The sequence below is a fragment of the Sphaeramia orbicularis genome, chromosome 20 (assembly GCF_902148855.1).
Source record: "Sphaeramia orbicularis chromosome 20, fSphaOr1.1, whole genome shotgun sequence".
NCBI lineage: Eukaryota > Metazoa > Chordata > Actinopteri > Kurtiformes > Apogonidae > Sphaeramia > Sphaeramia orbicularis.
Genome location: NC_043976.1, coordinates 11,775,001 through 11,919,179, shown reverse-complemented (window position 1 = coordinate 11,919,179; position 144,179 = coordinate 11,775,001). Strand labels below are relative to the sequence as shown.

At 37.0% G+C, this 144,179-nt stretch overlaps 5 protein-coding genes across 14 annotated transcripts; 2 read left to right on the top strand and 3 right to left on the bottom strand.

Moving 5' to 3' along the window:
• Positions 1–23,551: 23,551 nt before the first annotated feature.
• adcyap1a (adenylate cyclase activating polypeptide 1a) lies at positions 23,552–30,497 on the bottom strand. Of its 4 annotated transcripts, XM_030123176.1 has the most exons (7): positions 30,239–30,496; positions 29,908–30,012; positions 28,901–29,029; positions 28,289–28,393; positions 27,119–27,253; positions 26,485–26,605; positions 23,552–24,062 (listed from the first exon to the last, which is right to left on the bottom strand). In XM_030123176.1, exons 2-7 carry the CDS (start codon positions 30,003–30,005, stop codon positions 24,054–24,056), a joined length of 597 nt encoding a protein of 198 aa, XP_029979036.1. In that variant the 5' UTR covers positions 30,006–30,012; positions 30,239–30,496; the 3' UTR covers positions 23,552–24,053. The 4 variants fall into 4 exon arrangements, with proteins under 4 accessions (XP_029979036.1, XP_029979035.1, XP_029979037.1 ...); XM_030123175.1 differs by lacking the exon at positions 23,552–24,062 and having other exon boundaries at positions 26,305–26,605; XM_030123177.1 differs by lacking the exons at positions 23,552–24,062; positions 28,289–28,393 and having other exon boundaries at positions 26,305–26,605; positions 30,239–30,497.
• A 14,419-nt stretch (positions 30,498–44,916) lies between these two features.
• LOC115411165 (tyrosine-protein kinase yes) lies at positions 44,917–107,965 on the top strand. 2 transcript variants are annotated; one of them, XM_030123135.1, is made up of 12 exons: positions 44,917–45,535; positions 70,123–70,426; positions 76,226–76,325; positions 80,321–80,419; positions 80,658–80,761; positions 83,483–83,632; positions 87,063–87,218; positions 93,409–93,588; positions 94,449–94,525; positions 97,283–97,436; positions 104,188–104,319; positions 106,442–107,965. In XM_030123135.1, the coding sequence occupies exons 2-12, from the start codon at positions 70,132–70,134 to the stop codon at positions 106,648–106,650; spliced, it is 1,656 nt and encodes a 551-aa protein (XP_029978995.1). In that variant the 5' UTR covers positions 44,917–45,535; positions 70,123–70,131; the 3' UTR covers positions 106,651–107,965. The 2 variants fall into 2 exon arrangements, with proteins under 2 accessions (XP_029978995.1, XP_029978997.1); XM_030123137.1 differs by lacking the exon at positions 44,917–45,535 and adding an exon at positions 47,121–47,181.
• A 104-nt stretch (positions 107,966–108,069) lies between these two features.
• On the top strand, positions 108,070–118,109 carry enosf1 (enolase superfamily member 1). Its single transcript, XM_030123154.1, has 15 exons — positions 108,070–108,225; positions 108,318–108,420; positions 109,625–109,740; positions 111,295–111,381; positions 111,460–111,486; positions 111,568–111,640; positions 111,730–111,768; positions 111,957–112,039; positions 113,923–114,045; positions 114,303–114,437; positions 114,514–114,555; positions 114,632–114,761; positions 116,185–116,284; positions 116,354–116,435; positions 117,037–118,109. The coding sequence occupies exons 1-15, from the start codon at positions 108,094–108,096 to the stop codon at positions 117,124–117,126; spliced, it is 1,362 nt and encodes a 453-aa protein (XP_029979014.1). The 5' UTR covers positions 108,070–108,093; the 3' UTR covers positions 117,127–118,109.
• tyms (thymidylate synthetase) lies at positions 117,237–125,042 on the bottom strand. Of its 2 annotated transcripts, none has more exons than XM_030123163.1 (7): positions 124,573–125,042; positions 121,395–121,468; positions 121,144–121,313; positions 118,848–118,954; positions 118,554–118,729; positions 117,791–117,862; positions 117,237–117,709 (listed from the first exon to the last, which is right to left on the bottom strand). In XM_030123163.1, exons 1-7 carry the CDS (start codon positions 124,778–124,780, stop codon positions 117,572–117,574), a joined length of 945 nt encoding a protein of 314 aa, XP_029979023.1. In that variant the 5' UTR covers positions 124,781–125,042; the 3' UTR covers positions 117,237–117,571. The 2 variants fall into 2 exon arrangements, with proteins under 2 accessions (XP_029979023.1, XP_029979022.1); XM_030123162.1 differs by having other exon boundaries at positions 118,848–118,949; positions 121,139–121,313; positions 124,573–125,039.
• A 1,777-nt stretch (positions 125,043–126,819) lies between these two features.
• Positions 126,820–137,594, bottom strand: LOC115411167 (clusterin-like protein 1). Of its 5 annotated transcripts, none has more exons than XM_030123143.1 (10): positions 137,473–137,594; positions 136,699–136,802; positions 135,488–135,636; positions 134,856–135,026; positions 132,805–133,252; positions 131,649–131,771; positions 131,328–131,548; positions 128,883–129,063; positions 128,500–128,576; positions 126,820–126,915 (listed from the first exon to the last, which is right to left on the bottom strand). In XM_030123143.1, the coding sequence occupies exons 2-9, from the start codon at positions 136,787–136,789 to the stop codon at positions 128,566–128,568; spliced, it is 1,395 nt and encodes a 464-aa protein (XP_029979003.1). In that variant the 5' UTR covers positions 136,790–136,802; positions 137,473–137,594; the 3' UTR covers positions 126,820–126,915; positions 128,500–128,565. The 5 variants fall into 5 exon arrangements, with proteins under 5 accessions (XP_029979003.1, XP_029979002.1, XP_029979001.1 ...); XM_030123142.1 differs by having other exon boundaries at positions 136,699–136,811; positions 137,473–137,585; XM_030123141.1 differs by having other exon boundaries at positions 136,699–136,838; positions 137,473–137,580.
• Positions 137,595–144,179: the final 6,585 nt, after the last annotated feature.

Below are 144,179 nucleotides of genomic sequence, written 5' to 3'. Positions count from 1 at the left end.
CCATGTAGGCGAAAAACATGTAACAACAGCGCCTCCGCAGTCTCTTTAGCTGACGGAAGTTTAGGCAGGGGAATAAAATGCACCATCTTAGAGAATCTATCCACCACCATGAGTACAGCCGTGTTACCATTAGACAAGGGCAAACCAGTCACAAAGTCCAGAGCAATGTCCGACCAGGGCCTCTTAGGGACAGGTAACGGACGCAACTCCCCCATGGGAGCCTTATTGGAGACTTTACTAACTGCACAAACAGGGCATGCGGCCACATATTCAGCGACGTCCCTCTCCATAGCCGTCCACCAGAAACGTTGCTTGAGCACAAACAGAGTCCTCTTCACCCCGGGATGGCACGCCATTTTAGATGCGTGGCCCCACTGGATCACCTGAGAACGGAGATGAGGAGGAACAAACAGGCGGTCTGGCGGTACGCCATCCGGGATCTCACAGTTATTAAGGGCCTCCATAACCAACTTCTCAACACCCCACTGAAAAGCCCCCACCATACAGGAACTGGGCAAAATAGTCTCAGGCTCAGAGACAGATGTGTCAGGTGAAAACACTCTGGAGAGAGCATCCGGCTTACCATTCTTGGAGCCAGGACGGTAGGACAGGGTGAAATTGAAGCGAGTGAAAAATAGAGCCCACCTGGCCTGACGGGAGTTGAGGCGTTTAGCCGAACGTAGGTACTCCAAGTTCTTATGGTCTGTCCAGATAAGAAACGGCACGTCCGTCCCCTCCAACCAGTGCCGCCATTCTTCTAACGCCACCTTAATGGCTAATAACTCACAGTTACCGATGTCATTGTTCCTTTCAGCTGGCGACAGTCTTTTAGACAAGTAGGCGCAGGGGTGGAGCCTGTTGTCAGCTGGAGAGCGCTGAGAGATGACCGCCCCAACACCCAAATCAGAGGCATCGACTTCCACCACAAACTGCAGAGCCGGGTCAGGGACGGACAGGATGGGGGCAGTAGAGAACGCCCCCTTCAGGCGGTTAAAAGCCTTGTCAGCCTCGGGACTCCACCTGAACACAGACTTGGAAGAGGTGAGAGCATGCAGGGGGGCAGCCACACTGCTGAACCCCCGGATAAATTTTCTATAGAAGTTAGCGAAACCTAGGAATCTCTGAACATCCTTCCGGGAAGCTGGAGTAGGCCATTCCCTAACCGCACTGACCTTCTCAGGATCCATCTGGACACTCCCCTCCGAAATGATGAAGCCCAAAAAAGAAACTGTAGGCTGGTGGAATTCACATTTCTCCGCCTTGACGTATAGTTGATTGGCGAGCAGTCTCTGAAGCACCTGACGCACATGCTGAATGTGCGTCTCCTCGTCTGGGGAAAAAATCAGGATATCGTCCAGATAGACAAATACAAAAACATTAAGCATGTCCCTGAGAACATCATTAACTAGGGCCTGGAAAACAGCAGGGGCGTTGGTTAGACCAAATGGCATCACCAGATACTCGTAGTGACCACTGGGGGTGTTGAAAGCCGTCTTCCATTCATCTCCTTCTCTAATTCTAACTAAATGATATGCGTTACGAAGGTCTAGTTTGGAGAATATCTTGGCCCCATGCAAAAGTTCAAAAGCTGATGACATCAGCGGCAAAGGGTATCGGTTACGGACGGTAATGTCATTAAGCCCCCGATAATCTATGCACGGCCTTAGTGACTTATCTTTCTTATCAACAAAGAAAAACCCTGCTCCTGCAGGCGACGAAGAGGGTCTAATTAACCCAGCTGCCAGGGACTCATCAATGTACTTTTTCATTGCTAAGTTCTCAGGGCCAGACAGAGAATATAACCTCCCCTTAGGAGGAGAAGTACCAGGGCGTAACTCAATTGAGCAGTCATACGAACGATGAGGAGGTAAGGACATAGCCTTAGATTTACTAAATACCTCCTTTAAGTCATGGTAACACAGAGGAACCTTCTCCAGTGCAGGGAAGTCTTTATCTTCCTCCATAGGAACACTAACCGGGGCCACGGAGATCTGAGGCGTCTTGGGAGAACATACTGGTAACTTAACAAACTTGCAACGAGATTCACAGTCTTTACCCCAAGAATAAACCTCCCCAGTGCCCCAATCTGTAAATGGTTCATGTATCTGTAACCATGGATAACCCAGAATGAGTGGCTGAGTCTCAGAGTTGTATATATGAAAACTAATGTTCTCCGTGTGTCCATCCATGAACTGTACAGCAACAGGCTCGGTACAATGGGTTATCCGGCAGATCACGTGGTCATCCAGGGCTCGGGCTTCCAGTGGACGCTGGACCGGGGTCGAACCGAGCCCCAACTTTTGTACCAGGTTCTGGTCCATAAGATTAGCGTCGGACCCGGAATCGATCAGGACAGGGTGCTGGAGAGACAGAGACTCAGAACAAAGAAGAACCACAGGAAACGGACGAGTAACAGTGGATAAGCACACAGTTCTGCTCAACAGCGACCCCTCACCTGTCTTAGCATCAGGCCTTAATGGACAGTTGCTGACTCTGTGTCCTTCTTGTCCACAGTACAGGCAGAGACCCTCAACCATACGTCGTCGGCGTTCTTCAGCGGAGATATGAGTCCGACCCAGTTGCATAGGCTCCTCCTTATTACTGCCGGTCTCAGCAACCGGGAGACGAACCATCTCAAGACCAGGTCCCTTACTGGACGGAGAGCGGACCTCAGGTTCCTCTGACTGCCAAACTGACTCCTGATCAGCGACCCGGATGGCCTTGGTGATGACGTCGTCCAGGGAGTGAAGCTGTTGACGGAGCGCCATCTCCCGGCCAACGGAACGATTAAGGCCGGTCAAAAAGGCAGTGATCAGGGCCTGGTTGTTCCACCCTGATTCCACCGCTAGGGATCGAAAGGCGCTCACATACTGCCTGATAGATTTATCTCCCTGTCTTAGCCTCATAAGCTGATGACCAGCGAATTGGCCCCGGACCGGGTGGTCATATACCCTTTTAAGTTCTGATACTAGGGTCGAAAAAGACTGAACAGCAGGAGAATCTTGCTCAAAAAGTGCGTTGAAATAACTTAGAGGGGGGCCCTCCAGCAAGCTGGCCACATAGGCAATTTTAACAGAGTCTTTAGCAAAACGAACGGGCTGGGAATCAAAAATTAGCTGGAGCTGAGTGAAAAAATCACGACATGTGTCAGGATTACCTGAATATTTAGATGGCGCCGGAATGTTCGGCTCAGCCGAGTCTCGAACTGGCGGGTTGGCGGCCTGAATCTCGCCTGACACGGCTGCAGCCGCAGCTTGGGTACTGGTGAGTAAGGCTACCTGAGTGGTGAGTTGGTTCATTTTGTCGAGGAGGGTGTGGAGAGCCTGTTCATGTCCACCCAGCCTGTGCCCCTGGGACTGGATAGCCTCCTTGACCTGAGTGAGTTCTGCTGGATTCATATTTTGGCCAGTTTGTACTGTGATAACGTTAGTACAGGCACTGAATCCAAATGCAGAACTCGGACACAAAAAATAAGGTTCAAAAGATTTATTAATTACACACAGGTGTAATAATAATAATATCAGTGACAGAATCTTGAGGATAAAGGTTGGGGATTTCCTCCTTAGATTCGTCCTCCGGATCGAGGGCGACAGCCCGTCTCCCCGAGCGGCCTTTGGGGTATTTTCCCCGACTAGGGAAAAGCAAAGGGAGGTCAGGGACGGAAACAGGTCATACACAGGCAGGCTATCAATCAGGCGACAGGACATAAGGACAAGGCAAAACTCATGTACCAGTAGTCAGGGCGAGAAGATCAGAACCAGGGAGTTAGATAAGGCAGACAAAACCGACAGGGAGCAGGCAGAAGGCAAAAAACCAAGGAATCCAAAAACGGGTCAAAACAGGCAGACAAACGAACAGACGAGGTCAAAACGCTGGTAAGAACTGCGAGAGTTACAAACTGGCGATTGACAAAAGGAAAAGACAGGGTTTAAATACACAAAAGGGAGGGAAGACAACTAGACACAGGTGGAGCAAATCAGGGCGGAGACAGGTAATCAGGACAGAGGTCAGGATGAACGGGGAACAGGAAGTAAAGACGACAGACAAGACACATGAGGGAAAACTTAACAAAATAAACCAGGAAGTGACACACAAAACATAAAAGACAGACAAAACCAGACTATCGTCTGGCTGCAGGTATGACAAGATCAGTAGATGGTTGTGGTTAAAGGTGGCTGTTTGGGTCGTTATGGCATAAGAGATAATTACGTAATAATTTGTTTATTGTTTATTGTTCATTCGCATGTATACAAGACAATAAAAACACAATAATAATGACAGTAAAAGACATGCCGGGGAAGCCAAAAACCAAAGTGGTTTATCGTGGGCCTCCCCAAAGACTTGAAATAAAAAAAGTATTTGCAGTGTCTAATAATGATATACAATCATAAGTAAACAAAATTAATTAAAAGAAGGAAATAAGTCAAAAACAAGTATAACAAAAAAAAAAAACAAAAAACTAAATACATCGTAAGCAGTGCACATACAGGGGTTGGACAAAATAATGGAAACACCTTCACCTCAAGATGATAATGCCCCAATCCATACAGCTAGAATTGTTAAAGAATGGCATGAGGAACATTCTAATGAAGTTGAGCATCTCGTATGGCCGGCACAGTCCCCAGACCTCAACATTATTGAGCATTTATGGTCAGTTTTAGAGATTCAAGTAAGACGTCGATTTCCACCGCCATCGTCTCTAAAAGAGTTGGAGGGTATTCTAACTGAAGAATGGCTTAAAATTCCTTTGGAAACAATTCACAAGTTGTATGAATCAATACCTCGGAGAATTGAGGCTGTAATTGCCGCAAAAGGCGGACCTACACCATATTAAATTATATTTTGTTGATTTTTTAAGGTGTTTCCATAATTTTGTCCAACCCCTGTAGAAATAAATAAGAATCAACAAAACTATGAAATGAAATTCAGAATGAAACTAATAAGTTACCTAACTAAGAAAAATGATAAATGAATCAGGAAGAACAAACAGATCAGGTGAAAGTAGTGCTTGGATGTTCTATGAAATCCAGTTTTAAGAGTTTTTTGAAGCTGGGTAAGAACACACAGGTTTGCTGTGACTGGCTTAAATTGTTCCATATGATGGGGCCCCTATACAGTAATTACCTCCGCCAAGGAGGTTATGTTTTTGCCAGGGTTTGTTTGTCTGTCTGTCTGTTTGTTTGTTTGTCTGTCCGTTAGTGTGCAACATAACTCAAAAAGTTATGGACAGATTTTGATGAAATTTTCAGGGTTTGTTGGAAATGGGATAAGGAAGAAATGATTAAATTTTGGTGGTGATCGGGGGTGGGGGGGCCCACGGGGGTGGGGGGGGCACAGACCAGAAAATTTCATCAAAATCTGTCCATAACTTTTTGAGTTATGTTGCACACTAACGGACAGACAAACAAACAAACAGACAGACAAACAAACCCTGGCAAAAACATAACCTCCTTGGCGTGGGGGGGCCCACGGGGGGGGCCACTGATCAGCCTTGGCGGAGGTCTGCGCTCTCCGAGTACTTCTAGTTTTAAATTGTTTCTGATTGGATTTTGTCCTAATCAGTCTTAGTAGATTCCACTGTCTTGTACTGTGGTGATGAATGTCTGAGTTGAATCAGAAGAAGCCTTTGTATTGATCAGGTAAACATGAACTGTTATTAACAATTTTATGGACAAATAAGGCAATCTGAAATGTGTTGATATCATACACAGTTAGGGATGGGAATCGAGAACCGGTTCTTTTTGAGAACCGGTTCCCAGTAGCTTGATTCCTTGGAATCGTTTGCCTGCCTGCTTAACGATTCTGCCTTTGTTGTGCATGCGTGATGACGTCACACGTACACTGCATTGTTTTGGTCAGAACGTAGCCAACATGGCGTTAAGGCAGGAACGTTCTAAAAAGTCGACACCAGGTCCACTGGAACACTGTCAAAGCTTCCATGTCTTCAAAAGGGTGGAATCCCTCCAATATCCTCAAACATTCGTCCACAGCATGTGCATCATTTACAGGAATGTCACATATTTGATACTCTACTTAGCGGCGCTTGTGAATGTAGCGGCAGAGTGAACGCCAGACCGGTTCTGGTTCTGGTGTGGGCAACAAACATCGTAACTCCTCAAATACAAGTTTCCGAAGGTAGGGGAAAGGAAATGAGGTGCACAACAACGGGAGACAAGCCGAGCCGAGTCCACGTAGTAGAAATGCGGCAATGGAGGAATTAGTGAAGCGACTTTAGTTTTACTTTCACTGCCCCCCCCCCGCCCCCGTCATCTGTTATTATTATTATTTGTACATACTGTATATGTTCTATTTTCTGTGCAGATGGAAATATAAAAGACAGTTCATGCAAACACACCTGTTTGTACTCTTTCATTCCCTCACCCAATGAGAATCGATAAGGAATCGGATTGATAAGCAATATCGATAATGGAATCGGAATCATTAAATTCTTAATGATTCCCATCCCTATACACAGTCATAACTTTTAAGTTAAGACCTGCTGAGTGTTCTGTAAAAGTAGCATTGGCTGCGATTCTGACAAAGCGCTTTTGTAGTTGATAGAGTGGTTTGGTAGATGTTGTGTATGTACTAGCCCAGATAATATTGCGATATGTTAAATAAGGATATATCAAACTGTAGTAAAGGCTCATAAACATGTCTTGTGTGAACACTGATTTGACTTTTCTTATGATTCCTATGTTTTTTGAAATTTTCTTACAAATAAAGCCGTTTGTTGATTCTCATAGACATAAAAGACGTAAAGGAAAAACAGAGTCGGTCATGTACGTTTGGTGCTGTTCTTAATAGATGAACACTCTATTCTGGTCCCATACTGTATGATTTATCTGTGCTGTGTACCTGCTGCAGCGACAGAGGACAGGTATATCCACATCAGCACAAGTGAGATAAATTAAGTCTGCTTCTATCTTTAGCAGGATTTAGAACAAGCGGCTGAACTGATTTATTACAACCATTTCATTGATGTCAGATGAATGATGAACATCTCTGTATCAAAACTGCCATAACAACCTGCTTTATAGCCTCTTTTTCTTTCTCTTTTTCTGTTGTTTCTCAACGCAGTGTGCGAGAGCAGACTGGACTGTAATGTGCACAAAGGTGTGTGCTTTCACCCTTTATCGGCCAAAGGAATGTATTAAAGCAGGAGTGTCAAACTCATTTTAGTTCAGGGGCCACATTAAGCCAGAGTTGATCTGCAGTGGGCCGAACCAGTAAAATAATAACATAGTAATATATAAATAATGTCACCTCCAAACTTTCCTCTATGTTTTAGAGCAAAAAAAAGTAGAATTATGTGATGAAAATGTTTACATATACCAACTATCCTTTAAAACAATGTGAATAACATGAACAAACTGAAATTTCTTAAGAAAACTGAGTGGAATTTTAACAATATTATGTCTCAGTTTATCATTTAAACGTGTAAATTACAACTTACAAATCATAGTGGATCTACAAATACACAAAAGATTTAATAACAGGCAGAATATTGTTAAAATTACACTTAAGACATTTTATAATGTTCATATTTGTTCAGGTCATTCATGTTTTTGTGAAATGTTAGTTTGTTTTGGTGTAAATACAGTAAAATGACACAAAAATATTTACATTTACAAGGACAAAAATTTGGAGTTGTGAGTATTTATAGATTATTATGATAGTATTTTACTGATCTGACCCACTTGAGATTAAATTGGTCTGTTTGTGGAGCCTGAACTAAAAGGGTTAATGTCTTCAGTTTAATTTTTGCATTTCACAAATTCATCCCAGGGGCCAGACTGGACCCTTTGGTGGGCCGGATTTGGCCCCCGGGCCATATGTTTGACACCTGTGCATTAAAGCATCTCCTGAGAGGAAGCTCAACATTTGGTGATGTCCATGGGTTCCAGATCTAAGGCAGTCATTCAACCTGTTTAACCCTTTCATGCATGAATTATGAGAACCTTAATCAAGATTTTTTTCCTGAGTATTTTTTATTCCTCTTTAGGCATGAAAAAAACAAGGTGGTGTCCTTTCAGCTGCACACCATGCGTTTAATTTTTGAAGCAAAGAAACATGCATTTACTGTCAAACTGTGTGAAAACTATGAAATTTTTTTTTTTTTTTTAATGTTGCTAATCTGATGTTTTTACATTTTAATGTACTATAATAGCAGTTATTACTCACTCAAATAACATGCAAAAAACAACAAAATATAACAACTTAAAAGAAAAAAGTTAATTACAGTATAATAACAATTAGCAATTGATTTACACTCAAAGATGTTGCTGCGGATCAGGTTTATCAAGAACAGGAATGTTACAGTAACAGTATGAATTGCAGTGTATTATGGGATGGTGCATAAGTATCCACTGTGTTGGTTGATATGCAAATAAAACAACAAAATCCATGAATATACAAGAGAACAGCTGGAGAATAACTGTCCACTGGAGTGACCACTGCGCATGAAAGGGTTAAATGCACACTAAAAATCCAACCATTATCTGATTTATGGAGTTATCAGATTACTCAAGTGATCATGTAAACAGGATAATCTGAAAGGTTTTATCAGATAACAGCTGTAATCTGATTATAAGAAATCAGATTAACACACCTGGATTTCTCCCCAGTATTACGATGTCGTTCTGCATGTATACAGGTGAACCCTTTATCGGGCAAGTGACTAGTTTTTGTAATATCTGCATGTATAACAAAACAGTGACAGTAACAGTTCCAGTGAGGACAGTGAGGCAACAATCTCAGGTCCAACGTGGTCTACAGGGTCTGTAAGGTCCACCTCTGCATGAACATGTGGATCATTGTCTTGAAATGGACAGAGTTTATTTTCTTTTTTTTTGCTCTTTTATATGGCTATTATTCTTATGAAATGGACAACAGTTTATTTTTGATTTTCCATATTTGTATTATTGTTATGAAATGGACAGAGTTTAATTTTCTTTTTTTTTTTTTGTTCTTTTATATGGGTATTATTGTTATGAAATAAGCAAGCATTAATTTTTGATTTTCCATATTTGTATTATTGTTATGCAATGGACAGAGGTTATTTTTTATTTTATTTTTTATATGGGTATTATTGTTATAAAATGGACAGAGCTTATTTTTCTTTTTTGTTCTTTTATATGGGTATTATTGTTATGAAATGGACAAGAGTAAATTTTTGGTTTTCCATATTTGTATTATTGTTATGCAATGGACAGAGTTTATTTATTTATTTATTTATTTGTTTGTTTATGTACAATATATATGGGTATTATTGTTATGAAATGGACAGAGGTTGTTTTTTTTTGTTCTCTTATATGGGTATTATTGTTATAAAATGGACAAGAGTTTATTTTTTATTTTCCATATTTGTATTATTGTTATGCAATGGACAGAGTTTATTTTTGTTCTTTTATATAGGTATGATTGTTATGAAATGGACAGTGTTTATTTTTCTTTTCTTTTTTTGTTCTTTTATAAGGGTATTATTGTTATGAAATGGACAGACTTTATTTTTCTTTTTTTTCTTTTATATGGGTATTATTGTTGTTACGAAATAGACAAGAGTTTATTTTTAATTTTCCATATTTGTATTATTGTTATGAAATGGACAGAGGTAATTTTTTTTTTATTTTTGTTCTTTTATATGGGTATTATTGTTATGAAATGGACAACAGTTTATTTTTGATTTTCCATATTTGTATTATTGTTATGCAATGGACAGAGTTTACTTTTTATTTTTATTTATTTATTTTTTATATGGGTATTATTGTTATGAAATGGACAGAGTTTATTTCTGTTTTTGATATGTGCACTGTTACTGCTACAAAAAGGACAGAGTTTACTTTAATGTTGATGTTGTTAATGCTGCTGCAAAATGGACCGTCTATCCTTTATATGCTCAGCAATTTTGTGTTTTATGCATAATCAGAATTTAGTCTGATATGTGTAGATTTTTTGAGTTACTTATGGGATCTGACATAGGAATTTAGGATAAGTAGAAGGATGGGGTGAGGGGGCGGAAGATTACAAATTAAACTTCATTTCACTCCTTTTCGAATGTTGGACTTTCTTTTATATAATCCTTTTGTTGTTTGTTTTTAACGCTAATTCAAAATAAATAAATAAACAAACAGTGAGTGTACCTGCTCTGTTAGGTACCATGAAGTAATGGTACTAATGTAAGGAATGATGTTCACAGGGATAATGTGGATGTGGACAGGGGTCTGGACCAGCACTTATGTTGGTCTAATGTTCGAAAAGTCATGTTCTAATGTTCTAAAATACATGTTCCTTTCACCTTCAATGTTTTTCTTGTATTTTTCATGTATGCTGCTAGGATTTTTTTAATGGTAACTTCATTGACCTTGATTTTCTATATAACAATGAAAAAGTCTGAAAAATTTGACAAAAGTAATAAAGTCTCTTTAACCCTTTAAAGCCTGAACCATTAAATCACTGACAGAAAATTCAATTCTTTAAAACTGGAGTCTTTATTGGTTCTTCTGAACAATCCAAAAAATTTTTTCAAATATCAACTTCCATGTATGAGTTTCAATTTTGTATCGTATTTGATACATCGGGTCTCAAAGCTCAAATATTATTATTTTTGAACCAACAAAAACATAATATAACACAAACATGTCTCACAAAATGTAATTCCTTTTCAATATTGTCAAAGTTCTGCCTCCTTCTTCATTACTGACAATCTCGTAGTGTCACTGGAAAGGCCTCTGGTGAACAAATTCCTCCCCCCTGGTGGATTATTCGTGTATTGCATGTATCTAATTGTATACATCAGGTTTTTCAAGAAAAAAATATCACACTGATCATGTAGAGGGCTTCAAACTTATCAAATATGATACGTTTGGCATTACAGAGTTAAATCCTCCAATAACACACTGAGGTTGAAGTGTTGAATTTCAGAGTTTTTTATTATAAAGGGTTAATTGCGTACATATCCATCAGATCTCTGCGAACCTCATCGTCCTTTACGGCTGGAGAGGCAGAGAAGCAGGTCCGTTCTTGGTGTTGATATGATATGACCGTGTGCTAATGGGTCGATCAATAGAGTGACGTCAGTAGATGCATATTAATGGTTGAGTGGCTCTGGGCTCTGTTTAGAGCAGACCGACAGTATCTCTAATGATTGGAAGGGTCAGCTGACAGCACAATAATGAGAACAGTGTTCAGTCCAAATCCAGAAACATGCTCCTCTACCTCTGGCCTCTGAACCCAGACCGCCATGAAGTCTGAGCCAGGAGGCTGCTAATTGGGCCCGGTGTATTGTACAGCATCCGCCAAGACAGAAAATGGATGGTAGACAGACCCGACTGGGATACGCACACTGTAGGGTTTAAAAAGATAGACAGAAAACATTAAGAATTTAGATCTGGCCCCTGGTCGTCCAGATGGTTTTTCATACAGTAGGGATTCTTAAGTAAAACAAAGTCTGAGCTGTAATTGCTCAGCGCTTCACTTAAAACGATTGGACAAAAATACAGACATATCAAGCATCTAACAAGGTACACTGTGAACTGCTGTCAGCTCGCTCTATTCCCCACACACCGAAAGAGAAAAAGAAGCTGAAAGCGAACAGAAGCAAAACACACACACACTGTATGAACTTTGGAACTGAGTCTCATGCAAACAAACTAGTGTGAGATGGCGGATCAGACAAAGCTCCACACAGTTTTTGTGGGGGATGTTGAAAATATAACTAGTACAGTGTAATTATTTTGTACAGCAGCATTTTATGTCCAACTGCTGCTTACACTTAGAATGGACAAGAATCTAATGGGTTCATTTGGCTTTTACGTGTCTGATACAGTGGTCGACAAGGACCAAACACCATGTAACGACCCAATGCATCTCATTTAGAGAAAACAGCTGCAAGTACAGAAACAATGTAAAATGACAAACTCAAACACATGTCTAAACGAGGAACAAAAAGAGGAATGTGGAGCAAATAAAAAAATATGCCACAAGACGCAAAAACACATGCATAATCATCACATCAGAGTTTCAAATCAAAGTTTAGTTATATAGACAACAACATAAAGAAGCCCAAAGTATTTTATATCTAAAAGCATGATTCAACTAGAAAAGCACTCGGAGAGCGCAGACCTCCGCCAAGGCAGATCAGTGACCCCCCCCCCCCCCCCAGATGTTTGTTTGTCTGTCTGTCTGTGTGTCTGTGTGTGTGTGTGTGTGTGTGTCTGTCTGTCTGTCTGTCTGTCTGTCTGTGTGCAAGATAACTCAAAAAGTTATGGATGGACTTGGATGAAAATTTCAGGAAATGTTGATACTGGCACAAGGGACAAATGATTAAATTTTGGCGGTGATCGAGGGTGGGGGGGCACGGGGGCCCACTGATCTGCCTTGGTGGAGGTCTTCGCTCTCTTTTCTAGAAAAGCACTCGGAGAGCGCAGCAAAGGTGGGGTACACCCTGGACATGTCACCAGTTCATCACAGGACTACTAATCAATTTTCAGTACTATTTTACTCTATGTTCAGTAGTGCTTACATTACAACACACTTTTCACTCATAATTTAATTGCGCAAATGAAAAAAACTAAAACAGCAAAGCCGTGAGGAATCAAAAATGCATCTGTACAGTTGTATTTCCTGTTGGTGTTCAGCCAATGGGTGAAGACGGCAGAAGACAGAACATAGTCCACATGGATGTATGCTCAGTACTAACCCTACCCCTGCTGTACAGAAGCTATCATGACGGAGAGAATGGACAGACTCCATCACACAGTGCTGAAGGAGTGAAGTGATTTATTAAACAGAAAATAAACGTGAACATGATAAACAAAAGAAACCTGGGTGAAAGCAGTCCATGTCCTAGTCTGTGGTGGGCTGTGGAGTAGTGATGGTAGCAGAAAGGGCAGAATGTTCCAGCACCACACCTGAGCAGAGGAGCCACTTACACAGGCTCCTAACGAGATCTGACACAGGTGTGGTGTTAGCAGGTGAGGGAGGGGTCAACACAGGGTTGTACATGACAGGAGCTAGTTAGCATTGTTGTGCCGAACTCTGCTCCCTGACGAAAACTGCATCCCCAGCCCAGGGTGATGTAGTTTTCAGCAGTATCTGTTTTTATTGTTAAATATTTTGTGTGTATTCTATTTAAGATTTAACATTTTAAAGTTTTATATACCTTACAGTTTGCACATTCTTTAATAATAAACAGATAAAAAAAAAACCTAACTGTAGTATCTTGCAATATTATTAATTAATTGCTACACAGCTACAATGGTGTTCAGAGGATGAAGAATTCACAATTAATTTCATACCCTACAGTCAAAAAAGAGAAAAATTAACAGTGAAAATTAACTAAAGTGAATTTGGTACACACTGTCCTCTTCATGGCTGACTTAGGAAGGGGGAGCAGTTTTTGGCAGGGAGTAGAATTCGGCACAACAAGCATGAACTCTGGGATCAGCAATGACAAGGTAAGCTAACATTTCTAGTTTGAATTCTTTATCAATTGCAGATTTATTTACCCCTGTTTGAACATGTAAAATGTTGAAAAAAATGCAAGCGTTCCTGCTGGGATTCAAACAGACCAGGGGTGGGCAATTAAGTTTCCTATGGGGCCACATGAGGAACTTTGACAGTTGTTAAGGGCCTGATCAATACACTTACAGCTCTCCTTAATTCCTTAATCCTTAATCTCTCTCTCTCTGTCTCTATCTATCTATCTATCTATCTATCTCTATATATATCTATATATATCTATATCTATCTATCTATCTATCTATCTATCTATCTATCTATCTATATATATATATATATATATATATATATATATATATATATATATATATATATATATATATATATATATATATATATATATATACGTGGGCTGTTCAATAAGTTCATGGCCTCACCCAGAAATACTGGTTGTTATAATACAGGATGTTACATTCTTTCGTGATGGGATAGTGATGCTTGAACATCGATGGACCAAGTGCATTGCTGTAAATGGAGAGTATGTTGAAAAATAAAATATAAATTATCAGTCTGTGTTCTGTTCTGGGTGAGGCCATGAACTTATTGAACGGCCCTCATATATATATATATATATATATATATATATATATATATATATATATATATATATATATATATATATAGATAGATAGATAGATAGATAGATAGATAGATAGATAGATAGATATAGATATATATAGATATATATAGAGATAGATAGATAGATAGATAGATAGATAGATAGATAGATAGATAGATAGATAGATAGATAGATAGAGACAGAGAGAGAGAGATTAAGGATATATATATATGTATATATATATATATATATATATATATATATATATATATATATATATATATATATATATACTTTACCATAATACAAAAACAGTAAATGCAACAATACAATAATAAAATGAAAATGTGGAGCACAGAATGCAACTATTTAATAAATATTCACAAAAAGACTTTTGAAAATGTGCAAAACCAGCTCCACATTAACTTTACATGAAAAACGATAAATGCATCCAGGTTTGTTTGTTTGCATATCACAGTTCCTTTTCTTTTTCTTTACCTCTGACTTCAGTAAAGAAATACTTAAGAGTCCATGTCTTGTTAAAAACTCTACATTCGGAATCAATCTTTCTTTTGTTGCCGTCAGCTGACATCTTCATGGGCTGAAACTGACCAACAAACCAGTCAGTGCATAAGCCTTATGCAAGTACAGAAAGTAGGTGTGAAAAAATGGTAAATTAGCAGATCTTTCAAAATAAAAGCAGTGGCGTTGTTTTTGTTACGTCTATTATGATGACATACATTTGCATTGACTTTTAATTTGCCAGTGACCTCATGTGGGCCAGTTAGGGTCAGCTGTCGGGCCACATGTGGCCCCCGGGCCTTACAATGCCCAGGTCTGTCGCAGACCGTAGTGTTACTTACTGAGCTGTCAGTCCACATGTGCTTAGGGTGCTAATGTATATGTCCCAGTGTTCTCCTATCTCTTGTATTTAATCTGTAATGGATTACAGTTTGGAAGTAACTTGCACCACACTGCTCTTTACTGACTCAGATTCTTGTAACTTTCTAATGAATATGACAAATCTATAAATGTGGGTTTTCACACTTATGTAAAAGGGTTCAAGGATTATAGACATTTTGTCTGGTCACACAATGAGTCGTCTTGCGGCTAAAGGTCTGACATTAAAAAAATGACACTTTTCACCGTTGTACATAGAGCAGCAGTGTTCCATAATGGCTGAACTTTTGCACCGTGCTGCAGTCAGTCAAGCAGGGCCCAGGGGGCGGCTCGGATGAAAGGACTTCATGTGGATTCCCCCTCCAGAAAGCTGCCACTCATACGGACCCCAGAGGAGCAGAGGAGATCCTGGGTTGACGGAGGCAGCGTGGGAGGTGGAGTCAGAGTCAGACATGTGTGAGTATTTAGTTTGATGGTAGTCAGAAGTGGGAGAACTTCATAGATCCTCTACTTAGGTGGAAGTAGAAATATTCAAAAGAAAAAACTGAAAGTCATCATGTTTTAAATAAATAATAAAAGTAAATGAAACTTTATTATTAAATTATCATCAAAATATATAAAAGCTTTAAGCAAGTACTCATTATACAAAGTGGCTGCTCCTGTTATTATAGAATACTAGTGTGTTGACCCATGGGGATCCACAGGTTGTAGATGTGGTAGTTTTTATGCTGTTGTGTATTTGTGCATGCTGTACCACATCTGTCCAGCAGTCACCGCCAAAGCATTCTGGGTATAGCAACATGATTGTAAGGCTGTTGTCCTCCAAAATTACTAATATCTCCCAAAATATTAGTCCTATCAATTTGCCGTTTTCGCTAGTCTGTTCCTTGACCAAAAATGCATAAGTATGACAAACTGCAGCAGTCTGCTCTGTGCGGATTCTGTGTGAATCCCGAGACAGACATACATGCATGTACACAAAGGCCACCTGGCTTTTATAAAATAGATAGTCTTCTTTACTGTACTATACTATGCAATATTATACAATATAATGCATTACTATAGTGTTCACTATACTATACTATACTATAGTGAAGTATAGTGCAGTGCAGTGGTTCCCAACCTTTTTTCACCGTGACCCCATTTTAACATCACAAATTTCTGCCGACCCCAGACATTCAAAACTGAGTTGTTGTTTTTTTTGCTAAAATCAACTTGTTTTTGGTCATGTAATAGTTTGCTATACTATGTTGCAAATAAAAGTTAATTTTAGAGGACATTTAGTCTATATAATGTATATTATTATGGACAGAGGCAGAAAATCCAGGTGTAGATTACTGCACAAAGTGAGAATTTGATTTTCCTTGGTCAGGATATGTACAGTCAGTCCAGCTTGGATTTACAAGGCTGACAATTAATACTGAACAAACAAGAACTCAAACTATGAATTATGAAAGAGCTGCAGCATCTGAAACCGACCACAATGAACATTTGACAGATAAACAGAACCACAGTGCTTCAGTTTCAGCTTCACAGTTTGTCATGTCTTTTATGGATTTTGATTGTCTCTCTCTACTCACCATATATTTTTTATTAGTAATTTTTTTTTTTAATCAATTGCTAGAAATTTCAGATGACCTCATTTGAATTCCAGGTGACCCTACGTGGGGTCCTGACCCCAAGGTTGAAAAACACTGGATTAGTGGATCAACAGGATTTAAACATTTTAGATCATAAGATGGTTTTGGTCAAAAGTGGATATTTGGGTCTTTTTGGTTTAAGCATTCTTAAAGTACGTTCACCTGTTTTGTAATACATCCCACCCACTGAAAGTTGAAATTAAAATAATGAATATTACTACCACTTCACCTGTTAGTGGTCATAATGTTAGTGTTTAGTGTCTTTTGTGTTTTGTGTTGACTTTCTTGACTTTTTCAGTGGGAGGTTGATAGTCTTAATAATAGTAGGAGTGTCAGTTTGTGCTCCTCTGTTTTCCTCCCAGCCCCTCCCTGAAGCTCCCTGCTGCAGCCAGTAAAAGCCAACATAGCTGAGACTGAAGCCATTTGAGTGAAATATATCCAGCGTGATCTTTGGGTGCCCAGGAAGGCCACCAGCGCCCCGCCCGCCCCCAACGCATCCTCCTGGGATTGGTTGCCTGGCAACATTGGCTGATTGGGTTAGCAGGGTTAAGAAAGGGTCTGGCACGGGCCTGAGGAATCAGATCACTCCCATTGATCATCTTCTCTCTGCGCTCCTCTGAGAGCTGAGGCCACGGCCACAAAAATCAAAGCCTTGCCATCATGTCTGAGAGAGGGTTATTACGCACACAGGAGAGCACAGGGAGACACAACAGGCTTTGTGTGGTTGCTTAGTCTGTCGACCCATACCTTACATCACAGCTGCACAGTGCGACGCCTCAGCTCTCCACAGCTGCAAGTGCTGGGAGTGTAACTGGAGCCCTTTAACGATATTTCTCAATAAGAGTGGGCAGATTAGGAGACTGGGAGTGTTCAGACACGATTTGAATGGCCAAAGCTCTCATAGGAGACATTAGAAGAGATTTATTTAAGGTCATCTGTAAAAGCAGTAATGCATGCTGGGAAATGAACGACCTGCATTGGTGTGATCTGTAGATTAGCAGATGAAGGTACTGACCACAGCCGCTTGGGTTCAATTCCCAGTTCAGCTGACATTTTCTACCTTTATGTCCTGTCTCCTCTAATTAAATAAAGGCTCAAATTACCCTAAAATACTGACAAAAACTAACCCTAACCCTAACCCAAAAACAGGACCAATGGCCCTGTAGTTTACCGGCCAAAATAAAAGCTTTGGGAAATGTATCCAGATGCCATTTATTATCACCCAGTTCTGTGTATTTATGATATTACAGAAAAAGCCCATGTTTTGGTCATATTCCAGTCAGATCTGTAAAAAATTCAAATTCCAACTTGATATCATCGATAGTTACTGATTTATTGGATCAATCCACTTCCTATCTTTTATAATGGGAACATTTTTCAAAGTCACACCAAATCCAGAATCAGATCCAGATCGAAATAATTTCAATATCTTGTGTTGACATCATCATAAAGAAGCTGTATACCAAGTTTGAAGTCAATCGGAATTGTAGTTTCGGAGAAGAAGACGATTGAAAGTTTTGTAACAGACGACGACGACAGACGCCGGACACCACATGTACTGTTACCACTACGTGTCAGATACTTTGTGTATGTAAACGTAGATAAACAGCAAGCCAGACTCGTTTTCACAAGCCAGGATCCAAGCGTCTTGCTCCTTTATTACAGTCTTCTTAAGACAGCTCACAGTTTACCATTGTGGCTTGAAAAGGTCGAGTGAAACTGAAATACATTAAACAGAAATGGAAAAATATACCTCAGTTTAGTATTGGGTATATGAATACATCAGGAAACGGTTAGCGCCAAAGTAATGCATTAAACTTAACTAAAATGCCATCCCCAAAGTCACAGGAGGTATCAATAGTTATATCGATCCATTGATATGCTAATTCACAGGTGTCAAACATGCGGCCCGGGGGCCAAATTTGGCCCGCCAAAGGGTCCAGTCCGGCCCTTGGGATGAATTTGTGAAATGCAAAAATTACACTAAGACATTAACAATCCTTTTAGCTCAGGTTCCACATTCAGAACAATTCAATCTCAAGTGGGCAGGACCAGTAAAATACTATCATAATTACATATAAATATAATGACAATTCCAGATTTTTCACTTTGTAAATGCCAATATTTTCATGTATTTACACTAAAACAAAGTATAATTTTGCAAAAAAAGTGAATAACCTGAACAAATATGAACAACCTGAAATATTTTAAGAGAAGTAAGTACAATTTTAACAAAATTCTGCCTGTTATTAAATGTTTTGTGTATTTGTAGATCCACTGTGATCTGTAAGTTCTAATGTGCATGTGGAAATGATAAACTGAAGCATTATTTTGTTAAAATTACACTTATTTTTTTCAGTTTGTTCATGTTTTTCACATCTTTTGAAAGGATAGTTTGTAAATGTAAACCGTTTCATGAAGTAAATTAACTTTTTTTTTTGCTCTAAAACAGAGAAAAGTTGGGAGTCGACATTATTTGTATGTTTTTATGTTATTATTTTACTGGTTCGGCCCACTTCAAATCAAATTTAGCTGAATGTGGCCCATGAACTAAAATGAGTTTGACACCCCTGTGCTAACTAGATCGTTAGCACACGTGAATAGCTGCATTGATATGCTAATACGTTGCAATAAGCTAGCGGGATGCACAGGCTACGTCTGTTCCTGGTAATAAACATTCAGAAAAACGATCTCTAACAGCTTATACAACTTATAAAAGTGACACATTCTTATTGTTTTAGCTACTATTGAACATACTTATTGAACTTACAGCCATTGCTTTCGGAGCTTTGGATGAGATGTAAGACACAGCAGCAACGTGAACATGAGTAGACAGGCTTACTGACAGGGCATTTTTCCAGACTGAGTTTCTCCTACCCACAATGCATTGCAACCGTCAACTATGCCTTCAAAATAAAATACATGTAAGCAAATACTGACTGTATAATCATTTTTAGCTTGTGCTTTTAATCTGAATTACAACCAATGAATTATGGAATATTTATCACAAAATTATTATGAACTTTTTTACCTTTTTATCAAACACATTTTACTGAGGGTAGAACACCGCATGACGACGATAGCTTACAGCGTGTCGGCCGGTAAGCTAAAGACTAACTGACAAAACTGCACATCTCGCCATATACAATTGTACATTACAGTGAAAAGTCATAAAGTTTTGCTTCATTATTTTTATGCAACTTTATCCTTAGGCTCCAGAACATTTCAGACAAACATACTTTTTACTGAACTCCATTTTTTTTTCCAAGTTTTTTTCTAGATGTAGATTTTACACAGTGAAAAAGCCTCAATTGAACCAATGGTTTCCTGCCTTTCTGGTTTCTCACGCCTAGCATCAACCCAACAGTGAGTTTTCCCTCTAATTGTACTGCATACATTCACTGGCCACTTTATTAGGTACATCTTACTAGTATTGGGTGTGCCTAATGAAGTGGCCGGTGAAGATGCATGCTCCTGCTGTTGTTCATCTGCTTTGACGTGTTGAATTATCAGAGATACTTCTCTCCATACCTCAGCGGTTCTTTGAGCTGCTATTGTCTTTCTGGTCTTTCTCCTCTGACCTCCAGCATCAACCAGTCATTTTCACCCAGAGAACTGCCTCTCACTGGACATTTTTTCTCTTTCAGTCTATTCTCTGTAAATCTTTAAGATGGCTGCCAACAGATCAGCTACCACAACACATTCATATTCACTTACATCGCCTTTATTGCATATTTGGATGCTCAGTTAGAACTTCAATAGACAGTCTTAACCTTTTAAACCCTGACCATATTTTCAGGGGAAAAACACCTAAAAAGACATACCCAAAGTAAATGAAGAATTACTTCACAATAATAAGGTTCATATGGATGTTCTTGGTGTCTATGGACATTTAGAGACCTCACAGAATCTATTCCCATTGTCTAAAATATTGTATCTATTACTCTGCCTGAGTAAACTGTAACAAACTAAAAGAGAAATTAGAATTTTTTATCCTCGCCTGTTTTGTTTTTTTTTGGCTGGATTGATGATGATATGCATAAATTAATTGTTCGTGTCGGAGATTTTTTAATAGCGTATATTTCACCCCACAAAGATTAAAAATCATATTTGAACATTAAAATTTGCACTAAAATACACTTCTGATGTACTTTTATTAACATTAGGGTCTAAACTTTGAGCAAAAGTTGAAAAAAAACATCCATTGTCCTGATTTATTATATTTTTATAGTAGATGAATATTAATATAATTTTTTAGGCCCACCGGCGGGCTGATAGAGCTAAAGGGGATTTATCCATGTCTGCACGCCAACATGCTTTGAGCTGCTGCCATGTAATGGGTATTTGTGTTGACATGTAGTTAACCCTTTCATTCCCACCGGATCACAGATGATCCAGTCACCATTTTGTATTGAATACATTAAAGTTTCTACAATCCAACTTTTGTCAATATAGGTATGATAGACCTTGTTAGAAAGCTTAGATTCTCTACAGTAGTTAGGTTTACAGTATTCCTGAACACAAAAACATAATCACTGAACGATCAAAGCTAATGGGACTTCCTGCCTGTTTGTTGGTCATGAGATCAATTACTGATCCTTTCCTATTCAAAATAACAAAACGTGCTAAATTTAACCTAAACTAGAGGATATTCCCTTTCACATGAGGTGTCATTGATTCATTTTAGCCCTGTGGTTCTTCAGTTGTAACCTTTGGACCTTGGTTTGGGAAAGAACAGGTTAAACAGATGAACCTAATAAAGTGGCCAGTGAGTATAATGTCTAATCTAATCATCTAATTTCTCACAAAAAAACTCAATAGCTGGAGAAAAAGTTGTTTTTTTTTGTTTTTTTTAAATGACTACAGTAACCTGGTGCTCTATCAGTGATGCTTCAGTATTAATAATCCAATAATGTCAGTAAAAAAAATAAATAAATAAATAAAAATTACATTTATTTTTTTAGGTAAAGGATCTGAATACTGTGGATTTTGAAGCTGAAAATATCATTTGAGGGACTATTTGCTTTATCCTAATGGTCCCTGACTCCGGAAGGTGTTTCAATTGAGCAAATATTTTATGTAAATAATGCATATAAGCATTAATCTGGACGGTGGAGAGACTTTCACCCACATAGGGACAGGTTAAACCACAGGTGTCAAACATGCGGCCCGGGGACCAAATCCGGCCCGCCAAAGGGTCCAGTCTGGCCCCTGGGATGAATTTGTGAAATGCAAAAATTAGATATTTATCGTTTTAGTTCAGGTTCCACAAACAGACCTCTTCAATCTCCAGTGGGTCGGATCAGTAAAATACTATCACAACTAGAAGCACTCAGAGAGCGCAGACCTCCGCCAAGGCTGATCAGTGGCCCCCCATTGGGCCCCCCCACCCCCGATCACCACCAAAATTTAATCAGTTCTTCCTTATCCCATTTCCAACAAACCCTGAAAATTTCATCCAAATCTGTCCATAACTTTTTGAGTTATGTTGCACACTAACGGACAGACAAACAAACAAACAAACAAACAAACAGACAAACAAACAAACAAACCCTGGCAAAAACATAACCTCCTTGGCGGAGGTAATAACCTATAAATACTCACAACTCCAAATTTTTCCCTTTGTAAATGTAAACATTTTCACATCATTTTACTGTATTTACACGAAAACAAACTAAATTTTCACAAAAACACAAACAACCTCAACGAATATGAACATTTTGAAATGTCTGAAGTGTAATTTTAACAATATTCTGCCAGTTATTAAATGTTTTGTGTATTTGTCGATCCACTGTGATTTGTATGTTGTAATTTACATGTGTAAATGATAAACTGAGACATAATATTGTTAAAATTGCACTTAGGTTTCTAAAGAAATTTTCATTTGTTCATGTTATTCACAGTGTTTTAAAGGATAGCTGGAAAATGTAAACATTTTCATTCCATAATTTTACTTTTTTTGCTCTAAAACATAGAGGAAAGTTTGGAGTTGACATTATTTATATGTTATTATGTTATTATTTCACTGGTCCAGCCCACTTCAGATCAAATTTGGCTTAATGTGGCCCCTGAACTAAAATGAGTCTGACACCCCTGGTTTAAACCTTCTGAAAACCCTCATCGATCTGACTTTCAACTTTATTTTACCATAAACCCACATAACGTTCTAAAATCCACAGACTCACATGTAACCCGTGCAGTCTTAGCTCTCAGAAGCACATGTCATGGTTCTGTCTTTTGGGTGCATTGGCTTCAGTGCAGGCTTATTGAAAACCCCTTCTCTTCATGTCATGTGTTTCTCGACATTGTTGTTTTTGGCATGATGTGGATGTACCAGTGTGGAGACCGACCAACTGTTCTGCCAGTACCGCAGGCCTTTGGTGGTGACTTCTAAAGTCCTGGGGAGGTGTAAAGTGCAGCGTGGCGATGTGCGGCGCGGGCCGGGTGATCCATCCCACGTCTCTTTGCTCATGCTGTCCCAAGGGGAGGTAGACACCCGGCCAACTGGTGTCACTGTTTCGCAGCCAAAGAGACTGAGTCAGAGGCTTGGTCTCTTTACTGTGACTGTGCTTTACTCGTGTATTTTCCAACATGTCATTGTCCTCTACCTAGAACACCCACATCAATAGGAAGAAAACCAGAACTTATACTTGTCATTTTATCTTGCACTCTCATTTTCAAGCCAATAAATATGTGTCTGTATCAGCGGTGTGATGTTTTTAATGGTGTGATTGTATGTAGGCACTTGTTGTTCTTTGCTTCTGGAATAATCAGCATCTGAATTTTCTTCATTTTCTCTTCTTCTGTGTCAGTCTGTTAAAGGTGATGAGTCCATGTCGACCGAAGGAAAACAAATGTTTACGCTTTATTTACTTCTTTTCTTCTTGAATGTGTTTTAACTTAGACACTTATGAAACTGGCTTCAAAGATTAGACGAAATATTTGTTGTTTACAAAAATTTATTCATACAAATCTTACAACACTTTTTTAAAACATTTATTTACTTTACCCTTGCAGATTGCATTTGAAGTATAATCTAGTACTTTCTACACAGTAACTATATATATATCTATATATCTTTATGGATTATTTCAATTTTGTAAGGCTATTGGCGCTTTTATATCACACATGTAATGTCTGATGGAGAGTGGGGATCTGATCCTTTCCTCTGTTTTCACATAAATCTAATCTAGTGCTCTAAAACAAAGTGCAAAAGAAAGCATGCAAGCAAAAATGCTTGACATCTAAGCTTGATGGCGCTAGAGTTTCTGCTAAATGTCTGAGCAACATAAAAACAACAGAACAACAACCAAAAAAAAAGTGAAATGTAAGCTGATGATGTGCAGCATTGTAGGGCCACTAAATAGCCATCTGTGATTCATGGCGATTTAAAAGTCGATGCAAGGCACCACAGCCGCAAACTGCTTCCTGCGTCACAAAGCCTAGAGGAGAATGCAAAATTAAAGAAAGATTGATACAGGCACAGATTGAAGAACTCATACTCTGAACTAACGCAGCTCACTTTTTCTGTAAAACTGTGCCGGATGCATCAGAAATATGCAACACTGGGAAAATAAGTGTAACGCTTTAGATGTGATCTGCCTTAATATCCAGGTTTTATACACTTTAAAGTCCATCCCTGCCTCCCCAATTTGCTTGTCAGTGTGTCTTCTTGTTGTTTAATTACTCCAGTTTCATGGTTTCTCTTCTTTAAATGTCGTTATGCAAATTAAATTCTGTCAAATATGGCTGCTTTTGTGCCACAGTGCAGATCAAAACCATAGAAGCTGACCACTTCAATTGCCCAATCACAGCTTTTCTTCATAAACAAACAATAGGCTACAAAATCTCCTACAAGATAAAACATGACATTAGACTGAAAGATTCTTGCCAGCAGTAAAGTACATTCAGAGAGTTTTTCCAATGGAGGACAATGTTTAACATACAGTTTGTGTAGAAACAGTTTGTGAGGTAACAGAACACAAAGCAACATTAAGAAATGACAGGTATGTTTGCAGTAAGTCAGAAAGCAAGCAAAACCATCTAGTTGTCTGCACAGGTGCGGTGGCTAGTGCAATTGACTTTAATCATGCAATCTACTGTTGTTTTACATTGGTTCACATGACAGAAAAGGGAAGCACAATAGAACCAGAACACAAAAGTTCAAACTGCCTCCAATGTCTCTCACAGGAAAAAAAAGTCGATGGATAGTTTACCATGTAACAAGTATCATTTCAATAGTTTTTTTTTCTTGTTTTTCTTGGTTTTTTGGGTTTTTTTTTTTCCTTTTGCCTGATGGTGCTTTTGCATGTTGGTGATACTTATTATATGGGGCAAAGAGACATGAAAAAACCTACAGCAGAGTCAGAGGTTTCCCAAGACCTTGATAGAAACACAAGATTGGCACTTTACATGAGTCAAAGGTGTGAGCTCACTCTGTAAACACTGCAGAAGAAAAGGACAAGAAAGACCTCAGAAGTACTCTGGTCCTCATCTCAGTGGTGGGATTTTAGTTCCAACACACACATCCCATCTTGGTTTTGGCTTTATAAATGATTAAGATCAAGTCCCAGATCTACTAAAATAATTTGACCATCATAAAAGTATCTTTGCATCCATAAATAGGATATGGATAAATGTTAATTTTAGAAAGATGTGTATAACAGTATAACATATCAGCCCTCCACATTCAGCCTGTTTGCATGTGGCTGTACAGCAGGGGTGTCAAACTCATTTTAGCTCAGGGGCCACATACAGCCTAATATGATAGAAAGTGGGCCCGACTGGTAAAATAATATAAATAATAGGTTAAGAACTTATAAATAATGTCAACACCAAAGTTTTCTCTATATTTTTGAGTGAAAAAAGTAAAAATCTGTAATGAAAATGTTTACATCTACGAGCTGTACTTGAACATAACATAAACAAATATGAACCTGAAAATTCTGAAGAAAAATAAGTGCAATTTTAACAATATTACGCCTTAGTTCAGGGGTGTCAAACTCATTTTAGTTTAGAGGCCAAATTCAGCTATGGGCCAAGAAATGGGCCAAACCAGTAAAATAATAACATATTAATATATAAATAATGTTGACTCCAACATTTTCTCAGTTTTAGAGCAAAAAAAAGTAAATTTACTCTATGAAACGGTTTACATTTACAAACTATCCTTTCAAAAGATGTGAAAAACATGAACAAACTGAAAAAAATAAGTGTAATTTTAACAAAATTGTGCTTCAGTTTATCATTTCCACATGTGCATTAGAACTTACAGATCACAGTGGATCTACAAATACACAAAACATTTAATAACAGGCAGAATTTTGTTAAAATTGTACTGACTTCTCTTAAGATATTTCAGTTTGTTCATATTTGTTCAAGTTATTCACATTTTTTGCAAAATTATACTTTGTTTTAGTGTAAATACATGAAAATATTGACATTTACAAAGCGAAAAATCTGGAGTTGTCATTATATTTATATATTATGATAGTATTTGACTGAATCCTGCCCACTTGAGATTGAATTGTTCTGAATGTGGAACCTGAACTAAAAGGATTGTTAATATCTTAGTGTAATTTTTGCATTTCACAAATTCATCCCAAGGGCCGGACTGGACCCTTTGGCGGGCCGGATTTGGCCCCCGGGCCGCATGTTTGACACCTGTGCTTTACAGGTAAAAAAAAAAATGGGAGACTCTAGAGAGACAAGAGCACAAATGAGGTGGAAGAAGATCGGGTTTGAGTGTTTGGAGGAAGATCACAAGGTTGAGAGTTAAAGGTGAGTGAAAAGAGAAAAAAAAAAGGGGAGGGACACGAGATGCCCCTGCAGGACACAGCCTCAGGAGAAGAGCCTGAAACTCACCGGAAACACGGGAGAAAACTGTTTCAGCCAGTCTCCCAAAAAAGCCTCAAGCTCATCCCCGTCCGGGAGGCCATCAAAGTCTATGTCTTGTAGGATTTGGTGAAAACCTATGTCTTCAAGGCTGTTGTGAATAGAGACAACTAAACTCTTAATGTCACTTTACAAAAAGCAGCATTCAATACATTGATTGTCTTTTAAACTATTTATTTTGCTCATAATCATATCTCTTGACTAAACGTTTAAAAGACAGGGCTGTTGGAACATTTGTCTCAACTCAAGAAATAGGTCTAAGAAACATAAATCAATGAATACATAAATAAAGCCTATAATTTTTTAAAATGAACAAAAAAATTGGTCCACGAAGTAGATATGTGTGTCCTCAAGTGCTTAAGTACAAAATAAAAACAATATTATTATCAAAATATTCATTTTAATGGCTTACTTCATACATAAATACATGTTAAAGAACACAAAAGTGATCCACCGATTGTTTCGATCTCAGAATGACTTCATCTGGGGCTGCACACACTTTAGTTTTCTGTTTGTTTTTTTTCAGAGGGGGGAGGGGGGGTAGGTGGGAGGGTGCTACAAATATGCCAGCCGGCGTCCTTTGTTTCTAATTCTCTGTCTATACCTTTTCCCAAGGACCGCTGCCAGGTATTTCTTGACGGCCATTTGCTTTCGGTAGCGGCTGTAACTGTCTGTGAAGATCCCGTCTGAGTGTCGCTTGGACAGAGGCTCAGAGCTGTCGTCCAACGTTTTCCCCCCGCTGTTAGACAGAGACAGAGGGAGAGGGAGACGGCTTTCATTATCATCCATTTGCATTCACATGTGACCTCTGCATGTGTGTGGTGGAGGGCCTGGACACTGGGATTATCAGGACTGTGAGGAGCACGGGGAATAGTCGGTCCACACTTTAATCTTTGTTTTTTTTGTCATTTTGATTCATTGACTGAAGAATTTGATCACTAATTTATGACATTCACCACAGTGGACACTACATTTTACACTGAAATGGTACATTTTCTTAAAGCAGTGATATGTTCTCTTTGTGGTATAAGCTTTATGGATGTGTTTATGCTTGAAAAATTAATAAAATTACATGTTAAATTGTTGATGCATGGAATCCACTACAATGAATAGCTGGTATTATGGTAAAGAAATAAGATATTTGATATGTTTTATGTCAAAAAAATACCAGTAGTTTATTAACAATTCATGCATGAAAGGGTTAAGGGAAAATAATTACATGATCACAGTTTGTTTACAGAGTCTTTACTTTAGTGAATCTGAATGAAAATCTGATTTAATGTATTCCAGGATGAACTGAGCTTTGGGTAAAAACAATAATAATTGAATTTAACTGAACTTTTCTTTTCATCCCAGATCTAAGAGGAGGATATTTTCAATTTACTAAGATGTGATAGGCCTACTTATAAGGACAGAATGATTGCATCCACTAGGATTTAGACTCATGAATAATTCATTTGGGGGGCGAATTAAGCCTGTGCGCACCGGCAGCAGCAGCAGCAGCAGGCTCACAAAATGACGCTTCCCCAAAATTAATCAAGTGCTCTCCATGTTGATCTTATAGGTTTAATAAAGCCTGGATCAGAGGGGGTGTACTAGATGTACTGGGCATGCTGGGAAATAATGGACCACAGACACACATAGGACGGCGTGGAGGATGCGCATTACAAGCAGAAGTCGAAAGAAACCAAAACGCACACAAGACAGAAAAAAAAAAAGAAAAGAAAAAAAAAGTGGCTTAAAGAAGAAATGACAACCAAGAAGATGCTCTTACCCTACACGTTTTGCCATCAGAGAATGCAGATATTTCCTTGCTGATAACTGACCCAGCGCTTTCCTGTAGGCTTTATTAAACATGCCGTCTGCATGCCTTTCCATTCTGGGATGATAGATAGCCAAACAATAAAATAAATAAAATAAATAAAAAATAAAAAATAAAAAAATCACCACACACCCAGCGCCAGAGGCAACAGATTCACATACCTACTCTGCAAAAAATACATCTTATAAAAATGCACGATGCATCTGGAAGGACAGTGAGTATTGCATTATTGTAAAGGAGTCCTTCAATAATTTGTCCACTTTTTAAGGAGAAAAAAAAAAAGACTTTTTCCGACAAAAGTCCGATTAGTTCCCCTTTTGAGGATACAGTCACAGCAGGACTATCTGGTAAAAGCAATATAAAGAAAAATAATAATAATAATAATAATAATAATAATAATAATAATAATAATAATAATAATAACAACAACAGAAATAAACTTTTCATTCTGTTGGACACTTACGTTACATTAACAGAAAACGTACAACATACATGAACAGAAATAGGACTACAGCAATGAGATGTTCGACATGGAGGCTGAGGTTAGAGGATGCTCATAGTTACCTCTCCTCTGGTGGGTAATACAAAGTGTACACGTCGTCTGAAGGCGCGCTCCTCACATCCATTTGGTCTCTGTCATATTCCATGGGCGGTAAGGAATTTCCATCCTCATCATAAACCTCACTGTCAATTCTGAGTAAAAAATATGTCAACATGTTTGAGTGATAGGGGTATTTGCATATACCAAAGCAATTAGGGTTTATTAAAAGCATCTCAATTTGTTAAAAATAAATAAAAATGCACTTTCACTATCCCTGAAGCACCTCTGTCCGGCTCAAATGTTACTTTTTTTCTATATATAGTAACGTTTTTTAACCCATAAAGACCCAAACATCCACCACTGAACAAAAGCATCTACTGATATAAAATGTTTGATACTTGTTGAACCATTAATTCTATGAATACATGTAACTGAAGTAAAATGCAGTTTGGACATTCAGAGTCATCTTCTGTGACAGTGATTCACCAGTAAAACCCATGGAGTTTGATAAATGACTGGTTATAGATGCTTGTTTCATGCTCAACTAATGCTATATTTTACTCAAAAAGTCACTTTTTCTTCAGTTTTCTCTGATTTGAAATAATATTTAGATTAATTGTGTGCTTTTATAAACATCTGCATGATCAGTAATTAAATATAGGAAAATAAGCCACCTGATTTTCATAGTATTACGATAAATACTGATAAATCACTTGGGGAAGACAAAAAAATCATTTGGAAGTTGTGACAAAAATAGGCTTTATTGTTATTACATTTTTATTTATTTTTTTACACAAAGCTAATCTGTTTATTCTTGAAGTACAGAAACTGTCTCTCAGTCTAAATTTGATCACCACCGCTCCCTGATGAATGTTCCCCCGCAATAATTTCCCTGTAACAGCTCAGTGGATTGTCTGTCAGATGATGTTATCCATTTACGCAGTTGGCACACAGAAGGAACTGTGAGCTTCACAAGCAAAAAAAAAAAAAAAGACTTTTAGACTTAAGAGGTACATAAATGTGTACATACCTAATGTTGGGAAAGCTAAGCCCCACAGGTGAACAGTTGACGTTGTAATGCATTATGATTCCATAGATGAGTAAGGCTAAAGTCATTTTACTAGTCATTGTCCTGCTGCAAAAGAAAAAAAGACGCCATTGTAAGTTCACATTATTTTGTCTAATCATGTCACTCATAAAAAAAAACATTTATTTCTGCATTAATCTGTAAAAAAATTAATAACAATTACACCTGCAACTGCAAACCACACCCAGGAGTTTATAAAAGAAAAAAATAATCTGCTCCTCCTGACTTCTCCAACATTTCTTAACTTTTACGCACAGAAAAAGCTCCTTCTTACCAGTTGCGAGACGCTTTGCGCGATCCGCTGAAGACCCAAAACTGGGAGAGTGAGACAGAAAGTCTATCTCAGTCCCTCTGTCTCAGTGTCTCCCTTCCTCTGTGCTGGTTCTGGTCCGTCACTGAAGCTCCTCTTCGGTTTTTCTCTTCTCTTCTCGGTCCTTTCCGTGCGCCCGCAGCTCAGTACTTCTCCACGGCTTCTACGCGCACTCTGTGACGGGCTAAAGAAGGAGCGTCAAACATTTGCGTTTTTTATTCATGAATCCGAAAGGCATGCCTTATTCACTTGTCACGTAAGTGGGGGTGGAGGTGGGGGGAGAAAAAGTAGGGAGGGGGGCAGGTGGGCGTGGGTGGCTGCGTCATCGCCCCCCTGTCCCATTAGAGCGCATCCTTCTACCGCGTCAATGAAAGACCCCTGGACAAGTTAGGAAAGAAGAATGGATCCGAATGCAAACATAATCATTAATTAAAACAGTGAATTAATGTCAACATTTGACGTCATTACGTAAATAGGGACTCGTGGAGGGGGGGCCTGTGGAGCGGAGAGGGAGCTGTCCAGTGCTGAAATGGGACAGACAAAAGGAGAGTTTGTATACGGCACTAAAATACTAGTCTAACTAAACTATATGAGTATTACCTTCTTATGTTTTCACTCTTTTCTGTTAAAAAATATCAAAGCTCACTTATTACTATACTTTTAATACATACATATTAATATACTTACTTCTAGTTAAGGTTTCACACATAACATTTCAACTTATCACACCATGTGCATGTGCAACCATAATGTTAATATGGAAATAATATTAAATTTTGAGTCTATATTTAAATAAATATTTGTTTTTTTTTCTTATATTTCATTTTTCACTTGTCTGTGTTTTTTTCTACCTGTCTTTTTCTCTGCACTTGCTTGTTGTATGTTCCTGCTGTTGATATAAATAAAGTCTTATCTTATCTCATCTCATCTCATCTCATCTCATCTCATCTCATCTCATCTCATCTTATCTTATCTTATCTTAAAAGAACACATATCTTGGTTTTGGGCTGTGCTTCTCCTTTTGCTCTATCTGTTCTGTTGTCTTGGACCACACATGCACATGATGACACGTGATTCACACCAGTCTGACGTCATGTCATGGGTTTCTTCGCTGAGAAAAGGTGTAGCTAAAAGAAAAGAAACTTAATGAGAGGATGAAAAAAGGCCTGAAAAGCCTTATCAAGTGCAGGCTGGTTTCTAGGTCTGAGGAAGGAGGATACTGCGCCCAAGTGGTTCTGAGAGGACATTGCACTGGAAAAACCACTGATAGAGAATGGATAAAACAGCACATTAATAAAACTTAAATAGAAGAAAGTGAACTGGAATGGCCATAGAGTGGTTCCAAGTGGGTCAATAAAATAAAATAAAATGTAAAAAATAACTTTCAATACTTGTAGAAGCAAGATCAACTCAATGCTTATACAGAGCTCTGCTTAATAAAATTAATACCCAAACATAAAGAGAAACCAAAACAAACAGGAGGAACTGTTACCTTTGTGCTAACTGTTAGCTGTTTTGTTAGCAAGTAAAATATCTACTTATTTAAATAACATTCAATGCTCAAGCAAAATCAGCTCAGTGATTGTACAGAGCTCTGCTGAATAAAATTATCATCAGAACATATCACAAAAAGAAAAAAAAAGATGAGGAGCACTTTGCTAATGGCCTCAAGTCCAAAATGGTGGATATGTAGCTTTGCTGTTAGCTTACATACTCATGATGCTATGAAAGAATGAATTTTTAAAAATGGTTTCATCTGACTGTAAAAAAGAGCAAAGATGAAAAAGACAGAAACTTTGAGAAGAGTTTTCAATCCAAAATTGTTGAAAAGAAGCTGACTAGTATTGTTAAAATAACAGTTAGGCTAGCTTTTAGTTCTTTACCATCACACATCATATATTGGTATTAATACACACATATTCACTATTAACTAAATGTTTATAAGCATACATATTATATTATATGTTATTATTTGTAGAGTTTGGTCATGTGAGTGGAAATCAAGTACTTATAAATAGTCAACATGTTACTTATATGTATGCTATGCTAATTAGCAAGCTAATGATGAGAATGCATGTTAACATAGTGTTTCTTTATTTTTCTATCAGAAGAGAGGAGAGAAAGAAATTAAATTATTATTATTATTATTATTATTATTATTATTATTATTATTATTATTAATAATAATAATAATAATAATAATAATAATAATAATAATAATAATAATAAATATTTCCACCTGGTACAGTCTTATGTTTCATGCTCGGTTGCCATTTCTCTTCAACTGTCAAAAACTTTTTATTGATAAAGAAACCGGCTGCTCTTCAATGGTTCATTGATCCAGTGGATTTAGTAAAAAATAAAAAATAAAAACTTTAGAAGTTGCAAGTTGTACTTTGAAATAAATCATTACCTTGTTGCCAATAATCTAATGCAGCTTTGTTTGTCTGTGTATAATATGACTACAGGATATTACAGGTGATGTTACCAGAGATCATCTAATTACATGTTTGGAGCCAAGAGCATATAATAGACAATATTTATCTAGACACATCTGATGCATGACTCACCCTAAGTGTTTTTTTCTGTAATGATCATAGTGGAACATTAATAAACCCACTTCCATGAGCAACTGTTCCATCATTTGTTATATGCTAAATCTGATCCTGGAAGTGATTTTGCCTAGACTCATAATGCACACTCATTATATGCCCTGATTAAGACTGTAATAAAAGTAACACAAACCCATATATGGTGCGTTTAGATGCTCCTTACAGGAAGTCATCAGTACACGGCATTATATCTGAAAGAGAGGAACATATGTGTCTATTTGATTAGATTTGTTTGCAAGCTAGAGCAGGCTTAAAGTCACACCTTTTATTGTCTTTTACCTGGAAAGTAAACTGTGAGTAATCCTGACAGTGGCTTTTATCAAATAAAAAAAGACAGGAAAAGAACATGTGACTCATCCTAATTTTAGCACTGTTATCTTTTTATAGCACAAGCTGTTGACATGTCATGTTGAAAGACTTCTGTAGAGAAATTATAGTCTCATGGATAGTTTTTTTCATACATTTACAGGAGTATGTCTTTAGAGAACAGGGGTTTTCAATTTACATACATGTGTAGCAAAAAGCATCCAGAAGAAAATATTAACCCTTTCATGCATAGTGGTCACTACAGTGGACAGCTATTCTACGGCTGTTCTATTGTTTATTCATGGGTTTTGTTGTGTTAGTTCCATCTCAGCCAACACAGTGGACGCTTAGGCATCATCCCAAACACTGACATTCATAAAATTATTGTAACTTTGCTGCTCTTGATAAACCTGATCTGTAGTAACATGTTTAGTGTAAATCAATTGCTAATTGTTATTAGACTGTAATTAACAGTTTTCTGCAACAAAAAGCTCTTTTTTTTTTTTTTTTTTTTTTTCATATCCTCCTGAAACCCAGCACTGCATTTTGTCCTCTGTAGGGGACAAAAGTTTGACAATTTAACTTAAATGCTGTCCATTGCAAAGGAAATTCCATTAATAAATCAATCAATAAATAAAAATGATTTTAAAAATGTATCTGAAAAAACTGTTGCATTATGCAGTTTCCAAACAAGACCATTTTTTTAGTGTAAAAAAGCTAAAATTGTCAATTTCCTGGGTCTCAGGAGGATATTATCTCCATGAAATGAGGAATAACTAGTATTAGAGTATGATAAAATGTGAGGAAAACATCAGATTAGCTGCATTAAAAATGTTTTTATTTCATTGTTTTCACACAGTTTCACACTTTCTGATGATGAGTTTTAAATACATGTTTCTTTGCTTCAAAAATCATATTTATGGTGTCCAGCTGAGTGGACATTTTTGTGACTCCACAAAAAATAGGGTCATAAAAAAATTCAATTGCACTGTTTTTTAATGCCTAAAGAGGAATAAAAACACTCAAGAAAAAAATATTGACTAAGGTTCTCATAATTCATGCATGACAGGGTATGACCTTGTCCAATTTTTTTTTTTTTTTTTTTTTTGCAAAAGCCATCATTAGGTTTGTTGGTTTAGTACAATGACTACACATGTATTAACATATAATCTAGAGACATGGGAAGTTTTACAGCATTAAAAACTAAAGTTTGGGGGGAAAACCAGCTTCTATAAAAACCAAAGTGTTGGTACTTAGTATGACCTCACTTTGCACTTTACATGACTAACCTTTAGAATTCATTCAATGCAGTTTCTTGTGTGTTTTTAAGCCTGTGCACATATTTCCTGTATTTTCTTGTATCTGAAGAAAAGAGAACAAACAAATAAATATCCTCCTGAGACCCAGCAATGCATTTTTGTCCTCTGTAGGTGACAAGTTTTACAGCTTTACTAAAAGAAAAAAAAAAAAGAAAGAAAGAAAAAGCTGTCTACTGCAAATAATATTCCATTAAAAATCAAAATAAAAAATGTATCTGAAAAAATTGTTGCATGATGACATTTCCAGTCAGGACAATTATTTAAGGTAAAAAAGCCAAAACTGTTATTCTGCTGGGTCTCAGGAGGATATGTATGCTCATTTCAATCCTGCAAAACTAACAAAACTAATGGTGGAATAAGAAAGACTTTTGTACAGTTCTATATTTGATATGAAAAAATAAAGATCAAAGAATATCACATATATCCTTTATAGCAGAGGTGGCTAAAACAGCAGTGAGGGGAGATAAGGGACATGCTTTAGTAAATAATAGGTGTCAGTAAAAGAAGGAACAGGATGTACTCATATCACATCCTGTTCAAGTGCCTTTTACTCAACAATACGCTCAGATTTTCTAAACTTTTTTGACATATACTACTTCCTACTGCTTCTAGTTTGAGGATTAAATTTGAGAATTAAAAGAGAATTATGTCCCATTTTGTTCAGTTATGGTTTTTGGGGGGCATTCAGTTGCAATTTTTGATTCAAGACAGAGAGGACGGGCATTGAGAGGACAATGAAGATCGTCCTTATTCACCCAGGCTGTCACTGGAACCTCAGTTCAAGATATTTTTGTTAAAAAAAAAAACCCAAAAAAACAACAGGAGGTAAAAGTGCACTTCATTTTTACTGACAACCCAAGATATGAGTGAAATAGTCCATCTGACCTCAGATTATGAAGATTTCCGATAATGGGTACGGTTACATGATGTTTTTAAATCCGATTTATTTTTCCAGAAGAAATTAATTCGGAACTAAAGTATTTTCTCTTCTGTTTACATGGAAATGTTAAACCCGAATAAAGGTTTACATGAGGTATTAATGAGGTAGATAAGTGAGCAAAAGGGTTCTCGCAGCCCTTCTGTTAGCTTAGCTTAGCATAGTCACTGCATTCCCATGGTCACACGTAGCCAGTTTTTTAAAGGTGATTTGTCGTCTTTTGTTAATGATTTTCTGAAATCCGATTCTCCCTAATTATTTCTTTAGATTTGCGACTTACTGCACTCATACAATCTTGGGACTGTTGTGTTGACGGAAGTTGGAAAATCTTTTTGTTGGAAGGGATGCATGCGCTAAATTAGCTTTGCTTTACCGTTTTAGCTTTGCATTAGATTTTATTTCCCAAGACTTTATTAGTGCAGTAAGTCACATCGCCATGATTTGAGCCTCAATTTGTGATCATATCGACCCCACCGGACTAAAGGAATGATTAAGGAGAACTGAATTGCACAAAATCACTCATAAAATACTACAAATCACAGATAAAAGCCTGGCTACGTCTGACCATAGGAATGAAGTGATTATGCTAAGCTAGGCTAAGCTAAGCTAACAGAAGGGCTGCAAGAACAAGGCAATCGGTGCACTGCAGTGTAAACTGATTTGAACACTTATCGAACTCATTAGTGCATGACAAATGAATGAATAAAAAACAAGTGGTGAACTCTTCCTTCAGGGTTTTCCAGGCTGGTAGATCCCATCAGAATAGCCCACTGGAACGGTTTGGGTTGACTAGACTGCATTGCATATTCTTCCGCCAGCGCAGAATGTGTGCGTCATCACGACAGGACAAGACAACGAGCATGTGCAGAATGGAAGGAATAAAGTCCAAACGGAATAAAGGGTTTACATGTAAGAGGAATAATTTAGACCGGAATTAAAAATGGATTAAACCAGTGACTTTATTCGGGTTTAAATTTAATCCAAACTTTTCTCTTTCAACTGGAATAAGGTGTTTACATGGTCATCTTAACCCCTTCATGCATGAATTAAGAGAACCTTAATGGGTCAAAACACAGTAATGTCCAGTCAGAGAGCAAATTCTAATTGATTGCCGTTCCAATTTTATTTCAATATAAAGTAGATCCTTGTTTTGGATAATCCTTTGTGGCCTAATGAAAGCAAAAATGAATTTAAAAGTAAAAATGTGGGTCAAATTGTCTCTAAAATGTCCCGTCAGAGAGATTTTGAATACTGTGTTTTGACCCTAATCAAGTGTTTTTTCCTGAATGTTTTTATTCCTCTTTAGGCCTGAAAAAAACAATGCAATTGAAGAATTTTTTTATGAACCTATTTTTCATGGAGTTGCAAAAAATATCCAGTCAGCTGGACATCATGCATTTAATTTTTAAAGCAAAGAAACATGTGTTTACTGATACACTGTGAAAACTTTGAAATAATTTTCTTAATGCTGCTAATCTGGTGTTTTGTCACATTTTAATAATATTAGTTAATATTAATATAGTCATGACTCACTTTATGGAGATAATATGCAAAAAAAAAAACAAAAAAAAAAACTGCAGTCTAATAACAATAACAAGCAACTGATTTACACTCAGACATGTTAGTGCAGATCAGGTTTATGAAGAACAGTAAAGTTACAGTAAAGATATGAATTGCGGTGTATGAGATGATGCATAGGTGTCCACTGTGTTGGCTGATATGGAACTAAAACAATAAAATCCATGAACATACAAGAGAACAGCTGGAGAAGAACTGTCCACTGTAGTGACCACTATGCATGAAAGGGTTAAATAGGATCTAACCTTTAATCAGTTTAAGCCAGGAATAAAAGTTGGCATGTAAACGCACGGAGTGTCTTCATTAAAGGGACGACAACAAACACCAGAATACAGGTTTTTTTGTTTGTTTTTACAATTTCTTTATATTTCACTTCATTAAGTATTGCAGTATAAGAAACTGGTTTCTGTGCCGTATTGATGCTAAAGGTTCTGCTGTTCATATGTAGATTTGTGAAGCAAGGTTTAAAAGAGATTTAGTTTTGAACATGGCATGAAGTTTCTTTTACTTGAAAGTCACTTAAGACAATATTTCCTTTCAGCTCTTTAATGTCATTTAGTTCTACAAATGACACTGTACTCGTATGACTCAGAACCCTGGTCAATAAAAATACCATGACGTTGGTGTTAAATATGTTTATTTAAATGTAAACATCCAGATATGTCTGTGATAGTGAAGTGTAATCATGTCATTCAAAGGTTATACGTAAAATGATTACATATGAATGTAATATTGATCATTTCTTCCCTGCTATTTTTTTTCCTATACGTTCTTAATTCAGTTTAATTCACTTTTATTTGTAGAGCCCTATATCATAACAAGGTTGCCTCACAGGGCTTTACAGAATTAGTTGGATATGAAAACAAACAACAGTCAATAAACAGTAGATGATCCCCCGTCCTTAGACCCACCTTCTCGGCAACGGAAAAACTCCAAAAACCCAGTGGGAAAAGAGAAACCTTGGGGCGAACCACAGTGAAGGACAGATCCACTCCCATGGACGGACAGGCTATAGATGCACCAGGACTGAAGGACGTCCATTAACCCTTTATGGTTCACTCATTGAAATACTTTCAAAATCTCCACCTTAGTGTGTTATTGGAGAACATAACAAGACTTTATTACTTTTTGTAAAATATTTCAAAATTTTTCATTGTTATGTAGAAAACCAAGGTCAATGAAGTTACCATATCTGGTTCCTTACCTGTACGTGAAAAAACAAATATATACAATGAGTAAATATAAAAAGTACAGGAAAAACATATGGAAGATGGAAGGAACGTGTATTTTAGAACATTAGACCAACATCAGTGCTGATCCAGACCCCTGTCCACATCCTCATTCTCCCTTTGAACATCATTCCTTACATTAGTACCATTACTTCCTGGTACCGAACAAAGCAGGTCCACTCACTGTTCATGCAGAGGTGGACCTTACAGACCCTGTAGACCACATTGGACCTGAGACTGTTGACTCACTGTCCTCACTGGAACTGTTGCTTTCACTGTCTTGTACTGTCTGCGAAAATGACCAAAAATAGTCAGCTTGCCAATAAAGGGTTAACTGTAACCACACAATTTCCTCTGTGTTTAACCCAGAAAGACCCAGAGCTATTTTTGTGCTGATGTCCAAATGAGTTTCTCTCTACATATAACCATTAACAAGTGATTTATCCCCATTTATTATAATAGTATCCCATGCATTTTGCCTATATTTAACTGTAGATGTTTAAAAAAAGCTCAGTAAATTAAAAGGTTGTTAAAGCAAAACAGAGAAAACTGAAGAAAACATGTGTTTTTCAGAAAAAATAAATAAATAAATAAAAAATTCTCCATAAAAACAAGTGTATCCATCCACTGTTATTTGTCAAATTCCATGGATTTTACTGGTGAGTCAATGTTACAGAAGATGATGGTGTTTCCAAATGAACTATGGAGCCTCTGAATGTCCAAATGGGTCATATCTGTTGACCATGAAAGTTGACAAACTGTATTTTACCTGAATTATTAAAATCAGTGGTTCTCAAATTTTTTACAGTGGAGTGCCCCTGAAATATACTTTTTTAACCAAGTACCTCCAACTCTCACTTCAGCATTTTTGGTTGAAAAAATTAGGCAAAATTTGTTCCTGAACAAAAGGTGTCAAATAAACAACATATATTTAACTTTAATATATTAAAAATACCAAATCTTTATAAGTAAATTTCATGAGCAAATTATAAACTGAATAGTGCCCTCTTTCATCAATAAGAAAAATAAATAAATTGGTCATTAATGAATAAATAAACCTTCTATCAACAAAAAAAAAAATACTGAATTACTCAAATAAACTCATCTTGAATAATATAAAATGCAAATGTTCTTTAAATGTTACCAAATCTTAAACAAGATGAGTGATAATAATACTAGAAGTGTCAGTTTTATTTGATAAATGTATTTATTGTGTTTTATATTTCAGCATTAATTGTCGTTATTTGTTTTATATTCAGAACATGATGATTTATTTAATGTATTTTAACCAGAATCATTTCAAGTACCCCTTGGCTTCTTCCAAGTACCCCTGGGGGTACGCATATATACTCCCATTTGAGAAAGACTGGTATAAATGTATTGGCAGGATTTGTGGAACAGTTATCTATCTATCTATCTATCTATCTATCTATCTATCTATCTATCTATCTATCTATCTATCTATCTATCTATCTATCTATCTATCTATCTATCTACTAGGGACAGTGCATATTACTAAGCATCTATAACAGTTGCAGATGTAAATATGCTAGATTGCAGCAGCAGTGCTAATTTCTATCTGTAGTCCCTAGCCAGGTGACAAGAAAGACAACTGACAAAAGACAAAACATCATTAAAACACACAAAACAGCACAGTGTGGATAATCTACTGATGGTCACAGACTTGGTTTTTCTTCATCCGATGTTGAAGTTGTGATTTGAAGGAGGCATATGACTGTGAGTCTCTTATGTTGAGTGATAAACTGTTCCAAAATTCAATACATTATTTAACATTTTAGATCAGTAGATGTTTTGGGTCTTTAACCCTTAAAGACCCAAACAGTTCCTGCCAAACCAAACCATCAACTGAACTGAACTGTTTAATACCTGTTGATCCACTAATCCTATCAATCCATGTCAATAATTGGTGTAAAATACAGTTCTTCATCTTTTCATGGTCATCAGATATGACCCATTTGGACGCTCAGAGGCTCCGTAGTTACCGTGGAAACACCGTCATCTTCTCCAACATTGATTCATCAGTAAAACCCATGGAGTTGAATCAATGACAGTGGATGGACACACTGGGTTTATGTTCAGTTAATGACAGATTTTGCTGAAAAAGTCCCTTTTTCTTCAGTTTCGTTTGTTTTTGATATAATAATCCTCAACTTTATTCTGAGCTTTTATGAACATCTACATGTTAAATGTTGAAAAGCACCTGATTTTCACAGAAAAAAACACAAAATACAGAAGATAGTATTGCAATAGCTGGTGATAAACCAGTTAAGGATGGTTAAATATAGAGAGAAATTCATTTGGGAACTGACACAAATGTCACACTGGGTCTTTGTGGGTTAAGGCAGTGTGTTTCAACCTTGGGGTCAGGACCCCACGTGGAGTCACCTGAAATTCAAATGGGGTCGCCTGACATTTCTAGTAATTGATTAAAAAAAAAAAAAAAAAAAATTACTGATAAAAATATATGGTGAGTTGAGAGAGACAATCACAATACACAAAAGACATGACAAACTCTGAAGCTGAAACTGAAGCACTGTGGTTCTGTTTATCTTTCAAATGTTCATTGTGGTCAGTTTCAGATGCTGCAGCTCTTTCATAATTCATAGTTTGAGTTCTTGTTTGTTCAGTATTAATTGTCAGCCTTGTAAATCCAAGCTGGACTGACTGTACATATCCTGACCAAGGAAAATCAAATTCTCACTTTGTGCAGTAATCTACACCTGGCTTTTCTGCCTCTGTCCATAATAATATACATTATATAGACTAAATCTCATCTAAAATGAATGTTTATTTGCAACATAGTACAACAAACTATTACATGATCAAAAACAAATATTAGTAAAAAAAAAAAAAAAAAATTAAGTTTTGAATATTTGGGCTGTTAAAATGGGGTTAGGAGTCAAACAAGGTTGAGAACCACTGCTTTAAGGGTTAACCCTTTCATGCATGAATTATGAGAACATTAATCAAGATTTTTTTTTCTTTATTCCTCTTTGGGCATTAAAAAAACAATGCAATTAATTATTTTTTATTATTATTTTTTTTTATGAAGCTATTTTTCATGGAGTTGCAAAAATGTCCACTCAGCTGGATACCATGTGTTTAATTTTTGAAGCAAAGAAACATGTATTTACTGATATACTGTGTGAAAACTATGAAATAAAAACATTAAATGCCGCTAATTTGATGTTTTCTCACATTTTTAACATACACTACAAACAAAAAGTTAAGGATATTTTTAATTTTTGGGCTTTTTTTTTCAGTTGGGATTCTTGCACAACGCTTTTTACTTTTTTGTGTGTGAATTGAATTGAAACACATTTTTTTTAATGACCAGACATAGTTTTATTTACAAATGGCAAAAATGACTAAAAAAAAAAAAAAGAAATATCCTTAACTTTTTGTTTGTAGTGTACTCGAATACTAGTCATTACTCACTTCTTGGACATAATATTCCCCCCCAAAAAAACTTATTGTTGTTAATTACATTCTAATAACAATAACAAGGAATTGATTTACACTCGAACATGTTAGATCAGGTTTATCAAGAACAGTAAAGTTAACCCTTTCATGCATAGGTCACCCCAGTGGACAGTTCTTCTCCAGCTGTTCTCTTGTATTTTCATGGGTTTTGTTGTTTTAGTTCCATATCAGCCAATACATTGGACGCTCATGCACCATCCCATATACTGACATTCATACCATTACTGTAACTTTGCTGTTCTTGATAAACCTGATCTGCAGTGACATGTTTAAGTGTAAATCAATTGTTATTTGTTAGACAAAAGTTTGTTTTTTTTTGCATATTATCACCATGAAGTGAGTAATTACTAGCATTAGAATATGTTAAAATGTGAGAAGACATTAGATCAGCAGGATTAAAAATGTTTTTATTTCATTGTTTTCAAATCACTTCCTGATATTGGGTTTTAAACACGTTTCTTTACTTCAAAAATTAAATGCATGGACATTTTAGTAACTCCATAGAAATAAAACTCGATCACATTGTTTTTTTCATGGCTAAGGAGGAATAAAAACACTCAAAAAATAAATCTTGACTAAGGTTCTCGCAATTCATGCATGAAAGGGTAAAAGCACAGGTGTCAAACATGCGGCCCGGGGGCGAAATCCAGCCCGCCAAAGGGTCCAGTCCGGCCCTTGGGATGAATTTGTGAAATACAAAAATTACACTAAAATATTAAGTCCTTTTAGTTCTGGTTCCACATTCAGACCAAATCAATCTCAAGTGGGCAGGACCAGTAAAATACTATCATAATAACATAGAAATAATAACTCCAAATTATTCTCTTGGAAATGAAAATATTTTCATGTATTTACACTAAAACAAAGTATAATTTCACAAAAAAATCTGAATAACGTGAACAAATATGAACAACCTGAAATGTCTCAAGAGAAGTAAGTACAGTTTTAACAAAATTCTGCCTGTTATTAAATGTTTGTGTATTTAATAGATCCACTGTGATCCTAAAGTTATAATGTACATACGTAAATGATAAACTGAGGCAGAATATTGTTAAAATTACACATATTTTTTCAGTTTGTTCATGTGATTCACATTGCCTGAAAGGATAGTTTGTAGATGTAAACCTTTTCATACTGTAATTTTACTTTTTTCACTCTTAAACATAGAGAAAAGTTTGGAGTTGACATTATTTATATATTATTATGTTATTATTTTACTGGTTCGGCCCACTGCAGATCAAATTTAGCTGAATGTGGAACTGAACTAAAATGAGTTTGACAGCCCTGGGTTAAAGTAATGTTTTCAATGTCAGTGTATGGGATGGTGCATAAGCATCCAATGTGTTGGCTGATATGAAACTAAAACAACAAAACCCATGAACATACAAGCAGTGGTGATGCCAAGGGGGGGGCAAATGCCCCTGCAGTCATAACCTTTGCCCCCCCTGTTGCCCCCCCCCCCCAGATTTGGGCAAATCTTTGGGAAAATTCGGGCAACGAAGAAATATGAAAAATCCGTCAATGAAAGTGTACATAACACATTTTGATCCACTTCTAATAAAACCAGGCAGACATGCAGAGGCTGTTTCTTATGAATAATATAGTTCTAGGTTCAGAATATGTGTGCCTTCAGTTCTGGAATGGATTAATACCTCCGCTTGTATTGCATTCATCTTTCTTCTACATAAGAAATGTAAAGCAAAGAATTAGCACGAGTAGCATAAGGACTAGATTTTTATGTTTTGAACCCACCTATTAATTACAAATAGTTTTGTTAACTGTTCAGGTCTGTTTTATCACTCAGTTTAAATTTCTGCTAGATGATTATAGCGGTCGGTATGAAAGTGTACCTAAGCGTACAGATGTTGTCAGTGATTATATACATGTGCATGTAGTGGAAGCCATTGTATACATATGTTTTGTTTGATTAGTTGGTTAGGCTATTAGTTTTATTTTGTTTTCAACATTTATTAACTTGCATACATTTGCATTGCTGTTTGTTTGCTGCATGTTTTTCTGATGTGTTTAGAGAAATATGTGAAAGTAGATTGTACCCATTAAATAATCAGAACAGAAAGTCTGAGTTGTTCATGCTGTAGTTTTTAACAAATACCTTGAATACATTAAGTATTACCTGATTTTACCTAAAATTGCCCTCTGTATAAAGTGTAAAATATATATATATATATATATATATATATATATATATATATATATATATATATATATATATATATATATATATATATATATATACACAGGGTGGGGAAGCAAAATTTACAATGAACATTTAGTTGTTTTTTCTCAGCAGACACTACGTCAATTGTTTTGAAACCAAACATATATTGATGTCATAATCATACCTAACACTATTATCCATACCTTTTCACAAACTTTTGCCCATATGAGTAATCAGGAAAGCAAACGTCAAAGAGTGTGTGATTTGCTGAATGCACTCGTCACACCAAAGGAGATTTCAAAAATAGTTGGAGTGTCCATAAAGACTGTTTAGAATGGAAAGAAGAGAATGACTATGAGCAAAACTATTACGAGAAAGTCTGGAAGATACTATTAAAGAAGAATGGGAGAAGTTGTCACCCGAATATTTGAGGAACACTTGCGCAAGTTTCAGGAAGCGTGTGAAGGCAGTTATTGAGAAAGAAGGAGGACACATAGAATAACAACATTTTCTATTATGTACATTTTCTTGTGGCAAATAAATTCTCATGACTTTCAATAAACTAATTGGTCACACACTGTCTTTCAATCCCTGCCTCAAAATATTGTAAATTTTGCTTCCCTACCCTGTATGTATATATGGAGAGAGAGAGAGAGAGAGAGAGAGAGAGAGAGAGAGAGAGAGAGAGAGAGAGAGAGAGAGGCCGCTAAAGCACAAAGCATTATTTTTTTTGTTCGCCCCCCCAAAAAAAATTTTCTTCGCCCTCCAGTTGCCCCCCCCCACTTTTAAAATCCTGGTGCCGCCACTGCATATAAGAGAACATCTGTAGAAGAACTGTCCACTGGAGTGACCACTGTGCATGAAAGGGTTAATACAGTGTTGTGACTGTTCTCATGGGCTGCAGTGTCAGGGTTCCTCCAGCAGGGGGGGTCCCAGCTCTGCATTAGTGCTTCTGGTTTGATGAAAATCGAGGACAGCCGCTTCCAGTCCTTTATGTTCAGCTCCTCCACTCACTCTTCCTTCCACTCTCGCATTGTCGTCTCCTCATCCCCCTCTCCTCAGACTCATCCTTGATCTTCCCTCCCTGTTCTTGTTTTTTTTTTTTTTTTTTTTTTTTTTTTCGGTTGCAGATCCTGGTCCTGGATCCTCGGTACCGGACAGATCCGTGTGCGTGTCCAGCTGTGCGTGTCTCCAGTCCCGCAGGCAGGTCGGCCATGTTGGTGTGTGGGGGTTGATGGAAGTTTAGGAGAAGGAAGTGGAGGCTACAAAGAGCTGGGACACTTCAGGCTCTCACTTTTTTTTTTTTTTTTTTTTTTTTTCCTGAGTGTGTGTGTTTGGTTTGATCCCGGTCATGTCTCTGCCGGATCCATCCTGTCCTCCCCGTCCGATCCGGATCCTCCGAAGCCTCCATCCTTAACACTTGGATTCAACTTCAGCACAAAACCGGACCACACATGCCCTGGATGGATGAAGGGAGGATGAAGGCGGACCGGTCCCACTTGGAATAACTAGTCTGTTTTTTGTTTTTTTTTCTTGGATCTGATTCGAGGGAGAAAATAAGAGGAAAACACCCAGAGAAGGACGAGGATTTTTCAAGGTAATAATAATAATTTAAAAAAAGAAAAAAAAAAAAAAATGAAAAAAATGAAAGGGGTCTTTGTGAAGCAGGATCTGGAGCAGATAAGGATGGGCCCAAATGCAGCTGCTGGTCTGTCTGACCTGTCACCAACAAAGGAATGGAGCTGTTTACAATATGCACAGAATCTGTGTCTGTTCCTGCACAAATACCTAGAAAACTATCTGTAAATGCTTCTGTATGTGCATGTGAATGTACATGCATGTGCTTCAGATCTCCAGGGGAATATTAGATCAGATAGATCAGATATCAGATAAACACATTAAAGTAGGACAAGGTCACTGGATTACATTATTATACTATTTATATTATTTACCACTGCATCACAGCAAAGTTATTTAGAACATTTAGATGCTGATTCTAAAGAAAAAAAGACTTCATTCAATCTCACCTGATTTGGGAGTGAAGTGAAAGAGTGTTTTTTTGTGTTTTTTTTTTTCCTTTTTCTGATATTTAACCCATAAAGACCCAGTGCTACTTTTGTGTCAGTTCCCTATTTAACCTTTCTTAAGTGATTTATCACCATTTATTATAATATTATCCTCTTTATTTTGCATTTTAACCCTTTCATGCACAGTGGTCACTCCAGTGGACAGTTATTCTCTTGTATATTCATGGATTTTGTTGTTTTATTTTCCTATCAGCCAACACATTGGATGCTCATGCACCATCCCATACGCTGACATTGAAAACATTAACTTTACTGTTTTTGATAAACCCGATCTAACCTGTTCAAGAATAAATCACTTGTTATTAGATTGTAATTAACAACAAAAGTTTTTTTTTTTTTTTTTTTTTTTGGCATATTATGTCCATGAAGTGAGTAATGACTAGTATTAGAGTACACTACAAACAAAAAGTTAAGGATATTTCTTTTTTTTTTGTCATTTTGTGTGTCATTTTTGCCATTTGTAAATAAAACTATGTCTTGTCTTTAAAAAAAAATGTGTTTTAATTCAATTCACACACAAAAATGTAAAAAGCATTGTGCAAGAATTCCAACTGAAAAAAAAAAAAAAAAAAAAATAGCCCAAAAATCAAAAATATCCATAACTTTTTGTTTGTCGTGTATGTTAAAAATGTGAGAAAACATCAAATTAGCAGCATTTAATGTTTTTATTTCATAGTTTTCACACAGTATATCAGTAAATACATGTTTCTTAGCTTCAAAAATTAAACACATGGTGTCCAGGTGAATGGACATTTTTTAACTCCATGAAAAATAGCTTCGTAAAAAAAAAAAAAAAAAAAAATTGATTGTTTTTTTTAATGCCCAAAGAGGAATAAAAAAATAAGATAAAATCTTGATTAATGTTCTCATAATTCATGCATGAAAGGGTTAAAGTGAATTTTCCTATATTTAATCCACTGATCACATAGATGTTCATAAAAGTTCAGTGTAAAGTTGAGTTTTAGTATATTTTAAAACAGAGCAAACTGAAGAACAAGTGACTTTTCCAGTAAAATCTATCATTAACTGAACGTCAAACAAGTGTGTCCATCCACTGTCATTGATCAAACTCCAATCAATGTTTTAGAAGATGACGATCTGATTCGAGGGAGAAAATAAGAGGAAAACACCCAGAAAAGGATGCGGATTTTTGAAGGTAAAAATAATAATTAAAAACAGAAAAAATGAAAGGGGTCTTTGTGAAGCAGGATCTGGAGCAGATAAGGATGGGCCCAAATGCGCTGCTGGTCTGTCTGACCTGTCACCAACAAAGGAATGGAGCTGTTTACAATATGCACAGAATCTGTGTCTGTTCCTGCACAAATACCTAGAAAACTATCTGTAAATGCTTCTGTATGTGCATGTGAATGTACATGCATGTGCTTCAGATCTCCAGGGGAATATTAGATCAGATAGATCAGATATCAGATAAACACATTAAAGTAGGACAAGGTCACTGGATTACATTATTATACTATTTATATTATTTACCACTGCATCACAGCAAAGTTATTTAGAACATTTAGATGCTGATTCTAAAGAAAAAACACTTCATTCAATCTCAGCTGATTTAGGAGTGAAGTGAAAGAGTGTTTTTTTTGTTTTTTGCCTTTTTCTGATATTTAACCCATAAAGACCCAGTGCTACTTTTGTGTCAGTTCCCTTTCATGTCCAGACCTACTTTTGGTTAATGTAGGGAAAAAAACAACTTTTTTTTTTAAAATATTAGTGACAAAATAATCTTAAATTCCAATGAAGCCATGCTTAAGCAGAGGGTTAAATGCTTACTTTCAGAAATTTCCATTGGTTTACGTCATTTGATTAATTAGTGATTTTAAAAAAAAAAACGTGGTTTTTTTTAGAAAGTGAAATTTCCTACCTAACCGGCACCATCTGATATTAAAATGCTTAAAAAAGCAATTTACACCAATTTTTCAGACAATATGATTTTTATAATGATTAAAGGATGTATAAAAGGTCATAAAACTATATTGAAAATAGAAATATATGATTGAGATTTCAAATTATAGCAGTGATAAGTTATGTTATTATTCATTCTTAGAGAACTTTCCAAGGGACTGAATTTAGTTCATATAAAAAGTTCAGTAATTTTCTTGAAAATCCTTTTTTGACAAAAAATTTTAATGGATTTAGAAACTTAAGATGTTGTACTATTGAACTACAACAAGTTTGAAATCATTATCTCAATTCTAATTTTTTTGATTCAAAGTCAATCGGCGCGTGACTTGACCCCAATTTAACCTTTCTTAAGTGATTTATCCCCATTTATTATAATATTATCCTCTTTTTTTGCATTATAAACTGAATTTTCCTATATTTAATCCGCTGATCACATAGATCTTCATAAAACCTCAGTGTAAAGTTGAGTTTTCATATATTTAAAAACAGAGAAAACTGAAGAACAAGTGACTTTTTTAGTAAAATCTATCATTAACTGAACATAAAACAAGTGTGTCCATCTGCTGTCATTGATCCAATTCCAATCAATGTTGTAGAAGATGACAGTGCTTCCATGTTCACTACAGAGCCTCTGAACGTCCACATCTGATGACCATGAAAGGATGACAAACTGCATTTTACACCAAATATTTACATGTATTGATAGGATTAGTGGATCCACAGTTTACGTCAGTAGATGAATTTGGTCGCTGGTGGATGTTTGGGTCTTTATGGGTTAATGTGTTCTCTCATGCACCAAACAGTCCTGTCATTATAAATTAAATTACACTTCAGAGACAAAAGTGCCACCTCATCATTTACAGTATCCAACGCAATCTTTGACTCATGCTGATTCAGATTATTGTGAGATTAGTATCAGTGATGAAGAGGAGGAAGAGGAGGAGGAGGTTCAGGCCCCTTCAGTGATGCGTCCACTTTGTTCACTTCCACTGGTCAAACAGCTGAGTCACTTTTTCTGTCTTCCCTAAGTTTCTATTCACACTTTTTTTTTTTTTTTTTTTTTTTTTTTTTTACGCCTGTGCTTCCAAACATCTGGGGGTATTGTCTTCCTTCCTCGCTCCCGTTGGTCGAAGCCTTACATGCCCACGGTTGTCAGAACATGTCATGTAAAAGATAGGCTACCGCTTATCCCTAACAGCTCCGCACTTTTGCACAACTGTGACTCAATCTCTGCCCGGATAAATCCTTATAAGGACTGATGAACGTAGAGTGAGGGAAGTTAAAGGGAAATTCCATCATTTTGAAGGTTTTGTATGTTATTAAAACATGACATGGCTCATGGCTGGTGCTAAAAATTTGCATAGTTTTGAATCTGTAGAGTTAAAATATCCAAGAAAAATAGGTAAAAGAAATGCTGAACAGAGGGGAAGTGGGTACACAGATGCAATTTCATATTAACAAATGACACCCACTTTGAAACATGGTGTCTTGGTAGAGCAGAGTTTGTTTTTTTATTCAGATATTATTATACGCTCATGCTGCTGATACATGCACCATCACTTTAACTGTACTGCTGCTGCAGACTGTGTAATTTTGTACATATTTAGAAGGAATTTTTTTGCATGTTTTATGGTAGTTTTTACTCTACCCTTACCTTTTCCATATTCTACAGTATTTGATCATTTTTGCTGTTTTCAAAGTGGCTATTGATACAGTACTGTGGCACGAAATATGGGTTTGTCTATTACCACAGAGCCAATCAGCGCCCTCGTTATATCATGTGTAGACTGGTAACCGGTCACATCCTGAAACGTCACATCCTGAAAAGTACCAAGGCAATCAGATAGGAAATAGGTCGCACTTAAAGACAGCTGAGATTTAGCTCAAAAAGTGAAGCTTTGGACTGCAACACGGAAGACTTGGGTTGGATTTCTGGTCAAAGCAATTTTCAAATGGGGGAGGGGAGAGCCACGGCACCAAGGATGCCAGTAGGTAAATCTAACATTGATATATATCAGCCACTGGGGCAGCGTTCAGAGTACATGTAGCTCTGCCCACCTTCTCCAGCCTCCAGAACAAAGAACACCATAGAACAACTTATAGAGTATTTAGAACACAGGTGTCAAACATGCGGCCCGGGGGCCAAAACCAGCCCGCCAAAGGTTCCAGTCTGGCCCGCAAGATGAATTTACAAAGTGCAAAATGCAAAAGTTACCCTGAAGATATTAACAGTCAAGGGTATAAACTCAAAAATAACAGGATAATAACCTAGAAATAATGACTCCAAATTTTCTTCTTGGTTTAATGTGAAAAAAATAATTTGACATTATGCCTATTAATAATGGCAACACCAATTTATTCTCTTTTATTTATTGCAAAGAACATGAAATTCTGATATCCTTTAACAAGAAAATGTCAGTAACCTGAACAAATATGAACCTGGAATGTCTAAAGGAAAATAAGTGCAGTTTTAACAATATTCTGCCTGTTTTGTGCCTTGGTAGATCTGATCTGTAATACACATGTAGAAATCATAAGTTGAGGCATAATATTGATAAAACTGTACTTATTTTTCTTCCAAAATTTCAGTTTTTTCAGGGTTTTCACATCTTTTTTGTTTTGGATAGAAATAGTTTTGTCATTTAATGTTATTTTTTTGCACTAAAAAATTTGGAGTTGTCATTATTTATAGGGTATTCTGCTGTTATTTTACTGGTCCGGTCCACTGGAGATCAAATTTGGCTGAATGTGGCCCCCAAAAGAAAATGAGTTTGACACCCCTGATTTAGAACAATAATTCCTATTCTATACTACATACTGTCACTAATTTGTCAGTTTGTCCATCAGTTACCACAGTTTTGTGGTAGCAGAATGCACAAAAGAATGCGCTGAAGTATACACCATATATAACCACAGTACTGTGGCAACAAGAGGCGAATGAGTTCATGGAGCAGTATCTGTGATTGGCTCTAGTACAAATGCTAACATTTGATTGGCTCTGTGGCAATAGACTAACCCATATTTTGTGCCACAGTACTGTGGCAGTAGCCGTTGCCTTATACAGGGTGTCCCAAAATATTTGACATCATTTCTCCTGACCATGTAGTCCATGTTATAGCATAGACCATGAAGAACTTTATTCTTTATTACCTCCACCAAGGAGGTTCTGTTTTTGCCAGCGTTGGTTTGTCTGTCTGTCCATGTGCAAGATAACTGAAAAAGTTATGGATGGATTTGGATGAAAATTTCAGGAATTGTTGATACTGGCACAAGGAACAAGTGATTAAATTTTGGTGGTACTCAAGGCGGGTGGCTGATCTGCCTTGGTGAAGGTCTGCGCTCTCCGAGTGCTTTTCTAGTCTTTCTTATGCTACAAAATCCAGACCAGGATAACTACTGTATATTTTGTTCTATCATGTAACGTTGTTCGAATGACAATAAAGCTGAGTCTGAGTCTGAGTAGTCCCTGCTATAGTGGACGGTGGATGGATCCACTTCCAGTAAAGTAGTTTTAGGTCCGTAAATGTGATCGCTACCAGACGACCACTGACACAACAGGGTCATCCACCCTACGTTCAGCTGATCTGGGTTTACACTGTATATAACTATGAACCATTATCCTTACATTCATTTGGTAATATTGTGAAAAAAGCTAATTACCAAAATCGCCCACATGAACTATGGTTTACTGTATAAAATGCAAACATGCAGGTGCAGATTCAGAACATACTGGAGTAAATGAAGTCGTCCTAGATGCTGGTGTGGGTTTTACAGCCACCATTAGATGTTGACACTTCAAACACCACCTTCCCCTGTTATGTGCTGACAAACGGATGATTGCCGACACATTCAGATTCCCAGAATAACTCACATTTACCCAAGACTCAGGTGCCAGCTTTCAGGTGTTCCCATAGGAGCTTTTATTCCACAAATTGTGTGATGTCTGTTTTCTGGCAGCGCAGTACAGCTGCAAGGAAACCTGAAAGCTTCTCTGTGAAATGTTGTCCATATATGTAAACTTGTCAAGTCGAGGAACCACTCTGTTCCATATGATGACAGCTCTATAATTTGGCACTTGGTGTTTTTGGTCTATTAAGACTCTTTTTAGCTCATTAGCCAACAGGTCATGAGCTGTTGTGAAGCCACTGTGTCCGGCATCTTCATCATCTTCATCATCTTCATCTCGATAGCAACTTCTTCAAACATCTCTCATGAAACTACTGGTCAGAATAATTAAAAAAAAAAAAAAAGTAGCTTCTTTGGGACAATGTCTATACAGTTTGTTCATATTTTTGATGAATTTTTGAAATATTAAAATTGGCCTTTACTTATAATGGTCCATATTTTGATGGTTTATAACAGGGGTGTCAAACTCATTTTCTTCTGGGAGCCACATTCAGCCCAATTTAATCTGAAGTGGGCCGGACCAGTAAACTAATAGCATGATAGCCAGTAAATAATGACAACTCCAAATTGTTTTAGTGCAAAAAAAAAAAGATTCAATTATGCCAATATTTACGGTTACAAACTATCCAAACAAAAAGGATGTGAATAACTTGAAAAAAATGAACTTTGTTAAGAAATATAAGGAAAATTTTATCCATATTATGCCTCGACTTCTGATTTTTTATATATATGCATTACAGATCAGATCTACAAAGGCACAAAACATTTAATAACAGGCAGAATATTGTTAAAATTGCACTTAATTTTCTTTCGACATTTCAGGTTGTTCATATTTGTTCAGGTTATTCACATTTTATTGTTACAGGATAGTTTGTTAATGTACACATTTTCATAATTTAATGTTTTTGCACTAAATCAAAGAGAAAAAAATGGTGTTGTCATTATTTATAGGTTATTATGATATTTCTGAGTTTGATGCCCTAACTTGCATTTTGCAAATTCATCCTGCGGGCCGGATTGGAACCTTTGGTGGGCCAGTTTTGGCCCCTTGGCCGCATATTTGACACCTGTGGTGTATAACAGGGGAATGCTTTAAGATATTAATATAGCTACTCTTGAGCACTGATAGGAAGTCATATATGGACTTTGATTTAATTAGTTGAGTTCTCCTCCAGTGAAAGTACCACCCACTTTTATTGGGAGATTGATCTCCTGCATCAAGACCACAGGACTCTAACATAGAACAGAACCTGACAACCTCTCAGATTCAAGTTGTTATCGATTCTTGATAGAACATGCTGGTGAGATACAGGACCATTTGAACTTTTTGTTTTCTGATGGTGCCGTCTCCATCCATTACATCTTCACTTGACATTTCTTCAGACCCACTTTTAACCCTTTGGCATCAGAGGAATGTGGTGAAAGGTGGCGGGCAGCATCTGTTGCAGATCTGAAGACCAGTAAAGCTCCCTAGACCCTCCCTGTCTGCCTGTCTGCAGCCACAGCGACAGCCGCCAACAGCTGTCCAACGAGACGCTGGGCAGGGTTTCACTCAGACGGATGGAGGACGTACCCCATCTCAAAGCCTCATCCAGCCAAATACAGGCTACATTAGAGCCGAGTAGAGCTCAGGGGAGGGGAAAAGAAAGAACAAAAATACTTCTCAGAATTGGGTGTATTTCATTCATAATGCAGGACATTAAAAAGGGCCGTCTTACATCTATGAAGAACACTTTCAGTTTTCTCCAGATTGAACGAATGGTGTCGTTTTACAGCAGGGGTGTCAAACTCATTTTAGTTCAGGGGCCACATTCAGCTAAATTTGATCAGAAGTGGGCCGGACCAGTAAAACAATAAGATAATAATATATGAATAATGTCAACTCCAAACTTTCCTTTACGTTTTAGAGTGAAACAAGTAAAATTACATTACGAAAATGTTTACATCTACAAACTAGCCTTTAAAACAATGTGTATAACATGAACAAACTGAATAAATAAGTGCAATTTTAACAATATTATGCTCTAGTTTATCATTTAGAGACATAATATTGTTAAAATTGCACTTACTTCTCTCTTTCAGGTTATTCACAGTTTTTGCGAAATTATACTTTGTTTTTGTGTAAATACATGAAAATTTTTGCATTTAAAAAGAACCCGCTTTAGATCACATTGGTCTGAATGTGGAACTTGACCTAAAATGATTGTTAATATCTTAGTGCAATTTTTGCATTTTCCACATTTGTCCAAAGGGATGGATTTGGCCACGATTCAGCGTGCCAGATTTGGCCCCTGGGCCGCATGTTTGACACCTGTGTTTTACGGGAACCCATTTCTGCCACTGTGATGAAGATCCTACAGACAAAATAATGATTAATATTTCAAAAATAAGACAACCCAAGTGACACATTAATTTAGAGGTTGACCAAAATGGGTTTTTCTAAGGCCGATGCAGATTTTACTAAATTTGGTCAACCGATGGCCGATATTTACAGACAATTTTTGAGGCTGATATTTAAGGCATTTTTTTTTTTAAAGCACAGTGACTGTAAAATACAATTGAAACAGTCAGATAATTAAGATTTTTATGCAACAATGTAAATGAAGTTATTAATACACGTACATATAGTACTCTTTTAACATTTATTGAACTTCAAGTGCTGCCCACACAGGTGCCTGATCAAATATCTTATCTGATCAAATATTGGCTTTCAAAAAAAAAAAATTAAGGATGATGGTTGATATTGAAAAAAATCAATATGTCGGCCCACCTCTACACTAATTTCTCAAAAATGTACCTTTCATAAGAAAATAATAGATTCCTTCTCAAAATAATATCTTACTTTTTTACTACCGCATCATCTCTGCAAAGGTTTTTTTTTGTGTCCCCACTATTTGAGAGCAGAGACCTCCAAGATATGATTAGATATTATCTCCAGTACTAGCTCTGCTGAGGCCAAGGGGATACGATAATCATGTAGATAATGATAATCATGCAGATTACAGTCATCGCTGCAGCAGCACATAATGCGTCATGAGAACATCTGAATAGAACATTTAATTTCAGAAATGATAACTCTCCTTCATTCTTACCTAGCTCTTAGCAGCAGTGGTGCTCAAGATGACGTCAGGAAATGTGGCGTGCTGCTGACCAAACCAAGCTGAGCTCATACTGACAGTGGAAAAGCAGCCTTTATTCTAGGATCTTCAAATATTTACTTTTTCAAGATATTCTTTGGATAATAGAAACATCAGTTTGGCTTTAACCTCCTAAGACCCCGGAAATGTCAGCAAAGTACAAGATTTTTTTGTTTTTGATTAAATAAGTGCCTATATTGGTAATCTCATGATGCTACAGTTTTTTCAGATGCAGTTTTTAAAATTTTTATGGAATGTTCTCTGTGGTGGACAGCAGTGGTGGCTGCTCGTCTTTCAGAGAGAGGAAGCTCATTGTCGGCTTACATAAAAGAAATGGTCAAGTTATTGAAACATAAATTTGGCCCTCCGTTCCTTTTCAAGAAAATGGTCAGTGACCTTATCGTACCAAGTAAACAAGAAAACGTTGAAATTATGTTAAATTGAAACGAGGAAGTACAATGAGTGTGTTTTATTTACAGTGCAAGAAATGAACAAGTCATTTCGTAGTGGTTTCTCTCTCGATTTCACAGCAGAATGCACGACGGTATTAACCTGAACTGTGTCAGTGAAGGAGTAGATCTCAAAATAACTGTCAGTCAAATGGGATTCAGCCTTTCGACTGATCCTCCAATCAGCATGTGGAAGCCTAGCATCCAGCCCAGCCGAGCTCCGCCCACAGCTCCATTCACCCCTGAGATGCCGAGCGTCTGGGGGCGGGACAACATCGTGGCATTTATCCAATTACCGTCCAGTTTTGAGGCAATGAAAAAAAACTGTTCCACTCAGTCCCATTGAAGTGCATGGACGCTAAGCGTCTACGGACAAATGCACTGAGCAGAGATCGAATGAGAAAACAGTGCAACGGGAATGTATGAGAAGTGAACAACATCGAGTCCGTTGATTTGTGATAAAGCTGATTCTGAACGAACTCGTCTGTGAGATGAACATGTTCTAACACATTTGTAGTCAATGAAATGTCAACACAACCGAACATATTTAACCATTTAATTTGAGTAAGTTTAGGGGAAGCTGAGCTTCCCTTGCAGTCTGTGAGAAATTGCCTCTGTTGGACAGTTTTCTTTTCTTTTTTTTTGGTTAAAGTTGTGAAACTCTTGTCCACAAATGTGGACAGAAAACCCAGAGCTGGGTCTTAGGAGGTTAAACCAATATGTTTATTTGTTAAAACTAGGGATGTAAACAGTTAATCGACTATCAATTAATTGTCGAGAATTTGGTCAATGAAATTATTAATTGTTGGTTAATTGCCCTTTTCCATGACGTGATTTGTGGTGTCATCAGTAGGGGGCGCCACTGCCCAAACTAGGCTTCGCCATTGAAGTAGAATAACGCTGTAGCTGGGATAGCCAGTCATCAAACCGGATCACGGCGTTGATGAGTTAGAATCGCTTTAGGGACATGGTGGAGCCAAACACAGACCAGCCCATCTGTTTTTGGGAGCGGTGCACCCCCGCCTAAATATACACACAAATGCAGGGTCGGTATTGGACCGGACCACAGGTATGTCCCACTGTCACCCCGGTACCCCACGGGAAAGCAGGGGTGAGGGGGGGCATCTCTGCTGAAATGTCGCTCCATTGTGTCAGGTAGTCATGCAAAGTCAGAAATGTCCATTTCTTCTGAACTGCTCCTCTTTAGATCCATGTATTTTATTGAATTGCTCTGCAGAATTTATTTTGTTCTACTACATAAATGTCATTACCTGCACTGTATCCCTAAAGCAGTGGTTCCCAACCTTTTTTAGCCCCTGACCCCATTTTAACATCACAAATTTCTGGTGACCCCAGACATTCAAAACGGAGACATTTTTTGCTAAAATTAAGTTGCTTTTGATCATGTAATAGTTTGCTATACTATGTTGCAAATAAATGTTAATTTTAGAGGACATTTAGTCTATATAATGTATATTATTATGGACGGAGGCAGAAAAGCCAGGTGTAAATTACTGCACAAAATGAGAATTTGATTTTCCTTGGTCAGGATATGTACAGTCAGTGCAGCTTGGATTTACAAGGCTGACAATTAATACTGAACAAACAAGAACACAAACTATGAATTATGAAAGAGCTGCAGCATCTGAAACTGACCACAATGAACATCTGACAGATAAACAGAACCACAGTGCTTCAGTTTCAGCTTCACAGTTTGTCATGTCTGTTATGGATTGGGATTGTCTCTCTTAACTTTTTTTTTTTTTTTTTATCAATTACTAGAAATTTCAGGCCACTCCATTTGAATTCCAGGCGACCCCATGTGGGGTCCTGACCCCAAGGTTGAAAAACACTGTCCTAAAGGTACAATACATCAATCATTAGGGATTTGACATGCTTTTTTTCATGAAGTATATAAACAATATTTAGCTTTTATTCTCATAGACCCTATCAAAAGATGAAATTCTGGTTCTCATGAAAATTGCGGCTTATCAATTAATCGTTAATCGACCGATAAGATCAACCAACTAATGATTAATGGATTAATCGATAATTTACATCCGTAGTTTTAACCAATGAATCTGTCAGCTAACCATGCATCCCCTGGTTCTAAGGTCCATTAATGCATTTTTTTCCCTTCTTTTTTTTTTTTTTTGTTAACCATCAAATCTGTAAAAATGTGCATAATCGTGCACTATCGGCTTCATTAACTCATCTTTGCCACGGCAGACATCTTTAATATTCCAAACCATGCCTGACATAAGCAGCTCAACAGAAACTTCACCATTTTTTTAGTTATCAAGGAGTGTGCGGCAGAAAACCTGAGCTCTACTCTGTCTTATCAGCGAATAGTGAAGCCTGTATGGAATTCTCACACCGTGGTCAGAGTGGGGGGAAGGAAAGTGTGGGCAGGTTGTTGATAAGAGCGCAGGTTTGAATGATCACACAGAGAGAAGAATATGTAAAAGTTGGATTTCATTTTGTGCTATTGCAGAGAACAGGAGTAACTAGCTTTATTATGTTGACTCCCACAGCTGATGGGAGCTGATTCACGGCGGTCTGGTTTTAGTTAAGTGTAAGAAAAGTTTCACTGAGCCTTTCTTGAACGTTTCAGAGGTATGCATCGGCAAACATCAGAATAAGGAGTGTCCAGTATGAGAAAACCATGGATTCTGTTGGCTTTTTTGAGCATGTGCTTCAAAACAAAACAAGCTAGGGCAAGAGGTCAGAGATCACAGTGGATGTCAGATGTCCACGGAGAATTTAGTCCCTCAGGGAAATGTGTGAAGCCCACTCAGACGTCACAGAAAAAGTTTAGCTTTCTGTTTATTGTGTATTGCCTGTATTTGTCTGGGATTTTTGCCTCATATAAGGCGTGCATTTTCTCTATTTTGGAGCTGATCTGAAGGCAAAAGAAGTAACATAATCTATTTTTGCCAGATCAGTTTCCATGTGAGCCTTTTTCTAGCCTGTGTCCATGAGCTGTTTTGTTGGTGTGTTCACCTTTCAGTACAGACTTTACCATTGACCCTTAAATTGCGCAAATATAATTTGAGCATAAAAATGTACCTAATGGAAAAACGACAATTTCACCAAAACTCTCATTTTTTGATTAAAAGTTTTTGAGCTGGCAAGAGGTGGTTTTACAGGCATAGTGCAAATGGTATATATGTATCGAGCAAAACTGCAATGGAAAGACCTTTTTCCCCAACTAGAGTCGTAAATAAAAAAGAAACAAATGTTGATGGATATTACAACAAGCGAAGAACAGTTTTAAAAGAAACATGGCGCAATATGTGTGGACACAGTAGGAAACTAAGGATGTAACGATATGAAAATTTCATATCACGGTTATTGTGTAAAAAATCATCACGGTTATCATTAATATCACGGTATTAATGAAATTGTGCTCAAAGTGTTCAAAAAGTACTTATACACACACTGAAATAATTTAATCGAGATGTATTTAAATAATATATATTTAATAGGCACAGTGTACCCTCTGTTGCAGAAACATTCAAGTATTAACGCTTAGTGGTCTGAGCCTATGTTGTCCGTTTTTCAGTTCTTTTGATTTTGCCTTTATATACGATATGAACAAATGTTTACTATAACCATGTTTGGGATCTGTTATTTCAGCACAACTTCATCTATATCATCTGTCTATTATTTTTTTCACTTTAACCTACTATAAAAACATAAAAGAACAGAAAACACAAAAAATATATAAAATCTGATTTGAAAAATGTATATACTTTATTGCATAAATAACACACAGATGCTTAACGAACCTTTTCAAAGATTAAAAGTGAATATTGGTTCCAAATATTAGGTATATACAATTAAAATTGTAATAAATAAAAACTATACTCAAATATTTGACATAAAAGCAGATCTTTACATAGGGTTTTTTCCCTTAAAAGTGCGGTAATCAAACATGGTTATCATGATAATTAGAATTTAAACGGTAATACTAACCATCTGCAATTTTACCGCGGTTTATCGTTATACCGGTAATCGTTACATCCCTACAGGAAACCAAATAATTTTTTCATTTAGTACGGGATAGAGGGGTAATATATAATAATAATAATAATAATAATAATAATAATAATAATAATTAACCCTTTCATGCATAGTGGTCACTACAGTGGACGGCTATTCTACAGCTGTACTCTTGTATATTCATGGATTTTTATTTATTTATTTATTTATTTTTACACATATCTTTATTAAAGTTTTAAGACACTACATATCTTTTCTGACATGAACTGGTAACATTATGTAGATCTCACCTGAGCATAAACCCCCAGAATCACAAGCCCCCCCATAGTTTTCACCCATTTTATCAGTAAATACATGTTTCTTTGCTTCAAAAATTAAACGCATGGTGTCCAGCTGATTCTTCTTCTTCTTCTTATTATTATTATTATTATTTTTTTTTTTTACTTTTTTATTTTCTAATGTTTTTTTGTTTTTTTTACTTTTTATTTATTTTATCTATTTATTTATTTATTTTTATTTATTTATTTTTATAAGAAATTTTTCAATCACATTGTTTTTTCATGTTTAAAGAGAAACGAAAACACTCAGGGAAAAAATCTTGATTAAGGTTCTCATAATTCATGCATGAAAGGGTTAATATATCTGTAAGTCAACACAATATTGACGTCCGTCGCCATGTTTATGGAATGACTTCTCGTGTCATCGAAAATCAATAAATAAGCAAATCATTGCATTTGTGATTTAATGGAAAAAGTGACATTACGCATTTCTGTTTTTTCAGCATTGGTAAAAATCGATAAAGTTTCGCACATATGTCCAATGGAAAAGCCACTCATGTCCAGGTGTGGTAGTTAATGCATTTCACAGGTGTTGGAAAGTATCTGCCATCATGAAGTGTCCTTGAGCAAGACACTGGACCCCTATCGGTTCCTCTGTTCCACAGTAGCCGACAGGACACTCTAACCTCTATGAAATAGGACTATATATATATATATATATATAAACAAAGATCGTGTTTCTCAAAGCCATCAGAGAGTGACAAAAATCACACAGTTGAGATATAAGCCCGTACATTGAGACAGAAGACCTTGAGATCATTTATATTCCTTTTGCATAGAGTTTTGTCTCCCATTCATTGCTGACCAATACATCATATTTTAATCATTATAATATGATGACTTTGCAAAAGAGCATGTGAATTGTGATGAATAAAAGATTTTATTTCCTCGATGCTTTCATATCATAGACTGTAGGGAGGCAAAGTCTCATGGGATCTTATGTTAGAAAAAATATGAATAGGCTAGCTGTCTTTCGGTGTCTGTAAAACGATAGCTCCGACTGCTTTTCAAACCTGTTCGTACAATCAGTCGCACAACAGCTCTTCCCCATTTTTTATTAAATATTGTTCTTAAGTTTAGATGGTATTGAAGCCAGCCCCAGATAGCAAAATCATTATGGCTTAAATCTGGCCCAAAACTGAGATGCCATTTGGCAAAGTTCTGGGCGGATGGCCCAAAATAGGCAAGCCAAAATCAAACCAGAAGGAAGCCAAAATTCACCCAAAACTAATTGCGGGCTTCAAAAAAAAATGCAATAATTGTCCCAGAAAAGCCCCAGATCCCCATAATCCAGCCAAAAAGTAGCCAAAACTGACCCAAAGAGAGGCCAAAAGGAGTCCAAAATTCTCCCCAAATTTGAGTTGATTCTGCTTTTAAAATGAAGTGGAGTTTTCTTCTGGGTAGAAATTCCCGCTCTTTGCGCAGTGTTTTGGCTTTACAGAAATATGCCAAAACACAACCAAAAAACATCCATATATGGAATTAGATGTTGCTGCTCTTTAGTCAATCTTCTGGCTTACCATAAACATGCCATACCATCCCTATACTTGATCCCGCTCTTTGCCCAGTCTTTTGGTTAACCACACATATGCCAGAACTCAGCCATACACTGCTGGTGCCTCCATATCTATTATGGATAACCTTAATCATACCACAGTTAAGCCTAAAGGTTTTCAAAACACCAAAAGAAAGTCCAAAATGCCAAATGTATGCCATAATACTGCCAAAATATTTGCTATCTGGGACGCTGCTACTCATGTCCCTCTTTCTGCCATTCAGTGGGCGTAACTGTGGTTTTCGTGAACACACAAATCCACAATTTTTCCGTTCTAAAACTTAAAAACTCAGTGACCTTGTGGAGTTCAAAATTATTCAAATAATGTATAAAGCAAAGAATAACTTACTGCCGGGAGATATTCAACAAATGTTTGGTGAAAGAGAGGGAGGATAGGATTTAAGGGGAAAGTTAAATTTAAAGATTCATGAAGTACGCACTACATTAAAAAGTTTCTGTATCACCATCTGTGGAGTAAAATTGTGGAACAAATTGTGTGTGGAGATCAAACAAATATCAAACATAATTCAGTTTAAAAAACGATAAAAAAAAAATGATTCTTGAGAGGTGCAGTATTTAATAATGACAATAAGGACTGTTTGTTTATGGATGATGTACTGATAAATCTGCTGTAATTATTGAAGAAAATGGTTGAATTGTTGAGTCTGCTTGTATGACTGGACTGCCATGATCATATTGTTGGGTGTAATTCAGTTACTGCATTATCTATTTGTCGTGGTTTGATATTAAAATTAGGAAAATATTATTGTTTGACACTTGTATCAAGTTAGCGATAAAGGTGTAAAAGCACTGAGGAGTAGGATTAAATAAGTTCATAGTTCTTCCTACTCCTTTTCGACCATGCAAAATTCAGACTTGTATGTACTTGGAGATAGATTCTGTCCATTTGAATGTTTTATTTTGTTTTGTTTTTTTGTTTTTTTTGCATGTTCGAAATAAATACATAAATTAATTAATTAAAAAAAAAACGTGGTGACTTCCGCCACCGGTGACGTCAGGTGCATACCTTCTATAAATGAATGCTTACATCAGCTAACAGAGCTAGCTAAGTTACGCTAACAGTATTGTAATTGAGTACTGGTATCCTGTGACTTGTTATCACAACTTCTAAATTCTAACCATAACGGAGCTTTCTATTAGGGGAAAAACATGTTAGCTGTTGATTTTATGTTGTAAAATCAGACATTGTGGGGTGGGGCTGTGGGGACTGATTCACTTTTTGGACCCATGTGGCCATTTAAGGAATTGAAGTTTTGGACGCTTCCACATTGGGCACAAATGTGACTTATCTTGACTCCTCCAAGGGACCCCCTGGCTGTGTATTCACACCATTTGGCCAAGCAGATGAAACCCCAGCCAGGCGTCACTGTATGTGGGTCAGTTTGTTTAGTTACTACAGTGGCTAATGAAGGTAATAGGAGGGAATATGCCCGTGTTTCAGGTGAATGTTATCTTTGTACGGATAAAAGCAGGAAGTCATGGGACCTGTAGATGTGATATGAACACTCAAATATTTGTTCATTTGTTTCAAATGCTGAATGAATGAATACTTTATTTCGGACATATAAAAATCACAATACAACCATCAACGAAGCAAAGGCCCGAAGCAGGGCTGCATGATTTTGGCAAAAAATAAAATCCCGATTTTTTCCCCCTAAAAACTCAATTTTTGATTTCAATTTTTGGGTAAAACTACAAAAGACAACAGAAGTCAGCATGTCGTTTTTGTGAGCAGCCAGCAATGCAAGCCACTGCTCTGACCTCAAATCTGTGATGGTATCACGTCATGAACCCACAGAAGTTTTTTTTTTCTTCATTAAATCTTTATTGAATGAAGTAGAGTATACAAACAATGTATACAACAAGAAAATAACATAAGTTTGCCAGGGGGAATACACTACATTAAAATGTCATCAGAGCAAATACTGATGGTTTTTTATAGCCTTTTTGTTTCCAGATTTATCTAACAGCTTTAAATAAAGTTCAACATCTTTTAAAAAGTAAATATTTGGTTTTGTGTTCCAGAACGTACATTTGTGAATGAAACATTTAGCAAGTAAGATGAAATCGATTTGACGATTTCCCGTTTTCAAAAATCGGCCTAATTGAAAAAATCCGATTTCGATTTAAAATCGATTAATCGTGCAGCCCTAGCCCGAAGCAAATCATCAATAGAAAACAACCAAAAGAAAAAAAGGAAATTTATCCTATTATACAAATCGTTGTGATATAGCATGTATTATAGCATATAGTTTCTTCATATCATGCAGTAATTGAGCAACCTTACAAAGACTACCTGTTTTTCTTCTATTGCAGTATTTCAATGAGAAGCTCAATGATATTTTTTTTTTTTTGCATTAAGTAGAGCAGGGGTGTCAAACTCATTTTAGTTCAGGGGCCACATCCAGCCTAATATGATCTAAAGTGGGCCGGACCAGTAAAATAATATAAACAATAGGATAAGAACTTTTGAGTGAAAAAAGTAAATTCCGTAAAATAAAAAATACACTTAAATATGCTTAAATATCCTACAATACATGCAAAAATACACTTAAATATGCTTAAATATCCTACAATACATGCAAAAATACACTTAAAATTCCGTAATTAAAATGTTTATATCTACGAATTGTACTTGAACATAACATGAACAAATATGAAAAACCTGAAAATTCTTTAGTAAAATAAGTGCAATGTTAACAATATTACACCTTAGTTTATCATTTATACACGTGAATCAAAACTTAGAGATCACAGTGGATCTACAAATACACCAAACATTAAATAACAGGCAGAATATTATTAAAATTCCACAGACTTGTCTTAAGACATTTCAGATATCCACATTTTTTTTGTAAAAGACTAGTCCGTAAATGTGAACATTTTTGTGTAATTTTTCATTTTTTACACTAAAACAAAGAGACAAATATGCAGTTTTCATTATTTATAGTATTTTACTGTTCATCTCCCATTTTAGAATGAATTGACCTAAAATTATTTTAACATCCTTGATTGTTAATATCTTCAGTGTAATTTTTGTATTTCACACATTCATCCCAGATTGAACCCTTTGGCGGGCCGGATTTGGACCCCGGGCCGCATGTTTGACACCCCTGAAGTAGAGCATTTGAAGAAGTGTCCAGATCACAATGGCTTTATTTAGCCCTGGTGGAAGAAGTCATGCTTACTCTGCCCTCATTTCCAAATACCACATATCTGCGAGGAGCTCCAAGACAATAGATCCACACCTTTGAATCAACCAGAGGAAGGAGCGATGTTCACGACTATCTACGGGAGCATCTAATGACATCTGAACTTCCTGATACAAACTCTTCACCTTCCTTTTGCCATTGTGTCTTTGTGTTTCTTTCTGCGGTGCATCCAACAACTGGGATTCTTCCAGTGTTTGCATGCAATGTTTTAGGTCATGTTAGCATCCCAGGGGCACCGGGATGTTGTCAGCAATTAGTTGCTATAATTAGCAGCGAGGCAGATTTTCAAGTGTGGATTCATGGCTCTGCTGTTCAGGAATGGTCCTGTGTTGAACTGATTCCAGCAGCAAAGCCCAGCCTCACACTTTTGGACCGATTCATGTGTGATCCTTTCTGTCACTGTGTTTTTCAGACACATTTCATCTCCAGTACTTGCTCTTCACAGCCTTAAGTGTCACAGAAGGTGCATATTTCTCTGTAGCATCTTGTTTTCCCTCATCTGTTCATTCATTGGGGCTGTTGTCGAGACAAAGCCCACGGTGTCAGGATGTGATGGATGGTTGAAGCGATGGAGCGGTGATAGAGGGTTAGACGAACTGATCCAGAGGCTCCGGGCAGCACCAGTCAGCATCATATCACAGCCAAAGAGTCCTGAAGAGCCGCCCTTCAGCTCTGATGCACTGCTCACTGCTGGTGCTCTTAGGACATGATGGAAATATGAGTGTAAAAACCCAGAAGGACCAGGTGCAGGTGGAGTCAGGGGTCAGCGCTCCATCAGCTGCAGGCACTAGTGGCCACCCCCTCCTCCTTTCCTCTTTTTTTTTTTTTTTTTTTTGTTATTGCATCCTCTTAGGGTAAATCCTCCATCCTCTTAATCCTCCTAGTGGTTCAAGCTGGTGGAGTTGGCACTGCCCACCTCTCAGTCCACCAACCTGCTGTCTCCCTTTGTCTCTGCACAGTCCAAATCTACTTCTTAATGGGAATTTTGTCTCAAATGTTATCTCCCCCGGTGCTTTACTTATCATCCAGGATTACGTAGGGATCGCAAGAGTATTGTTTTTATCTAGAAAACATTTAGGCAAGGCAAATGTATTTGTATAGCACAGGGGTGTCAAATATGCGGCCCGGGGGCCAAATCCGGCCCGCCAAAGGGTTCAATCCGGCCCCTGGGATGAATTTGTGAAATACAAAAATTACACTGAAGATATTAACAATCATGGATGTTAAAATAATTTTAGGTCAATTCATTCTAAAATGGGAGATGAACAGTAAAATACTATAAATAATGAAAACTGCATATTTGTCTTTTTGTTTTAGTGTAAAAAATGTAAAATTACACAAAAATGTTCACATTTACGGACTAGTCTTTTACAAAAAAAATGTGGATATCTGAAATGTCTTAAGACAAGTATGTGGAATTTTAATAATATTCTGCCTGTTATTTAATGTTTGGTGTATTTGTAGATCCACTGTGATCTCTAAGTTGTGATTTACGTGTATAAATGATAAACTAAGGTGTAATATTGTTAACATTGCACTTATTTTACTAAAGAATTTTCAGGTTTTTCATATTTGTTCATGTTATGTTCAAGTACAATTCGTAGATATAAACATTTTAATTACGGAATTTTAAGTGTATTTTTGCGTGTATTGTAGGATTTTTGAGCATATTTAAGTGTATTTTTGCGTGTATTGTAGGATATTTAAACATATTTAAGTGTATTTTTTATTTTACGGAATTTACTTTTTTCACTCAGAAGTTCTTAACCTATTGTTTATATTATTTTACTGGTCCGGCCCACTTTAGATCATATTAGGCTGGATGTGGCCCCTGAACTAAAATGAGTTTGACACCCCTGGTATAGCACAATTCATGCACAGGGTAATTCATAATGTTTTACAAAAATGGAAAAGAGACAGGTTAAAAACACACAAATGCATTTAAAACATAACACTGGTCTACAAATTTTTAAAAATGATTTGCTTCAGAGATTAAATGTGCTAAATGTTTCGTATTTTAATAAGATTAATTGGAAAACATATGACAAAAGTGTTTGCTGATGTTTTCAAGGTATATGATAAAGTGTTATTACACACATATATTGATTTATGTACATTTATGTAATAGTTTTATAAATCTTCCACTAAATAGAACCTGTAAAGTGAATGTATTCTAATGCACAGACAGTGTTTTGAAGTAGATCTTGTAGCTCTGAGACAAATATTCCTTTTGAGTCAAACCCATTCTCTTGTTAATTCTTGAATTTCACATTTTGACCCAAGGCTGTATCTTGGAAAGTTCAGCCAACCAGCATTTTTGACTTGATTTTTCTTTATCAGTGACTCATGTGGTAAAATTTTGTTACTTTTATTCTGGAAGCATTTTCCTTGCAGACCAGTGTAATCAATAAAATATAAATAATAATCATTTAAAATAAAATAAAAGAGAAGAGTGCAGATAGAACCCTTTCAGTTGTTCTATGCACAGTTGAACAGAGTGGTTTTCAGCCTGGACTTAAACACTGTCAGAGTACAGGCCTGTCTCACATCATCAGGAGGTTCCAGAGTTTAGCTGCATAGAACTGAAACACAGCTTCACCCTGTTTAGTCCTGACTCTGGGCACCAGCAGAAGACCTGTACCTGAGGTTCTCAGCGTCCGAGATGGTTCATATGGGACCAACATGTCACAGATGGACTTTGGTGCTAGACCATGGAGAGACTTATACAGGAGCAGAGCTGTTTTAAGTCTATTCTCTAACGCCGCGTTTCCACTAAGTGTTACCAGCTTGACTCGGGTACCAGGTCCTGTTTCTGGAGACCGTTTCCATTACAGGATACTACCGACTTTACAGTACCATTGACGTCATAGCGATGTGGCGCATTACACAAACCATGGTGTAGTTTTGCGGGCTGTCATTATGTAGATTAACCTACCGCTATATTTACTGTCAACTTTCGCATCTGTTTTTGTAAAGGGGCGGGTCACAGAGACAATTCTCTGACCAATCAGTGGTCTGCAGTGTTTACACGTCACGTTTTAGTATCTGGTCCCCAGTCCTGGAACCTGGGCGGAGGTGATACCAAAAAACTAGTACTGGGTACCAGATTCCAGGTCCTTTTTCGTAATGGAAACGCAAAAAGGCCAAGTCGAGTTGAGTCGAGTCCCACGTAGTGGAAACCGCCACAGGAAGCCAGCGCAGAGACCTGAGCACAGGTCTAATATGGTCATACTTCCTGGTTCTAGTCAGGACCCGAACAGCAGCGTTCTGGATGTACTGCAGCTGTCTTACAGCTCGTTTACAGGGCATTCATAGAAATAATCTGAAATTCAAAATTTCCACCTCAGTGTGTTATTGGAGGATGTAACAAGACTTTATTACTTTCGTGAAAATTTTCAAAATTTTTTATTGTTATGTAGAAAATCAAGGTCAGTTAAGTTACTATATCTGGTTCCTTACCCAGAAGTCAAGAAAAAAAAAATCCAAGAGAATAGTAAAGTAAATATAAAAAATACAAGAAAATCACCTGTAAGATGAAAGGAACATGTATTTTAGAACATTAGAACATCATTTTTAGAACATTAGACCAACATAAGTGCTGATCCAGACCCCTGTCCACATCCACATTCTCCCTTCTAACATCATTCCTTACATTAGTACCATTACTTCATGGTACCTAACAAAGCAGGTACACTCACTGTTCATGCAAAGGTGGACCTTACAGACCCTGTAGACCACATTGGACCTGAGATTGTGGACTCCCTGTCCTCACTGTAACTGTTGCTGTCATTGTCTTGTAATGTCTGTGGAAATGACCAAAAATAGTCACTTGCCCAATAAAGGGTTACAAACGGTTCTGTTTTGTTTTTACCGTATGTACAGATCAGTATATTGTACAAAACTCACATTGAAACTCTTCATGATCTGGTCAGTGTTTGTGCTGTTATGATAATTTTAGAAAAGTGATGTCACTCTTATGAAATGGCTGATGTCTCGTTTTTGGAAGGAAGCACATCTTCTCTTCAAACTGCAAATATTCCAGGGCTTCTGTCCAGTGTTTTATAGTGTGGTAAGTTCACTAGCCCACCATAGTGGACCGTAAAGCTGTGCGCTCTCCCTGATATTTCTTTCGTCTGGAGGTTAAAGGAGAGACTGGCCAGAGCTCTGGTTTTCGAGCCAACAATCTCAAAATATTGGCCGTAGATCTGACATTAGATTTACTGTCATATTTCTTTGAAACCTTTTTTTTTTTTTTTTTTTAAGTAAAATCTGTTTCATTTTGACACATCGCCAGTGACTAACCACTCATAAAATGGTTTTGAAGAGGACGACGTGTGTTCAGCAGAAGCTCTAACCTGTAATTTAACTGGTTGTAGAGTTTTATTTGAGCAAAGTGTTCTGAATCTTTGGAAGGTTTCTGTGGTTTGTCCCCATTTTGTTGATTTCCTTGGCAGTTCAGCTGGAGAACCCGGTGAACTCTGCATTACACCCCTCCCTCTGATGAGGAAAAACGCTTCCACCTCCCAATATCAAGGCTGCTGTTCCAAAATCAGTGAAAAATGAGTTACCGCACCAGCAGGGTTTCCTCTTATTCGGCTGGAACATGATTGTTACCCTGTAATCCAGTCAACTTCTGCCCTTATTACAACTGTCACCAACAGCGCTACAACGCCGCTTTGGAGCGCTTTGTTTATTTCGTCTGCTTTCGTAGCACACTTCAGCTCAAATAAAAACCCTATTTCATTTCGATCCTCTATTGTTTTCCCGTTTTAAAGCGTATCTGCATCAATTACCCAGGTCCGTCTCCTTGCACAGCCGCTGTTTTTGGCGAATGAACCAGTTCTGATCTTGCAGAGCTCAGACCTCTTTACGAGCGTGTCTGATTGTCTCCACATTTTCCAGGCCTTCACCTCACAAAAGAATGCCTCAGTGTGACTCCGGCCAAATTATGTTAGAAGGAGGAATGACAACCATGCCGATAGAGACGGGGTTGGGTTAGGCAGAAGACCCCAAAGAGGATTGCATCAACCACAGCCAGTCAGAAATAAAAACAAAGCAATGTTATAAGGAAAAGCCTAATAGTTTTTTCCATGTCAAGGCTTTGAATGGGTTTTAATGGGACATTTAGGAATGTTTTTTCACAGCGTCACTGACACGTAATAGATCTGGAGAGTAAAAATGATAAAATATGTTTATCTCTCTGCTTTGGCCTTGTCATACCTGAAATTATTCACGCACAATTGACTCTACTCTGCCACGTATGAGTTGTGAGTGATTCAAAGCAGATTTGGCGTTCGCCCATATGTCCTAGTTACGACACGGCTTATAGTATTAGCATTCGCAGCAATAACAACAGCATGATTCACACGATAATATCAGGTCATTAAATTTTCATTTCACGACACATATTCCAATGCCTTCAGGCCATATGTTGCAATCTGTACAGTTAGATTCACTGATGAACTGCGTGTCATGTTTGTCCGCTTCATTTTCTCACTGTTATATTGAAATCTTTGTGTGTGTGTGTGTGTGTGTTTTGTTGGTTTTTTTTCAGGGTGAGATTATGGGCTGCATTAAGAGCAAAGAAGACAAAGGCCCCGCAATGAAGTATCGGCCAGAGAACTCCCCGGCGTCAGACCCCAACGCCGCTGCTGCCACACCTCACGTAGGACACTATGGGCCGGATCCCACCCAGCTCCAGCAGAATCAGCCGCCCTCATCCTCAGGGTCAGGGGCTGCGAACTTTAACCACAGCCTCACTCCGTTTGGCGGCTCCTCATCTGTCATGACTCCCTTTGGAGGGGCGTCGTCCTCCTTCACTGGCCCCGTGTCCAACTCATTCTCTGGTGCTGTTTCAAGTAAGGACTGGGATACGAAAAGAGCCACGTTACAATACATTTGATCAAATTCTTTTATATTAAACAACCAGTGAGTTAAATAAGTTGATTGTCAAGTTTTATCACTGAAGAATCAACCAATTAAAATGCAAAAGTTTAGGACGTTATTCCAGCAGCGGCTGCTCGTCTTTCAGACAGGGGAAGCTCATTGTCAGCTTATATAAAAAAAATGTCAAGTTATTTAAACATAAATTCGGCCCTCTGTTCCTTTTTAAGAAAATGGTCAGTGACCTTATCGTACCAAGTAAATAAGAAAATGCTGAAATTATGTTAAATTGAAACAAGGAAGTACAATGAGTGTGTTTTATTTACAGTGCAAGAAATAAACAAGTAATTTCGTAGTGGTTTCTCTGATTTCACAGCAGAATGCACGACGGTATTAAACTGAACTGTGTCAGTGAAGGAGTAGATCTCAAAATAACTGTCAATCAAACAGGATTCAGCCTTTTGACTGATCCTCCAATCAGCATGTGGGATTCTGGCGTCCAGCCCAGCCGAGCTCCGCCCACAGCTCCATTCACCCCCAGAGACGCCTGGTGTCCGGGGGCAGGACAACATTGTGGCATTTATCCAATTACCGTCCAGTTTTGAGGCAATGAAAAAAATTGTTACACTCAGTTCCATTGAAGTGCATGGACGCTGAGCGTCTACGGATAAATGCACTGAGCAGAGATCGAATGAGAAAACAGCACAACGGGAATGTATGAGAAGTGAACAACATCGAGTCCGTTGATTTGTGATAAAGCTGATTCTGAACGAACTTGTCTGTGAGATGAAAAAGGTTCTAACACATTTGTAGTCAATGAAATGTCAACACAACCGAACATATTTAACCATTTAATGTGAGTAATTTTAGGGGAAGCCGGGCTTCCCTTGCAGTCTGTGAGAAATTGCCTCTGCGTTATACGTATTACAGTCAACAAAAACTAAGTTGAAATTAGACTTAATATTGTTTAAATTACGTGAAACTTACAGATCATTGTTTTTTGCCAAAAGAAACAAAAATGGTAAAGCACTGTAAATCAAGCAAAACATCATATGCTATTTGTTGCATGCGATCCTTTGTTTCTCTGTAATGTGATGAAAATCAGCTTTTTAGAGATTTAATTCAGAGAGGTTTTTATCTCAAAAGAACTGAAAGAGCAAAATTAGATAAATTTTTTGATTAAAATAATTGACAAGATATTTTTCCTTTCAGAAAAAAATAAGAATCTTTCCTTACAAACAAGACTTTTTTTTTATATTAACAGAACATTATTTACTTGCCTTATCACTATTTGTAATATTTATGCGAAATAAAGAGGATTTTTTTAATTAAAATTTATGCTGAAACACTAGCGTTGTCCTTTAAGTAAAGCAAAAATATTATTGGTGTTACTGCTCTTCATCTGTGCAGTTGTTTGCCTTCTCTGTATGCAATGAAAATCAACATTTTAGAGACTTTAATTGCTCCAAAAAGGTTGTTCTTTTCAAGAAGCGTTATTTAAGCAGGTTTAAACTTCAGTCTGCCCTTACAACTGCATTGTCACTAAGAACTGTAAAAGCAAAAATAACAAAACAGACATAATGTATTTTATTTTTAAACTAGTTTTAGTTGGGATCTAGTGACTAGAAAATGGAAGATAATTATTTCCTGGATAACAGGAATATAAAACATCTGAACTGTTGGAGTAGGTTTATCTGAGATTTATACAGTTCACAATAAACAAGCTAAAACACAGATCTGCTTAATGGGTCCGAGCACTGATCTGCTCTGTCCATGTCATGGTTAATGCTGCAGTCATTGTTGTTTGTAACCTCGTTAGGTTAAACACAAGTCCAGCTATCGGCTTCGATCACTTTTAATGTGTCTGAGCTGCTTACAGCGATCTGAAGAGCAAAGAGATGAGGGTGAACCTCCTGTTTAGGTGGGATTTATGTTGTAATCCTCCTCCACGTTGGATTATCTCTCTCAGAGGGGGGTGAAGGTGGCACTGCCGTGGCATTTGCTTTCTGCAGGAGATAATGGGATTAGTGTTGACAGCACTGTTGTCAGCAGTGGGTATATGAATGTCGTCTGTCTGGCTGTGAGGCTGCACAGTTGGCACCAGACAGACCGAAACAAGAGTTGACCTATTGAACTCATCTTAATTTGACTCATGTTAGCCCACATCTGCTAATGAAGTGGGTCTGATGGGATCGCCATTACGACTTTTAAAGAGACTTCCCGTTGCATATATTGGTTTTCGTCTCTGCTTTAAGTGTGTGTTGTGTCTGAGTCCGTCCTTGTGGACACTAATCTCGATCATATTTCCGTGCAGGGCGAGTTCTCACTCAAGGAAAATCAATGCAGCATGAGCACTCAGACCTCAGCAAGACAGATTTATCATCTTAGATAACCTCGTTATCTCTAATTATGTGTTGACCATGTTTGCCTTTAAAAGCTTATTGAACATGTTTAACCGTCTATTGCATGAATTATTCCTTAACCCATAAAAACCCAAACATGCACCGTTGAACAAAACCATCTACTGATACAAACTGTTTAATACCTGTTGATCCATTAATCCTATCAATACATGTACATAATTGGTGTAAAATGCAATTTATCATCTTTTCATGGTCCCATTTGGACATTCAGAGGCTCCGTAGTTACCGTGGAAACACCATCAACTTCTATTCAAGTTCTTTTCTATTCAAGTCTGCATGCTGGAAAAACAAACAGGCAGCCACAGAAGGTATGGAATGTATTATTATACAGAGGGAACTATAGAACTGCATGGACTGAATATTAAATATCTTGAAGTTGCTGCGGAACACAGCCAGTGATTAAGTGAATCACACAAAGTTGTCAAACATAGGGTAATAACTGTACTGTGTCCTGTTGTTTCTAATTTTAACCCTTTCATGCATGAATTATGAGAACCTAAATCAAGATTTTTTTCCTCAGTGATTTTATTCCTCTTTAGGCATGAAAAAAAAAACAATGTGATTGAATTTTTTTATGAACCTTAGTTACAAAACGGTCCACTCAGCTGGACACCATGCGTTTAATTTTACAAGCAAAGAAACATGTATTTACTGATATTCTGTGTGAAAACTATCAAATAAAAACATTTTTAATGCTGCTAATCTGATGTTTTCTCACATTTTAACATACTGTAATACTAGTTATTTCTCACTTCATGGAGATAATATGCAAAAAAAAAGAAACCTTTTTCTATTTACAACTAGCAATTTTTTACACTCAAACATGTTAGTGCAGATCAGGTTTATCAAGAACAGCAAAGTTCCAGTAATGGTATGAATGTCAGTGTATGGGATGATGCATAAGCGTCCACTGTGTTGGCTGATATGGAACTAAAACAACAAAACCCTTGAATATACAAAAGAACACCTTTGAACAGCTGTCCACTGTAGTGACCACTGTACATGAAAGGGTTAAATTATTTGGAATGCAATGAAATTCAATGCTATAACTGAGGACAGTCTTGTTAAATATTACTCTGCTTTGGTTCCAAAAGTGGTCATGTTAGTAAATTAGTAAATTGTATTAATTTTTATTAGTGTATGATAGGAAAAAAAATTAAGTTTTATGTGATTTGAAGCTTGTATAATGTTAATTTTGCTTCACTTTGCCGCCTTGAACCCCCACTGGGGCTCAGACCCTAGACCATACTATCCTCCTGCCCCCCCCCCCCTTCCATTTTTTTCTGGATCCGCCACTGAACATTGATTCATCAGTAAAACCCTTGAAGTTTGATAAATGATAGTAGATGGAGACACTTGTATTTACATTCAGTTATTGATATCTTTGCTGAAAAAGTACGTTTTCTTCATTGTTCTCTGTTTTTGATATGATATTTATCAGCTTTAATCTGATCTTTAATGAACATCTACATGATCAGTAAATTAAATATAGGAAAGTACAGGATTTTCACTGAAAAAACAGAAAATAAAGAAGATAATATTTCACTTGAGAAAGGTTAGATATAGAGAACTGCCACAAAAGTATTACAGAGTCTTTATGGGTTAAAGGTGCGGGAGACTTTCATGAACAATTTTTCATCTAATCTGTCAAACCTCAGTCATAGCCTCAGTCTTACGAATCTGCAAGTCTTTCTGTGATTACTTAGTTGAATCTCTTGCATTACAGTGAGCCATTTTGAAGTGCCATCCACCGTAAACAAACCGTGTGTTTACAAACAGAGCCGGGAGGTCACTCGGGCATCTTCGGAATTTTGTCACAACGTGCATTGTGGGAAACGGAGGTTCGTGCCGCTGCCTAACAGCAGCAGCTGCTAAAGACACGACGCGGAAACGGCAGGAGCTCCCTTCCCTGTATGCATATTCCTCCAGCCTTTTCTGCATTTCAGACGTTTCCGCGTGTTTGTTTCATCCATATAATATCATATGTTCACACTGCTGCTGCAGGTGGCTGCACGAGCCTCCCTTTCCCACAATGCACGTTGCAACAAAATTCCGAAGATGCCTGAGTTACCCCCTGGCTCTATTTGTAAACACACATTTTGTTAATGGTGGATGGCACTAAGAAAATGTTCACCATAATGCAAGAGATTCAGGTGAGTAATGACAGAAAGACTTCCAGATTCATGATAATGAGGATATGACTGAGGTTTGACAGATTTGATGAAAAATTGGTCATGAAAGTCTTTTTTTAATTTTATTTCGAACATGCAAAGAAAAATAAGACAAAACAAAGCAAATTAAGACAAACAAAATAACATTTAAATGGACAGAATCTATCTTCAAGCACAAACAAGTCTGAATATTGCATGGTCGAAAAGGAGTAGGAAGAAGTATAAACTTATTTAATCCTACCCCTCAGTGCTTTTACACCTTTATCATTAACTTAATACAACAATCAGCCGATACTATTTCCCTAATTTTAGCATCGAACCACAACAATCCATAATGCAGTAACTGAATTATCCACAACAGTATGTCTCCCGCACCTTTAAAAATATGAATATTTTCACATTTATGTTCATTTATGTCACATGGAAACATATGACAGAAAATCCTTCAATCCACTGCATAATCACTTTTCATTTTAATTACTTTATAATATATGACCCAATATTTTCACATAGTGTCGTGTTATTTACAGTCTAGTCTTCAAAACATCGTCGTAAACTTACAGTTGCTCCAGGTTCATGTCAGCATCATCATCCTCCTCTTCGTTTCCCACAAGCTCACCCTTATTCCCCTCTGGTGGAAGAGTTAACTCTGGCCTGCTCTCTGGCACTCTTTCATAGAAAAATCTGTCTTTCATATTCCAAGGATGAAAGCAGCATATGTCAGCTGGCTCTTCAGACCAAAATAGCACAAAATACTGCCACCAATTCCAGCTTCTGCACTATCTAGACTTTATGCCACAGTGTATTTGTCACCTGTAAAATATCCATAATATAATATTTTACAGGAAGAACATACTGACATTTTGACTAAGGCCTTGTCTATATGTTTTGTGGGACTTTTTTTTTTTTTTAGCCAAACAGAAGCAACAAATTGTTTTCACCATTTTACAAAAACCTTCTCACATCTAAACCAGTTTTTATGTTGAAAATAAAAGATGCACCAGATGAGTTTTTAACCTTCTCATTGTCAAGTGTCGAAGAAATTAGGAAATGCAAACATAATTATTAGATTTTTTGTTTAATCTGTCAAAGTTAAAAACCTTCTCACACCCACACAGTAACACATGGACTCTATATTCATTATATGTGTCTTACAGTGTGTTGTTTTTGTGTGTTTTAGGTGGTGTTACCTTCTTTGTGGCCTTGTATGATTATGAAGCCAGAACATCAGATGATCTGTCATTTAAAAAAGGAGACCGCTTCCAGATTATCAACAACACGTGAGAGTTTTTATGTTTTATTTGCTGTTTAGATGTAATAATAACAAATGGTCTGCACCTTTATGAAACTTTATAGTAATAAGTGATTTCTGTTGTGCACAGAGAGTGAATATATTTTACATACTTCATACTTTGGCGCAAAGAGACACTTTTTTTTTGTATGTAACTATGTGTTTTTATTGCCTATGTATTTTACCTCTGATTTTTTGTAAAGCACTTTGTGAAATCTTGGTGTAAAAAGTGCTATATAAATAAAATGTCTTATGAAATTTATTACATGATTAATCTAAACATGATAACTACATATGAATAAATTGACAGTTTTCACTTTCACTGGTTACATTTTCACTGTAAAGTTGGTCTAGAGGGCATCTAAAAAATTTAACTCCAGTTTTGTTGAGTTTTTTTTACATTTCAAGTAAACAAGTGAGTTAGAAATATACACTGAACAAAAATATAAGCACACCACTTTTGTTTTGCTCCCATTTTTCATGAGCTGAACTCAAAGATCTAAAACTTTTTCTATGTACACAAAAGGCCTATTTCTCTCAAATATTGTTCATAAATTTGTCTAAATCTGTGTTAGTGAGCACTTCTCCTTTGTCCTTTGCTGAGATAATCCATCCACCTCACAGGTGTGGCATATCAAGATGCTGATTAGACAGCAGGATTATTGCACAGGTGTGACTTAGGCTGGCCACAATAAAAGGCCACTCTAAAATGTGCACTTTTACTGTATTGGGTGGTCCAGGGGGGTCAGAAAACCAGTCAGTATTTGGTGTGACCACCATTTTCCTCGCACAGTCTTCTTCATGAATTCTCTGAAACAGCTTTGGAGATGGCTTATGGTAGAGAAATGAACATTCAATTCACAGGCAAAAGCTCTGGTGGAGATTCCTGAAGTCAGCATGCCAATTTCATATTCCCTCAAAACTTGTGACATCTGTGGTATTGTGCTGTGTGATAAAACTGAACATTTTGGAGTGGCTTTTTATTGTGGCCAGCCTAAGTCACACCTGTGCAAAAATCCTGCTGTCTAATCAGCATCTTGATATGCCACACCTGTGAGGTGGATGGATTATCTCAGCAAAGAAGAAGTGTTCACTAACACAAATTTAGACAGATTTGTGAACAATATTTGAGAGAAATAAACCTTGTGTGTACACAGAAAAAGTTTTAGATCTTTGAGTTCAGCTCATGAAAAATGGGAGCAAAAACAAAAGTGTGGCATTTATATTTTCGTTCAGTGTAGTAACATGCATAGTAAAAGAGTTATGTATCTTTATTTATACTTTATATAATGTATTTTTCAGTCATTTCTGTACAAAAGGGGTCATAAAATGTGAATCCTCTTCTATTTCGCAACTGCACACACCTGTGATACCTGAACAACTATTTTCAAATATGTCAAAATGTTAAATATGTTTTTCTGTTACGTTATTTGTCAATTCTGGATAAAGAGGACAGACACTGAAAATCGAGCCAACAAAAGAAGGCTATTCAACAAGAACATTCCTATTTTAATGGACAAGGACTGAAAATCACTAACTATGTGCAATTGCAAAATGAAGACTTCACATTTTGTACAAAACTGACTAAAAGACTCAAGTTTTTATGGGAAACACCTGAAGTCGTACTTTCTTTACCAAATACATTACCATATTTGTAAGTAAGTAAAGCTTTATTTATATAGCACTCTTTAAAACAACATGTTACAAAGTGCTTCACATAAAGGGGAGATAAATCAAATCAAATTTTAAGCCAATTGACACAAACCCAACAGAATCCTCCAGGAGTAAACACTTATGACTGGTGACAGCAGCGAGGAAAAACTTCCCTTTAACAGCAGAAACCTCGAGCAGACCCAGACTCCTGAAGGATGGCCGTCTGCCTTGACCAGTTGGGGTTAGAGCGAGAAAGTAAAGGAGGAGAAAAGAGAGAGCAATAGAGAGAGACTGGGGGAGAGGGTGCAGAGGGGGGAGGTTAGGGGGAGACACATGCACAGATAACCGAACTAGAACATGTATAGAACTCTATAATAAACACTATCGTAACTATATGGATAAGTGAGTGATGACCATAAAGGTGGAGAGAGGCAGGACCACAGCAGCAGGTCTAGAGATGAAAACCTGTGAAGATCCAGGGAAATCCGGTGATGATCCTGGGAAAACCTGTGAGGTGATAAAGCACAAAGACTCCAGGGAAGAAGTCGAGTCAGTAACATGAATTCACTGGGGCGTAAACAGAAGAGATTTAATGAAGTTGTTAGAACATGACACTAGGTCTGGACCCAAATGCAGCGAGACTCCAGGTTTAGTGGTCAAAAAAAGGATTTATTTTACAAAAAAACAAAAGCACAAAAAGGATAACAAAAGAGAAGCACAACGTGCTCTACAAAAACCTAAAACTCTAATGAACTAAATGAGAAGTACAACATACTCTATAAGGTCTACAAAGCCTGAGAGGATAAAACAAGGAACAAGATTCAAAATACTTAAGCATGAGATGGTCTTCACAAGATCACAGATACGACGCACTGACAAGAGACAAAGGGAGCAGGGAGAATATATAAGGGAGGCAGGGATCAAAAACAGGTGTGGACAATATCGAGGGGAACACCAGGTGCAAACAATGAAGGGAAAGGGAAGACAGAGACAAGACTGAGAGAGTGCAGACAGAACTGGAAGGAGACTACTATCACCAAAATAAAACAGGAAAAGACAAAAACCCAGAACTAAATCAACATAAACGACGACGCATGACAGAAATGCTTTAATGAAATGCTTGTTTTGTTACTTTGCATTGTCTTGAAAAAAAAAAAAAAAGATGCTTTATTTTTCCAGACGCTCTATAGAGTCATTATAATACAGTGTTTTTCAACCTTGGGGTCAGGACCCCACGGGGGGTCACCTGGAATTCAAATGGGGTCACCCAAAATTTTTTGTAATTGATTTAAAAAAAAAAACAAAAAAAAAACTTACTAATAAAAGATTTATGATGAGTTGAGAGAGACAATCACAATACATAAAAGACATGACAAACTGTGAAGCTGAAACTGAAGCACTGTGGTTCTGTTTATCTGTCAGATGTTCATTGTGGTCAGTTTCAGATGCTGCAGCTCTTTCATAATTCATAGTTTGAGTTCTTGTTTGTTCAGTATTAATTGTCAGCCTTGTAAATCCAAGCTGGACTGACTGTACATATCCTGACCAAGGAAAATCAAATTTTCACTTTGTGCAGTAATCTACACCTGGCTTTTCTGCCTCCGTCCATAATAATATACATTATATAGACTAAATGTCATCTAAAATTTGCAACATAGTATAGGAAACTATTACATGATCAAGAACAAATTAATTGTAGAAAAAAAAAATTGTCTCTGTTTTGAATGTCTGGGGTCGCCAGTAATTTGTGATGTTAAAACAGGGTCACGAGCCAAAAAGCTTGGAAACCACTGTTATAATAGCAGCAGGTCAAAAAAAACCTATTTGAATACACTTTAACCTCTTTTAATGCCTAGTTTTTGCACTTATCAGCCTTTCAGATGTGAAGATTTGAAGTTCTTTGTCATGCACCTATGTTTTCTATTAGTAATTAAATAAAGAAAGCAGTTCGATTCATCTGTGGCTGATGAAAATTATGACTTTTTACTAAAAAAAAAAATGTGCATTTTAAATCAAAGTGTCAACAGTGGTTAATTGCAGCTTTATGTTAATCCCATTCTCACACCATCTTTCAGTTTTATAACCCATTTTAAAAGCACTTTGTTTCATATATAAAGTAAATAAACAGCAGAACAGACAGAGTCACCGCTACCTTCAGTCCATTTCTGTCGTCTGCCATGTTGGATAAAGTGGGACTCATTTTACACAAGGCTGACCCATAAATTATGAACCCATTAACCACATTTAACGGACTTTTTATCCCTGTATCAGTCATCCCAAGGTGACTGTTAAACGCTCATGTAATACGTCTTCTTCTTGTGTGCCCTGCAGCGAAGGAGACTGGTGGGAGGCTCGCTCCATCAACACGGGGAAGAAAGGCTACATCCCCAGCAATTACGTGGCCCCTGCTGACTCCATCCAGGCTGAAGAGTAAGGCCCTGTTACAGCTTTTTATAGCGTCATTATTCCATCTACAGTGACTGCAGTGGGAGAATAACGATACTAAAACACCACATCTCTTGTGGTTTGTATCAAAGCACACGGTTTTAGTCCAGTTCCGTGACCTGACCGAAGATTTCCGATGGGATTTTGATCGTTTAAGCCCAGATATGGTGGAGTGAACACTTGACAGACGATTCTAAAGATGGCTTTTTCATTTTTTTCATAGGTGGTACTTCGGTAAAATGGGAAGGAAAGATGCTGAGAGGCTATTGCTTATTCCTGGGAATCACAGAGGAACGTTCCTTGTGCGAGAAAGTGAAACAACTAAAGGTTTTTGTTTATTTTATTCTTTTACTTATCCATGTTGCTATACTGGTGAATGGTGGAACACAGCACTTTTTGTCTTTTTGTCCTGTCTGTAAGCGTGATCAAGTACCTGTCTTACAGGGGTTGGACAAAATAATGGAAACACCTTCACCTCAAGATGATAATGCCCCAATCCATACAGCTAGAATTGTTAAAGAATGGCATGAGGAACATTCTAATGAAGTTGAGCATCTCGTATGACCGGCACAGTCCCCAGACCTCAACATTATTGAGCATTTATGGTCAGTTTTAGAGATTCAAGTAAGACGTCGATTTCCACCGCCATCGTGTCTAAAAGAGTTGGAGGGTATTCTAACTGAAGAATGGCTTAAAATTCCTTTGGAAACAATTCACAAGTTGTATGAATCAATACCTCGGAGAATTGAGGCTGTAATTGCCGCAAAAGGCGGACCTACATCATATTAAATTATATTTTGTTGATTTTTTAAGGTGTTTCCATTATTTTGTCCAACCCCTGTACATGTTCAACGTATGTATTGTTGTAATACCAAAGCAATCACCTAGACTGCAAAACAAATCTACCTACGGGTACAAGTAAAGTGACCTTTAGATTTTAGATTTTAGGTTAGTTTATTTCAGACACAGACATAATACAAAAAATATGGAACAAAAATAAAAAATAATAATAATAATAATAAACAATGCACAAATAAAAAATCAAACAATGGAAAAATAATAATAATAATGATAAACAATATACAAAAAATCAAATAATAGAAAAAAAAGAACAACTGTTGTGCCTGAAAGGGAGTAGGAAGAAGCCACTGCTTATCCAGTCCTACCCCCTAATTCCAGTCCTCAGATTGTTAGTGCTGAATCACTTGATATACAACATAAGATTGTGACCTTGACCTTGATATAATCCTGCTCCACTCTTGGCCACACCCCTCGCCACATCAGGATGGTGACAGGACACGCCACACGGTAACTCAGACAAAAGAACCAAGGATTAATATAACAAAACAAACAATTTAATTGTCACCCTACACCAGGGGTGTCAAACTCATTTTCTTCTGGGGGCAACATTCAGTCCAATTTAATCTGAAGTGGGCCGGACCAGTGAAATAATAGCATAATAGCCAATAAATAATGACAACTCCAAATTGTTTTAACACTCAATTATGCCAATATTTACATTTACAAACTATCCAAACAAAAAGGACGTGAATAACCTGAAAAAAAATGACATTTGTTAAGAAATATAAGTATGATGAAGTAAGATGTGCATCACATGAGATCTACAAAGGCACAAAACATTTAGTAACAGGCAGAATATTGTTAAAATTGCACTTAATTTTCTTTAGACATTTCAGGTTGTTCATATTTTTTCAGGTTATTCACATTTTATTGTTAAAGGATATTTTCCTAATCCGAATATTTTCATAATTTAATGTTTTTTGCACTAAATCAAAGAGAAAAAACTGGTGTTGTCATTATTTATAGGTTATTATATATTATTTTTGAGTTTGATGCACTAACTTGCACTTTGCAAATTCATCCCCATGCTGCAAGTTTGACACCTGTGCCCTACACTGTTAATATATGTGCACCTATACCACAGTGTAAGATTAAAATAAAGCAATTCATTGGCTAAACATGTGGAAATTACATCGTACAACTACTAGCTCTCGAACATGGAGGGAATTTGCCTGGAAAAATCTTATAAGATTTTTTATTACACCCAAGTTTAAAAGTAAACAGTTACAGAAGCATCAGGAATGTTGGAGAGAATGCGGGGAGATGGATGTTGACCATTCTCATGTTTTTTGGAAATGTTTAAAACTTTCAGAATATTGGGAAATGATCTGCAATGTCCTATGTCAAGTATTAGGATGCACAATTCCAAAGAAACCTGAAATTCTTTATTTATGCTACTTTGGTGATGGCACTATATGTGAATACGATAGATATTTGGTAAAGGTTATGTTGATAGCTGCAAAAAAATGTATAACAAGGAATTGGGGGAAGATGAACGTACCATCAAAGGATCAATGGATAACTACGATCGAGGACATATTTCTAATGGAAAAACTAACACACAGATTGAGATTACATGAACCACAAATAAAAAGTGGAAAAAATGGAAATTATATAAGCAAAATAATTGATAAGACTATGCTATCCAGACTTAGGTATGTTGTTTGTTTTCTTTCTGTTGTTCTTTTAAAACTAATAAAATATAAGTTAAAAAAAAAAAATAAAGCAATTCAAAATAAACTAAACTGTGTATGTTAAATGACTGACTGCAACTGAAGACCATGTGCTGCTAACCAAACTCATAGAAATAATGTGATATGAAAACTAAATTTCAATCATGAAAAAAACAGCAAAGCTAAAGCTGAACTAAGACTTCTGCACTGTACTGTACTTTCATCCATATAATGAATTTCCGCTGCCAGTCGGTGACCCCATAAAAATGACTCGGTAACCCATTTTGAGTCCTGAACCTAAGTTTGGGAAACACAAAATCTAGATCAACATTCATCACCGTCCAGTTCTGCCTTGGGAGGAGAAACGGCTCCAAATTGTAGAGTGGAGTATAAAAGGCTCTGGCGCTTCTATTTTTAGGGAAATCAAGGTCCTAATTAAAGCTGATAAAAGAAAAAAAAAACCTCATCTTCCCTCTTTACAGGAGTAAAGGGCATTTTCTTTTGTGTTCTGCAGGTGCTTATTCTCTGTCCATACGTGACTGGGATGAAGCCAAAGGAGACAACGTGAAGCACTACAAGATCCGTAAGCTCGACAGCGGGGGATACTACATCACAACTCGTGCTCAGTTTGACACGTTACAGAAGCTTGTCAAAAACTACACAGGTTTGTAACGTGCACAGATCCACTTTCACTCTGTTTTCTCTGTCGTCTCTCATTCATAATTCATAACGGACTTTAATCACAGCTCTAGGAGTCTTCCTTTTTGGAGATTACTCTTAGTCACAGCTTCTGCTCTGAGCCTCCAGGTGTTCCTCTAAAATACCCCAGCGTGCTTCCAAACTCTAATAATTTATCCAAATATTTTTTATTGAGCAATGATTTTACACAGAATTAGTTAAACTTTCACGGCTAATTTTTCAATAGCTCATACAGTGTTGGAGACATTTAAGTCTGAATATAGTTTTGAGCACACAAATTGTATTTGTTTGAAAAATAAAAAATAAAATACCACAACATCATCAGAACTCATGAGCAGTTGGTTGATATTCACCCTGGTCCGGCTTCTTATTTGATCACTCTCATGTAGGGCTCCACGATTTTGGCCAAAAATTAAATCCTGACTTTTTTCTCTAAAAATTTTTGAACACCTTGGGATTCCCCTGGAACTGGTGGATGTGTCTGGGGAGAGGGCTGTCTGAGCTGCTCTGCTGAGGCTGCTGCCCCCACGACCCACATCAGAAGAAAACGATACGGTACGGATCCATGCATGGACAATGCAAGATGCGTGATCCCCATGCAGTTATATTTGAATGGGGGATGCGTGGACCCGGCTCACATTGGTATCACTTCTGTGAGCCAGAATTCTGTGAAAGGCCGCTCTCCCAGTTAGGAGGAGGAGCCTACGGTAGCCTGGAGGGGTGCGGCCCAGAGACACGAGAGAGACGAAATCCATTTTAACAGTTAACCCTTTTTTAAAGATCATCCTAATTAAAAAATCCGATTTTGATTTCAAATCGATTAATCGGCAGCTCTACCCTCATGCTTTTTTTTCTTTGTCTCTTCAGACAACACCCTCACCCTCTTTGCTTTTCTTGCTGCTTCATGACCGTTAGCCTATTTGTAGCTTTCCTTCACTCATAACTTCATTTACCTGCCTCGTGTTTTGAAGGTGGAGGGGGGATGAGACGTAATAATAATAATAACTATAAGCACTCGGAGAGCGCAAACCTCCGCCAAGGCAGATCAGTGGGTCCCCATGCCCCACCCACCCCACCCACCCCTCATCACCACCAAAATTTAATCATTTGTTCCTTGTGCCAGTATCAACATTTCCTGAAATTTTCATCCAAATCCGTCCATAACTTTTTGAGTTATCTTGCACACAGACAAACAGACAAACCAACACCGACAAAAACATAACCTCCTTGGCGGAGGTCATAATAATCGATTAGATTTATATACCGGTTTTCTATGAACGCATACTCAAAGCGCATACAGAGGATCCATTATTCATTCACTCTCACATTCTGGTGGTGGTAAACGACATCTGTAGCCACAGCTGCCCTGGGGCAGACCAGTCCGCACCTACGGCCCCTCTGACCACCACCAAACATTCATACACCAGTGTGAGTAGCAGCACTGGAGGCAAGGAGGGTGAAGCGTCTTGCCCAAGGACACATCAGCATGACTGGGACAGAGCAGGATTCGAACTGCCAACCCTTCAGTTACTGGATGACCAGCTCTACCATCTGAGCCGTGGCTGCCCTGTATGCTCTAAAGCAGTCACATTTTGTAGTTTTTTTGTGTAGGGGTTCTTACCAGAAACCAGATGTTGCATAGTGCCAGTGCAGGCACAGACTAGAGCACAGTAGTCACATTGCAGGTTCTGCGATGTAGGAGGTAAATGAACTCAACATGTTCTCATCTAATTTCAAGGGTACCTGACACACACTGCGCACAGCGATCCACCAATCACAATCATTTTTAATCAGTTTGCTGAAGTAGACCACACCCCTGCACATGGAGTGAGTCACTGGTACCAACACTGAAAAATGAGCAACGAACGAGAGAAAATCACCAAAAACGAAGACTTGGTGCCAAAAAGAAAAGCAACATCAGTTATCTGGAATTATTTTGGCTACAAAAAGGATGATACTGAAACACGTGTTCTGTGTCGAGTATTTTTTCATATCGCAATATATATTGCAGGGTTAAAAAAAATCGCAATGTCATTTTTTTTCCAATATTGTGCAGTCCTAATTCAGACGCTCTAGAGCAGGGGTGTCAAACTCATTTTAGTTCAGGGGCCACATCCTCCCAATATGATCTGAAGTGGGCCAGACCAGTAAATTAATAACATCATAATATATAAATAATGCCAACTCCAAACATTTCAATGTGTTTTATAGTGAATATAGTAAAATTACATTATGGAAACTTTTACATCTATAAACTGTCCTCTTAAAAATGTGAATAACATGAACAACCGTGAAAAAACGGAAATTTATTAAGAAAAACTAGTGCAATTTTAACTATATTCTGCCTCTGCTTATCATTTATAAATGTGCTCTACAACTTACAGATCACAATGGATCTGCAAATACACAAAATATTTTAGTAACTGGCAGAATATTAGTAAAATTGCATTTACTTCTCTTAGGACATTTCTAGTTTTTCATATTTTTTGTGAAAGGCTAGTTTATAAATTTACACATTTTTATGTCATTTCACTTTTTTACACTAAAACAGAGGAAAAATTACAATTGTCATTATTTGTAGGTTTCTATGGTAGTATTTTACTAATGTGACCCACTTGAGACTAAAGTAGGGCTTTTACATGGGCCCTAAAATAAAATGATTGACTGTTAACAACTTCAGTGTAATTTTTGCATTTCACAAATTCATCTCATGGGCCGGATTGGACCCTTTGGCGGGCCAGTTTTGGCCCCCAGGCCGTATGTTTGACACCTGTGCTCTAGAGCGATGATGAAAGTGTAATTGAACCTATTGTGAGTTGCTGTCTCACCAAAATGACCTTGAAAATATAGTTTGAAGGCTGAAAATCTTCATAGTGTTGCTTTAATTATGAACATTAATGATCTTGGGTGTAATATTAAAGATACCAGACCAAAAAAGTTGGATCTTATGATCTAACACTAAACTATGTAGGAGGGTTCCCACTGAGCTTTGACATTCATCACAGACACTTTGGCCTATGTGTGGTGTAATTTCTCCTTAGAGGAACAGAGTCTATGTATGATTTTAAATTGCACTTCCAAACTCTAATAACCTGTAATTTTAACAATTGATGATGTGGCTCTGATTTCAGCCTCCCACCTCGTTTCAGCCTGAAGGAGGTTAACTCTGTATGATCTCACTTCACTTCACTCTAGAGAGGGTTTTGGTGCCACTTTATCTCATTTATATTTCATTACAGTTACCATAAGAGCGTCGAAATTCATCCGTATCAAATGGAATGAATCGATGCATGAAACAGAATGGCTTTAAAACGCTGTATCCTGCTGCTTCAGAGACTGGTGTGGGAGCGCTTGGTGCCACCGGCCTTTTTGATGTTTCGCTCTGTGCTTTGCAGAACACGCAGACGGGCTTTGCCACAGGCTGACGGCGGTTTGTCCCACAGTTAAGCCTCAGACCCAGGGGCTCGCTAAAGACGCCTGGGAGATTCCTCGAGAGTCACTGCGACTGGAGCTCAAACTGGGCCAGGGCTGCTTCGGAGAAGTCTGGATGGGTAAGACGGAAACACACCCGGGAAAAAAGGGGTCAACGGCGCCGGGGGGGGGTGTTAGAAAACAAATAGTAGTCTTACCGTTTAGCTGTATATAAATGAATGTATATCAGGGTTTCTGCGGGTCATTAAAAAGCATTATAAGTTATTAAATAGATTTTGTGAAAATTAAGGCCTTAAATGGCATTAAAAAGCATTAAATTCGATGTCCAGAGGCATTAAAAAATCGAATAAACTTGATGGAGAAAAAGCATTGTTATTCACGACTTAAGGAAAAGCAGTTGTCTCTAAATGTAAGTCAATGTGTTGGTCTTTGAAGATGCATTTTTCTGTCTCTGATCAGAAATGTCCACCACAGTTGTGCATTTTAATGGATTAGATTTATATAGCGCTTTTTTGGTCACTCAAAGCGCTTTACATTATTGACCCATTATTCATTCACTCTCACATTCTCCCTCTGGTGATGGTAAACTACATATGTAGCCACAGTTGCCCTGGGACAGACTGACAGAATTGTGGATGCCAATTTGCACCAAGAGCCCCTTCGACCACCACCAAACATTCATATGCATTCATACACCAGTGAGTGGCACTGGGGGCAAGGAGGGTGAAGTGCAACAAGAAAAGCACTCAGAGAGCGCAGACCTCCGCCAAGATAGATCTGTGCCCCCACCCCCCACCCCCCAATCACCACCAAAATTTAATCATTTCTTTCTTGTGCCACTATCAACATTTCCTGAAAATTTCATGAAAATCCATCCATAACTTTTTGAGTTATCCTGCTAACAAACAAACACGCAAACAAACAAACACACAAAGCAAAGTGATCACAATACCTCCTGGTGGAGGTAACAAACGGTAAAGAGGAATGCTTGATGGACCTCCAGACAGTAATGAAAAATAGCAATGAAAAATGGTAAAAGAGGTGCTCTTTGGTGAAGGGGCTGTCAATGCACAAAAAATACAAAAATCAAGGCATTCTCTTATCATTTTAAAATACCTTTATTAATTATGGCATATATAAATGAACCTCACTGAACCCCATCGTGTTTCAGCCTGCTGGCCTTCATCAGAGGGACAAACAAGAGTCACATGTACCATGTGAGCATATACAGGTATTCCACCAACAGGGCTTTTCCACCTGTCAGAGGAAACGTGGTAACAGGGTTTCTGCGGGTCATTAAAAAGCATTAAAAGTTATTAAATAGATTTTGTAAAAATTAAGGCCTTAAATGGCATTAAAAGCCATTAAAGTCGATGTCCAGAGGCATTAAAAAATTAAATACACTTGATGGAAAAAAGCATTGTTATTCATGATTTATTTTGATTATATAAGCATTTAATATTTTGATCAGAAGCATAGTGTGATGATTGACAGGCAGAACCCTTTAACGGGCTATTGTTTATGGCTGATACACAAAGTCACAGCACCGGATGTTTGGAATGCTACATGCTGTGAGTGTGCTCATGCTGTGGCGAAAGAGCGGAGGGAATATTAGGAAATGTCGGAAAAATGGGAAAATGCAGGTTTCAGCAGAAGTGACTGGAGGAGGAACCATTCAGAACCTGGATGAAGTCTGTCAACAGTAAACCATCATAAAACCAGGGTGTGATTTGTTGGTGGTGGTGGTGGGGGGGGGATCAACCCCCCCTCTGGTTTTTAGATCCCTACTTCTGGTCAATGAATTTCATCCTCAGGGGGGACAACCAGCCAATTTAAATACCAGGCAGTTTGTGACAGTTTTCTTCCACCTACATCCTACAAATTACTGGCACTAATGTTCACTTGAACTGAACTGTCGGCAGTCTCAGAATTCGTGAACGTCCCCGTGCACTGGGGCGCTGTAAAGGGGGGGTGGGGGTGGTAAACGTGACAAATTCATGGGGCTCAGCTAGGGATGCACTGATTCCGATACCAGTATCAGGTATCGGCTCCGATACTCAGTGTGTGTACTTGTATTCGAACTTGTAAAAGTAATCTGATACAAATGCACCGATACCACTTACGGCCGTGTGACATTCCCAGTTCAGTGCAGCAGGTACGCAGCGGTGGAATAATATGTGTGGAGTGTGAAGAGAGCGGAGATTTAACGAAATAAATGACGGTGATAAAAGTAACGCTGACTGACAGTAACGTTACAGACAGATATGGACGCCGCGTTCTGTCCGTCCTCTGCGTACATTCCATCTGTTTTCCAGGTGCTGGTGGATGAGTACCCAGACAGAGAGGGGTACAGAGCGGTGCAGACTGCCGCCGGCGGAAGTGAAAACTAAACTTATCACTCATTTCTCTTTTCTCTTCCTGCTGAAGCTAAGCTTTTAAACCTTACTATCGAAAACGCTGCAACATTAGTATCACATTAGTGTTACCTCTGTCATCTCCATGTTTGTTATTACTGACTTTGTTCTTCTTCTTCTTAAAAAACTTTACTCTTCTTTGTGGTATTTGTCCAGTATGGTTAATTCAGAGCGGCGCCCCCTGGTGGGTTAATTGACAAACGCTCATTCCAACACATTAAATGTCAGTAGCAGCACTTTGTTCCAGTCAGACTAATGACAACGACAATAAAGCACATTTACAAAAGGAACTAAGAACTGGAATGGGATTATTAAGTACTCGTATCGGTACTCGGTATCGGCAAAAAGTGGTATCGGTGCACCCCTAGGCTTAGTATTTGAGTGTCCAATGGATACAGGTTAGAAGTTGTAAAAATTTTGTGTAAGATCCGCTGTATAATAGAGGAATAGAACCTGGGAGTTGGATGTTGAAAGTATGTAAAATTTCACTTTTGTTTCACGGCAGCGTTACTTATGTTAGTTATGGACCGCACCCCCATGTATATAACTGCTACACCACCCCCCACCACCTCCGACAAAAATATAAATAAATCAAAACACCCCCCGGTTTTTTGACAAACTGCACCCAGCATAAAACTACATATAAAACTATATCTGCAGTTGGACATGGACAGTAAATCTGTTTAAAGTAGCATTAAAAAGAGAATTAAAAAGCATTAAATTAGATATCCTTATGCCTGCAGAAACCCTGTATACAACAGTCATGTAAAAATGGGGTAGGATCAAATAAAAACATAACATAATAAACATAAAGGGTTGATGAGGAGTCACGATGAGGTAGTTGTACGTTCTGTGACCAGGGTTCGTACGGTGCTTGAAATGCATGAAAATGCTTGAAGTTCAATGTTGTGTTTTCAAGGTCTGAAAAGCACTTGAATTCTAGTTTAAGTGCTTGCAATTACAACCAAAGCAACTTACAAAGAGGTGATACATTGTGAAAAATAAAACTTTATGTCAAAAAAGAAAATAACTGGGTGCTTTCAGGTCGACTCCAGGTACGTTTTTATCTTAATCTTTGTCTCAGTGCAAGTGTTTCGGAAGAACGCCAAGTGGCTTCCCTTTTTTTGAATAAAACTTTGAGTTCTTCTTTAACTTCTAAAGTTTTTGCTTTTATAAAACATGATTTTAGATGTTTATAGCATAATACAATGTACGTCATTATGATAAAAAAGTGAAAAAAATTAGCATGAGTATATGTATTCCTGTAGATATGTATTTTTTAAAGTGTGTGCTGGAAAAATTTGAAAATGACCCTTAAAAGTGCTTGAAAAGTGCTTGAATTTGACCTTGAAAAATGTGTACGAACTCTGGTGATCTCTTATCTTTTTTTTTCTTTTTTGGTTTGAACCAGTCTGTAGTCATGTTTGCATTCTACTGTGTACATAGATGTTTTGTATAAGAAAGAGGAAAATACTTGCTAAAAATATCTGTATTATTTTGGACGGGGCATAAGCCTGCGTGATTCACTCTGAAGATTAAAAGTCGTCACTAGTTACATCAAACAAAGCTCAAACTGTGTATCTGGACCGTAGTTGACAATACACAAGACGGTGGAGGTCACTATGGCCAATCAAACTGCATGATGGATTGAACAGTAAATTACTATTATAGTTTTTTACGTTGGACCTTTTGTCACCCACTCTGCTGGGTGAAATCAGATGAGGAAAACTGCCTTTTCTGCTGCCACTTGTATGCACTTCAAAAGCTAATTGAAGTCAGTTTTACTTTCATCGTTGTTTACAAGTTTTCACTCTAACTTGATGCTGTGAAAAATAAAAGGTCAAAGGGAAATTATATAAGAAATTATATAAGTCTTCATCCTCTCTCCCCAGACCAAACTTTCAGACTGTTTTGCGTTTACAGTGGTTTAAAGGTCATGTCTCTTGTGCAGGTGTTAATGTACATTCAGAAAGACTGTGTCACATGCAATAAACATTTTAAGTTATTGTAACTATTTAAAATATATTCCAGATAACTTTAACCCATAAAGACCCAAACATCCACCAGCGACCAAAACCATCCACTGATCTAAAATGATTAACACCAGTTGATCCACTAATCCTATCAATACATGTGAATAATTAGTATTAAATACAGTGTGTCATCTTTTCATGATCATCAGATATGACCCATTTGGATGTTCAGTGGCTTCATAGTTACCATGGAAACACTGTCATCTTCTACAACATTGATTTACTAGTAAAAGGACACTTCCTTATTTAACTTACTGTGCTGAATTGTGGGGATCTACTTTGAAAAGGGGTAGGATTAGATAAGTTTATACTTCTTCCTACTTCTTTTCGCTCATGTAAATTTTGAGGCTTAAGACGCTGCAGTGTTGCAGTGCTTTGTTTTGTTCTCAGTCTCTTGATCATCATTTATTTGCATTTCTGTTTTTAAATTGTCATTTACATGATCAAAATAAAGATATCAATCAATCAACCAACAGATAAAATTGTTTTACAACAAAAATGAGCCATACGTATCATAAATAAAGTGGGATATTGTGATCATACTTATCCTTTATTTTTAAATTCTCACGTTTTGAAGTTTAGAGACTTGGTTTATCATAGAACAATGTAAATCATGTTTAAAGCTAAAAAGAAAACACTGCCAGATTGTGTGCAAAAGTTTTTTACAGTCTGAAAGTAAATATGAGTTGATAGATGGATACAAATTTATGTTACAAAAAGCTTAAGCAATGTATTTCCTTTGTTATGTTCAAAAAATCATCTATATCTGAGAGTTATGGCTATAATTGTATATATATAACTTTTTTGTTTGTTTTTCTTTCTACTTGACGCTATGTATTGTGTAGCTTTTGCTGTAAAGTAGACAGGCATTAATAAGCTTTGCTTCTGTTTGAGCCTTTTTCAGTCAAATTGTATTATTTCTCTCGTCTTCTGTTGTTTTGAATTGTAATATATGACTGAAATACACTAAACTATAAACTATAAAACCAATGGAGTTTGATGAATGACAGTGGATGGAAACACTTGGTTTATGTTGAGTTAATGATATATTTTTCAGAAAAAAGCACATTTTTCTTCAGTTTTCTCTGTTTTGGATGTAATAACTTTCAACTTTAATCTGAGCTTTAATGAACATCAACATAATCAGTACATTAAATATAGGAAAATACCTCATTTTCACTTAAAAATGCAAAGTACAGAGGAGTATATTAGAGTAAATTGTGATTAAATCATTTAAGAAAGGTTAAAAAATGGAGAAAAATTCATTTGGGAACTGCCTTAAAAGGAGCCGTGGGTCTTTATGGGTTAAGAGAATGCATTCTGTGGGTTGTAGTATTGTATCTGTGGTATGTCACTACAGATTACATTGTAATACCAGTAATCCCTCCAACACTGCTCATCATGTCTGTATTTGTTTCGTATTCAGTTCAATTATCTCAATAGGAAAACACAAACTCAGCCTAAAATTATGCCTGGAAATGCTGACAACGTGCCTGTAAATCGGATCCACAAACACTTTAAAGCTTATATTTATTTTGTCTATTTTGGTCCCGACTGAGGACTTATCCACTTCCTGCAGTCGCTTCCTCTGTTTGTTGTGTTTGTGTTTTACAGTCAGAGATGGTCCCAGTCAGGAGGACACATCCAGCCAAAATGCATTTGTTCCTTTTTGAAGTCGTATCCGCTCATCCCGGCCCCACTGAGGAATATTTTGCTAGGCTGCACATGCATGACAGCACATGCCAGAGCAATTACAAGACCTAATTAACGATATTGTCTGTCTCCCAGCCTATTACCAACACTGATTACCCCTGCGGCCTGGGGGCGTTTCTGCTCCTTCTTACTGTGTTTTTTTCCTGCAGGCACTTGGAACGGGACCACAAAGGTGGCCATAAAGACGCTGAAACCCGGGACTATGTCGCCAGAGGCCTTCCTCCAAGAGGCCCAGATCATGAAAAAGCTCCGACACGATAAACTGGTGCCTCTTTACGCAGTAGTGTCAGAGGAACCCATCTACATCGTCACAGAGTACATGGCCAAAGGTATCTGAAACATACCCCGAAAGCTTTTACAACATGCCGCAGCTTAATTGGATTAAAGTGGTTCTGTGAGAAGGTCCGGCCCAAGAGGTTTACAAGACTCAGCTGTTTCCTGTTAGCAGTGAAAAGGATCTATTTTTAAAGAAAGAAAAGCAAAACACACACACACACACACACACAGAGGTCCAGTCATTAAGTAGACTTCTGGTTGTAAGGTTTCCAGATATGCAGCTGATCAGGTGGTTTTTCAGCCACGAAGCTCATGTCAGACATATGAACGCATGCAGATTTCCTTGACGGAAAAAATGTAAATTTATATGAGCTTTTAATTAATATGCTATACAGACTGGAAGTCCTTGAAAGTCCCCGGTGGCTCCCTGAGGCTTAAAACTGGAATGGTTAATTGAAAACTGCAGTAGTTTTGTGGGAGGTTTCATAGTTTCAGCTGCAATGCGTTCTTTTTTTCAGGCTTTTATGAGTAATTAGATTTATGTGTGTGTAAATGTTAACTGTATGACATATGCCTGAATGTGTGTGTGTGTGTGTGTGTGTGTGTGTGTCTTTGAACAGTTTGTTCCTCTGCTGTGCTTTTCCAGTTCCTCTAATCTTCTGTGAGACGTTCTGATACGTACTGTGATGGACGCTTAACTAGAAACAGTGATCAGATGCTGCAATGAATCACAAACCTTGTTAGAGTGAGGCCTGATTTAATATTCAGTTTAATTTTCCGAGCAGATACAGTAAAAAGGCGCAGGGCTGGAGTTAAATATGTAGCGTTTCATTGGTATGCATCTGGTATGGTTCTTTGCACCTGCAGTATATCATGTCTGTTCTGCATTTATGACCTCTCGCTGTTTTTATAGGAAGCTTGCTCGACTTCCTCAAAGAGGGTGATGGAAAATTCCTGAAGCTCCCCTTGCTGGTGGACATGGCAGCGCAGGTGAGATGAACCACTGCTCTGTCTCTGTTTGAAGCAGGTTTCATTTTAACCCTTTTTAGGGCACTCAGAAATACACTGAAATTCAAACTTTCAACCTTAGTGTGTTATTGGCGAACATAACAAGACTTTGGCCGTTTCTCAATACCAAGAATGCAGTGTATGGTCTAGTGAACTCGGCGCGTACGGTCTTGGTAAGAACAGTCCCAGAGAACATACACTACAAACAAAAAGTTAAGGATAGTTCATTTTTCACACACAAAAAAGTAAAAAGCGCTGTGCAAGAATCCCAACTGAAAAAAATTGCCCAAAAATTAAAAATATCCTTAACTTTTTGTTTGTAGTGCACGTCCTAAGAACTTTAGTCTCTGTGTAATTGAACGGCTGGTACTTGTGAACTTTCCTCCCTGTCTCTGCTGTATTTCTGCCATCGGCTCCTTAATGTATTTCTCTCAAATCACCACATTGTCACTTGATTTGATTTCAGTACATTTGTTCTAGGGCTGCACGATATTGGAAAACACTGACATCACGATTTTTTTAACCCTGCAATATATATATTGTAATATGAAAAAATACTCAGGAGGATATAATAACTGTGTGGTGCCGATGTAAATGGTCAAACAAATTAGTTGTTTGCTCTCGTTGTGGCGACAAGTGCAAAGTACTGTCGACACAGAACACGTTTCAGTATCATCCTTCTTGTAGATGAAATAATTCTAGATACTGACGTTGCTTTTCTTTTTGGCACCAAGTCTTCATTTTTGGTGATTTTCTCTTCTTCGTTGCTCATTTTTCAATGTTGTTACCAACGACTCCCTCCATGTGCAGGGGCGTGGTCTGCTTCAACAAACTGATTTAAGAATGACTGTGATTGGTGCGCACAGTGTGTGTCAGGTACCCAGGCTGAAATTAGATCAGAACACATTGTGTGTTCCCCTTCCCACACCAGACACCAACAATGGCGCCCACCCCCTATACAAAGGCCCCAGCCCCAACCATTTCCCCAAAAGAACAAGGGGGGGGGGGGTTTCCAGAATTCATATGTAACTTATTCACAAGCACACAGCATTTATCTCTACCAAAACATCCAAAATAAATCATATTAAGTTTACTGCAATTCATAAATAGAGATGGGAATCGAGAACCGTTTTTTTTTTGAGAACCGGATCCCAGTAGCTCAGTTCCTTGGAATCGTTTGCCTGCCTGCTTATCGATTCCGCCTTCATTGTGCATGCACGATGATGTCACGCGTACGCAGCATTGTTTTGGTCAGAACATAGCCAACATGGTGTTGGGGCAGAAACGGTCTAAACAGACGACATCAGGTCCAGTTGTAACACTTGCAAAACTTCCATTTCTTCAAAAGGGTGGAATCCAACCAATATGTTCAAACATTTGTCCACAGCATGTGATTCATTTACAGGAATGTCACATATTTGATATGCTATTTAGCGACGCTTGTGAATCTAGCGGCAGAGTGAACGCCGGGCCGTCATCCGGGCCCAGTTCTGGTTCCGGTGTGGGTGACAACCGTCGTACCTCCTCAAATACAAGTTTCTGAAGGTAGGGGAAAGGAAATGAGGTGCACAACAACAGAAGACGAGCTGAGCCGAGTCGAACTGGTTCCACGTAGTGGAAATGCAGCAATAGAGGAATTAGTAGTTTCACTTTCACTGTACACCCCCCCACCCACCCACCCACCCAACCGGGCCCAGCGTCATCTGTTATTCTTATTTGTACATACTGTATATGTTATATTTTCTGTGCAGATGGAAATATAAAAGACAGTTAATACAAACACACCCGTTTTTACTCTTTTATTCCCTCACCCAATGAGAATCGATAAGGAATCGGATCAATAAGCAAAATCGATAATGGAATCGGAATTGTTAAATTCTTATCGATTCTCTTCCCTATTCATAAACCAACATCTTACGCCAAAAACCCAAACAGTAAACCAAACATAATTCCACTTTCTCCCCAGATTCCCCTCTCCCTTCAGTCTGCTGTAGTTTCCTCCAAATGCAGTTGATGGCTCACACCAGGCCCTTGTTACCGCAGTCATGGGGATGCCTCTGTGACACTGGTTCATCTTCAAATCACCTCAGAGAGAGAGAACATTAAAGCAGAACCAAAACAGTGAAACAACCCACCACAGTCAAATTCACCTATGTATCAATCAACTAAATAGGATCCATCTTCAGCAGATCAATATGTAATATGAAATAAACAATAAGAATTAGAAAAATCCAAATAAATGAAAATATGTTTTGTGTGTATTGGGAATCACACACCTGCAGCTCCCTCACACAGACCCCTGTCCACACCCACATTCTCCCTTTGAACATCATTCCTTACATTAGTACCATTACTTCATGGTACCTAACAAAGCAGGTCCACTCACTGTTCATGCAGAGGTGGACCTTACAGACCCTGTAGACCACATTGGACCTGAGATTGTTGCCTCACTGTCCTCAATGGAACTGTTGCTGTCACTGTCATGTAATGTATGTGGAAATGACCAAAAATAGTCACTTGCCTGATAAAGGGTTAAGCAACAGAGTAAAAAAAGAATGACAACTTCAGGTAAACAAGTCCTTTTTTCAGCATCTCCACACTTTGCTTTTGTTGTTTCATTCATTATTTTACTCTCTAAGCCTGAACAATTTGACGTTTGCAGCGTGAAAGGCTAAAAATAATTCACCCCAAAGTCTGTCAAATGTTTTTTTTAATTTTTTTTTTATTTTCTCCTTTTAGATCGCAGATGGCATGGCTTTTATCGAGAGGATGAACTACATCCACAGGGATCTGCGAGCGGCCAACATCCTCGTCGGCGAGAACCTGGTTTGTAAAATCGCAGACTTCGGTCTGGCCAGGTTGATAGAGGACAACGAGTACACGGCCAGGCAAGGTAGAACACACACTCCCTCCCTCACACACACACACACACACACACACACACACACCGTCTGAGTCACAGGTGAATGAGGTGTCGGGGCAGAAATGGATAGAGCAGTGACCTGACAGCAAGGACGACTCCCTGTTGCCTCTTCTCATGGTGAATTAGGTTAATAGTGGAAACCACATGCTTCTACTCCAACTGATTTGCTGCGCCTCAGAAGCAATGGGAGAATTTACCTTTGTGCCCTGTGTTCTCCTTAAAGATTTTAGTTCATCCAAATCCCCCAAACATATCATCTCACTTTCATTTGGTGATGTGTTTGGTGTTATTTGCCATCTTTGCCCACAGCATTGAAAGTAATATTTAGAAACCTAACATACAACCCCTGTTTCCACAAAAAAACAAAGAACAAGTTGTGCTTTAACAGTGGTTTTTAAAGGAATTTTCTTGTGTTGAAAGTTCAGTATATCTGTGCTTTGCGATATCTGTATGCATTTTTTTCTTTAAAGACAATTTGCTACTACATTTTCAATATTTAAAGGGATTATATGTAGTTTTTAGATTCCAACAATTCCATCTCCCAGCAGCAGGGGCTTAGTCATGTAAGATAAGATAAGATAAGATAAGATAAGATAAGATAAGATAAGATAAGGTAAAGTAAGATAGCACTGGGTTACAAAAAAATTTTTTTTGCAAGTTGTCTAGGTTTTTTCAACTGAATTAGGACCATTTTGCACCGCTAAATCCAAAAATGACATCTGTTTTTCTCAATCAGGTCAGGTTTTTTTGCTAATTTGATTTTGAAAAATTGGATATTCTCACAAAATATAATAATTAATACCAAAATAAGATTGGTAAGCACACTTTATGAAACTTGTGACTTGATTCCTGTTAGGTACAATGGTGTATTCACCGCAGATGTAGCAGAATACGTCAGGCTTATTTTTGCAAGATCTTCTAGTCGAAGCCATTTCATTCACCTGTAATATTAAAAAAATACATTAGTCATAAATTGGCAAAAGTAAAATCTTCAGAACTCGTTTACTGCAAGAAATATGAAAGAATTTTGTATCATATGATGTGAAAATGCCCATAAATGTAAGCAAAAATGTTAAAAAGCCAATATATAGCATAGTTCAGAAAGTTGACCTGATTGAGCAAAATTAATGTGATTTTTGGATTCAGCACACCAAAATTATCCTTAATCAGCTCAAAAAACTTAAACAATAAATTTGTTGTTGACCAGAATAGTCCTTTATTAGTCAATCAATCAGTCAATCAAATTTATAACAAAATTATTACAGACAGTTAAAATCGACACTTCATTTACAAGATACATTTTGTAACAGGACGCCCTAGAAGCAGTCCTCAGCTTATAAATGGGGGCTCTTAAACATGTGATGTGACACAATTTACATTATAATCTTTAATAAATTCAAATGTTCTAAATAACTGCAAACATATTTAAAATATTTGCCGATGTTTCATTTCATTTCCTTTTCCTGACTTCTATTGTAGTCAGCATATTCTAATATTCTCAGATAATTTAATAGTCAGATCTGGGGCTTTATCCACATAAATAAATAATTTACATGATTTGTATATCAGCCATGTGGGGTTTTGGGTCAGGCATATTTTGGAAGTAGCTCTGTTTGTTTATGTCCCACAAGGGGAAATTCCAGATTTACAGCAGCAAATCACAAAAGTACACAAGAGCAAAAGAAGTGCAAAATCAAAAATGAAGACAAATCAAGAAAACTATATATACTATTTACAGCTGTGCACATGCTGATTATGCCACAGGTTGGATAGGGATATGGTTTATTGTACTACTGTTGTACCAGAATGCACCGGTTTAAAACACAGTCAAAATAAACCTGTGTCTATTAACCTTCACATGCTGTATCAGCTGATAGTTTACATTATAGCTCTGTTAGCTTAGCGCTGATTTAAGACCGAAAACAGCAACATGATATCGTGACTCTGTGTAAATATACACACCACTTCAATTGGCGTATTATCTGTTCGCGTTATAAGCTTTCCGCGTGGATGTTCACGCCATTATTAGCCCCCTGTCCAGCCCGAATCGATGCGTGAAATACGACACACTTAGGGTTAGAGTTATGTGAACCAGAGATCTTGGCGTAAATCAGGGGTGGGCAATTAATTATCCTGTGGGGCCACATGAGAAACTTTGACAGTTATTAAGGGCCAGGTCAATTCACTTGCAGCTCTGCTCAATATATATCTCTATAAAAACAGTAAATGAAACAGTACAATAATACAATGAAAATGTGGAGCACAGAATACAACTATCTAATGAATATTCACAAAAACATTTTCAAAAATGTGCAAAACCAGCTCCGTGTTAACTTTACATGAAAAACCATAAATGCAGCTTTGTTTGTTTGCATATCTCAGTTCCTTTTCTGACTTCAGTGAAGAAATACTTAGAAGTCCATGTCTTGTTAAAATCTCTGCATTCTTAATCGATCTTTCTTTCTTTTTTTGGCATTAGCTGACATCTTAATGGGCTGAAACTGATCAACAAACCAATAAGCTTTATTATAACCATAAGCTTCATGCTGAGAATGGAAAATATGTGCGAAAACACGCTAATTTCGCAGATCCTACTAAATAAAAGCTGTGCCGTTGTATTGGTTGCATCTATTACCCTTATAAATATTTGCATTGACTTTTAATTTGCCAGTGACCTCATGCGGGCCGGTCAGGGTCAGCCATCAGGCCGCATGTGGCCCGCGGGCCTTACTTTGCCCAGGTCTGGCGTAAATTGACATGTGATTGCTAGTTAATGTAAGCCAATCTGGGGCGCCGATAAGGGGGTGGTGAACATGACAAATTCATGGGGCCCAGCATTTGTGGGGGGGCCATTTAGCAGTGGAGGGGGTCCAGTGGATACAGGGTAGAAGTTGTGAAAATTTCGTGCAAGGTCCGATGTATAAGAGATGCTGGGAATCTGGAGGTGGGACGCTGAAAGAATGTTATGTTTCAGTTTCGTTCTCATGCTAGGGAAAGTGACATTATGTATGGACCGCAACCCCCCACATACACACACACACCCCCCCGCTCCGACAGATCAACAAGACACTGAATTTTATGAAAGGGTCCAGAGTGTTTACCTTTCATGGGGCCCACAATTAGTAGCGGTGCCCCTGAAGCCAATGAACGTCAAATGGCGTTAAAAATCGTGAAAGGTTGAAAATGCATAGGTATAGCATGCCAAATGCCATAAGAACTGGTGTAAAATACAACGCCATTTATTGAGATCAGTCTGAAAACAACCGCAGTAAAACTACAGATCACCTCTGTTTTCTGTACGGTTTGTGTGATCATTAGCTGCACTAACGATCTGTTTGGAATCGTCCTTTATTCCTTCATAAACCTCATAATCAAAGTCACCCACTGCAGAAGAAACACTGTGATTTCAGCGTCAAACTCCAGTGGTGAAAACAACAACAGTGCTTCTATTTGTATCATTTTATCCCTTTCATTGACTCTGAAACTTGTTTATTAGTGGTTTTCATCCTGATCTCGGCTTTTACATTTGTATTATCACTGTTGGAGACCAGCAGAGTGACTCACTACTCCCTCTAGTGGTCACTTATGTTCACTGTGACATGTCGGCCCATTGATGTGAATAAATTCACCACATACAGTCGCGGAAAAAATTATTAGGCCATCCTTATTTTCCTTAATTTCTTGTTCATTTTAATGCCTGGTACGACTAAAGGTACATTTGTTTGGACAAATATAATGATAACAACAAAAATAGCTCATAAGAGTTTAATTTAAGAGCGACTGTATATGCAATACAATACTTAAACATCTGTGTATTGCACCTCCTTTAGCCTTTGATAATATGAGGTAATATAGAGGTCAGTTTGTCCATCTGTCTGTCTGTCATTCGTGGGTTATGTTGAAGTCTTCTTGTTCATTTGCTTTCATTTGGTTTCAGAAATTGCAGTAATTAAATATTATAGTTGAGTTGTTCACTGATACCCGCTGCTGTTTCCTGAATCTACTCAACCCCTCTGCTGTCTTTTGGCAAAGTCAATGAAACTCTGCTATTATTAGTAACAAGTACTCCTTTGGATTATTTTTGGGTTTGCTACAGAGATGTTCCATCCTCTGATGACTTTTGATTAAAACTGTGAGCATTACGAACAAAGAAGGAGGGGTATTAATGAACACAGTCGATACCAATGAGACCTGGGCTTTGATACAAGTTCCTGAGCAACACTATCAATTTTTTCCATTTTAACAAAAAGCAAATCCTGTTATAATACACGAACTTGTGAAATCTTGCTTTATTTTTCATCTCCTGTATTTTTATTATACTCAAAACACACTCAAAACATCAAAATTCAAACTTAATTAGAATATTAAGTATATGTTTTAGCTAATTTTGCTACTATATTTGCTTAACAAAAAAAAAAAAAAAAAAAACCCTATTTACAACAACTTGACGTTGTCAGTTAACATGATATCAATAAAGATGTGTAAAAGTGTACATGAGATTTGACGAATTTTGAAGATCGGTAGTGAACAAGTCATTTTTGGTACTTGATGGCATCTAACCAATTCAGATAGCACCAAGGTTATAATAGTTTTGGATTTTTCATTATAGTTTAGTTTTATTTAGTTTTGACTTTTTTTCCCTCTAATTCACTTACTTTTAATTAGCTTTTAGAGCAGGTTTGCTAATTACCTCCACCAAGGAGGTTATGTTTTTGCCGGTGTTGGTTTGTCTGTCTGTCTGTCTGTCTGTGTGCAAGATAACTAAAAAACTTATGGACGAATTTAGATGAAAATTTCAGGAAATGTTGATACTGGCACAAGGAACAAATGATTAAATTTTGGTGGTGATGGGTGGGGGGGGGGGGGGGGGGTACTGATCTGCCTTGGCGGAGGTCTGCGCGCTCCGAGTGATTTTCTAGTTTTTATTAGTTTTTTTCTAAATGCTTAGTTTTAGTTTCGTTTTAGTTTTTTCATATCTTTTATCTTTTTTGCGTCATATTCAAATAAATCCCAGACAGGACTCTGCTGCTTTCTCCCAGCTTTAGTCTCCATGTTTCCAGTTAGAGTGGGGACCAGAAGACAAGTGACGAGAAGTGACGAAGCGTCAAGTACCATATGGTGCCGCTAGCTCAAATTGCTCGAGCAAAATAAATTAATTTCATTTCAATCTGACACTGACAGACGAAAAAGAAGGGAATTTTATCCATAATTTTTTATACGTTTTAGTTTGTTTTGTAAGCACACAATACAGTGTCAGTTAGTTATTGTTTTTTCTTTTAATTATAGTTTTTATTTATTTCCATTAATGAAATTTTTTTTTCAATTCTAGTTTTTATCATTTCGTTAGTTTTCGTTAATAATAATACCCTTGGTTTGGCACCATAAAAGCATCATCCAAGCCCTAGTGGTTTACGAAATTCACCTCATCATGTGGTGGAAGAAATCTCAGAGTCTGTTCACATAAAACCCAAACTCTGTAGATATCAGATATACTGCATGTCTTGATCCTGACCTTTACATCTGGCAAGGCAGATTTATTTGTAGAACGCGTTTCACACACAGACAGTTTACTGTGCTTTACATAAATATGATCAAAGCCTTTTCTTATTGTCAATTCACGAGATGCACAGGACATACAGAGAATTGAGATGCCGTTTCTCTCTCACTTAGTTATTAAAAAAGAGGTAAAAATAGAACAAGAATCCATTTAAAAATGAACATCCAGAGAAAATAAAAGCGATCAAAGAAATGCAAAAATATAATGAAAAGATTATTCACAGTACATCAAACAGTAATAATAGAACAGTCTAGAACAAGGGTGTCAAACTCATTTTAGTTCAGTTCCACATTCAGCTAAATTTGATCTGCAGTGGGCCGAACCAGTAAAATAATAACATAATAATATATAAATAATGTCGACTCCAAACTTTTCTCTATGTTTAAGAATGAAAAAAGTAAAATCACATTATGAAAAGGTTTACATCTACAAACTATCCTTTCAGACAATGTGAATAACATGAACAAACTGAAAAAATATGTGTAATTTTAACAATATTCTGCCTCAGTTTATCATTTACACATGTACATTATAACTTTAGGATCACAGTGGATCTACAAATACACAAAAACATTTAGTAACAGGCAGAATATTGTTAAAATTGCCTTTACTTCTCTTGAGACATTTCAGGTTGTTCATATTTGTTCACGTCATTCAGATGTTTTTTGTGAAATTATACTTTGTTTTAGTGTAAATACATGAAAATATTTACATTTACAAAGAGAACAATTTGGAGTTGTCATTATTTATATGTTATTATGATAGTATTTTACTGGTCCTGCCCACTTGAGATTGAATTGTTCTGAATGTGGAACCTGAACTAAAAGCATTGTTAATATCTTAGTGTAATTTTTGCATTTGACAAATTCATCCCAAGGGCCAGACTGGACCCTTTGGCGGGCCGGATTTGGCCCCCGGGCCGCATATTTGACACCTGTGCTCTAGAAGCACAATAAGAATAGGATGTAAGTTTTATACATGAGGTGCATTAAGGAAATAGAAGCTTAAACTCCAAATTATTCACTCAACAGAAGAAGAAAACTGGTCTTGCTGGTGTAATTGGCAGTAATTGGAGACATTGTGGTTTCCTGGGGATCAGACCAGATAAAAGACACATGCACCCTCTAGTGGAGCCTTTCATCTGCCTCCTCTCGTCTCCCACAGGAGCTAAATTCCCCATCAAATGGACGGCGCCTGAAGCTGCCCTGTACGGCCGATTCACCATCAAGTCAGACGTCTGGTCCTTCGGCATCTTACTCACCGAGCTCGTCACCAAAGGCCGAGTGCCCTACCCGGGTACGTGACACACACCATAACACACAGTAAAACATGGATGGGTGATTAATGGGCAGAGTTATCAGTTTTCAGTCACACTTGTCAATGTCTGAGGATGAGGTGACGTTGTCTGACATTGTCTGCGCTGGTTGTTTGTGCCTCTGCGGGAGGGTGTGAGGGGGGGTGGGGGGGTGCTGACACACACACACACAAGCACACACTCCTGTCCTCACACACACACACGCACATCTGAGATTAGATGAGACCATCTGTTGGGGGACGATCAGGAGATTGAACACCACTCTTGTTTATAACCATCTGCCAGACTGATACTGCCCTGGGGAGCAGCGCCGTCACTCCTGCTGCATCGACACTTAACTTGACTCCATGTTTGATTTTGGCTCGAAATAATGTCAACAGATTGGCAGAAAGACAACAGACTCCATTTAAGGTGTTTTATTCAACAAAAATATCAGATGTTTAGTCAGTCATTATATATATATGTATATTTACTATAAGGAATCAAAGTCAGAATTAGTGACGTCACCAGGACCCAGGCACCATCTTGTGTTTTCAGTGTGTAATGCTCTTTTGTATGGAGATTTGATTTCCCCTCAGCAATATTTAGTAATAACGAGATAGATAAATAAAATAACCCTGATGAATGCATGTACAGACCATAATAAGACAGGTAACAGTGTTCACAGTCATTCTACTGGTAAGAAACATTCACCATAGATGACTCAAATCCACTGAATCTGATGTTGATACTTATACCTACAGTCTTCACCCAACCTCCACATCTTATTCTCACACATTCATTTCATATAATCAACATATGAAACTCTCCTTCCATATAATCAAGTTTTGTTCCATATCTTCTGATTTCTGTTTGGTATGTTGTTTACGTTGTAAATTTCCGTATGTTCAGACTTCCATCCCATATAGTCATCTTTCATTGTTCATATTCTGACTTTTATTCCATTTACTCTAGTTTCCTTTAATCCATCCTGATTTTCATCATATATTTTCTAACTTTCATACCATTTAATCAACTGTCATTCCATAATTTCTTACTTTCATCTGTATAATCAACTTAGATGGCACAAAGTCAACTTTTTCTACATATTTTCTGATGTTCTTTGCATTTGTTTCAGCTTTCATACCGTAAAATTATCTTTTATTGCATGTGATATGACTCTTCCTCCGTATAAGAAAGTGTTATTCTATATATTCTGATGTGTATTTGGTATATTCCAAGTTTCCATATGTTCACACTCTTACACAATCAACTTTCATTGCGTCTATTCTGACTTTTATTCCATTTAATTCAGTTTAATTTCATCTATCCAGATATTTAATAAACATTTATAATATATTTTCTGATTTTCTTTGCATATTTTCAACTTTCATCCATATAATCAAGTTGCATTCCATATTTTCTGATTTTCATTCCATGTAATGTAGTTCCATTCCATTATCATGATTTCTGTTCTATTTAGTCAAATGTAATTTCATCTATTCTGATTGTCAGTACATGTTTTCTCACTGTCATATCATATATTGAATTTAATTCCATATATGGACATTCATTTCATTCTTAAAATTAATACATTAATGCCTCTAAGCCATTTTACTTATTGTAATCCATCTAAATGTATTTTACGTCTTATATTAATTTCTGTTATCACCTTATTTTGTGATGTTTCTTCTTGTTTTAATTTCAATGACAGTGCAAATGAAGGTTGATTGAATTGCATATTTTCTCAGCTTCATACTATATCCCAGCAGTGCATTTTGTCCTATGTAGTGGACAAGAGTTTCACAGCTTTACTTATAAAAAAAAAAGAAAAAGAAAAAACGCTTTCCACTTTAAAGTATATTCCATAAGAAATTAAAATTTAAAAAATGTATGCTGTTTCCAATCAACACAACTATTTCATGTAAAAAAGAAAATTAAGTTCAATTGTGTAGATTCAAAGTTTCATCCCATATATTCAGACTTTTATTGCATACGGTATAATCACGGTTAATTCCATATTCTCAACTTTGTACATCTAATTTCCTTCAGTTTAACAACTGACTGCATATATTGTGTTTATACTACATAATCAGCTGTCTTTCTTCGCCTTCTGTTCTGCAGGGATGGTGAACCGTGAGGTGCTGGAACAGGTGGAGCGGGGTTACCGTATGCCGTGCCCCCAGGGATGCCCCGAGTCGCTCCACGAGATGATGAAACTCTGCTGGAAAAAGGAGCCAGATGAGAGGCCCACCTTCGAGTACCTCCAGTCCTTCCTGGAGGACTATTTCACGGCCACAGAGCCTCAGTACCAGCCCGGGGAGAACCTATAGCCTCCCTGGACCCCTGAGAAGAAACTCCTTCAACACTATAAATATGACTGCAGAACAGGCTGATCAGTCATGCAAACCACTACCTGCTTTTTATATGATGTTTTAATCATTTCTGTTCATCGTCCACCACCATTTCATGTCCTATCCAAGTGTTTTTTTTTTTAATTTATGGTACTACACAAGTCATATCTGTGTAAGTCTTTAAGTGTATGTACATAAATGGCAGACTGAAAGACATATTCATTGTTTTATTTACACTACATGCAGATTCTTTACAGTATTTTACTGTAAAATAAGCTGTGATAATGTCTGTGATGAAGCAATAGGAAAACATACTGTTTAATGTGGTTTTATGTGAATTTATGTGGATGCTTTATACTCGATTTGCATCTAAATTCAGATTTTTTGTGATAAAATAGTAAATTATCCAGTAGTGTGATTAAGCAATATTAGAAGAACATGGTAAAAAAAAAACTCTCAGTGGGATCTACTGTCATTATCACAGTCCATTTGACAGTAATTATTTAAAGATTAATCCCGTAAATCGATTTCAGTGCAATTGTTGTGGTCTAGAGATTGGACCTAGTCTGCTATGCCTTTCCAGTCTTTTATAATGCATTGTTTTCTGTTTTTATTTGAACATCATGCTCCTCTCAGAATTCATAATCCTGCAGAGTTATTCATATCACATGGACATGATTTTATAGCTTCATTTGAAGACTTCTGTTACTGTCCATCATCATCTGTAAATCTTGGCTCAGACTTTTTTTTTTTTTTTTTTTACATTTTACAGCAACACTATAATTCTTTGTGACTCTCGCTGCCTGGGTTGTGTAAATTCACTGTTACTGCATAGAATTGCTTACATAAACAGGCTTGACTGCAAGAAAACCCGAGTTAAACAGTGATGGACTTGTGACATTTACTGACTTCTGTTCTCTATTATGGTGGAAAACAAGCAAACGCCATCATACATGATAACAACTCCGTATTCTTAAATGTGACTGCTGAAGACTTTCATGTGCTACGTATGTACCATTTGTAGGCATCTGATCAAAAGCAATGTGTGTAGACATGATGACAGTTTTACAGTGATTTTATCTCCTTGCATTTGTACCTGTCTGGACTCTTCATGACAGTATTAGAATGGGAAGACTGAGCTCAACAAGAAGGGCTTTGTATATTACAAAAAAAAAAAAAAAAAAATCCTCATTTTCTATAATTATTAATTAAATGGGCAATATTTTGGGAAGTGGGAGGTATTGAGGGGAAAAAATCTGGGGAAATTTGTACAATAAAGATCAGATTTTACACATTTTTTCCTGTTTTGTTTACATGTTTTTGATTGGTCTGTTAAAGTGCCACTTATTCCGTTGCTTAATTTTGAACCAATCCCAGGATGAAGTGGGCGGGATTAAAGCAAATGCGCAGGTTACAGGTCACATGATCAAACTACTCACTGTTTTCTGTCATCGCAAGAATTTCAGAGACAAAATGTTACACAAAATAATAAATTTGACAGTCAGGGATGTGAGGTTCCCAACGTCCTTGGACCAACACGGTTCAGACGCCATGGTAAGGACGTTTTTACAACGTTAAGTCATGTTACAGCTAACATTTGTTCGTAACAGTATGAAGAGTTCACTGACAGCTAACTCCACTTTCAGCACACGGACCCGGATTATTCAGCCGCATATGTTGTTCTCGACACGGACTCCGGTTTGACAGGCTTCGGCCTCACATTCACCCTCGGAAAAGGCACCGAGATTGGTAATAATTTAACACGGTGTCCAAATCATTTCATTCTGTAATAGTGTACAATCCAGTCTGATGTTGCGTTCAAGTGCTCCTGTAAAACTCCGACGTCCACAAAACTGGTGCGTAAACGGCCCTACGTCTTGGCGACTATATTCACTGTAGGCCTGTTTTATTTGTAAAGCACACCTAATCTGATACGATATCACCTATAGGTTACTTCAATATAATTATTTACTAATTAAGTTGAAGTATACTGAATTTTATTACTGTCACCTATCAAAAAGTTCCTGTTTCCTACTTTTCCTTATGCTTTGAAGTGGGACTGTGTAGTTGACCGCCATCTTGTGGTGATATTTTTTTCAGCACAATTCAACACAGTTTTGCAGGAACTCATTAACCCTTTCATGCATAGTGGGCACTACAGTGGACAGCTATTCTTCAGCTGTTCTATTGTTTATTCATGGATTTTATTGTTTTAGTTCCATATGACCCAACACAGAGGACACTCATGCATCATCCCATACCCTGCAATTCATGCCATTACTGTAACTTTGCTGTTTTTGATATACATATTTGAGTGTAAATCAATTGCTGATTGTTATTAGACTGTAATTAACAGTTTTTCTTTAACAAAATGTTTATTTTTTTATATTATCTCCATGAAGTGAGTAATAACTAGTATTAGAGTATGTTTAAATATGAGAAAACATCAGATTAGCAGCATTAAAAACATTTTTAATTAATAATTTTTACACAGTATATCAGTAAATACACGTTTCTTGGCTTCAAATATTAAATGCATGGTATCTATCTGAGTGGGCATTTTTGCAACTCCATGAAAAATAGGTTCATAAAAAAAATAAATAAATAAAATGTCAATTGCATTGCTTTTTTCATGCCTAAAGAGGAACCACTGTCTTGTCTCGTCCTGTCCCTGTACACTTTTGTCTATAAGAGCCCTCCCTCTATGTATATGTATACAAGCAAGGAATGGATGAACATGCAAATATAAATTTTGAGATTGTTACTTAAATACAAGCTGTAATTAAAAATAAAGTTTTCCCCTGAAGAAGGGTGGTGGTGGCTAGTTAAAAAAAAAAAGGGAAAAATCGTGTTTAAGGTTCTCATAATTCATGCAGGAAAGGGTTAAAAAGACTGGCAGAAAATATGTTAGATGTTTTTCCTCAGACTAGTTTTGTTTGATGTTTATTCACAGTGGTGTGTGCTGTGGAGGCACTGGCTCGGCTGGTTGTTGGGAAGTGTTTGCAGGAGATTGTGAGTGATTTCCGTGGGTTTTACCGCCTCCTGACCAGTGACAGTCAGATGAGATGGGTAAGAGATGGACCATTTATTTAAGTCACATGATGTAGATGACAATGAAGCATTTAACCTGATTGTTTCATACAATGTCATGCTTTCTCTGGCTCTCATAACAGCTACTCTTATTGCTATATATACCTTTATGTCTTCTCATGATGTATGCGTTTAAGCTTAATAAGATAAAACAGACATAAAGAAACCCACTATATTTAAGGACCCCATATATTTTGTCACTGTGCAGTCAAAAAAAATGTCCCCCTCTGGATTTAACTAGTCTAATAGGATATATAACAGACTTTCATTGGATGGGATGCATTGGAGGGGGTGCATTACTGTGATTAATGTTTCTTCTTGCAACAAGTTAATAATTAACTGATGCAGTCACTAGTTACTTATTTCTTCCCGTCTCTTTCTTATTCAGAGACGATACCAGGACTCATCAGGATTATATTATTAAAGAGTGATTCAGGGAGCATGAGACATGATTTTCACACATGGATCATACCCCACAGAGTCCGGACCTGAACCCCATTGAGAATGTATGGGATGTTTATTCTGTTTGTTCTTTACTGAGTATCCCCATTAGCTGACGCACAAACGACAGGCTAGTCTACCTGGGCTCCCATTAAAAAAAAAAAAATTCTGGTTCTAAAATAACAATACACAGATCCAGTTACAGTAAAAAATAAAAATTAAAAAAAAAAGAAAGAAAGGAAGGAGAAGAAGAGAAGGAAAGAAAAAAGTCCCAAAATGGTAACATAAAAAGTAACTCTCAAGGCTGAAAAGGGACTTCACACGTGTTTTAAATGCTTTCTTACTTGAAATGGTTCTAATATTTACTGGAAGAGTGTTCCATAAAGAAATAGCTCTATGTGATGGAGAAGACTTTACACAATGGTCCGACTCTTTATCATCAATACAAGCTCTTTATAACAAGAAAATACAAGAAAATTAAAATGTTTTGACATTGCACAGGTGTGTGGAAACAATGCAAGGTAGTCCAACAAAATATTCGTGTGACTTTTTGTTTGGCCAATGTAATTTACTGTAGCTGTGGGGTTGAAATGATCTCCAAATAATTTATCAAGGCCTTTTCAGTTTTCTGTAGTAACAATTTCTGGTATGTCACTTGAAGGACTCTAAAAATATTTACTTATGTAGGACTCTGGCAAAATTAGTGTTTACTTGCTGTGAATGAATGTGTTCACAGGTGTCCTTGATAGAATATGAAGAAAACAAGTTCATTTTGTGAAACAACACCGATTTTTAAGGGTTTATAAATTCAATCTCTATCAGATTTTTGTGATAATTGTTAAACTTTCATTCTCTTTAATCTGTCATGTTGCTGTTCAGTGCTTTATACCACTGCAGTTAAAAACAAACACAAGCAGCTCAGTTTTGTTTGATGACTTGTCACATCTATTGTCCTCTTGATCACATTCCAGAGGTTTTCAGTGGGGCTCAGGCGCCTCTAAAGCTGAATGTTCCAATTTTATTTGTTTGTAATTTTCTTCACATTACGATGAGACAAAGCCTGTGTTTTTACATGAGTTTTCTTTGAAACAGTTGGGACCAGAGAAAGGAGTGATCCACCTGGCCACCGCTGCAGTCCTGAATGCTGTGTGGGACCTGTGGGCTCGGACGGAGGGCAAGGTAGGGTGCCTGGATGAAGCATCATGGGTATTAGACACCATGGTCATGACTCACAGCCTTTGTCATCGTTTCCTGTAGCCGCTGTGGAAGCTGCTTGTTGACATGGTGAGTCACAACAAATTTACAGTAGATCAAAGACCGCGACATGACCACAAAAAAAATATCACATCGTCTGTGTTGATTTAGGAGCCTAAGCAGCTGGTATCCTGCATCGACTTCAGATACATCACTGATGTGCTCACGGAGGAGGAGGCTTTAGGTCAGATTAGTTTATGTGTGCAGTTCTGCTGGAGGACAAAATCTGAGCGTTATCTATCGCTACAGCCTCTTATTGCTTCTCTCATTCAGATTTACTCGTGAAAGCACAGGAGGGCAAGCAGCACCGAGGTGAGAACACTAAAAACAGTCATTGATGACACGGCTGGATGGGATATAGTGGAATTAAAGGCCTCTTTAGATACTTACAGATGTGATTTAGTCTGCATAATGGCCTCTACATCCCATGACTGTTCAATTAAAACACTCTTCTCTTTGAGTGTCTATCACCTGTGTACACTTATTTTCATCCTTGCCAGAGGATCAAATGCAGAAAGAGGGTTATCCTGCCTACACCACCTCCTGCGCTTGGCTTGGATATCCAGACGAGCAGCTGAAACAGGTCTCTGTGCTCCTACACTCAGATAATGGTGGAAGAAGAAGTATTAGTTATATATAAGTAGGGATGTAACGATATGAAAATTTCATATCACGGTTATCATTATTATTGCGATATTATTGAAATTGTGCTCAAAATGTTCAAAAAGTAGTTATACACACACTGAAATTATTCTAACTAAGTTGTATTTATAAAAAAAAAACAAAAAAACAAATAAGATAATTGGCACAATGCACTTTCTCTTGGCAGAATCATTCAAATATTAACCCTTAGTGGTCTGAGCCTATTTTGTCCATTTTTCAGTACTTTAGATTTTGCCTTTATATACTATATAAACAAATGTTTACTATACCCATGTTTGGTATCTTTTTTTTTTTCAGCACAACTTCATCTATATTAACTGCCTATTATTTTTTCACTTTAACCTACTATATCAACATATAAGGCCAGAAAACACAAAAAAATATATAAAATCCGATTTGAAAAATGTGTATCATTTATTGCTTAAATAACACAAAGATATTTAACAAACCTTTTCAAAGACTTTAAAAGTGAATATTGGTTCCAAATATTAGGTATATAAAATCAGATTTGTAATAAATAAAAACTATACTCAAATATTTGACATAAAAGCAGATCTTTACATAGGGTTTTTTCCCCTAAAAGTGTGGTAATCAAACACGGTTATCATGATAATTACAATTTAAATGGTAATACTAACCGTCTGCAATTTTACTGTGGTTTATCGTTATACCGGTAATCGTTACATCCCTATATGTGAGTAGTAATACTCCACTGTTTAAATACTCCATGTATTCCCTGTGCCATAAAACAGTGGCAATCCCTGTCAGTTTTACTATTATTTATATTTATGTTGCATTCATGTGTGTTTTAAGGTTTAGCTCATGTGGCCTACTTTATATATTACTGAGTAGTTCGTATTCTAGATCATAAATAAATATACTTTTATTAAAGATTAAAGATACCAACTTCAGATAGAAGTGTCTGCCAGTTGATGAGAGTGGGGAATTGATAATAATCTATAGGATATGTACCAGAGGGAAATGGTTAATTAATTGCAACTGATTAAATGATGCCCTAATACATACAGTTGGGTTAAAGATACCAGTTTCATATTCTGTGCATATATCTAGTACAGACAAACCCTTCCAGTGATATAATTGTATATGGTAGTGTATATGTCATACATGAGCAACAAGCATTAGAAATATGGTCGTAATTTCATTTTTAGTGCCTAAAAAAATGTTTGTTTTAGAAAGATACTTTGTCACCAAAATATTACTACAATATGAGAAATAAATATTACAATGTGAAAGGTCTGATGTTCTTTAATGTGGAGATACATCAGGCCAAAATTGTTCTGAAGCATAATATTTTTTTTTTTTACGTTATGCTACTCTGTATTTTCTCTTGCACATGTTAAAGACATCTTGTACTTTACAACAAGTCCTGAAAATGTCATGATTCTGTCATGAATGGTTCAAAAGTAGTGATGTCTTGAACTTAGTATGTTTTTCTGTAACACGCGTTTTTACAGTAAAATCAGCTTCACACCCCATTTTCAAAGCCTATGCATCTCAAAAACTAGTAAAGATATAGGCTATGTATTTTCTCAGATCATGAAAGAAATCAGCAACGGTCAGTCAGGAATATTTTTTTAAAATCAGGTGATTTCCCATTAAATTCAGTCAAATAAAAAGCATAGTATTTGGTTTAGGCCTGTAAAAGTATGAAATCAGACAAAATACAAATGATAGAAGTACAAGTAGATCAAATGTTTATTATGTGAAGTGTTTGTGTTAGTGCTGCAGTAGTTACATGTCCTAAAAAGGTAAGTAACCGCTTTGTTGTGTTTGTTTTTGAAGCTTTGCACAGATGCACTAAAAAGTGGTTGGACCAGGTTTAAAGTGAAGGTGGGTGCAGATCTAGAGGACGACGTCCGCAGATGTCGTATCATAAGACAAATGATTGGACCTGATAACACTCTGGTAAGCTCAGTTTGTATTTAGATCAGGTATGATTATGATTATTATTATTATTATTATTAGTAACAGCAGGGGCTTTGTATTAGAAGATAGATGCCATAAAAAGAAGTTAACGCCTACAAACTCAAACATTTTTAACTGTGAAATTTTAATCCACCCTCGGTTTTCCTCTGACCCAAGCATCCCCATTAGAAAAGTGTTTATGTGTAGACATTTTTCCTGCTACTTTCTGAGTTCCTCTTCCTCCTCTCCTTTAACAGATGATCGATGCCAACCAGAGATGGGACGTGGCTGAGGCTATCAGCTGGGTGTCCAAGTTGGCTGAGTTCAGACCTCTGTGGATCGAGGAGCCCACGTCCCCGGACGACATCCTGGGTCATGCTGCGATCTCTAAAGTGAGTCTCCGAAGCTGCTCTGATGTTTTTATGTTGAAGAATAATAAATAATGAATAAAAGTGTTTGTCATTGCAGGCTTTGGCTCCACTTGGGATCGGAGTGGCAACAGGAGAACAGGTCAGATCTTTAGTTCATATGTATCAGCGGTTTTCACAGTAATAAAAGTCTACGACCAAGACTGTTTTGTCTCCAGTGTCAGAACAGGGTGATGTTCAAGCAGTTCCTCCAGGCGTCAGCGTTGCAGTTCGTCCAAATAGACAGTTGTCGTCTGGGCAGCGTCAACGAGAACCTGGCTGTGCTGCTGATGGCCCATAAGTTTAATGGTACGTCTGTCTGTCTATCTCAAATATCTGTATCAAATTTAATTTATATAGGGCCACATCATAATAAAGTTATCTCATGACACTTTAAATTTAGACCTTTTTATTATTATTATTATTATTATTATTATTATTATTATTATTATTATTATTATTATTATATACTTATTTAGAGGTGGTCTAAACCAAACTCTTTAGACTATTCACAGACACCAACAGAATCCTGCAGGAGCAAAAACTTCCTTTTAAATAGGAAGAAACCTAGAGCAGACCCCGACTCCTGTAGGATGGACGTCTGACATGACCAGTTAAAGGGTTAAATAGAGAGGGTTTAAGGAAGAGAAAGAGAGAGAGAGAGAGGGATTGGGGGAAGGGGGGGGGGGACACATGGATGCACAGCAACCTGAAGTATAACAGTTAAAAACTAGAATTGCTGTTACTAGTATACAGTCGTTAAAAAAATTATTAGACCACCCCTTGTTTTCTTCAATTTCTTGTTCATTTTAATGCCTGGTACAACTAAAGGTACATTTGTTTGAACAAATATAATGACAACAACAAAAACAGCTCATAAGAGTTTAATTTCAGAGCTGATATCTATCATTTTCCATGTTTTCTTGATAATAACCAAAATCACTTCAGTTCTTATATCAATATCTATGGCATTGTACTGACAAAAACGGTGCTTTTAGGCATTCCATGTTTTCTTTTCTGTCTGTTTTAGTCACATGATACACACAGGAGTTAGTACTTGATGCCTAACCATTGTTTTTGATGACTTTTGATGGTCTAATAATTTTTTCCATGACTGTAACTACCAGTAACTAGTACAAATATCCACAACTGTTAATACTACTACTCCAAATGCAAGTATTACAGCACAACAATACTAGCAAATTAGATTATTAGTATTATTACTATATATTGTTGTGTTGTTGTTAGTATCATTATTATAATAATTATTTTCCCTCTCAGCCCCCCCCCTCCCTTTCTCACTTTCATTCACTCTACCCCTTTTCCCTATCACATCTAATCTGTTGTTTAGTTGCTCTTTACATTTATTATCTTTTTCATTGTAATATGTTGTCATTGTTGCTGTTTGTCATTATTTGTTGTTTATTTGCTTGATTTTTCTTTTATTTGTTTTTTTTTCTGTTCACTATGTCTTGTTAACTGTATCACTAATAAAAAAAAGGAAATATTAACAGTGGATATACTACTACTGCAGTTGTTAGTACCAATAATAGAAACCTCCACCATCCATGTAACTACATAATAAACACTATCACAACTATACTGATAAATGAGTAATGATGGAGGCAGGAGAGAAGCAGGACCACAGCGCCAGGTCCAGAGAGGATCATCTAACAGGCTGCAAGTCTGTGTTGAAACACAAACACCATGCTGTCTTCTTCTTTTTCTCTAGTTCCCGTTTGTCCTCACGCTGGAGGAGTCGGCCTGTGTGAGCTCGTCCAACATCTCATTTTGTTCGACTACATTTGTGTGTCTGCGGACCTCCGTAATCGGTACGAGCAGGAATTACTTCTGACGCCATTTTCAGTCGTCACATGGTCATGTACATGTTTTGTTCGCAGGATGTGTGAGTACGTGGACCACCTCCATGAGCATTTCACCTGTCCTGTCGTTATTCAGGACGCCCACTACATGCCACCCAAGGTACGAAAGACTATACTGTAGGTGTCAACATGACTGCATTTCTGACCACAAAATCATTCCTACTCATTAAATTTGTAGGTTTTAATGTCCAATAGGTTTCGGCCAGCTGGGAAAAGATGTGATAAAAAAAATAACATCATTTAAACCATTCTTTTTTTTTTTTACATTATTACTAAAATTGCATGTCCGTTATTGACATCCTAAACACAAGAACTACATAAGCTGTTCTCAACATACATACTGAACTAAAGAAGCAAGTTTTTCTGTTAAAAAGTTAAAATATCATTCAGCAGCATTATGGGTAATAAGACTTCACATTGATTACAGATATTTAAGTGAAGAAACAATTAGCGTCATTTGGAGTAATGTAGTAGCTTCCTTTTTCTCATATTTGCAATAATTTCTGTGTATCTTATTTGAACATAAAAAAAGCAAATGTAGAAATAGTTCAAACGTCTTTAACTCCATCTTGTCACATGAAACCTATTGGCTATAAATCAGATTTTGGCTGTGGTAGAAATAATTTTAGGCTAAACTCTATGTATGACACTTAAGTTTTATTTTTATTTATTTATGACACTATTTATTCTGTCATTTTAAGGATCCAGGGTATTCTTGTGAGATGCTGGAGTCAACAGTGCAGAGACATCAGTACCCTGAAGGCAACGTTTGGAAGAATATGAAGAAATGACACCTTTGCTTTTAAATATAATGACAATCAGTTATTTGTAATGAAAAAGGCCATTATATCATCAAACTGTCTAGTTTTGAGGTGAATAATCAGACTAAATGCAAAAAGGCTGACAATAAATGTAGATTTTATTTACACAAGAATCACACTTAAGATAAAATAAATTTTTTACAAGCATTCAACACAGAAATCCAATTATAGAAAACTTAAAACATGAGTCTGTTTCTCAGTCTGAGTATTAAAAGGAAGGACTTTGTCCAGGACACAAGTATGAACATGTAACGCATTAACTAGACTGTTTTTATGACCTGGTTGAACTGACCTTTAAAACCAGTGAATGTAAAAGAAAATCAAAAGAAAACAACTGATTATTGATCACATTTTCTAAAAGCTGCATCGCCATTTCTAACAGATTTCTTCCCTTAATCGTGGACAGGTTTGGAGTTTACACGGCCATCTGCATTTTGATGGTGGGATGTGGGTTGTAGTCACAGATCTCAAAGTCTTCTGCGCGGAAATCATCGATACGCTCCACTTTTCTCAGGATCTTCAATTTTGGGAAGGGGCGGATTTCTCTCTTAAGCTGCAAATATAGATAAGCCTGTTAAATTAAAAGACCGAGTGGAAAGAGACTCAGAAGCAGTTTTTGTATAAACAAACCCACCTGGACTTTGAGAGGCTCTATGTGGTTAACGTAGACGTGAGCGTCTCCCAGAGTATGAACGAAATCACCAGGCTTTAAAAAGGAAAAAACAGTGAGAAAAGAGCACACTTAATGAAAGGGTGTCAAACATATGGGCCAAAACTGGACCACCAAAGGGTCCGATCTGGCCCTTGGGATGAATTTGTGAAGTGCAAAAATTACGACATTTTTATTTCAGGAGACACATACAAACCAGTTCAATCTCAAATGGGTCAGACCAGTAAAATACTATCATAATAACCTATAAATATTGTTTTAGTGTTAAAAAAAATAAATAAATTACATGAAAATGTTTACATTTACAAACTATCCTTTCACAAAAAATGTGAATAACCTGAACAAACATGAGCCTGAAATGTCTTAAGCAACTTAAGTACAGCTTTAATAATATTATGCCTGTTACTAAATGTTTTGTGTTTTTATAGTTGAATGAGAAGCTGAGGCATAATATTTTGAAAATTGCACTTATTTCTGTTAAGAAATTTCAGGTTCATGTTGTTCACATTTTTTTAAAGGATAGTTTATAGACATTAATATTTTCCTTAATGCAATTTTACTTGTTTCACTCAAAAACAAAGAAAATTTTGGAGTTGACCTTAATTATAGGTTATTATGTTCTTATTGTGCTGGTCTGGCCCACTTGAGCTCATATTGGACTGAATGTGGCCCCTGAACTAAAATGAGTTTGACTTAATATTCGACAAAATAACCACAGCGTACTCACCTCGAGTCCTGTGATGTGTGCGATCATGTAGGTGAGAAGTGCGTAACTGGCGATATTAAAAGGAACCCCCAGACCCATGTCGCCTGAGCGCTGGTAGAGCTGACACGACAGCTCGCCGTCGCACACGTAGAACTGACAGAGAGCGTGACATGGCGGCAGAGCCATGAGGGGTAAGTCTGCAGAAACACACCAGAAGGCAGGAATTACATCAGACAGATAAAAAAAAACTGATTAACAGAGACCTGGAGGGATTTCAGAGGCTCCAGTTCAGTTGAATTCTGCTCTCTGCTGCACCTTTGGGGTTCCAAGCACACATGATGATCCGCCTGTCCTCTGGGTTGGTTTTAATGGTGTCGATGACCTTCTGCAGCTGGTCCACACCTTGTCCTGTGTAATCTGTAGAAAGCAGTTTAGAAAAACAACAATAAGGAACTAGAACAATCCTGTGCTGCCTGCACACTGACATAAGAACCAGTAAAGGATGTTGAATAATGATGCTCTTAGTTTATTGGGAAAAAAGGAAGTAACCCTTAAAATGTTAATTATTAATTACTCCCAGAATTACTCACTTTTACCCAATCTTTGTTTTTTCATATCATTAGCCTCATAGCATAACTGTCTAAGTCAGGGGTCTCAAACATGTGGCCCGGGGGCCAAATGCAGCCCACCAAAGGTTCCAGTCCAGCCCGTGGGATGAATGTGCAAAGCGCAAAAATTCCACAGTCAAGGCTGTTGAACTCATTTTAGTTCAGGTTCCACAAACAGACCAATATGATCTACAGTAAAATAATAACAGCAGAATAACCGACAAAAAAGAATGACTCCATATTTTCTTCTCGGTTTGATGTGAAAAAAATATTACACTATGTCTATAAATAATGACAACTTCAAATTTTTGTCTTCGTTTTAGTGCAAAAAATAACATTAAATTATGAAAATATTTACATTTACAAACTATCCTGCAACAATAAAATGTGAATAACCTGAAAAAAATATGAACAACTGGAAATGTCTAAAGAAAATTGAGCACAATTTTAGCAATTTTCTGCCTGTTACTAAGTGTTTAGTGTCTTTGTGGCAGATACTTCAAGGCAAAAATAGGCCTTACAAGCCACTCCAGGACCCACAAAAACTGAAGTCAAGGTCGTCATCGAGACTGATGGACAAACACCAGTGTCTTTGTAGATCCAATGCATAATGTACATGTATAAATTATAAGTTGAGGCATAATATTGTTAAAATTGCATTAATTTTTCTTAAGAAATTTCAGTTTTTTCAGGTTAATCAAATCTTTTTTGTTTGGGTAGTTTATAAAAGTAAGTATTTTCATAATTTAATTGGGTTTTTTTGCACTAAAACAAAGACAAAAATTTGGAGTTGTCATTATTTATAGGTTATTGTGTTATTCTATTACTGGTCCAGCCCACTGGAGATGAATGTGGCCCCTGAAAGAAAATGAGTTTGAGACCCCTGGTCTAAGTTTTTTTTTTTTTTTTTGCCAAATTGTGATGTCTGCATAAAAAGAAACAGCAGTGCTAGGAGTAAAGTTACAGATATCACAATTTAGCCAAAAATATAACTGAAGCAAATATGCTCTGAGCAGGCTGCATGCTCTTTATCCAAACAAAAATTACAGACTTTTTCAAAACTGCAATTTTTCCCATCCCATGACCTTGACTTTATGTACTTTTATACTTGTGTTCCTACTTTTTTGGTTGAGATTCTACCTGTTCTGTGTAGAAGTTCATTTGAATAAATGTATGAATGAACGAATGCATAATTTGTAGTAAATTACGTTTTACTGACAAACATTTTCAAAACATGAAAATCACAAAAGTGCATAGATATCACACAAACAAATTTCACTAGAATCATTCCAGTACCGACCGGTTAATGAAATCATGAAGTTTTTATGTTTTCTTCATGTCTTTTTTTATCTTACAAGATTATGAGCCTTTGAGTATACTCTAAAATTTGACTATGAGAGAGACTTCTTTCTATATTTTATTAAAGGTAGGGTAGGAGATCTTGGAAAAATGGTTCAAGCTACACTTTGAAAATACACAATTCAAAAGTTCAAACCCCTTTCTTCAGACTTTCCCCCCGAAGCCACCCCTCTAGAGTACTGGAACGTGCAATGCGTGTTCCCGAGGGTTCCTGAGAGCTGCACAGCATCAGTTCACCCAGCCCCGGCTCGTGGGTCCGGCTTGCGAATCCATCCAGCACACCTCATTCAGTCTCCTCCAACACCCCCTCTTACGATTCATTCATTCATTTTTTTATTTTTGTGTTAGAGCATTTAATTAATTGGTTGCAATGGGGATGTGAAGGGGATTTTAAGCAATATAGTACAAAATGCTCCAGGGAAACATCTCCTACCTTTAATACTTTCACATAAAAAAAAACAGCGTTTCAAATTGTCATACTGTTCAAGATCTGTACAAGCACCCTGTCTGAGGCTAATGATATGGAAAGAGTGACAGGTTTGGAAATCTGATTGAAAGATCATTTGTTTGGCTTGTAGCGCCATCTACCACATACCTAAGTATCTGTGCTAAGAACTGGGTGTGACTGACAGACTGTACCTGCGTGCATGTTTACGTATTCAGCGCCAAAGTGCCTCCACTGGAAACCATAGACCGGCCCCAGGTCCCCCTCCTCCCTGTCAGTAAACCCAGTCTTGTCCAGGAAGTCTCTGGACCCGTTGGCATCCCAAATCTTAACCCCTTTCTCCGACAGCTCCTTAGCATTTGTTGATCCCTGTGACAAAAACCAGTAAATGTAAGTTTAGATCAAGTGAAACTCAAGCAAAACCACAATAAATCTTGTTCTCGGACTCACTTTGATAAACCACAGCAATTCTTCAAGGATTCCTTTCCAAAACACTCTCTTGGTGGTCAGCAAAGGAAACTGATCTGCAAACAGAGGCACAGGTTATCAAACATGGCGGATCAGACAAAGAGACGCATCTGCTCTACTACAGACACTTATCAGGAAGTGACAAAGCACTTTCACACACACAGTTAAAGCAGCATCTGCACTCTAATTTTATATTGTTTATGAAATATTCCAAACAACTTTGAACCAAATTTAAGACTGAACTTTGCATAAGTCATCCTTTTTGTGCTAGGGAGACTAAATGTGTTATATATAATGTACTCTATGAAGAAGACTGAATATTAGAGTGATTTGTACCAAGGTTATTATCGTTAACGAAATGACCAAAACTAGAATTGTAAAAACATTTTCGTTAACTGAAATAAATGAAAACTATAATTAAAAGAAAAAAAACGATAACTAACTGAAACTGTATTGTGTGTATATAAAACTAACTAAAACATATAAAAATTATGGATAAAATTCCCTTAGTTTTTGTCTTTGTCAGTGTTGGATTGATACGAAATTGATTTATTTCCCTCAAGCAATTTTAGCTGCTGGCACCATATGATATTTAACGGTCTGTCACTTTTCGTCACTTGTGGTTTAGAGTCGTCTTCTGGTCCCCACTCTACCTGGAAACATGGAGACTAAAGTTGGGAGAAAGCAGCAGAGTCCTGTCTGAGATTTATTTGAATTTGACGGCGAAGAAGATAAAAGATATATTAAAAAAAAAAACTAAACTAAAACTAAGCATTTAGAAAATAACAAAAACTAATATAAACTAGCAAACCTGCGCTAAAAACTAATTAAAACTAACTGAATTAGAGAAAAAAAAGTCAAAACTAAATAAAACTAAATTAGAATGAAAAATCCAAAACTATTATAACCTTGATTTGTACAGAGAAATGTGGACATAAACACAGAAAAGCTCAACTCACTGTCAAAAAAATATAAGATTAACATATTAAGTTCTGGAGACACAGGAATGCATATTTCAGAACTTTAATGCAAAAGAGCGAAAACTGTTACTGTCCTGGGTCTCATCAGGTTAAATTATTTAAAATCTATGAATTAAGACTCAATACATTCAAATAAAACACTATTGACGTGTCATTGCTGACACTTCCTGTGCATATGCAGTTTGGATGACTGTAACTTTCACCGTTTGTGCAATTGGAAAATTTCCAACAGTTTCTGAAACCTGAGATGTTGCACTTTATAGTTCGTCTGTTTTTTTTTTTTTTTTGGGTCATTACAGTAATTTCACTCACGCCTGTACTAGAAGCTGAGAAGAAGCCATTTTAGTAGAAATATAACGTGCAGTAAATAGTAAATGATTGCTAGATTTTGAAAGATCTGGGGAAAAATGAGCTCTGGAAAAATGGGCAAATGGACTCACTCAGCATATTTTCTAACCTTTTTAATAATATAATAATATTTGAACTGCATTTTAACAGTTTTTAAGGCACTTCTGTGAACACTCTGCATCTGCATTATTATAAAACCTTATATTCCATTCAGTACTTTTGAATGCATTTCATGCAGATAACCTCCTGAGACCCTGGAAAGTAAATGTTTTGGCCTTTTTACATTAAATAATTGTTTTGATTGGAAAAAGCAGTTTTTTAGATATAATTTTTTTTTTTAAATTTGATTTTTTTTTTTTTTTTTTTTTAATGGAATGTCCTTTCTTTGCAGTGGACAGGATTCTTTTTTTTTCTAAGTAAAGCTGTGAAACTCTTGTCATCTACAGAGGACAAAAATGCATAGCTGGGTCTCAGGAGGATAATGGAGTATTATAACACTAGTTTACTCTAAAGCTGGTTGTTAAATTCACCCATATTTCATCGCTTCTCTGATCAACCACCAGTCCAACTAAAGCAGCGGTGTCAAACTCATTTTAGTTCAGGGGCCACATTCAGCTAAATTTGATCTGAAGTGGGCTGAACCAGTAAAATAATAACATAATAATATATAAATAATGTCAACTCTAAACTTCTCTCTATGTTTTAGAGTGGAAAAAAAGAAGTTGACATGATGAAAAGGTTTACATCTACAAACTATCCTTTCAAAATATGTGAATAACATGAACAAACTGAAAAAATAAGTGTAATTTTAACAATATTCTGCCTCAGTTTATCATTTCCACATGTACATTATAACTTACAGGGTGGGGAAGCAAAATTTACAATATTTTGAGGCAGGGATTGAAAGACAGTGTATGACCAATTAGTTTATTGAAAGTCATGAGAATTTATTTGCCACAAGAAAATGTACATAATAGAAAATGTTTTTATTCTATGTATCCTCCTTCTTTCTCAATAACTGCCTTCACACACTTCCTGAAACTTGCGCAAGTGTTCCTCAAATATTCGGGTGACAACTTCTCCCATTCTTCTTTAATAGTATCTTCTAGACTTTCTCGTAATAGTTTTGCTCATAGTCATTCTCTTCTTTCCATTATAAACAGTCTTTATGGACACTCCAACTATTTTTGAAATCTCCTTTGGTGTGACGAGTGCATTCAGCAAATCACACACTCTTTGACGTTTGCTTTCCTGATTACTCATATGGGCAAAAGTTTCTGAAAAGGTATGGATAATAGTGTTAGGTATGATTATGACATCAATATATGTTTGGTTTCAAAACAATTTACGTAGTGCCTGCTGAGAAAAAACAACTAAATGTTCATTGTAAATTTTGCTTCCCCACCCTGTACAGATCACAGTGGATCTACAAATACACAAAACATTTAATAACAGGCAGAATATTGTTAACATTGTACTTACTTCTCTTAAGACATTTCAGGTTGTTCATATTTGTTCATTTTTTCCTACATTTTTTTGCAAAATATTTTGTTTTAGAGTAAATACATGAAAATATTTACATTTATAAAGAGAAAAATTTGGAGTTGTCATTATTTCTAGGTTATTATGATAGTATTTGACTGATCGTGCCCACTTGAGATTGAATTGGTCTGAATGTGGAACCTGAACTAAAAGGATTGTTAAAATTTTCAGTGTTATTTTTGCATTTCACAAATTCATCCCAAGGGCCGGACTGGACCCTTTGGGGGGCCGGATTTGGCCCCCGGGCCGCATGTTTGACATCAGTGCACTAAAGGGTCTAAGGTTCCTACCTCTGAGACTGTATCTGGCCTGAGCCCCGAACATAGACACGACCCCCGTCCCGGTCCGGTCCCCTTTCCTGCGGCCGTTCTGCAGGATGTACCGGATCAGGTCCAGATATCCGCGTTCATCACAGAACAGCCCAGAGCCGCTCCTCTGCTCCTCCGCCTTCACCTCCTTCTGCACCTCCTCTGTGTGGATCTCTGAAGTCGCGGGCATTTTGGCGTAAAAATAAGAAACACTTGGATGCAAACCGGCCGCACGGACGTTGTATTGCACACTGACAGTATTCAAAGAGTTCCCGGGTTGTTTGTGACGCGCCGACACGCCCCTCAAAAGCCGAATAACCAATAAGGAGACGAATAAAGCGGCGAAATGCAGTTCCGCATTGACTGAAGTCTCGCGAGAGGAGAGAAAAAGCGCGCTTTGCTTTGCTTTGTTTCGTGCTTTTTTTCCTTGAAACTTTATTCTCCTGAGACCCAGCAATGCGTTTGTGTCCTCTGTAGGGGGATTGCATGACAAATGCCCACATGACAAATGCCCACAACCTTAATGAAAAAAGAGACAAATGCACACAGTTTGTTGTATGGTATTATTCCAGTGGGGGAACTATATGAAGCATGCAAATACTGCAGATATTTTAAGTCCATATGTACTGCAGATATCTACACATGCAATCAGTATTCAGTTGTTAAGCAACAATAGTCCAGACAGTTATGTCATTGTAACATTATTGATACAGGATCTGAATTAAGCCTTTATGATGTGTGAATACATTCAAATAATGCAAAAGGACAGTTTAATTTTGATTTCTTTTTCTGGAGAATATTTTATGAATACTCAGGTGCCACATGTACTCACACACACACACACACACACACACACACACACACACATATATATATATATATATATATATATATATATATATATATATACATACAGGGTGGGGAAGCAAAATTTACAATATTTTGAGGCAGGGATTGAAAGACAGTGTATGACCAATTAGTTTATTGAAAGTCATGAGAATTTATTTGCCGCAAGAAAATGTACATAATAGAAAATGTTTTTATTCTATGTGTCCTCCTTCTTTCTCAATAACTGCCTTCACACGCTTCCTGAAACTTGCGCAAGTGTTCCTCAAATATTCGGGTGACAACTTCTCCCATTCTTCTTTAATAGTATCTTCCAGACTTTCTCGTAATAGTTTTGCTCATAGTCATTCTCTTCTTTCCATTATAAACAGTCTTTATGGACACTCCAACTATTTTTGAAATCTCCTTTGGTGTGACGAGTGCATTCAGCAAATCACACACTCTTTGACGTTTGCTTTCCTGATTACTCATATGGGCAAAAGTTTGTGAAAATGTATGGATAATAGTGTTAGGTATGATTATGACATCAATATATGTTTGGTTTCAAAACAATTGACGAAGTGCCTGCTGAGAAAACACAACTAAATGTTCATTGTAAATTTTGCTTCCCCACCCTGTATATATAAAAATTTTAAACAGATTATCTTCAGTGGCATTCTTGACTGCCTGCAGACCATCCCTTACAGCGTCTTTGATCTGTGTGAGGGTGCTTCATGGAATGTGCTACATTAAATAAAAATGCAATGGACAGTTCAATTTAACATGTAAATGCAAATACAGATTTTTCTTACATGGGACTTTAACATATTCTTTAAGTTTATAACTCGTCGAGGTGAATATTTTACATATGAATCCTCAGGCGATGGGACTTGTAGTGTTTGTTTAATTTAACATGTAACATTTTTCCTCAGTAGCTATGAATATGTCTACATATGGAGGTGATGGGATATCACAGGTACTGTTTTTTGCATTTCCTTACTAACAGTGTATATAATTTTGTTGCTTTTGTTGCTAATAAAATATTATGAAATAAAGTTGTGGGCATTTGTCTCTTTTTTCATTAAGGTTGTGGGCAATTGTCTTGTGGGCATTTGTCTGCGCACCCTGTAGGGGACAAGAGTTTTACACTTTTACTGAAATAAAAAAATACATAAATAAAAAACGCTGTCCACTGCAAAGCACGTTCCATTACAAAATGTGTCTAAGAAAAGTGTTGCATATTGCTGTTTACAATCTAGACAATTATTTAATCTAAAAAAAAAAAAAAAAACCAACAACGCCAAAATGTATACTTTCTTGGGTCTCAGGAGGATATAAAAACTTGATAATCACAGTAATAGTCTGAAAACATCCATGAACTGAACAGGGAGCACAATAAATAAATGAGTTTACACAATTTTATTTTACACATCAAAAAAATATGAGCATGAGAGGATGTGAAGGTCTATGCGTAGCTTTTTCAAGTTTTACATAGATAGATAGATAGATAGATAGATAGATAGATAGATAGATAGATAGATAGATAGATAGATAGATAGATAGATAGATACTTTATTAATCTCGAGGGAAATTCAAGTATTCAGCAGCTTTACATACAGCAGAAGAAGACAAAAAACAGACAGACCACAACACAACTGTGGGTTAGTAGCCAGGTTGACATTAAGGTTAGTATATATATTCTATATATTCTAAAAGACACTTGCTAAAGAACTAAAGAACTACCTCTAAAAGAGCTTCCTGTACAATACTGTAAATCAGGCATGTCCAAAGTCCGGCCCGGGGGCCAATCACGGCCCGCGGTCAGATTTTATACGGCCCACAGCTTCGGTTTTATAATGTATTATTTATGGCCCGCTTGGACTGTTGATCTGAGTACATGAATCATAAAAGGTTCAAAATGCAGTTTCTCCTTTCACCTCATGGTGGCAGCACCACTCGAACTCTATCTGGCTCTGTGACTTTGCCGTGAACCATTTTCGCTGATTTCTAACCATGGCGCCTGTAAATAAAAAAAAAAAACGGAAGTTGACAGTGAGGGCCGCCGCTTCCAGGAGAGATGGGAATTACAAACTTTTTTCACTGAAAATCGAGGTGATTGTGTTTGCCTAATTTGTCAAGAGACTGTTGTCTTGTTTAAGGAATTCAATGTAAAGACACACTAGCAGACAAAACATGCTAACGCATACGACAAGCTAGCAGGGAGTGAGCGTTCCGAAAAAGTGAAGCAAATTCAAGCTGCTTTAAACTCACAACAGTGACTCTTCATGTGAACCTGTGAGTTCAGTGAATTCACCACCAAGGCAGGCTACCAAGTTGCCAGGTTAGTTGCCTATAATTGCTGTTGTTATGTACTTGTAGATGTGACACAAATATTACTTTCTGAATGATTTTGTGAAAGACAAGAGTAAGAGTCATATGTTTTCATCTTAAACGTTTACAGACTTTACATTACTGAGTAATATATGAGTAATGATTACTGATTTAAGTCATGTTTAAAATGAATGTGGGGTTAAGATTTTTATCAACTTCTTGGACGTTTAAGATACTCCACACGGTTTGTTCTATGTTATCTGACTCCAGATGTGAAAGGAAGGCAGAAATGTTTTTTTTTTTTTATTTGTTCACACCTGAGTGGCTTAGATTTGGTTACATTGCCATTTAAAAAAAATGATATATTGACAATGAAAATAAAGTTGTTTTTAAAATTATCGCTTTTATATGTAATTTTTACTGTTTAAAAAACGTCCGAAGGGACCACTGGCCCCTGTCAATCTCCACATTATCAGATCTGGCCCTCTTTAAAAAAAGTTTGGACACCCCTGCTGTAAATAAAGACTTCTGGTTGTATTTACACATTTCAGGGAGTGATATAAAGTGAAACAGTCTTATAAAGTGTAGTAGTGATATAAAGTGAATCAGTGATTTAAGTGTAACAGTTATTTAAGTGATCTACAGTGGTTCGAAAAGTAGGTGTAGACCAACTACATAAGTTGCTTGGATATTTTAAAGTTTCTTTGTGTCAGTCCTGATGTGGTCATATCTGAGACTGAGACTGAGAGAGGTAAGTTTAATAATTATTTCAGAATACTCCAGGAAGTATTCAGTGGTGTGTCCATGCTGAGATTCACATTACTTCATTCCTGCAAAAAGAAGAAAGAATAAAAAACAGTTAACCTTGTATAATTCCCATGAGTAGCTTCTGTATAAATCCACACATCTTGTCAATGCAAAGCTGAAAATGAAAGACACTATTTATTTAGTGTCTCATTTTGTTTTTTCATCAGCGTGTATTACAGCATGTAATCCCATTTGCATTGTGTGTCTGAGCATTAGATTTAATTTTGTTAATGTAAGGGATTAGTCATGGTGTAAACTGAAATCTAATTTGTGAGTTCAGGGGTAATGCTGGAAACTAAACAATAACACTCTAAGCTGTGGATCAGTACCTTGCATCAGTCCCTTATGGTGCGTCAGTGCCTCCTGGGCCACATACTGGATGAAAGCCGGGTCATCCTCACTGAGCTCTGCTGGAACGGTCACAGTAAACGGGGAAGAGTCCAGTACAGTTACAACCACACTGCTTCCACTTCTAGGTTTGTTGTTCTTGAGCTGCTGCTGTGGAACCACCTGGAAAATGAAATCATATTAAATGTTATCAGCCGGGGCAGCCTTGGCCTAGAGAGCTGGAGAGTTGGCTTGTGACCGAAGGGTTGCCGGTTTGATTTCACGGACGGGCAAAAAAAGTTGTTGGCTGATGTGCCCTTGAGCAAAGCACTTAACCTCCCATTTGCTCCCCGGGCGCCTGCTATGGCAAGCCCGCTGCTCCTAGTTTGCAGTGTGTGGTGTGTTCCTGCATGTTGTAGAGATGGGTAAAAGTAGAGGTTGAATTTCAGTGTGTGGTAAAATGTACTGTACAGTAGGGTGCATCAAACCCCCCATTTTTTTACAAAGTGTTTGCTTTTTACTTGTCCCTAGTCTAACTTTTTTTTCATTTAGTGCAAAATTTTAGCTAAATTTGTTTTTGTTTAGGTGGGCCACTGGGCATTTGAAAATTTGACTTGCAAGGCTGCCGAATTCAGCAGGTTCAAAAATCCAAAGTTTGGACTGGTTTGTTTTTTCATTCCTGTTTGCCATGAAATCATATTAAGTAAATAAACAAAAAATGGCAAGGTTTTTGATCAGCCAGGGTTATGACAGTCTTTCCAGAGGCTGATCACATCACACACAGCTAGAACACAGTTATGGTGGGCCTTTGTTGGGACATATTGCCTCAACTTCTAGAGATATTTCTTTTGCTATGGTTTTGCTGTCTTCTAATGGCAGTGATCTGTACCTTTGAAGGACTGTTCTGGCCAAAGGAAGCTGAGTAGCTGGAATAGCATTCAGTGAAGGGCCAATCACTTCCTCCCATTCATCTGCAGGGCCACCTTTTCTCTTTCCCTTCCCCAGGGTGCTTCACCTTCTTCTCTTCACTACTCTTGGGTGTTTTGCCTTTAGCATATTTGGCATATTTACACTGAAAATGTGTTATGGTAAATGGACTGAACTTATGCAAGGCACAGCCTGGCCCTACTGGGAGCAAGGGTTTAGGGTTCAGGGTTCACACTCTGACATGTGTATGTTTTTATATTATATTTGAAATTCCGCCCATTGTAAGTAAATGAGTGGAAAAAAAGATGTAAAAAATTTGAACTTTGACCTAATTTTCCCAAAATATAATGGCATCTATTCTGGGTCACTGGCCAATTATAAACCCAATTTGGTATGAATTCAACCAATAGTTTTGCTGCTAGAGTGTTAACAAACAAAGAAACAAACAAACCAAACCAAAATAACAATACACCTTGTCTTTCTTTCAGGGGGAGAGGTAATAAAAGCTAAAAAGTAAAATGAAAATTAGCCAAGATTTATCCCTCTGTAAGTGACGAATGTGGCCGATGCCATCTTTCTCCTGCCGATCATTCACATATGTTCTGGGCATGTCCTAACTCGGGACCATTTTGGGCAGAAATATTTAACACACTAACTGAAGCATATGTTTTTTTTGTTGCTCCCAATCCCATCTCTGCAATTTTTGGTGTCTCTCCTGCTTCAAATCTACTGAAAGCGCTGAAGCGGGCTATAGCATTTACCACACTCTTAGCCCGAAGGTTGATTCTTCTTAATTGGAAGGTTTCCCATCCCCCTTCATATGTCCGGTGGGTACGTGAGGTGCTTTACAATCTTAAGGTTGAAAAGTTGAGATCCTCTCTTAGAGGCTCAAATAAATAATTTCATACCACTTGGGATCTATTTTTACGGTATTTCAATTCTTTAAATTTTCCTCAGAATATAGATGATTAAACGTCATTGAGAAAGAGGGGAAAGGAGAGGAAAGGAGGGAATGAGAAATTATGTGTAGTCTTTTCCTTTCTTCTCTTATTTCTGTGTACTATACTACCTTTTTTTTTTTTTTTTTTTTTCTTTTTACTTTTACGATTTGAGTTCATTTATCATTATTTATGGTTTCTGTTTTTGATTTTCTTTTATGTTTTTCCTTCTTTTTTATTTATTTATTTATTTATTTATTTATTTATTTATTTATTTTTTGGCCTGTGGGTTGGGTGGGTGGGAAGGGATGGGTGTTGACAGTCAGATATGTCATTCTTGATTGTGCATTGACTGTTACGAATTGATATAATGTCTGTTGTGTTCATTGAAAATGTTCAATAAATATAGTTGGAAAAAAAAAAAAAAGTAAAATGAAAAGAAATGGTAAATGGACTGAACATATACAGCACATTTTAAGCACCTTCACGTTGCCCAAAGTGCTTTACAATTCCTCACATTCACTCATTCACAAACTCACTCATACACCAGTAGGCAGCTGAAAAGAAGTAGCATTAGTGTGCCCATACAGTGATTACGCTGAAGACTGCGTGTGTGTCCACTGTGTTGTTAGACAGCCGGCTGACCCATCCGTATTTCCCATACATGTTACTGAGCCACCTCTGCGTGTCCGCCGTGTGTTTCTGGACCAACTGTAGCCGGTCGTCATGCTGCTGACGGGAGGCGTTCAGCAGCATGTACATCTCCTCCCTCTCAGAGTGCAGCTGCTGGACTCTGGGACACTCTGTAAGTACATATACATATACTTCTATATATGATACACATGATCACATCCACATACACACGATGCATAAAGCTCTGAGCGCATGAAGGAGAATATTTACCTTTTAACAGATAATCCTCACAATCCTTGCACAAGTTTTGAAGCTGCCAACAGTCTGACACTTGTCTGCGAAGTCTTCTGCACAGATATCTGTTCTGAGACCGTCCCAAAGAAGAAGCGGATCCTGCAGATTAACAGATACACACAGTTGGAAACTCTAAGTCTGTATTTCATGCAACAAATAAAGCAAATGCAAACAAATGTAACACTTTGCTCTGCCCCATCATATCACATGTGCACAGTCCATTGAGCACTTTAAATCTCTTTAAAAGACGTACCTATTTGCACTGGCTTTTAATACAAGTGTGTGACTTTTTTCTTTTTTTATCTTGTGGTTGTGTTTTAAATGCTATTTATCCTATTACTGTGTATCCGTCTTTATCTGTTTTAGTATATCTTGTATTTATTCCTATTTTACTAGTTTTAATGTATCTTGCATTTGAATCTGCAGATTTGTACTGCACTGTGGGCACTTTGCGTTGTTTAAATGGGGTCATATTTTGCTACACCCACTTTTATTAGCCTTTGGTACATTTATTTGTGTATTTGGGGACCTTAATAGTTCCAAAAGTTTGAATTTCAACCCTCCAGGTGCTGCAAAGTTACCTTAATATTCATTTTGGCAAAAATCGAATGGATTTCTACAAACTGTTTTAATTCCTGCTTAATTTGTTACATCTATAACTAGTTACATCACGACATTTGCACATATTAGGTCAAGACTTCTGATGAACATTTCTCCGAGTACGACGTAATTGTTTGTCAGCAGCAGCGGTTGTAGTAAAAACTGAAAATATGTCCAAACTTTGAGTTAATTACCTAAAATGTTCAGTTATTGGTTGTATTAACGAATATAAGTGGCTGAACAGGACAGAGCAGCATGGTCAATAATCTGGAGGGGGTGGGGCATTTACATTTAAAGGGCCAGTGCTCAAAACGACCTTTCTGGTGTCGTTACTCAGAAATAGGATTGAAGATGGACCTGTGGAGTTGAATTAATGAAGAATTCAGACCCAAGCAGAGCATTTACAGTTTATGTAGACCACAGGGAAATGTTTTAAAATGCATAATTCAATTAAAAAAAAAAAAAAAAGCTAAATATCCCTCCTTCAAATGTGCTATATAAATAAACTTGACCATGCCTTTGCATCCATTACCTCTGATCAGTGGCTGGAACTCCTCAGCTTCCTGTATCTCCTCAAACACTTCAGCTACTGTGGAGCTGAACTCCTCCAGGACATTTCTCCCAAAATCATACACTGAATCGAGGATGTGGTCCAGACTCACAGTCCTGAAGAAACTTGGACTGGAGTAGCTCTGCGTGGCTGGCAGTGGCCTCGGGGGCAGGTCTATGGTGAAGGCTTCTAAGAAGGAGTGTCCCAGTACCTGCTGCATCTTCTTAACCAGACCAAAGCTCTGATTGTACCAAAGGCTGACGTTGGACAGAAGCTGCCGGAACAAAGCGTCTGCCTCCAACTCCAGATCAGGTTTTCCCTCTGGGATGTGGTTCGGGGTTGATACGGTTTGATCAGGGTCTTCATTTTGATTGTAGACCTGCTCTGTACCTTCCAACTGGGCAGCCATTTTCCTGAAAAACTCCTCCACCTGAAAAAGGGACAAAATTCTTTTTTTTTTTTTTTTTAAGTTTAGTTTATGTCAAATATGCAGCAAGACAAAGTAATCTTACTTAGTCCTTAGAATAAAACAGGTAGTAAGAAGTCATGGAAGAAAACAAAAAAACAAAAACAAAACTTATACATATACGTGACTTCATTTGCACATTCGAAAAGGAGTGGGAGGCAAGGTTATAATAGTTTTGGATTTTTCATTCTAGTTCAGTTTTATTTAGTTTTGACTTTTTTTCTCTAATTCAGTTAGTTTTAATTAGTTTTTAGAGCAGGTTTGCTAGTTTTTGTTAGTTTTTGTTTTTTTCTAAATGCTTAGTTTTAGTTTAGTTCTAGTATTAGTTTTAGTTTTTTCATATCTTCTCTCTTCTTCACCGTTGTACTCACATAAATCCCAGACAGGACTCTGCTGCTTTAGTCTCCATGTTTCTGACTCTAAACCAAGTGACGGACCATGAAGTACCGTATGGTGCCACTAGCTAAAATTGATGGAGTGAAATAAATCAATTTCATATCAGTCGGACACGGACAAAAATGAAAACAAAGGGAATTTTAGCCATAATTTTTATACGTTTTAATTAGTTTTGTAAGCACACAATACAGTTTCAGTTGGTTATCATTTTTTTCTTTTAATTATAGTTTTTATTTATTTCAAAAATGTTTTTCCAATTCTAGTTTTCGTCATTTTGTTAGTTTTCGTTAACGATCATAACCTTGGTGGGAAAAAGTATAACTTAGCAAAATTCATTAAAGTTTTATATTGTATTTATTGTATTAATAATGTATTGTATGACTGTACACTTTTATATAGTAATGTGTCGTATACACTGTATTGTCTTGTTTGTATGTTTAGTCTGTTTTTAAATGTTGAAGACTATGGATGGAAAACAGCTTCCAGCTAAATCCTCCATATTTACACAAAGTAATGCTTTTATTTGTACTGAGTGTTCATTAACCCTTTCATGCATGAATTGTGAGAACCTTAGTCAAGATTTTTTTCTTCAGTGTTTTTATTCCTCCTAGGCAAAAAACAATGCGATCGAGTTTTTTTTTCCTATGGAGTTACAAAAATATCCATGCATTTAATTTCTGAAGTAAAGAAACGTGTTTAAAACCCAATATCCGAAAGTGATATGAAAACAATGAAATAAAAACATTTTTAATGCTGCTAACCTGATGTCTTCTCACATTTTAACATATTCTAATGGTAGTAATTACTCACTTCATGGAGATAATATGCAAAAAAAAAACCTTCTTGTCTAACAAATAACAATTGATTTACACTCAAACATGTTAGTGCAGATCAGGTTTATCAAGAACAGCAAAGTTACAGTAATGGTATGAATATCAGTGTATGGGATGGTGCATAAGTGTCCACTGTGTTGGCTGATATGGAACTAAAACAACAAAACCCATGAATATACAAGAGAACAGCTGGAGAAGAACTGTCCACTGGAGTGACCTATGCATGAAAGGGTTAATATGCACTGCCCTCATCAAATAAACAAACAAATTAAAAAATGTAAAAAAAAAAAAAAACACTTTTACAGGTCTGAGTCATATTTGCTACTCTTGGATCAAACCTTGAATGAGAAAGAAGCGAAGCCGCGGCGGCATGTGGACGTATAGAAAGCCTTACAGGTGTCTTCAAGACAAGGTCGACATTCTTCAAAGTGGGGTTTGGTTAAATCTTGACACTGCAGTTCAGCCTCCTCAAATTTCTGCTCTGTTTCCATGACCAGCTTCAATGCCCCCTGAAGAAAACCCCAAAAGAGAAAAAAGCAAATTCTGTCACGGATTCATTGCCTCCTAATAAACCAGTGAGGGTAACATGCAGCTTAAGGCCCTGGCATTCAGACCCGCTTTTTGAGAAATTCCAAAATAACATAAGAACAGATTCATCTACACACAGTTAATTTATCCTGACTGTAATATAACCCCCAAACCAGCCTGACTCCCACATTCATAATTCACTGTCTGCTTCGAGGTTTCTCTGGGAGGCTTTGTGTGGTTTTCTTCTTATGAGGCGGAAAATCTGTGGTGGCATTCAGAATAAAGCACAAAGACGGGCATGAAACTGTGTATATTCTATGTAAAGTTATGATAATAAATGATAGGATGAGTTCATGGGGTTTTTTTTATATTAGTGACAGTGCTGCAAACATAATGCTATGTATAATAGAGCCGTCAACGCATGTGGTCTCTCCGTTTTTACCTCTTTTTTGTCGCTGCTGTGTTTCAGGGCATCCATGAGATGCCTGTGCCTCTCTTCTTTTTTCTCCATCACTTCTTTCACCTGCTTTACTCCGAGTAAAGCTCTTTTGATCTCCTCATCGACATACTTCTCTCCTGTTTCAGACAGCTCTGCGCACATGAAGTCAAAGCAAACTGCGGTTAAGTTCAGTTATTTCATTTATTTATTTTATTTTTGCAGAACAACAAATCAAACATTAGGACAAACAAAGAAACAAATTGTCCAGGTGAGATCAGAAAACCCCATGAGGGTTATAAAATTAATCTCACCTCATTACAGCATTAGCTTAAAGAAAGACAACAGTAATAAAACAATAATATACAAGTACAACAAAAATATAAGCAGAGAATAAAAGAAAAAGAGTATGTGTAAGTGTGTGTAAAGGTGGGAGAGTGTGTGTATGAGGAATATATAAATTTGTTGAATCAGATATGTCCTAAGCCTAAACTTAAACTGACTAAGTGAGGTAGACTGAGATGTGATTTGAATATAACTGTTCCATAGCATAGTTCAGTACTGATTTTAGCAACAAAAAGTACATTTGTAATGAATGTTTTTTGGTTGTTGTTTGTGGTGTTTTATTTGCTTTTGTGTGTGGGTGTTTTTGATGGTTTGTGTATTGCAGTGGTTCTCAATCTTTTTCTGTCGGGCCCCCCTTTGGAGCACGAAAAATCTCCAAGCCCCACTCAACCCCAACAACATTGTACCTGTGGTGCAATTATTACTTTTATGGAAAGAAACATCAATATTGTAAGAATACTTTTTGCTTTTCCTTGAATAATTTGTTGTGCAAATTAAAAATAACGTAGATTTTTGATTGAACAATACAAATGAACTCAACAAGACTGCTCCCTGAGACATTATTTTTCAAAATAAAAATAGGAAATGTGTAATTATCTTACAACTATGACAATAAGGTACTTTTTTTTTTTAGAACAACAAACACATTTTGGTAACAAAGATGAAGAAAAAATAAACACCTAGGAATGATCCCATGCCCCCCCTGGCAAGCCATTGCGCCCACCCCACTTTTTGAGAAACACTGGTGTATTGCAATGTAAAGACAATTGTGATGAGTGTGGACTGCAGGAAGAATAGCGATGGCCTAGGCCAAAGCTAAAGGAGATCCAAATTAATGAAATAATGTGTAACTGCTGCGACTGTATATTTACTTTTCAGCCTGTCCTCAGTCAGTGGAATCGTCTCAGCAGCACAGACCAGGACGTCAATAATGCACAGAATCTGTACTAGAAGTGTCCTCATCCTGCCGTCGGTGCTGTAAGAACTACACAGTTTATTCAACATTCTCATTCTTTCACCAGATGATACAAAACAACACAGACAGACATGCTTTGAATATTCTGTCACCCATAAAATGTCTCTTTGGCACTCATCATACCAAAAGGTGGCGCCATTCCTCAAGTCTTTCATTGAGGAGGGTATTAAAAAACATTAAGAGCATGTGATTATCTCTGTGGGAAATATATTCCTTCCTTAGCATGAATTAACACATCAGTGTCAAGCAGAAAAAACAGGAAAGTCTTTGCCGTAACTAATCTTCCTGAGGTTGAAGTGTCACATTACATAACAAGGATTAATTATTACAAAACAGTGCAATGCCACAATTTATAACAATTATTACTAAGAATTACAAAAGCACAAATCACAAACATAATATATTTAAGATGAAATTCTCATTTTTTAATGTAAATAAGTAACATTACTCACTTTTGTTCCAATTCTTAATCTACTTGTTTAAGGTTGTTGCTCAAATAAAATCCATATAAAATTAAATATATTATTTTCTAATACTGAACAAATATAAAAGCTTATGTAAATCATTCTCACTGTAAAAAGAAAACTCAAACTTCATCTTAACTGCTGCACACCAAAGTGTAGTGATTCAATATGCAAGACAAAAAAAATCATTAAAAAAAACCCTTTACCTTGACAACTATGAACCCATCAGCCTCCAGGAAACAAATGGCAGACTTAGATGGACTGAAGAGATGTGTCGACTTCCTCAAATGCCTGTTCTATTTTTATGGATTTACTCAGCGGCATAGATCCTATTAGTGTGTTTGCATTACTGGTTATTAAGACGTACGCACACAGCATAAAGACTAATCATCTCAAGACGGGCTTTAATACACAACAGACATAACATGCTCAACTGTTAGAGGGTCTGTGTTACTTAATTACATCCAACATAATCAAGAGCCTTCCTCAGGTTGAATTTTCTGCTCTGATCTCCATCGGACTGACAGTAAGCCTCAGCTTCCTGCAGAGACCTGGCACTCACTGGTGTGGACATGCTCCTCTGTAAAGCTATGCATGACAGGTTGCAGTGGACACAGCAGGTTGACTGCACGTGAATGTGAAAATGTACATGAGGGTAGAAACACGGGGCAGTTGTTGATGCGGAACATGCAGAATTTAGAAAAATGTGACTAAATATGACCTTTCCCAGACTCATGACGTGAAAAGTGTTGCAGAACCATTTTCAGTGAAGAGTCAAATACATAAAACTATGGAACAATCTGCCTCTCCTTATCTGCATATCTGAATTGATCTCCTTGAAAGCTTTTAAATCCAAACTCAAAGTGCCAAACAATAACTCAGTGACTTGCGCTTGTGTTTCATAGTTTGACTTGTCCTGTAAATTAGTGTATTTTGTAACTGTATGTTGTAATTGTGTGTTGTATTTCATGCTGCCTCTTGGCCAGGACTCCCTTGGAAAAGAGATTCTTAATCTCAATGGGATCTTTTTTTCCTGGTTAAATAAAGGTTAAATTAAAAAAAAAAAAAATCAGACAGGCCTCCTATCTATCTGTTTTTAAATCCCTTCTTAAAACCCATTTTTTCTCCTTGGCTTTTGAAACCATGTGAGATGTTTGAATGTATTATTTTTTTATTCTATAGTTTTATTTGGTGTTGGTTTATTGTTCTTTTTTTTATTGTTGTTGTTTTTAAATTGTACAGCTTTTTATGTCTTTTAATCTATTCTTGTATTTTATTCTTTTATTTTGGTTTTAATTATTCTTCTGTACAGCACTTTGGTCCACTGCAGTTGTTTTAAAGTGCTTTACAATTAAAGTTGGATTGGATTGGATAAAAACACAATGATATCTGAATTAATGATTCTAATTCCAGTCTCACTCAGTACGTTGTGTATAATTTTGACATACTTATATTTTAGCAGAGTTTTTCCATTTTATGCCACTTTATACTTATAGGCCATTACATTTCAGGACACATATAACACTTGACACTTTTTTTTCACATTACATTATATTACGCAGTATTATACTACTACTGATCTACCTTATCGGACAGTGTTTTTCAACCTCAGGATCGGGACCCCATGTGGGGTTGCCTGGAATTTAAATGGGGTGCTTGAATTAAGCAAAAAAATCATGAATTAAGCAAAAAAAAAAAAAAAAATCTGCCAGTGGAACAAGTGAAAATTATCTTGGTAAGATTTCTTGAAATAAGATTTTCAAGATCTATTTATTGTCTGAAAATAAGTTCTTATATCTCACTTACAAGTTACTCTTTAGATGATTATGTCTTATTTTAAGTGTGATGAAACATTTTGACTAGAAATGAGAAAAAAACACGTGGTAAGATTTTGATTTTTGCAGTGTAGAACTAAAGCACTGAAAACCACAGAGAATGTTTTAGATTACATGCATCCTCGGGCGCAAGATTTGATGTGATGCAGCTCATTTAAGGGGATACAGACCCCCTTTGGTGTATACAGTGACCCCCTAAGACCATCAAACACACTTCACGATGTGTCTGCACGCATGGTGTAAACTGTATTTTTGCTCAGTTCTTTCAGTTTGTGCAAATAGCTGCTTTCTCTTGCTGCATACTGGATGATTTGAGTCACTATTGTTATCGTCATTATTATCTAAACATTACAGCAGCGTGGTGAAAGTGGAATTCCTGTGTGCTTTCACAGCCCTATGTTAATGTGAGTTGACTGCTGAAAGCCTTGACCCAGCAAACGAGATCCCAACCTCTGAATGAGTACCAGCAGGGGCCTGGCTGTAAGATACCTGACCCTCAGCTGCTTTTTATCAGCTCACCACGATCCCTATCGGAGCCCTAATACCAGCCTGCTGCTCCAATTATAGCTGACAGTAAAAAAAACAGTTTTGAAGCCTTTAGGAAAGCAAGTAATTAGTCGCTTTATCATCTCAGGCTGGTCTGGAATCTAATATTCTATGGACTGGGTCAAACTCCAGCTATTAGCAGTGAGCAAGAGTTTGAAGGCTATTAAGCAAACAAAGAAGAAAAACAAGTCTGAATCGATGTCTGTTGTTTTTCTAAAGCTCAGAGGATTTCAGAGCAGAAACAATTGGTTTTATCTGTATGTCTTCCAATAAATCAACTGGTTTGAACTGACAGAGTGTAAAAAGATAAACATCAGGGTCACATCAGTGCAATGTAACCAATTAACACTAACCTGCAGTGTCCAGATATGAAAGTAGTTGTGTCTAATTTCTTTGAAGTCCCTCATGAGTACAGGAGGATGCAGCTGTTTGCGGGCTTTGATCAGCGAACTGTATCTGCGGGCCTCGGAGATTACGGACATGGGAACTGTTGGACTTCTCACTGCACCTGGAAGAGTTAATGGGAAACAACCGCCAGTGGAAACCATTCACTTTAATTCTTGTACATTGGGGACAGTTGTTTGCCATTTAATCAACTAGAGAAATGCAAAAAAGAAAACAAATGCAGAGACTTTTATTACTCTATTTAGAAATTTGTGTCACAGCAGAGATTGTTTCCTATATTAAAGTGGATATTCCAAAATAAAAGTATTATGACACACTGACAAACAGCTGAATTGTTAATGTTTTTGTCACAATTTGGATTGATATTGCAGTAAAGACATCTTTTAATCATTTTTTTTTTTCAAGATGCAGAAACAATTCTAAATAAATATTTGCTGGTTTGCTTTTTTAGTTTAGTTTATTTACAAATGCATGTCCTCTAAAAAATAAAATAATAAAGACAGATATAGCACAGACCCTGCATAAAAGTATAAGGCCATTTTTAGTTTTACAACTTTTTTTTTTTTTTTTTACAGGATTTTAATAAGTACAATATCTATTTCTTAGTCTATTTATGTGAAATTTGGGGAGAGTATTTATTTTTAGATATTTATTAAAAGTTCCTGTGTCAGTCTTTTTTTAGTTGTTTTTATACTGCTTCTATCTTATGACTTTTATTCTGATTGTATGTTTTAATCTTTTATACTTCTACTTTGAGAGACCTCTGCATAATAATTCTTATGTACTAATATCTTATCTTATCTTATCTTATCTTATCTTATCTTATCTTATCTTATCTTATGTATATATATATATAAAACAAAAAATATCGAAAAGTATTATAAACAATAAAAAAAAAAAACCTGAAAAAAAAATCAGAACAAAATGGTCTCTCCAGAATACAGTCAATATTAATGTGACCTTTGTTCCAATAACTAAAAGTTTAAACATCAAGAAACGTTCAACATGTGATGAATGAAACCTGATGTAAAAGAGGATTAATGCAATAAATCTCACATTGTCTGCTGAAAAAAATCCAAGACAGGGAGGTCACACTCAATCATAAATTTTTGGTCTGTTTTTTTTTTTTTTTTTTCAGTTTTTTTCTTGTTTTTAACGCAGTTCTCATATTTCCTATGTATCGCAGTTGTAAGGTATTACAGACACTGAAGGTTCCATATATACACCACATTATATCATTATAATCTTGCTAAAACAACAGACCTAGTGGTTGTCCAAATACTGTAAATAGTTACAGACCTCAACATTAATATCAGCTTGGAGAGAATCTTATATATCTGTGTAATACAGTGAAATCTCTGAGACACTAGGCCTATAGAGATTGTCTCAAACAATAAATGCTATTTAATGATGCCTAATGGAAAGAGTGGCTCAGTTATAGTAATAATGACTTGGAAATTTGCCTTTATTTTCATGACAGAAATATGATGTGATACGGTATAAAATAAACGGGCCTGTCTAAAAAAAAAACATGAAAACCTTTTTATAAAACAGACTACCACAGAGAGGTCAAGGGGCCCGAAAGGAATATCACATTTATATACAAGTGATTTTTTATCCTTAGAGGAAATGAGATGTGAATATGTAAAAACACAAGAACTACACTGAAATGTCACCAGTTCAGTGTCACTCCCCTCCACCTCCACCTCCACCAAACCTTTGAAATTATCTTTAATGGGTACCACATTTTCACCCGGGACACGATGGCCATCAACCCCCAGTAACTTAATCTCATCTCCGGCTGGATTACTGTGCCACGTCCCAGGGTCTGCAGCGTTTAAAGCCTCCTCTCTTTCTCCAGGAGAAGACACTCTGCAGGACAGGACACAGGACAGTCACTGAGATGGAAGACAATGTGGGACAGACTAGGCCAGGGTGTCAAATATATGGCCCGTGGATCAAACCTGGCCCACAGAAGAGTCCAATCTGGCCCATGGGATGAATTGGTGAAATGCAAAAATTACACTGAAGATATTAACAATTAACGGTGTCAAAATCATGTTAGTTCAGAGTCCACATAATGGTTAAGTTTACAAACTATCCTTTTACAAAAAATGTGAATAACTTGAACAAAAATCAAAATAATAATATAATAATTAATAAGAGAAGTAAGTGCACTCATGCCTGTCACTACCCAGACAGCAAAGAGATACTGGGCCAGATCTGGAACAGAATCGCACCCCAACTCGGCCCGAAACCGTTTGGCAGATCCATCCCAGTGTCCAAACGCACATCGGGCCAAAACAGGTACTGCTCCGCAAAACGGATCTTCTACAGAAACGGTCCAGCTCTGGCCCAGCTCCGTTCAATCACATCTAGAATATACACAAGAATCATGTTGGCCCAGATTTGAATTACGATTCTGGTCCAGATCAGCATTACAACTTTGAAAATCAGTCTTGGTTGTGTGATGGGAGACTGTTCTGGGGCGAATCCGTGAGCCAGCACAACTCCAGAACTACTAGAGAGAGCTGAAAGACGGATCAGATGCAGATTTGGTCCAAAGTCAGAAAACGGATGTAAGCTATAAACGGATGTAAAGGCTTTAATGTGGATCTGGCCCAAAGATAATTGCTATCTGGGTAAATGTTTTGTGCCTTTGTAGATCCACTGGAATCTGTAAATTGTAATCTACATGTGTAAATGACTAGATGAGGCATAATATTGTTAAAATTGCACTTACTTTCCTTAAGAGATTTCAGGTTGTTCATGTTATTCACATTTTAAAAGAGAGTTTGTAGATGTAAACATTGTTGTGATCATACTTTTTTCACTTTAAAACATAGAGAAATGTTTGTAGAGTTGAGAATATTTAAAAGTTATAATGTTTTTTATTTTACTGAGATCATATTAAGCTGTATGTGGCCCCTGAACTAAAATAATTTTGACACCCCTGGTTTGAGGATGTTTTGATGCACTGTGTAAAGCACAGAGGAAGTGAAGGAAACACCGGAAGTTAGCATTTAGCAATACACTGCTAAAGTAAAAGTGGGTTTAGGGAGTTCTGTAGTTTGGTCAAATAATACAGAAGGGTCAGTGTAAGTTATTTAGCTTGGTTGAGAGGGATTTAACATAACCTTTCTGTTTTACTTCCGTCTGTACACCTCATTCAGCTTGCAGCATCCCTGTAGTATCAGTTTTTCACACACTTAGCTTGTTATGCTAAGATAAGCTAATTAGCAAATAGTATGTCCGTGGCCATTTTGCAACATTTAGCCAGTGAAAAACTATTTGCTAATTAGCTTAGCAAATAGCTAATTAGCTACACAAGTCTTAAGTGTTTAGATGTCTGTGCTTTATTGAATATGATATGCAGTTCTTAAGTTATATATTAGGTTGTAATCTACAAGTGTAAATGATAAGATGAGGCATAATATTGTTAAAATTGCACTTATTTTCTTGAGAGAATTCAGGTTGTTCATGTTGTTCACATTTTAAAGGAGTTTGTATATGTAAACATTGTTGGGATTGTACTTTTTTTTCCCACTTTAAAGCATAGTAAAATGTTTGTAGAGTTGAGAATATTTAAAAGTTATACTGTTTTTATATTACTGAGATCATATTAAGCTGTATGTGGTCCCTGTACTAAAATAATTTCGACACCCCTGGTTTGAGGATGTTTTGATGCGCTATGTAAAGCACAGAGGAAGTGAAGGAAACACTGGAAGTTAGCATTTAGCCATACACTGCTAAAGTAAAAGTGGGGTTAGGGAGTTCTGTAGTTTGGTCAAATAATACAGAAGGGTCAGCGTAAGTTATTTAGCTTGGTTGTGAGGGATTTAACATAACCTTTCTGTTTTACTTCCATCTCTACACCTCATTCATCCTGCAGCGTCCCCATCGTATCAGTTTTTCCCCCAATTAGCTTGTTATGCTAAGATAAGCTAATTAGCAAATAGTATTTCCCTGGCTATTTTGCAACATTTAGCCAGTGAAATACTATTGCTAATTAGCTTAGCAAATAGCCAATTAGCTACACAAGTCTTAAGTGTTTAGATGTCTGTGCTTTACTGAATATGATATGCAGTTCTTAAGTTATATATTAGGTTGTAACCTACAAGTGTAAA

Bases quoted from the DNA above. Each gene is read 5' to 3' on its own strand.
- adcyap1a (XM_030123175.1), bottom strand. From the start codon at position 30,005: ATGACTAGTAAAATGACTTTAGCCTTACTCATCTATGGAATCATAATG. The intron at 29,030-29,907 runs GTATGTACACAT...TTTTTTACTCAG, and splicing joins CTTAGCTTTCCCAACATTAG to AATTGACAGTGAGGTTTATG. The intron at 28,394-28,900 runs GTAACTATGAGC...CTATCATCCCAG, and splicing joins TATTACCCACCAGAGGAGAG to AATGGAAAGGCATGCAGACG.
- LOC115411165 (XM_030123135.1), top strand. From the start codon at position 70,132: ATGGGCTGCATTAAGAGCAAAGAAGACAAAGGCCCCGCAATGAAGTAT. The intron at 80,420-80,657 runs GTAAGGCCCTGT...TTTTTTTCATAG, and splicing joins GACTCCATCCAGGCTGAAGA to GTGGTACTTCGGTAAAATGG. The intron at 97,437-104,187 runs GTAGAACACACA...CGTCTCCCACAG, and splicing joins CGAGTACACGGCCAGGCAAG to GAGCTAAATTCCCCATCAAA.
- enosf1 (XM_030123154.1), top strand. From the start codon at position 108,094: ATGATCAAACTACTCACTGTTTTCTGTCATCGCAAGAATTTCAGAGAC. The intron at 109,741-111,294 runs GTAAGAGATGGA...TCTTTGAAACAG, and splicing joins GTGACAGTCAGATGAGATGG to TTGGGACCAGAGAAAGGAGT. The intron at 114,556-114,631 runs GTCAGATCTTTA...TTTTGTCTCCAG, and splicing joins GAGTGGCAACAGGAGAACAG to TGTCAGAACAGGGTGATGTT.
- tyms (XM_030123163.1), bottom strand. From the start codon at position 124,780: ATGCCCGCGACTTCAGAGATCCACACAGAGGAGGTGCAGAAGGAGGTG. The intron at 118,955-121,143 runs CGCAGGTACAGT...TAAACTGCTTTC, and splicing joins GCTGAATACGTAAACATGCA to TACAGATTACACAGGACAAG. The intron at 117,863-118,553 runs GTGAGTACGCTG...TCCTTTTTAAAG, and splicing joins CACACATCACAGGACTCGAG to CCTGGTGATTTCGTTCATAC.
- LOC115411167 (XM_030123139.1), bottom strand. From the start codon at position 136,957: ATGAAAGACTTGAGGAATGGCGCCACCTTTTGGTATGATGAGTGCCAA. The intron at 135,637-136,698 runs GTAAATATACAG...TCATGTGCGCAG, and splicing joins GACTGAGGACAGGCTGAAAA to AGCTGTCTGAAACAGGAGAG. The intron at 129,064-131,327 runs GCACACTAATGC...TTCATTTTCCAG, and splicing joins TCAGCGTAATCACTGTATGG to GTGGTTCCACAGCAGCAGCT.